The following is a 132,028-nucleotide window of genomic DNA, read 5'->3' as shown; positions in this document are numbered from 1 at the left end:
CCAAAGGACCAGTCCCAAACTACTACCGCTTCATAACACCGTACGCGGGGACTTTGAAGGCCTAGCTTCATTTATATAAATTGTAGAGCCGTTTATTCAAAAAAATTAGATTCATGCGAGAGCTCCGAAGGGGTGACCATAAGTCACCTATACCGGGGTGGGACAGGGTGGGTGTACCTTCAAAGTCCCAAACTACTCCGAATGATAGGTATGGGACGATATATGCATCCGACAAACCCGATGGACAGTGCAATAATCAAAGGTATAAATCTGGGCTTCTGGAGCACAAGATAAGCCCAGATTGGAATGCAGGAAAGATGGACTCACCCGTTGATGACTATCACACGTCTCCAGGAGTATTAGTTGATTTCACTTCACAAAATATATGTATATTCGACCTGTCTGATATTAATTATCACTCCGAACTCTGATAAGCAACTGACACCACTTGTCAGATTTTACATGTGTCGCAACAATATTTTTAATATGGTGACATTTTGGGATGGGTAAAAAGGTAGGTAGGACATTTGCAGGATTTGGTATTGACATTACACTTGTCCTTTAAGCCTGTGGATGCATACCTAACAATCCCATATATATTGCGCGAACAAATTGTCTTCCATATTAAATTGAAATTTCATTTGGGAACTGTAATAACATTTATAAAATTTTCACTAGGCCTATGTAAATACTATACATAACTTTGATTTAAGGTTTTGAAGCCAAGATGAAAGGACGAATACTTTAACAAGTCAGTAAATTTGCAGTAGAACAAGAAAACTGCCACTCATGTCGTATGGAAAGTAATCAGCAACATTTTGTACTTAGTTTTTATACTACATTTTATGACATGTTATAACCTTTTATACTTTTGTAATAAACAACAGTAATAGCAAATAACATTAGTTTCTTTCAACACCTTTCTCATACAATTTACACCGTCCAACTATCTTTTTTCAGGTATAAAACATATTATATATATATAGTATATATGTGGTATATATTTTTACTGTATGTATATAAGAATTATGTATATATATATTGTCTCATTTTATGCCTTCTGTAAGAAAAGTACAATTAATTCCGGTGGCTTAAACTTAAAAAAAACATGGTTCATATATGTACACAAAATTACAAAATTTCATCAAAATTAACAAACTTTAGGGCTTGTGCGGGAGACCAAAATACCATATTTTATTAAAAAAAACCGTTTCGTACTTATTTTTATGCCCTAATATTACTGTTTTTTAACTTGGAATAAACAAAAAAGTTATGAATTTATTTTTTTAAATTAAAAAAAAAATTGATATTTTTTGAAAAAAATTAAAACTTTAGGCCTTGTGCGGGAGACCTAAACATTTTTTTAAAAATCCAAAAAAAATTGTGGTAAGTTGTGGTACCTAGTAGCAACTTTATTTCAACTTGGAATTTGAAAACAAAAAAAAAGTTAAAAATCGATACACCCTATTCTACAACACTCTGAACCCGGATAATCCGTTAATTAAAGCGCTGGGTAATTATAACTCGCCAGCGGATCTCGCATTCAACTACAAACACAGGATGCCCAAACACCTAATCATGAAGTTCCATGAGAATGACGACAGCGCCAGTGAAGAATTAGAAGAAGAGGACGATAATTACTAGCGCAAAGTATCCTTTTTAATATAACAAAATGTTTTTATCCCACACGTTTTTTCCCCCAAATGCTTTTTTCTCACCGCAGGTAGATGTACAGACCTCCGAAGCGAAAAGGACGCAGCCAAATTATGAAAAAATGAAATATTTACACTCAGTAATTCACAAAGGTAAAACAGCGTAAAAAGTTCAGAACTTATTGTTTTTCTTTTTCTTGTCATTTGTATGAGGTTTTTTATCCAGTTAAGAATTTTTCCTCATAAAACTTATTAATGTAATATAAAATCAGTCAAGTAAATACAACCATCAGATGGTAATAGTAATAAAGCCAAATGAGCCGCAGTACTAGTCAGCTAGAAACATGAAGGGTATTGTTATAAGCCCTAGCTAGTTAGAGGATTACGAAAGAATCCATGAAATCAAAAAATCAAAAAAAACTTGACAAATGTAAATTATCTCTCATAGCGAGGTTGAGGACCGACTGATATTTGGGGCTTTTGAATAAAAGATGAGTGGAGATAGTAGGAATAATGTTGCAAAAAGCATTTAAAATGGAAAATGTATTGAGAAAAGCATTTAAAATGCAAAATGGTTTTTAGAAAAGCATTTAAAATGCAAAATGGAAAATACCCATTTTGCATTTTGCATTTCCATTTGAAATGGATTTATTTGAAATAAAGCACATCTCTCTTTATAAGACAGCATTATAAAAAACTAGTCTTGGTTCTTATTAATAATGTATAAAATATAATATCAAAATAAATCGAGAGAAATCATATTAGACGAGGACAGAGCTTCAGAGAGGGTGTGGTGGGGTGGGACAAGGGAGGGTGGGGGTTACATGGTAATAATATCAATTTAATTATGCCCATTAAATAAGCTTTTATATTTTTACATTGTGTTTGTCTCCTTTTTTTAATATAGGCACAACTTTACATATCTACGGAAAAAATTATGATTGTACTTTCCTTCCCAAGGATTGGAGTGAACCGAGCCAACAACCTTGCCAAATGCATGCCGATCGGACCGACATTTATTTCGTATATTAACTGCTGTAATGTCATACGATTTCAGAGAAATGCCTATTCGATTTATTTTTGTAGTACCATTTTTGTGAAATATATAGATCAATATAATCAAAGCTAGACAATAACAACCAGTAATTAAAATAACCTTTCTCAGATTAAGCAACGATTCCTAATTTATGGATATTACATTCTCTCCTCCACACAGAATGCTCAAAGATTATAAAGGACCTGAAGGAAATTGCGTTTGGGATGAAAATGATTTGAGCACAAATGGCTTCCTGATGATGGTACGGTCAACGTGTTCCGATATCGTGATAATTAATGTATTCGAAATTTACTAACAATTTAACAGGAAACCTATTTATTCATTCGTTAAGGGCCTGCAATCCCTTTTTTAAATAAACTAGAAAAACTCTGTTCCGACATCGTGATAATGAATGTATTCGAAATTTACTAAAAGTTCAACCAGAAACCTGTTCATTCGTTCGTTAAAGGCCTGCAATCCGCTTTTTTAAAATAAATTAGCAAACACTCTTTTTTTCCGTATTTGTTAATTATATATATAAATATTTATTTACTTATTTTGTAAGAAACAAACAGCTTTTATATAATATACAATGATAGATACAAGTTAACTGAAGTCAAGCCACAGAAGTTTCTTATGTTAAAGTTCATTGGAAATGAAGTTTTAATATCTTAAAATTAACTTGGTGTTAAAGGAAGGGGAGAGGAAGAGGAAAATAGGAAGAGGATAGGAGATGCTCCCGATACATTCCATACTCTCATATTAATAATCGATCGTACGGATTACTTCATATCGATATTTCTTTAGGTTATTACCATAGACATATGAATATTAGTAGACCTGCCCTAAGTGATTAAAAGCGTATTATCCCCACTCCCCATACCAGTTCCATTGGAACCGGCTGTGCTCGCGTATGGCCTCAAGTGAAATTTGAAAACGTGACGTCATCATTCTTGTGCGAACTATGATCGAGGCATCATCGGTTCATTTTACGAAATAACACGGCAAAATGTTGACTTGTACTATGAAAACTTGTAAAAATAGATGTGAAAAAGAGAATAAACCCAATTGTCGTATTACATTCCATATATAAGCATTATTTTACTTTATTTTAAGCATATTCACATCGTATAATATAGATCAGTTTTAGAAACATATACTATCACATCGAGAAACGTCTGGACGCGAAACACAAAGCTGGTTGGTTTCTGGGAAGTAAATTATGAACATTTATAAAAGTGTCTTAACTAAATACTTAAACGAAATATTCGACTCTGAAAATAGAACCGAATTTTTTTGCCGAATTTGGACTTCGCAAATTTGTTCATAACGTGGCGAGTAATTTGCGCTCCCATGTAAAATGTCTATTCATTCAAAAGCAGATTTTACTTTTAAGAAGTAAATGGTGATATTATAATGCGAGATGCCTATTTACTGTCAGATTGATTTACTGACGAATCACAGTCAGCCTTACGCCCCTCGTTCTTCAACAGTTGATTTTACCCCTCGCCATTATCTTCTCGTCTATTAATTCCTATGTCTGTGGTTATTACCAAAAATGTCAATGCTGTAAAATTTTGTATTAGATTGTACATATAGGCGGAATTGGGGAATTTTTTCGAATGTTATATTTAATAAATATTACCTAGTTATTTTCACAAAATTGAATCCGGATTGCTTATATCCATTTCTCAATTTTTTCTCGGTTTGTGGGGAAACTTAAGCGAAAATAAGACATTTTAAGAATAATTCTCGGAATGTATATAGAAAATATTTATTCCTGTACCTAACATTTTAAGCCTACATGAACGTTCCTTTTCATGTAACATATCTTCCACCACCTTCATCACCTCTACAGCAATAGTTATAATAAAAAAAGTTAAGTGTAATACATATATAAATACTTTGTAATATATATTTTTTCAATGAAAAGAAAAATGTAATTAAAATAGTAAACACAAAATAAATTACTCAACTACGCGATTTTTTCATATAATTTAACACGCAAATAATTGTGGACTCAATACAACCCTGAATTAGACAAGACTAAAAAATAACCAATACTTCTAAAGTTTTTTGCGCGCATCAAGTAAAAACGCGTGATTTTAACCAACACATCAATAATTATCATGTGGCAAGCTCGTGCCATGTACTATTGTTTATAATATGTATTCGTTAAAAGCGAAAAGTGTCAGCTACACTACTCGCTTCGACGCTTCGACGAAGTCCTCGACGAAGTTAGCCGAAGTTCGAAGTGCGTGCCCACACACTCGTGCAACTTCGCGAGTAACTCAGTCCAACCAGTCAGTCATTGGTTTATTTATGCCGTGACGCTTCGAGTCCTTTGACTCGGGCGCATTTACCGACAACAATCGGAAGTCGGGCGAAGCGAAGCGAAGTTCGTGCCCACACTATCGTATTCGGTCAACTTCGCGAGTAGTGTAGCTGGGCTATATAACACACTGCATGACGTCATGATTGTGACTAGTTTGAAAGATGACGTCAGAAAATTTACTTGTCGTTAGTGAAATTCTATTAATTTCTGATATTTGTTAATGCGTTGCCTTCAATCTATCGGTAAGGAACTTATATTTTTTTTATTCAGATAGCTGATTACATTTTCTAAAATAAAGTCCGCGATAGGTACAATCTAAAATATTTGGAACTGGGTTATTTTTGTGATTGAAAAAAATGAACTTGCCCAGCATAGCTGACAAGCAAAATAGCTTAACTCTAGACCAGTCATACTCAACCTGCGGCCCGCGGGCCGCATGCGGCCCGCCGAGCTATTTTGTGCGGCCCTCCATACATTTAATATCAGGAACATGATTTACAAAATCTGGCATTCTATATCACGTTAATTTGAGATTAATTGCGACTTTGACGTACAGACGTTGAAACTCGAAGAGGATAGTATAAGTATAATATACTATCTATATAATATAATATTCTATAAGAGTGTTGCTACTGCACACCATAACTGCACACGCTAGATCTATCTCTAAAAAACAAAAATTTGACAGACAAACATGCGCGCAAATAATTTTGCCCGTGGCAACACATAAAATTTTGACAGTTCTAAAGTTAAATGGTTACCAGTGTTACTACCAACGAAGGCTATAATATAATATGATATAATATTTTTCGCGGCATTTTCGAAAATGGAATTCCGTAGCTACCCCCCCCCCCCCATGGATTTCGAAAAATTGTTGTTGGGAATTACATATGATGTTTTTGGCTGTGCGGAATTTTTTTTCAGCGAAGTTCTGTAACAACCCCCCCCCCCCCATGGATTTCAAACATTTTGTGGGGAGCACTCATTTTGAATTTTTGTGTGGGGAATTATTATGTTTTACAGAAATTCTCTAACAACCCCCCCCCATGGATTTCGAATAATAAAAGGGGGAATCAAGCTCACACCGTTGGCAACACTGACCAGTATAGTGTTGCGGCCCGCGTAGCTTTACAAACATATGAATGTGGCCCGCAGAAGAAAAAGGTTGAGTATCACTGCTCTAGACCAACAAAAGGTAAAACGTAATGCACAGTGCCCATTTCGCATTGCGACGCAATGCGTGCGCCTATTCATAAATGTGCACGTGAACCAAACCAAAATTGTGTTGAGGTTATTTTTCAATGGTTACGGTGGGTTACGGCTTGTCTAGTTGTATTTAGCCTATGCTTCAAACGCTTCACAGGTAGCACGCCCAGGGTCGCAAACTAACATTTTAGCTTATAAAATAACAAAATTGATTAGATTAAAGACGTATTTTCGAAATTGATTCCAACGTGAATCAGAGAAGACATTTTTTTGAAAACTTTTAGTAAAAAATTAATGAAATCTATTATAAAATGTGAAAAACACTCTTATTATCACCCTGGTGAAAGACCACACTGAATCGGTAGTTGATTAACCCTTCAGTACTTTCATCACATTTGTTATTTCAAATGCGCTATATACATTTTTTTAAAATTTTTTCCGTAAAAACAAATACTGTTTTAGCAACTAGATACAATTATCTTTCAGGCGTATGCATTTAAAATAAACATTACTATTTCTAAATAATAAAATATTAATTTCAAACGTAAAGAATGTTGTCAAAAAATGCTAACCACATTTTTACCTCAATTTTTACTCCAATCATAGAAAAATTGAGAGAACTCGTTATTTCGGAAACACATTAGTTTTTTTGGTGTATTTATAAGAAAACTGTACCTTCGCTTTTATTTCGTTCATATAATAAAACATAATAAATACTTTTTAAAGTTAAACCGATTGTTACGATAGAGGCGCGAAATATGAATTATTCATTTTGGCTATTTTTAGGATTTTATTAATGGATTCCAGTATAAATCCATTAATAAAATGTATTTATACTGGAATCCATTAATAAAATCCTAAAAATAGAGTATAAATATTTGTGGCAAACTGGAAAGAAATATTATTTCTCTTTTTAATGTCAAAAAAATTATGCACTTTCGAATGATAGAAAAAAAAGACAAAAATACTTTTATAAAATATGGAAGCCCGGTCATATATGACCCTCAAACGATGGAGGGGATAAAAAGCAATTCGTACATTATTTCATTAAGAGATTGTCCAGGTCAAACCTTCGACAAATAATTTTCATTTCGCTTCCACCGTGCTTTTTCAATCCAATCACACCTCTCAAAAGCTTGCAGAAGCATGAAAAATCTCACTATGCACTGTTTAGCACGCGGAATATGTGCGGATAAATGAATACACTCGTATTGCAGGTTGGGGTATTCAGAAACGTTTTGGTTAAATTAAGGTAGGTACCCACCTATAGCTAGAACAGGGTGAACCGGTTCAGTGCTCAATAAATAGTGAGAGAAAGGATTTTTAAATCATAATAATATAAAGATAAAATTCCACCAAGAAATAACAGCTTACAAAATAGAAAAGAAAAAGAAAAGACTAGGAAAAAAATTATATATATTATTTAGGAAGTCAGATCTCTTGGAAAATACACATGGATCAGCTGAGGAAGTGTTCTGTGCATTGGAGAGATGAAACGACAGCAGACCCTACCGCGTCTGATATGTCGAAATGCTGTGCAGACGAACTGGAGACGTCATTTTTATTAGGGATGTTCTCCTGATTTCAGGTCTCCAGAGGGAATCAGAAGTCCACCACAACTTCAGCCAACTTCTTGGGTTGGAAGGCTTCGTCCTAGACGTCCTTGAAATTACCTCCAGGAAAAATACTTGTAAATACGACGACAGTGATAATATATATTTTTTGTGTTTATATGTTATTTGAAATATTTAGACTCACCTGTTGTAAATTGTATACCTAGACTCTTTTTGAAAAAGTATGTATTAAAATAAAATATCTTAGCCAGGTCTTGAGTTAGCCGGGGGAGGATGTTGGGAAGTAAGAGCTTCATAGATGCACGCACAGATGGCAGTGCATAGAGTTTGGGTGGAAGTCCGCAAGATGGAGCCAGTGGCCCGTAGTCACCAGGGCCAGTGGTAAGGCTCCCAGAGAAACTTACTGTTTCAGATTCCAATTAGCCAGCTTCTAGTTAGGTCGACTATTAAGTCACCATTATATTACGCGGAGTAATAATAAATCCCTGATTAATCTAAAAGAACCAATTATTTATAAACTCCTTCCAAGACGAGTTGGAAACCTGTTTGTACGAACACAAAAGTTTTGTATAAACTAAAACTGATGTGCTGAAAAGAAGAAAGTGTTTTCCTGCCTACCTCGGGTGATCTCGTACCAAGATAGTAGAAGCAGCACACTTTCACTAGGATGAATGTGTTTGACGATCACTTCACTTCACGCACATTTCAAAGTAGTGGTATACTAGCGCAGACCCCCAGTGAAAAATCGCAGGATGTTATAATTGTAGGATTTGTGATGCTGAAAGTATGTATAAAAAAAGTTTGCATCAGGATCATTGACTTTCAAAATAAGTTTACTTTTCGCATGTTAGTAAACTGTTATTACGATATCTGCCAAAAACAAGCAAAAGAAATACGTATTTCAATTAAAGAAATAATATTGAAAAAGTAATTTTGGTACCTACCTCTGATTTGATTTATACAAATTTAAATAAAATTTACGCATTATGCAGGAATATGAATCACTTCATGCATGCACCCATGCACATACATACATTAGGATGTCTGATAATACACATTTTAAAGATAGGTTAATTGCCAGGTGACGATTTCTTGCCAACCCAGATTAGGTATTGGCGCCAAATTTGATAAGAAATTAAGCAAGATTAAAAAAGAGGGAAGAGATATGAAAGGAATGAAGGCGGGAAAGGGAGAAAAATCATGTTAATTTAGTCGGAGAACATTTCGTACATCAAGGGCAGCTCGCTTCACAGGCGTGATGGGATATGTGAGTAGTAGTGGTGGGTGGGGATTGTAGGGGTTATTTCATGCAACACCTAGAAACGTGAGCAAAGAGGGAGCCAATGTTTGGACAGATGGGAATAAATCCAACTTTTGATAAATACGTCCTTAAATAAACAGATTTCCAGGTAATGATCGTAATCTAAGTCAAATAAAATTTTGCGGGATATCTTGGAATAGATAAAAAACTACGATAACCAAACGATTTGCAAGACATTACATAATCGACGAAAAAACGTTTTAATTTCTCAACGGCCAAACACAATATTTACAATTTCTAAGTAAAAAACGTGTTTTTTTTCCAAGCAATGATGGCCAAAGTATTATTTGGCGTTAACAGACCGTAATAAATGGCGGTGTGAACACTGTGAACCCGGATAAACAATGTATTTTATATATGTAAAGTACAAACAAAAGTTTGATTGAAACATTCAATAAAACCATGTAAAATACAATGTGTTTGCTTTATTCCACCACGATTGTCCAAATTTATTTTCTCAAGCAATAAGGTTAAATATTTTCAATAAACATTAAATACCAGTATTAAAAGAAAATACATGCAGATTTCATCATTAAAAGAAGTATTTTACTCTCTTTTTTTTGCAACAAATAGATATAATGATATCCTCACTGGGATCTCCCGTGCTGAGGATATTTCGTAGTTAAAATAATTTTCAAAGTTTGCATTTTCAAAGCCCGCCAAATACGCCCTTATATAGTGCGGCGAACAGTGGATATCTTTATGGGAAATGATATTTTGGCTGACTACAAATATTGACTTGAAGTCATTTTATCAACGCTTAAAGTAAGTAACGTATGTGTACATAAATATTAAAAAAAGTTAAATTAACCCCCAAAAACAAAAGTGAGGAAATCCAGTCTATTTTAAAAAATTAACATTCAACATCAAATTTAAATGTGTGAGTATTTAAAAATACTATCTTTTCGTGGCAGAAATAATTATTTTTTAAAATAAAATGTAGAAAACCCACGAAAAAGAGCCAATGCAAAGCTGTAAGTTTAGGCACAGTTGTTTCGCAGAAATTTAAATGTAACATTGTCATCAAATGGCCATTCAACGTCATTTTGTTTTTTGACATTTTAACGCCGTTTCTAGGCAAGTTACATCTTTCTATCAATTTGTAATAAGCTGATAAGCTTAAAAATATGATAGCTCTCCTCTTCTGGTGACCATAATTTGTTAAAAAGCTGAAACGGACTTAGAATCCGTATTCAACGGGAATCTTTCAACTGTAAAAAAAAACAAAACGGACATGAATGGTCATTTGATGGCTTCGTGAGCTTGTCACGCGTTAATCTCCGCCAAACAACTGGGGCTTAAAGTTTAATGTTTGTATCCAAATCAGCTGTCATTTTTGTCCGGTTTTTCAGTATACTTAGGAATGTTACGATTCGGATTAGGATTCCTACCCGATAGCAACTAAAGCCGAGCTTAAAGCTCCCGCAGCTGAAATACCAGCCATAACTGTCGTAGCTAGAAGCGTGGGTTCCGATGACGTCAGAGCTCGTCCGGTCAACGGAGCGTTTAGATATTTTTGTGATTATAAGTACCTCCATATAAATAAATATATCGCACGCTGAATCGGTCTTTGTTGATCTATATAAATAAAATGCACAAAGATATACCAGTCGGTGGCTGAGTTGACATCGCGTATGGGTCCCACCCAGGTATAGTGCGTTCAATTCCTCGGCTGGCTAAGTCCTCCATCACAACTCAAGCAACATTTTCCGCTTACTGTGGTGGTACTAGGAGATTTTCAAATATTGTCAGGTTCTTCGTAACCCGGGAATATTTCTCTTTCTTTAAAAAAAAATAATAGCTTTCCCTGAAAATCATAAATGGCACATTTTAAATCGTTATGTAAAATTTATTCCTCAACATAAAAATGCCTTCACAATCGTAATATTTTTGGAGAAAAAAAAACCGCGAAAAAACCATATTTGGTTACCAAAATAATATTATTTGAATGCCCGAAATAGCAAAGGAGAGTGATAATTTTTAAAACGTGTGATTTATCTATTTGAATTAATTAAAAATTATGAATCGGACTGCGATGCAATGCTAGGTAAGGTTAGATACTATTATTCACTATGCAACATGAAATAGAATAACAACATAATTTATATAATATAATTTTTTCTTCACATAGAAGCAAACAGAAAAAATGCAGCAAATAATTATATTACTAGCGCGATCACAACATGCACCCGCTATGAAAAAATACACTTTTTTCATTGCTAACATACAAAACTAAATTACAAAAATTTTAGTGTGATAAACTACTTACACTTAATTTATCTCTAAACATTTATTAACAGTCAATGAATTACAATTTGTGAGCATATCAATTCTTTTGAAACTAAATTCTCTTTATTTCTCCACACAATTTTTCATTTTTATTATTATTTCTCATATTATATTCAATAGTTAAGATTACTAACCGTTTTCATCACAGACAAAATTATTAAAACAGCATGGAAATACGTAATAGGTGCTTTAACTATGCACAATTTTTTAAATTTTATTATAGCGACTATTTAAACATTGTAAATTCAAAAAATGGTATTAAATATATGTATAGTAAATTACACTTCTTAGTCCTCCTCACTGGGGTGAGTTGTGCTGTCATTCAAATTTTCTATTCACTTTATATCGGGCGGAAGGATGTTGTGGAGTTTCATCGCAAAATAAATATAATTTCTTTGTCCGAATGTGCTTTTATGACCTGGAATATTTTTGATGTCACTGTGAATTAAGCTTGTTTGATGAATACGCGGTATTGTAGAGAATTCAATATTTTTGAATTGTTTCAAAAGTATATTTTTAGCATATATTTGTTGTATGTTTGGTACATCAAAACTATTGAAAACTTCTATCGATGGCGTTCTTATGGGTACTTTCAGTTTGGTCTTTATGATTCATTTTTGAATTGTGTTCAGGTTATGTACGAGTACCTATATACTTAGATACAGCAGATCCCCATATTATAATTACAAATTCAATACGAGAAGACATAAAGCGTGATAGATTTTTTTCATGTCCTTTTTATTTACCACATTTCTTAGATTTTTAAAGAAATATGTAAGTTTTGTAAGTTTTTCCGTAATACCTTTGATATGGTGACCGGGTACGTCATCAAAATGACAATTCAACAAATCTCCGAAAAGTGATATACATACAGTCAAGAAAATTGATGAATCAAAAATTAGGTTAAATAGGTTACATAAGTAACTATTAAACCTAGTTTTTGTATCATCACTTTGAATGACTCTACATATATCACTTTTAAAAAGTGTGTTGAATTTTAATTTTGATGAAATATCAGGGAACCCTTTGATATGTGGGATGTAGGTCCCAACTAAGATTTTCATCAATTACTACCTCGAGATATTTAATATAATTTATCACTAGTCTTATGTAGGAAGAAAAGTGAGTGATTGATTTAGTAAAATCCGGTTAAAAAGGTGATGGCAAGCCATTTACTAATAAAATATTAGTCCATTCAGAATATATCGGAACAAGTGTTCATGCAGCTGCGCCTTTCCTAATAAATATTATGACGAAACGCAACAATATTAGAATTTTATGTACACGTATTCCGACATCGTCCCTTTTTTAACCGGAATACGAATAATTTAATTGAATTTTTAATAAATTAGCAATATTTTATGTCAATTTTCTCCGTGCATAATTTCAATTTGCAAAATCTAAATATTGAATAATCAAGGTTATGTTCAAAGTGACTTTTTTCGAGTATACAATAATAATTGACCTGTAATTTGATGCCCAACCTAAACCAACAACAATAAAAACGGCTGTAAATGAAAGGGTTAAAATCAACACAGAAAGCTAAGATAAAAACACGTTTTCGCAGAAAAATGATAACAAAATACACATAAATTGTACACAAACAATATTATAAGGCACGTTGTCTAGTCCTACAGCCTTTAATGTTGATCATTCGTGATTATAGTGTGGGCCGATAATAGTGATTTATAAGGAGTTAGATAGAACTTTTAAATTCGATCGCGAAAGAGTTTTGTAGACAAGAAACAAAAGATACAGAAATTAAAGAAGTTAATAGGTTTTTTCTTCCTTTTGTGTTTTGTGCAAATACATTAATTTTGATCTGAATTTAAAGCGGTTAAAGCTGTGAGTGTTTACGTGATTTATCCAGTGCAATAAAACACACGATTTTTAGAAGTAGACTGTTTAGGATTATATATCTCAATCTTAACATCCGGTTTGAAGCGTTACTCAATGATAATATCAAACAATCGGATATCCAATGTCGACAAGAAGTAAATATTCTACCGTAGACTTTGTAAGTTGTGGGAAGTTATAATATTTTTGAAACTTTAATTGATTTGAATATGAACATAATTGCTCTCTCAAAACCGTTAGTTTAGTGTAGTTTGTCAAATGAAATAAAATATAACATTTTAAAACATTGTTATTTTGTCGTTGTGCTATGATGAAGGTACGGTCGGGTCCAAAACTAATTGTAGGCATGTTATTAAATTTGTATTAAGACACAAAGATCATGATTAAGGGTGTGGGTACCGCCGCCCCGGGAACTATTTATTGGATAACCACAACCCTGCCATAGGTCACCCCAAGTGATTCGCTACGTTTGGTGAATAAGCAGGGGTGTCCGGTTTGATGGCGTGAGGTTTGTCTAGATCTTGGCAGCGAATACGTCTGATGGCGGGAGTAGTGGGTGCCCCAGTGGAACCAACTCAGAGTCTGACCGGAGAAGAAGTGGAATTTGTGGAAGAGGATTGGGCCAGGACGGAAAGGGTGAGGACCCGAGGCGAATGTCTAGGGACCGCAGCCAGCGGAGAGCATTTTATTGAAGAGGCCACATCCAACCGCGGGATACACGAGATTTATAATTTCTTTTTTTAAATTAATTGTTTTTGTTGTCAGGATGACGCCCAGACAGAAGATACGACCGTGATAATAGAAGAAGATAGGGGTGAGAGCATCAGCAGAGGAGAAGGGGCGGGAGCAGACTGTATAGCGAGGAGCAGGCCGAGACCTATGAGGGACATATGGCCATCAGGTTAGTAATATTATATCAAATAATCTTTAAATAACTCATAGTCAGCGGAAAATACCGCGCAAGTTGCGGAAAACTGAAAAAAGTGACTGGATCAGACCCAAGCATAGAATACGTTGAAGAAATTGGCCCATACCTAAATGTATCGAACAGTAGTTTATCGAATTTTAAATACAGTCTAATCCATGTCTAATCATATCAGTTATTATTGCGCAGCGGCAGCGGACGTTTTCGGAATACAAATTAATCCTCGCAGACAACAGGCTAATACCATACGTACCTACTAAAAACATATTGGAACTAAAACTGATCCTCCCTGCTTCATTTTTATGGGCTTTTAAGATTTTGAAAAAATCTCCTTTTTATAGAATACTTCAAGATATAAGGGACTGGTGATCTTAAATCGGCCAAAATTGATTAAGGTTGCACAGCTAGGACCTTGGACATTAGGAGAACCTCGAGGAATTTTTGGTTATACGATGGGGATATTTCTTACGAAGTGAATAAGCGTACTGAAGTTATGACCTTGAATAACTCTTAAATTGGTTTCTTCTTATAAATTATATTTATAAACGGTGTAATAATCTGACGATAATATAGGGACACGGATAAACGTGATTAATCCATAGTTATATCACGGAATATTGGAGCCGTATGGGGAATCCTTGAACTCTAGATCTGTTTTTTTAATTAATCATTGACTTTAAAACTTAGCGGAAAGGTTAGTTTCCCAGAAGTGAGCTTCCATAGATAAGGGCCGGAATTCCGATTTTCTACCGATTTATAAGATATTTACCTTGAACACTTTAAGTTTCTAAGTTTTTAAGAAAATATATTTTATTTTTCAAGATAATATCTGAAGATTTGTAGGCCAGAAACGTTAATTACATAAAATTCCCTCGATGGAAAAAAATTGCAAAGTATGCTCCAAAAAATATTATTTACACGTTTGTTTCTGTTATATTACAAGTTATATGTATGAAAAACTTTACATTGCTTCTTTAAAGCTCTGCATCTTTAGTAAGGTTTTCGAAAAAATTGTGTATGACCAGATGTTTTCGGCCTTGAGATCGTCACTCAATAATAACCAACATGGGGGGGAAATCTACAACCACTAACTTAACGGCATTCACCGAATTCTTACAAGATAACATGGATCAGCGTATATAGGTAGATGCATATATACAGATTATAGCAAAGCTTTAGATTTATTTTATTTTTATTTTTATTGAATATACAAACTGTAGTCTTGATAGATGGTGATCTTTAATAACCAAAATAACTTTTATTGTAACAGAGCACACACATTACAGCCATTACAGAGACTTATACTTTTTGACACCTACTTCCTGTGCATGTAGTGTTACCAACTGAATGTTATTTCATTGCCATATTACAACATCCTCCCTCAATGTAATAACATTCCAATAAATCGTACAAATAACTCTTTACTCAATGATTTAGTGAAAATATCCGCTGGTTGTTCGCTAGTTTTTATGTATTTTATATTTATTTTATTATAAAGATGAGTCAGGCACCGGTGCTCAACAAGTGTGTCAACTATTCTCTAAACACTTTCAGTTCACCTACGTTAATGATAAGGACACGAATGATCCCAGTATAGTCGATAGTTTTACCTATATGAATAATCATAACCCGATTGGGAACGTACAAATAAACAATTTTTTGATCAATACATACAGTGATGGTATATCGCCATTCTTTGTCTCAAAATGTGCAAAAATCTTTCATACCCCTAACAAATATATTTAGAATGTCACTAAAAGCAGGAAAATTTCCTACAAAGTTTAAAGAAGCAACTATAATCCCTATTCATAAAACAGGTCCTAAAAGCAACATTGTAAACTACCGCCCAATCTCAATTTTAACTGTATTTAGTAAATTCTTTGAAAAAATTGTCTACGATCAAATTTATACAACAATTGTTCGCAACATACAAAACCAACAACACGGATTTCTACAAAAAAGATCGGTACTAACAAATTTGGTAAATTTCACGGAATATTTAACGAGCAATGACAATAGAAACCAAGTAGATGTAATCTACACGGATTACTCTAAGGCCTTCGATAAAGTAAACCATTTCATTTTAATTAAAAAATTAAGTCAAATAGGCATCCATGGTGCCTTACTTCGGTGGCTCACTTCATACCTTCGGAGCAGACTTCAATGTGTATCAGTTGCGGGAACTAAGTCCAGTTTCTTTTCCGTGCCCTCCGGTGTACCTCAAGGTTCTCATTTAGGGCCATTATTATTTAATGTGTATATTTATGATATTTACAAATGTTTTTTACACGCCAATTACCTAGCATATGCAGACGATAAAAAATCTACTTAGTTATCAAATCAATCGAAGATTGCATTAAACTTCAAGAGGATCTCAATCGTCTTTTTAACTACTGTGAATCAAATAAACTTGTAGTAAATACCTCAAAGTGCAATAAATTATCATTTACACGTAACAAAAATAAAATTTCCTTTGATTATACATTAAACGGGACACAAATCAAAGAAGTAGATTCTATCAGAGACCTTGGGGTAATACTGGATGTGAAATTAAACTTCATTCAACACACTGATGCAATCATCAACAAAGCCAACAAAATGTTAGGATTTATAATACGTTTAACGAAACCTTTCCGCAACCTTAAGACTCTATATTCCCTTTACACAGCGTTCATCCGTCCCCACCTAGAACACTGCACACCGATCTGGACTCCTTTTTACCAAGCTCACATTGAAAGAATCGAAAGAATTCAAAAAAAAAAATTAAACACATTAATTATAAACAAAACTTACATTTCTCAAATTACGCCGATTCTATTAATTACCACAACTTCAACTCCCTTCATACACGACGTTTGATTTTTGACCAAATCTTATTATTTAAAATTCTTAACAATGGCCTCGACTCACCAGAGCTAATGAATTTAATAAATATTCATATTCCAACAAGATCAACACGGCAATCCCATTTGTTTCATTTACCTACATATAGAACTAACTTAGAAAAAATTCACCAATTCCACGTATATTTATTTATTTCATTTAAACGCCCATAGGGCTTTTACATACAATGCAATTATGTTTTTTAAATACAATAACAATAAAGAGTTTACATAATATATGAGAATAATAATATGTGCCCAATATAATAATAAATTTCAAAACATAGACATTTTTAGCAATACACTTCACAAATATCGATTAGAAGTAACTCGTACGATCGAAAATTAATACAATAGTATGGAATGTATCCAGGGCATCTCCTATCCTCATCCTAAATTCCTATTCCTCCCCTCCTCACCTAAAATATATATATATATTTTTTAATGCAATAAAACTCCATCTCCAATCAATTTTAATATAGGAGACTTTTTTGGCTTGACTGTATTTAACATGGATATGTTTATATTTATATTTTATGTATAAGCTGTTTGTCTCTTACCTTTACCAATAAATAAATAAATAAAAAAATATTTTTCACTAGATCTTTGACAAAGTAAAAACGAATATCTACGTGCTTCAAACGTTTAATAGATTCTGTAGCTGCAGTCAAGATTGCTGACTGATTATCACAAAAAATGTTTACCGGACAAACATTTTGAAAACTAAAATCATTCAATAAGTTTATCAACCAACAAGCCTCACCAGCAGCCATAGGCTAGCATTACACTTGTAAGTTTTTTCGTAAATTTACGACTTCTAGCCAATGGGCGCATTGGATTTTCAAAATGCAAGATGCCCATTGGCTAGAAGTCGTAAATTTACGAAAAAACTTACAAGTGTAATGCTAGCCATACTCATAGCCACATACTCAGACTCAGTTGACGACAGGCTCACAGATGCTTGTTTCTTAGAACTCCATAATATTAAACATTTAAAAATAAAAAAAATAAAACAGAAGTGGACTTTCTATCATTTATATTACCACCCCAATCTGCATCGCAAAAACCTACATCTGTGCATATGTAAATCAACTTATAATGTAATGTATACTTAACATAGCGCAATACCCTTTTTAGAGCAGCTAACAATACATCAATATTGATACCTACTTAGCATTGAAACAGCAAAACACAAGTCTGGTCTTGTACCTTGTACAGCATACATTAAACTTCCTATTATCTGCCTACATAATTTTTCAATATTTTTATCTACCTTTTGATTTTGAAAGATTTTAAAATTGAAATTTTAATCCATCGGTGTAGCCACCGGTTTACAATTTTCCATTTGAAATTTTACAAGAATATTTTCTAAGTAACTTCTTTGACTTAGTTCAGTTATCCCAGATTTTAAGTTCTGACTCATATTAATACCTAGAAAATCAGATATACATCTCAAATCCTTCATTTTAAATTCACTATTCAAAGCCTTTTTAAGCTGTTTAACTTCACAGTTATTTGTTCCAAAAATTAATAGGTCATCAACATATAACAATACAAAAATTTTATCATTTCCATTATACCTTCTGTATAAACACGAATCACAGCTTGATCTTAGAAAACCCTCTCTAGTCATGACATCATTGAACTTATTATTCCAACACTTAGGAGACATTTTTAAACCATACAGTGATTTGTTTAATTTTACAATATTTTCATTATTAGAATAAGCTCCTTCAGGTAACTGAATATATACCTCATCTTGGATTTTTCCATACAAAAATCTGCCGGTAACATCCATTTGATAGATTTGCAAGTTTAATTTATAGCACTCTTTTTAGGGTGAATTGCCTGATACAAAAAAAAAGTTTAATTTACTAGCAATAGCAACAAAAAGTCTAAAAGTGGATAATTTTGCTACTGGAGCATAAATGTCTTGATAACTAAACAAATTATCTTGTTCAAACCCCCTAGCAACCAACCGGGCTTTATATTGATTTGGAACTTTAATTTTGAACACCCATTTGCTACTAACAACTTTACTTGGATCTACTGGCTCAATGTACACTTCCCACGTATTATTTTCTCTCAGTGTTTGCAGCTCTCTCTCTCTCTCAATGGCCTCCTGCCACTTGGAAGCATCAACCCTACTCACAGCGTCTTTGTATGTCATCGGATCAGGATCAAAATTAATTTGTACATTGTTGCATTTATAGAAAGAAGTTTGTTTCCTTGTTCTTTTTGATCTCTCACAGTAGTGTGCTAGTGGATTATCTTCACTCACTGACTCATTTGAACTCAACTCATCAACACATGGTTCATTATCACTTTCCGATTTGGTTTAATATAGCATATCTTCTTCAGTAGAGATTTTCATACCACCTTCATCTTCCAATGTTCTAATTTCTTCATTTACCATTGTTTCGGACATCTGTGATGGTTTGTCTTCTAAAGATATTATCTCAATTGATTCCTGAAGTTTATTTTCATTTTCTAAGAAAATTACATCCCTCTTTGTTTATGTTTACCCTATGGTATTCTTATGTGAAAAATATATCCTGTACCCTTTCACATCTTCGCTTTAACCAACCATTGGTCCTTTCTCACCCTTTTTGTCCCATTTTCTTCTTCTTTCTTTAGGAATGTGCGCATATACAGGTGTACCAAACACTTTCAATTGACGGATGTCAAAGTTTCTGTTTGTCCATACTTCAAAGGGAGATTTTCCTTTTACTTTGCTTTTTCCAGTCCTATTAAGTACAAAAACTGCAGTATTTACAGCTTCTGCCCATAGTTTTTTTGGTAAACTTTTTGCATGTAGCATTGTCCTTGCAGCCTCCACTAAGGTCCTATTTTCTCTTTCAGCCTTTCCATTTTGCTCTGGAGTATATGGAACAGTCGTTTGATGGGTTATACCACGCTTTGAGAACATTTCTTTCTTATTTTCATTTCATTACTTTCACTTCTTTGTTTATAAATTCCAGTCCATTGTCACTTCGAAAGATTTTAACCTTATTTCCAGTTATATTTTCAGTTTTATTTAGAAAGTCTTCAATACAATTCTTGATGTCGTATTTATTTTTAACAAAATAAACATATCTAAAATTTGAGTAGTCATCTTCAAACAGAACAAAGTACTTCAACCCTCCTAGTGACATTTCTTCCATTGGGCCACACGTATCCGCGTGAATTACTTCACATGTCTTCTTGCTGGTGTAATACTTTTTGCAAACGGCAACCGGTGAATTTTTCCTTGTAAACAACTTTCACATTTCGGAACTAATGTTTGTTGTGAATCGATGTTGTTTTTCTGTAAAACTTCCTTGACATACTCAAGGTTTTGATGAGCTAATTTTTCGTGCCACAAACTAAAATCATTCAGTTCTGATTTTGCCACAATTGCAGTATTGCATTTAAAACGTAAATCCATATAAAAACCGCTTCCGTCTCGTTTTGCTACGGCACAAATATCTCCATCTTTGTAAAATTTGCAAGACTTGTCACCTGTCATCATAACATAACCTTTTTTTAGCGCGATTGACAGAGAACAGATTGATTTTCAAATCTGGTACAAATAACACGTTGTTTATGGTAGTGTCAACCCATTCCGTGTTGTTTTGCACCTGTACCGCCATCTGGCCACAGCCCAACACACTGATTGACTCGCCATTACCGACTATCACTGATTTATTCAAAATGTCTGTTAAATTTGTAAATAAGGCTTTAATAATAATAATAATAATAATATTTTATTCCAGGATGTGGGGAGGTTTGTGCAATCCCACACGTCCCATATAGATATACATTTTTTTTTGTACAATAGATATAATAAATTATCAAATAAGGAAAACTATGCAGGGTGTGGTCTTGAGTGCGCTTGGGCCCAGCGCTCACTCAGGAGTGGCGCTTGGTGCTGGTAGGCTGCGGTCACCAACGTATTGGCGGAGGCCATTAGCCGCATCCTGGCTCCAGTGACCCGGTGTCTCATCAGGCCGGCAAATCCATTCAGTCCTAGTTCCGTGAACATTGTCGATGCGCTGCTGTATCTTCGGTATCCAAATATTATTCTACAGGCGTCATTATATTGAATTCGGAGTCGTTCCATCGAGCAAGTTCGGTAGTAACACCATGTCTCACACGTATACAGGCCAGTACAGAATGCGTTGAACAGTATTTTTTTAACGGTATTGCTGCATTTGCAAAATCTGCGGGCAATCATGTTAGAAACTATGCTAAGGCTTCTCCTTTGTCGTTCGATATCGCCATCGTCCGATAGGTTTTCATTAATAATGTGCCCCAAGTATTTCACGTTCGAACATGTATTTATTTTTGCCTCGTTAAGGTATACGGGGAGCATATTACTTGTATCTTGACTTTTTCCGTGGTGGAACGCAATCAATTCCGTCTTCTTCGGGTTGTACATCATATTATGCTGTTTTCCATATTCTTCACAAATGTTTAGGAGTAATCTTAATCCCTTGATCGACGGAGCTAGGAGGATCATGTCGTCCGCGTAGCTTATATGATTCATACATATACTGTTAACACGACAGCCCGTTCTGATGTCCAGGCGACTTGACAACTCGTCCATGTATACATTAAATAGAATGGGGGACATACACCCTCCTTGCCTTACTCCTGACCGCAAATATATCGGCTGGGAGTATGTACTTGCCCACCGTACAACATTTTCTTGCTGGGAGTGCCATCGGGATAGTATGTTTATAAATGAGGTAGGTATATTCCTATCTTTCAATTTATCCCATAATGTTTTATGACAGACCCTGTCGAAGGCTTTACTTAGATCTAAGAAGCACCCGTATACGGTAGTTTTTCGTTTCTTGTAGAATTCTATTATTTGCTTTGCAGTATATATTGCCATATTAGTGGATAGTCTACATTTAAATCCCATCTGGTTATCTTTAGACATTAGTTTATCATTTATCTCATTTAATATTACCCTTTCAAATAATCTAGCAGTTATAGTTGCTAAAGATATTGGCCGGTAATTGCTGGAGTTAGTCATGTCTTTATCACAACACATATGTTCATCCGCACCGGTGTCTACGAGCCACTTAGAATCTGATAATATTATTACTCCAGCGTCTGGACGGTGTAGGCCCTGTGATTGGTCAAATTCAAATTGTGTTTAAATAAGACTTTAAAGATTAAGACACCATTTCATACTGAAATAGAATCGCCACATGTAATACGATATTTCTTAAAAAATATCGTTTCTGCTTATACAATTTTTGGATAATATCGAAGAAAATATGTCTTAGAAAGTTCATAATCCATTGGATTAATTACATTACAGTGAAAATTATCCACAATTACGTGATTACGTTTGACGTTTGACAAAAAAAGCACGCGTTAATTCAATATGGCCGATACCCGAATACGCATCGCGGCTAGGTGGCCGACAGAGCGCCCCTCTGGCGGTGAAGAAACGAATCAAATGACTGGCGCGTATATTTAAATATGCAAAATTACTTGAACATCAAGTGTTTAATAATAAGATTTCTTCTGGAAGTTTAGTTCTACTTTGCAATGGCATTTTTCATTATTATTTATAATTTTTTTTTGCTTATCTGATTTTATATTGACATGTTTTCTAATTTCTAAAATTTCTAAATTATTTATTTGCGATGCTTTAATCCTGAGTGAAGTATTTTAAGACCTGAATTTTTATCGAAAGTGTGATTCAAAAGATGATTTGCAAACTCATATTCACTATTTCCATTTAGAACCCTGAGATGTTTTTTAGTTCTGACTTCAAAGTTTCTATTGGTTCTACCTTTGTAAAATAAATTACAATCCAGCCCAATTGAGTTTATAAACTCCTGATTTTTTTGTTTGATTTTCGCAATCTATATTACTTATATATCTATATCTATATTACTTATTAATCTATATTAATTATTAAGAATATATTTATTCATTCTGTTATTAGTGTAAAACGCCGGTTGAATAGTACCAGGAATGTTTATATACATATATAATTTTAGAAGTGTCGTTATCCACAAACAGAATTCTACGCCATTGTTTATTTATATCTTAAGAACTAGGGTAAAAATACCGTTTGAAGATAATATGTTTAATTATTTTATTTAGTATTTCAACTATCAATTTATTAGAATAACCGTTATTAAATGTTATTTGTCTTATGAATATATTGTTTTATGGTTATATGCAAAAAAAAATTTCAGGTCTTAAAATACTTCACACAGGATATAAAGCATCACAAATAAATAATTTCGAAATTTTAGAAATAAGAGAACATGTTTATAAAAGTAGATGTAATTAACAAGAATTTTTTTTTATAAACTCTCTTTTAAATATTTTCCCACTTAACTGGTCTTTCATATTGTAATTCCTAATTCTTATAAACCCAGCCTACTCTTACCCCTCCCCCCTCCTTCCACTTCTTTTTTCCAATTGTAATCTATATTTAATTTTTGACTTCGGTGTATACTTCGTTCATGAAACATGTATTGGTTGTATATAATAAAGTGAAGTTAAAAAAGTTATTTGTTTTTTAATAAAATAAAGTTTAATCGGATAACATTATTTTATCTATTTCCATTGTATATCAATGCATACGTACATAATAAAATGTAAACATTATATTTATTTATTAATTGGACAATTTGCATGGCGCCGCTTTTGTGAGATATCACCTCAGGGGCGCTATATTGTAATAATCTACCTTTATATATAGATTTTTACTCTCCTGATGAAGGTGTATATATAATCTAACTTTAAACTTTATTAGATACAGTAACAGTTTTAGGAAAAGAATTACCATCAGTTGGAGTAAAATTCACACCTTTTAATTAAACCGACTGCTAATCACATTGCACAATTACCCTCCTTTTATCCATAAACACGGGTACAATTAATCAATATGTAATAATGTATTATTTCAGTCAACTTTGTTGTAACTATCTTTAATTGTTGTGACAAACTATACGATATTGATTCAACTTATAGACATTGACGGTTGTAACACATATTTAAGCACTGCAAGTCTCCTATGAGCAAATTATATTAGGTACCATAACAGTTAATATCAGTTGTAGACATGTAGTCAATAATAGTGTTTCATTTGAAATAATCCATCACAAATACGTAAAATTTCATTTATTCAAACAACTGTCATTCTTATTATGCCTAAATTGAGCATGTTATTATTCATTAACTCCTTCCTGTTCCGTGTTTTAACAATATATACTCACCCTCTCTCTGTGAATGACCTAATATCTATCTATTAAATGTAACTGTTGTTAATATCACTTAAACTGGGCGCAGCCGAAGTAAGTGCCGCCCGCAGGGCCTAGCAGCAAAAACCCGCGGAGCGGGTTTTTAACTGCTAGTCTTGATAATTGTCGTAAATTTTATTTAATACGACAAACGCATTACTTTTCTTTGTGTTGTATTCACTTGAGTCTTTATTTAACCAGCACTGCGATTTATAATGTCCAAACTTGCCACAGTAACAACACTTGTTATATTTATTTTCTTCATTGTTATTTTTATTTTTTCCTACATTCGCTCTGGAAATGTCCGATTTTTCCACACTTAAAACACTTTCCATTTTTTTTTTTTTTCATTACGAAAGCTGACGATGATGGGGTTTGTTGAAGTTCATCATTTTTTTCAATAAATCTTTCTTCCTCCATCAACAACCTGGCCACTAAGTTTTCCAAGGTTTGTTGGTCATCACGAGCAGATTCCCAAGCCGAAACGAAATGTTTATATTCTTCTGGCAGCGACATGAGTATTTTAGTTATAACAAATTTCTCAGAAATTTCTTCTCCCAATTGTTTTAACTAGTTCTGTAATTCTTGTATTTTTAATAAAAATGCAGACATTTCTGTTCCTTTTTCATATTTGTACTGAAAAAATCGCTGTTGTACAATATGAATGCTGGTCTCCGTTTTTTGTTCACACACACTCTGCAACTTCTTCCACATTTCCGCTGAAGTAGAACATGATATAATGTGTAACATAACATTTTCTGTCATCCTTGTGACTATTAAGGACTGAGCCTTTGCACCCTTGTTTTCCCAAATAATTTTCTGTGCACTTTCTTCAGGTTTTGTACTCCGACCTTATCCACTATATCCAGCCATCCTTGTCCACGTAACAATACTGCAGTCTGGAACTTCCACACATTACAGTTTCTTGACCCCTCCAATTTTAACATGTTCTGATTGCCTTCCATCATTACAAGATGTTTTTCCTCTTTTCACATGTGCCTGGGCCCTTAACCTGTAGTCTTGATAAATAATAGATGGTTATCTTTACTAACCAAAATAACGTTTATTGTAACAGAGCACACACATTGCAGCCATTACAGAGACTTATACTTTTTGACACCTACTTCCCATCTACTTCATGTGCATGTAGTGTTACTAACTGAATGTTATTTCATTGCCATATTACAACACAAACACAATAAAATAATTTACAAATGTAAATATTTCGAGGCTGATTGCGAAAAAAATAGAAATTTTTAACGTAAACTGCGAAAATTCAATTGAGAAATTATTTCTCGTGTTTGAGTTGGGGAGTGTTGGGTTGGGAGTCATTATGGTTTATAAGTTGTAAAATTTCACTAGTTAAAAATTAACAAATAGTTATAAAACTAGATGATAAATTTGATAACACAATATACCTAATTAAGAAAATAAGAAATTTAATTACAAACTAAAAAATATAACTGAAATAATAATATAAGAGTTATTAAACTAAGAAAAAATAAAAATAAAAATGTACTTATTAGGTACGAAATAATAGAAGGTAGGTACAGTACTAGTTGTAAATTGTTCAAAGACCGAGCTGGCAATCTTGTATGAAATGGGTACTTAATAAAATGCAACAACAATAAACGCATATTAGGAGCGCATAATATAACTTTAGAAGATATGTAAAAAAAATATATGTAGCTTTTTTTTTTTTTTTTTTTTTTAATAATAAATCTTGTTTAAATAATTTTTTTTATTAATCATTAATCAATTTTCCTAAATTCATAACGTGAATTTAGGAAAATTTAATCAATAAAAATTACAAATGAGTTCACATAAACAATTATTTGAAAAATGTATCCAGTGAAATTAGAAGTTATTCATGATATCTTGCTGAGAAAACTTTTACAAATCGGTGTACACGGAGACCTCCTCAGATGGCTCTCGTCATATATAGCAAACCGTAGCCAAGCAGTAGTCGTCGGTGGCTATAAATCGAACTGGGAAACCGTGCCGTCGGGAGTACCCCAGGGGTCATTATTCGGACCATTACTCTTTAATATATACAGGGTGTATCGGCACTAACCCGACCAACTTTATCCAGCTTTCCTTAGCACATTTGGAGTAAAAAATGTTATGGGCACTTTGCTGTCCGGTAGCATTTTTTAAAATTAAAAACAAAAAAAATTAAAATTTCCACACTACATCACTGTCATTGGCATTGCGTTTCGTGTTCAGCAGCTGTTATAAGCAAGTATGTCAAAAAGCGTCTTCGCTCTTTCGCACACACTAAATAATAATAGTTAAAAATGAGACGAATGGTGCCGTGCCATTTCGTTGTGATTCTAAAAGTGCGCCAATATAGGTAAACACGTGCAATATTCAACGGAATTCGAATAAAATATTTGCCAGATGGGTTTTCAAACTTTGACAAAGGATAAAACAGTAGTGACATGTGGTGAAAATATGAATAGTAAATTTTCTATTAATAAAAACGTTACCGGACAGCAAAGTGCACATAAGATTTTTTACTCCAAATATGCTAAGGAATAGCTGGTTAAAGTTTGTCGGGTACGTGCCGATACACCATGTATATTAATGACATTGGGAAATGTTTTCACCACTCCAGAACTTTATTATTCGCAGATGACATGAAAATATTCTGTGGAAATGAGTGTACCCGCGTGCAAGAAGATCTAAATCGCCTAAATATTTATTGTGCAGAACACAACCTGCAAATAAATGTAAAAAAATGTGGCACCATCAGCTTCACCCGAAATAAAAATACCATTTCTTTTAATTACTCCCTTAACGGAAACAATACTGAGCAAAATGACAGAGGCTAAGGATCTGGGAGTAGTGTTAGATCCGAAATTAATTTTTGAGCGTCATATCGAATCCATGGTTGCAAAAGCTTCCAAGGTACTTGGCTTTGTACTCAGAACCTGTAAAAAAATTTAAAAATAAATACCATGAAAATGCTGTACTTTGCGTATGTACGCAGTTCTCTGGAGTACGCCTCTCAAGTCTGGAATCCCACGTATAAGTCACACATAGAAAGGATTGAGAAAGTGCAATATCGTTTTCTACGATACCTTGATTTTCGGGCCTATCGTTCTCATCTGAGTCACGAGGAGTCAGCAGCTTTTTTCAGGATTTCGTCACTGGAAAGTCGTAGAAACTCCGCAGACGTACTATTTTTACAAAAAATTGCCACCTCTGTGATAGATTGCCCGGAATTACTAGAAAGAATTCAATTAAGAGTACTCATCAGACAAACCAGACAAAATCAGACATTAAACATCCCTCAATGTAACACGAACTCAAAACAAAATGCTTTTATTCACCGTGCTTCATACAATTTTAATACTTCATACAGTGAATTAGACTTATTTAACTCAGCACCCCACAATTTCAAACCTAAAATCAATAAATAATTATATTATCATTATTATTTTTTTATTAATACACATACGTACATACCTACTACACATTACACAGACTAGATCCATCCCATACCCCTCCCTTCCGCCATCCCATCCCTATAGGCTAATGTAACTTTTTTTCTTACATAAATATTAGAGATGTGCCGATTATGACTTTCGCCGACTAGCCGACTAGCCGATTAGTCGGTTGTAATAAGACCGACTAGTCGGCCGACTAGTCGGCTAAGCCGACTACGGTTTCGGGGATAGTTCTAGGTACCCTGAAATGTCGCGCATGGCCAAAGTGTACCTCTGCTGTCCCGCAAGTTCTGTTTACAGTGAGAAGCTGTTCTCAGAGGCCGGAAACATATATGGAACAAAAAGAAATCGATTGCTACCAGAAAGGGCAGAAGCTTTAGTCTTCTTACATCATAATTTACCCTTAATTAAAAAAATATAAGTAAGTTATAAAAAATATAAGGAGATTATGATATTTTTGGTTGTCACAATTGTGACTTTGATTTGATTAGATTATGTAGGTATGGTTATAAGTAATATGTTTTTTTGTTTTTATCAAACAGTTCATGTTTAGAATTTTTGGATATATATATATATATATATATATATATATATATATATATATATATATATATATATATATAATATATACATATATTACTGTGCATCTTGTACATACAATCTTGCTTTAATACATATAACTGAGTTTGTTAATTTAAAAAATCTACTTTTTATTTTAATAATAAGAAATAATTGAAGATACGAAGATATTATGTTGTTTTTTATGTTAATTAGGATAGGTACTAATTTTGTTCAATAAATGTAATAATTATGTTTTCTTTACAAACAAGTAATTTTAAAAACTGATTACCAAAGGAAAGATTGCTTTACATTTTTTAATGTATAAGACTGATTATAAAAAAATAAAAAAAATTTAATCAAGGTTTTTATTTCATGTAGTCCCCCGCATTCATATTATTGAGAAATACATACAACGTAAGAAGCCGGATAGTCGGCGCTCTTTGCCGATTAGTCGCCGACTAATCGACGACTACAATAGTGGCCGGATAGTCGGCTTTACCGACTAGTCGCCGACTAGTCGGAACATCTCTAATAAATATTATATATATTCACTAAATAATTAAAATACCTAAGTGAAAACCTATTATTGGTTAAATAATTAACACTTATTACACCATACCTTGTAATAATTATAACTGTTGGTTTTCCAAATAAAATAAAAATAAAAACAAAAATAAAATAAAATAAATGCTACGGTGTTTGTAAAGAATTTTTCGCTCTATTGTAAATAAGTCGTGTTTAATTAAATATTTTCACAACTGTCGCTTACGCCTATTGCTTTTAAATAATATTAATTATAGTGCGCTCGCTACCACTTGAATATTTACCTATCTTCCTTTGAAAAACTTTAAAAAATTTATGCTCGAGGGCTTCGTGAGCAGATGTGTCGTTCAACGTTCTACGATCTACAGACGTGCGATTACGTGTAAATATTTCACGTTTTTTCAAAGATGGGAAATACACGAAAGACATCTCGTATTTCAAAGAAAACATTATATCTACAAAAGGTTCAACGCATGATCCAAGCTAATAGGTGAGAAGAAAAATACAATATTTGATTTATAAGCTTATATTTATTATAAACGATAATTTATTATAAAAATAAGTAATTAATATTGTTATAATTAAAGATATTATTTTATTTTTTCAGAATACATACTTTGGGAAATAAAACTAATTCCAATGCATTAGAAATTACGGGGTAAGTTTTTATTAATTTAGTTTTTCTTGTTGAGGAATACCTATATGATAGTGATTTCTTTTTGAATTAACTTTCTACGTACAAAAACACACACGTCACTTCACATCAGCTCTGATGATGGACACTGCAACGATGCCCGAAATATTGGCTGAAAGGCAACAGAATAAATAACGATAATAATTATGTTATAATAATATATGAGCCATCTGTTTCAAATAATAATATTGAGCCAAAATAATAATGAAGTGCAAGCAAAAACAGCTATTCTGAAACTGTGGGGAATTTAATTTAATTTAGTGATTTTTTGTATTTCTTGGGTATTAACTATGTACAATTTCTAGACATTTTTGTTTTATTTTTCAATGTACATTTGTTACTTAAATTTCGTTTACTTTGCAACCGGTTTCGACACAACCGTGTCATTAACTAGCAATCTTAAAACTAACTTAAAGGTGGGAGGAGTCAAGAAAACAGAGAAACATTGTCAATAAAAGTGATTTACTAACTAACTAACTAACTAACCATCACGCCGTTTCCCCGCAGGGGTAGGCAGAGAGGACGGACCGCCAAACAACTCGGTCTTGGCACACACTTCTTGCCTCATTCACATTCATACATCGTCTCATACATACTCTTCTATTATTCTGACTCTTGACATGGCCCTACTCTAGTATCTGATTCACTTGATCGTGCCATGTCTTCCTCGGGCGTCCCCGACTTCTGCTACCATTCGCATTTGCATCATATATCCTCCTTACACTCCTATCTTCGCTCATTCGCTCTACATGCCCAAACCATCTAAGCGTCCCTTTCTTAATCTTACTCATTACGCTTACATCAGCCTTGCACTCTTTGCGGATCTCCACATTCCTCACACGATCAAACATGGTTTTACCACACATACGCCTCAGGGATCTCATTTCAACAGCATTCAATCTACTTTCATCCTTTCTTTGCCAGTTCCATGCCTCACTTCCATACATCAAGGTAGGTACCAGCACTCCGTTGTGGACTGCTAACTTCGCTTCTTTGGACAGTTTTTTGTTAGCGCCAACGGCGTTCAGTCCTCCATTAACGGAATTACCTGCATTTACCCTTCTTTCAATATCTCTGTCAGCCTTCCCATCTCTCGTAAACATACTTCCTAAATACACAAACTCATCCACCTGCTCCAAGTATTCCTCATTCACAATTATATTGCACACTGTTTTCGTACTCTCTCTTTCAAACACCATTACTTTAGACTTACTTACATTCATCATCAACTCATTCTTCATGCATACTTCGTTCATCCTAGACACGAGAGACTGTAGATCTTCTATACTATTAGCAATCAGCACCGCATCATCAGCATACAACAGGCAACATACTTTCAAATTATTCAAATTCGCGCCCAATCCCACCTCTTTCAATTCTTGCATACAATTATCCATGTATAGATTGAATAACCACGGTGACATTACGCAGCCTTGTTTAACACCTTTTGTGATATCAAACCACCCCGTAAAACCACCGTTTACCCTAACACATGCAACGCTTCCCTCATACAGAGACGCGATTGCCTGAGTCAGATATGTATTCACTCCATACTTGGACAACACCTTCCATAGCTTTTTCCTGTCGACTCGGTCGTATGCTTTTTGTAGATCTACAAAGGCACAGAAAAGTTTCTGGTTTTTTGCCAGAAACTTCTCAGTGAGCATACGCAATGAGAAGATCTGGTCCATGCACCCCCTTCCACTCATAAAAGCACCTTGCACATCCCATATTTTATCTTTTGTTTCCTTTCTTACTCTTTCAATCAAAATTCTACCATACAGCTTGCCAACTGAACTTAGCAGGCTAATAGCCCTATGATTCCCACATTCCATACGTGACCCTTTACCTTTGTATAATGGCATTATCACAGCCCTTCTCCAGTCTAAAGGCGTATAACCTTCCTTTAAACATTGGTTAAAAAGATAAGCACAACCATGTGAGAATTATACGGCTACCTCCTTTAAAATATTCAGCAGCAATATTGTCAAACCCGACAGCCTTACCATTCTTCATACATTTAATCGAACTTTCTATCTCATCCATGCTAATTTCGGTAACATTCACTCCATCGTCATGCATATCTGATTCACCGCTGGAATCACTGTCACTCACTTCGCTTTCGAAGACTTCCTCGAAATAATTCATCCATCTCTCTTTTATTTTTTCCTCATTCGTCAACATTTTTCCATCTTTTGATTTTATCACTTTCATGCTTCCGTTTTCTGGGCCACTCCGGGACCTTTTGACTTCTTTCCAAAACAACTTAATGTTTCCTTGGAAATGGTTTGTCATTTTCATTCCTTCTTCCTCTTCCAGGCGTTTTTTTCGTTCTTTCACTCCAACTCTTACTTTTTTCTTACATTCCTTATATACTTCTTTCGCTCGATACTTCTCTTCGCTGGAAGCACTGCCAGCCGCAATCAGACATAACCATGCTTTCTTCTTCTCTGAGACCAGTGCTTTAATCTCATCATCCCACCATGCATCACCTTTCTTCCTACCTTGCGTACTTATTCCACAAACCTCTCTAGCAGATTCACAAAGACACACTTTTATGTGGTTCCATGTTTCGTCTATGCTTAGACCATCCATTTCCTTCGCATTCAATCTTATCTCTGCACAATTCATATACTTACTTCTCACATTATCATTTTGTAGTTTTTCTATTTTGACTCTTGTTGGAGTTAGTACCGTTTTCACTTTAGAGCGCCAACCGCGAAAGAGGTTTACTCTTGACACTACAAGAAAGTGGTCAGTTTCGACCTCAGCCCCTCTGAAAACTCTCGTGTCCTCGGTAACAGCTCTCAACCTAGAGTCAATTACTACAAAATCAATAATTGACCTCTCATTTCCTCTTTCCCACGTATATTGGTGGATACCTTTATGATCGAAGAAAGTATTCGACACAAACAGGTTCCACTCTAAACATACTTCAAGTATTCTGTTCCCGTTGTCATTCGTTCTTTTATCCCCAAACATACCTAAGACCGAATCAAATCCGTCACGTCTAATTCCCACCCACCCATTCAAATCGCCTGCCATTATAATCCTTTCGTTCATATTTTTTAGTCTCATTACATCATTCACACCAGTCCAAAAATCATCTTTCACTTCATCGCTTTCAGAATTGACAGGGGCGTAGCAAATAACAAGAAACACCCTTGTCAAACCGATTTTAAATCTGATCCACATTATTCTCGGACTTACACATTCATACTGCAACATACATTCAATCATTCTGGGAGACAGTAGCGCTGCAACACCTTGACAAGCCCTCTCCGTATCTGGTCTCCCAGACCAAATGACGAGCCTATCATTATGCTGCATTGTACCGCTACCCTTTTTCATACTCTCTGTTATACACAGTACGTCCAAACATTTGCTCACCATTGTATCACATAGTTCGTTCATCTTTCTTTCCATTCCTCCTCTAATGTTCCATGTACCAATTCGACATTGATCACGTTCCGTCCTCCTCTTTGCGCCACCGAAGGGTTGGCGATGTGATGGATAGCGAACCTCATCGAAATCTTTGTCGGCCATTCCCTTCCAAGTACTACATAAACATCTTACTTATACAACTTAACATATCGTTACACACATAAAAAAAATACATATTTATACGCTTAATATAACATTTAACTTAATCCTAAACTCAACCAAAGAAAAAACTGTTCCAGAATGACTAAACAAATAAACTACCACTAAAAATAGATATTTTATCACTGTATAATTGTTTTAAGACACTCCACGTAGACAGAAAACCAAAGAGCGCGGGTTCAGTCCGATTTCATCCTTCATTTCCGATGTCATTATTTCACGCGCGCAAGGGCACGAGCAGTGGGGAGCGGAGGTTGCGGCAGGGGTTGCATGAGTCGCCAAATGACTCTCTTCTTGTCCGGGTTAAGGGTAGATTCCGAGAAACGACGATTCTGTGGCCTAAGCAATGTCATATGGCCCACATTCTATAACCGCACTGTATGCGTCGGACAGCGGGGTTTGCAGTATTGGTGCGGGTGGACGAGGGGCAAGGGGCAAGGGCCGAAGGGATGATCACATCTGGTGAATGTTCAAAGCACTGGTCTCGTATTATACACATTGGAATTCACACATCTTAGGATTAACAATATTATTTGTCACCTATTCTTAAAGTCGTTATACGTCCACACTGGTCACAGTAAAATTAGTTTTTAGTACACTTAAGCAATTTGAACACAGTAAGGAACATTTATTGACACTTTTAAGGGCGGAATGTATGAAATATCCCTTGTAATTGTCGAAGAAAGACGAGACCGACCAAAACGCGTCAGGCTGCTCCGAGAGCCCGACACTCATACTATCTAGTGATTTACAGGGTGCTATTATCTTGTAATTAATTTAGTGATGTTATTTTTTTATGTCGGAAGGAGGATCTGAAGAAAATACTTTCCCTCAGAGTCTATGTCATCTTTGAGAATGCTGAATGACAACTGTACAATTTCTAATCAGAATTAATTTTAATGTACATTTTTTGAATAACCGTACCTAGGTGTTCTATTTTCAATAAACTCTTTAATTATGTTTCAGATGTGAAATCTATACTCCACTACAGAATGTTTTGCCTGAGTCTTGATGTTAAAGATGCTAAAGCACGAAGGTAATAATACAATTATTTGAGCTCTTTACTGTTATTTAAAAGGTCACTTCTTGAAGTGCAGTTATAATCAATGTTTTTTTTTCTGGTTTCCACGAACAATCTGAAAAGGCATCACCTAAGGATTATACTCGTAAGGAGAATTTGGAAAATGTAGAAAGGTAAAACGTATTTAAGATTTTCGATGAAATTATTGTTGTTATTTATTACTTTAATTTTCTTTACAGTTTATCTGATGTACGTGTCTACATAAACAAGAACCAAAACAAGGCCAAAAACAAGAAACTTATCGACCGAAGTGGTCGATTAGTCGACCGTGGTCTTTCGCAATCCATTGACAATAGGTATGTTATAGTGATTAATTTTACTAATGTTTGTTATTTTACTATCGATATAAGATATATTCCGGATAGATGAATTATCAATCTACAAACTATCTACTTAATGGGAAAAAAGAATATCTGCTTCATACGAAAAAAATAATCTTCAGTAATACAAACATTCAAAAGTTTATAATAGTATATTGGCATCCAAATCAATGTATTTTTTCATAAATCGATGTCCATTTTTAACGTTCATTTTGCTTTTCTAGGTTGGATAAAAATGATACAGCCGAAGGAGGCCAAAAAAAGACGTATCGTCGACATTTTTTATTTTATTGACCAATTGAAATCCATATCGGACCATCCTCCTTTTGGATGCGGATTTGGAAACCTTTGCCATATCTGAGAAAAGATTTGGCCTTATGTCCAAAATACTGTTTGAATGTAACATGTGTCGCGCCAAATTTACAGTTCACACATGCGACCCAAATCCTAAACATACCATGGACGTCAATGTAGCAGTAGTATCGGGGATGACTCCTGCAGGAATCGGGCTTGCTCAACTGTCTGAGATTTTGACGGCTCCCGTACCCCCGATGTCCCAAAAATTGTTCAACAAGAAAAATGTGTTAGTGTCAAGGGAGTGGGAGAAATGCGCGTTAGTCGCCATGGAAGTCGCAGCGGAACGACAGCGTCAAGCAGCTATCGAAGAAGGTTCTCTGCAGGACGGAGTGGCAGTGATAGACGTGATCACTGATGGCCGTTGGTCGAAGCGATCATATAGAAAAAAATTATACCGCCCTCTCCGGTGCGGAAGCAATTATCGGCAGAAGATTTGGCGAGGAATTTACCAATTCGCAAACCACCAGTCATAAAAAACAAAACATCTGAACTTTTCCCTACAGTTATTTCAGAAAGTACAGATAAAAGGAGTAAACCTACGATATAATCTTAAATTTTAGAAGTGACTGATTGTATTTTTACATTTGAACGTATGTAAGAATACAATTCTTCTCCTTTGAGTTTAAAGAAATTAAATTTCTTTTGCTGTATTAACTCTTTAATTGATCTCTAATTTTATGCTATAAATGGACGCTTAGTTTTAACAATTTTACAGTCGTCAACTAAGCCAAGTATGGAATATCAATATTAATTATGTTATCAATACAAGCCACTTGGCATGGTAATACCAACTTGAGTACAACAACTGAAGAGCTTTAATTTCATTATTGACACCATGTCTGAGGGATTGTACATTTAAAAAGGTCTTGTTTGTGTTATAAAGTTTTAACGATTGAAAGTCCAGTTTTTTATTTTTCTTTTAACAATATTTAGAAAGTTTTAGGCGGTTATGAAGTGGTTTCACAATTCCAGCCATACGCGGTCTTGCTGTAGAACGGTATATCTAACTGACATTTTAAGTTTTTTTCAAAGGTTTTAGAGAAACGTTTCTTAAAGATACTGGAGTTATTTTTGGGCCATGTTAGATTTTTAACATCGATCACGGTAATGCTTGCCTTCTTGAATTAATAAACTTTTATTTGATCATTTGCGGCGAAGATATTTTTGACAATGGGTGTTTTTATCTTTCTGTATTCCAATCATTTGGCTTTGCTTCTAGGGTTGTGCCCTAGTATTGCTTTTTGGAGACTGTAAACGGATCTCTCGGCATTGAATGAAACTGCGGCAGAACAACTGCTGTTGCTACGAGTATATTGACGTCCATGGTATGTTTAGATTTTTGGTCTCATGTGTTGACTGTAAATTTGACGCGACACGTGTCACAATCCAACAGTATTTTTGAAATTAGGCCAACTCTTTGCTCAGATTGACAATAAGGTTTCCAGATCCGTATTTCGCTCGAAACATGTTTAGGGCAATAAGTTTATAGTTTAGGGTTCTTTCACCGTATTTATTGGGACATTTCGAAACCACCAATCCTTCATTTTTAGAGAATCTTGTATTATAAACAAGTTAAAAATAAAATTGAAAGTGTACCGGACGTACCTCCACCGACTTAAATTAATTTGCATAAATCTGAATTTACGCAGAGGCAGTTCCTTTACAAACTCACCTCTGCGCATATTCAACCGAGTTGCGTAACAGCGGCGCTCTTCCCTGTGAAAATTCCGAGAACCCAAAATAAATTCTCGGAATTTCTCGCTAACAAAGGGAGAGCTAAGCCCGTTGGTCCTTTAAAAGGCAGAAAACTTGCGCAATTCGGGAGAGAGCCAGCAACCATCGAACGATCAACATCTCTCCTGGACTGCCCTGACTGCCTTCTTCAAGCCTCTTCTGCCCTGGACCTTCACTTCAACCTGGCCTTCTTCTTTCTCCCGGCTCCCTGGTGTTCATCAAGAAGAAACTTTCACAATAGTCGAAGCGTCCCTTGTCAGGGCACAGGTTCCCCCCTACCTTCCTCCCCCCTGCCTTATACCTTTCTCCCACATTTTCACCATTTCTCGCTTTCCCTATATTTTTCCCCATTTTCCCCTTTCCTCATTTTTCCCTTTCCCCATATTTTTCCCCATTTTTTTCAACATTCTCCCTACTTTTTCCCGACCTTCTCTTCCAAGGCGTCGAAGCGGCCAGCCGGCCACTCCCGCTATATCGTCTGTGCGGCCGGCGACTACAGTGCCGTCCCGTACAGAAAGTTCACTGAAAGCTTAAACTATTAAAAGTAGTAATTTCTTAAAAATGTAAATAAATAAAGCCCCTTTCACATATACATACACACACTGATTATTTATGAGAGGAAATTATAAAAACAAAAATACATTTTAGAATATAATTTTATGTTGCATGCATGTTTTATTACTCTTTATAATTATTGAATTGTTTAAATGAATAAATAAATAATTACAAAAAAGTCTTCTGATTTGTAAGTCCTTAGGAGGCACTTAGGGTCTTTCTATCTATATTTATAATATAATAAATTTGATAAGCAAGATATAAAAAAAAGCAAGCATAAAAATGTAAATGTGTATATAATTTATATAAATGTACGAAAATAGATATTACATTATATTGCGCATATTATACAAAATGTCGGGGGTAAAGTGCACAAACTTCAAGTGATTCTACATGATAGTACAAGTAAAAAAGAAAAAAAAAAGTTGATTTTAGACTGTCAATGTGTTTATTAATTTCATTTGTTGTGATGGGTGAAAAATATTCTAAGGAGTTAATTGAATCTAGATTAACTTAAAATAAACTTAAATTAAATTGAGACTAAGTGTAAAGATGAGTCTACGTGTGTTGTATTATTAATTTTACTAGAAGATTCAAGTACTTGATCTACTACATTTGTAAAAAAGTCGTTAAAGTTTTCGGCAACAGCCGATTTGTCAGTTATAATATTTTTATTTATTATAATCTCATTGACATCGGTTGATAATTTTTTTTTTAGTGATTTCATTAATAATATTTCACATTTACGATACCAAAATCATTTTTTGCATTATTAATTTGTTTTGTTTTCATAAAAGGCATTATTCTTGTGTTATTTTTTTGACAGGCTTTTTGATAATTTAACATCTCTTTGAATAGTTTATCTCTTTGTTTAATAGAGACTATTAGTCCTACGGCGATCCAAGGTTTAATCGGTTTAATCTTTTTATAATTTCTCTTAGTGATAACAATTTTATTTGTGCTCTTCGAAATATAATCTTGTAGAGTTTTATAAAATAATTCTAATGCTGAATTTGGGTTAGCTATTGATACTATATTGTCCCATTTTTCTGAATGTAGTAGATTATTTAATGTGATGTAATTATTTTAATTTTTTTCAACAGCGTTAGTACAGAGTGGTATATTATACTTTTGAATTTTTTTGTTAAGATGTTGTGTCCATAGAATCACATAGAATGTTGGGAAGTGGTCAGTAATGTTTGTTTTTAGAGTTGAAGATTTAGTTATAACGAGATTTTGTGTTATGATAAATATGTGATCTAAAGTCGTGGAATTATTCAGATTTTCTCTTGTTGGTGAGTTAATGTATGATTGATATCCTGCATGTGACAAACAATTTAAGTATTCATTTATAAATTTTGTTCTTTTCATTTATAAATTTTGTTCTTTTCATTTATGTTTATATTAATATCACCAGTTAACATTGCAAAGTTAAAGTTATTTCTGTCATTTTTAAAAGGAAATTTAGTTCATTATTGAATAGAGATTCATTTAACCCTAGATTCATAACCATTCGTCCCGCAGACCGCGCAAAACGTAAATTTGTTTCTAGTGTCTCGAAGAGATAAAATGATGATCTCTCAAGGACCTTCCTAGATCGCTTGTTCATTAGTAACGCGGGTTCGCTTGCCTCGCAGTGAAGTCTTGTGGACTAGTTATAGACCTTTGAACGTCTGAGAGACGAATGTTTATGAATATCTAGTGTAACTTTTGACGAGACTGCAAGTTATTTTGAAAACATTGTTTTTGATGAGTTCTGGTTATACAGAGTAAAAGTAAGTATATGATATTATTCTATATGAGTTATTATTTATAGTTACATCTTATTTTATCGTTCAAAATGTATTATTGTGTGTATTTTACATCAAATCTTTTTATTTTATTTTAGAATGGATGATCGGCAAATTGATGACTATTTGAATCGTTTATCTGATTCTGGTGATGATGATTTTACCAGTCAGCAAAAGGATGTAGAAATCAGTGATGTCGAATTAGATGAAATGGTCCCGACAGATTCCGACAGTGATAACGACATGGTTACGTAAAAGAACCGAAATGCCAACTTTGAAGAGATGCCTAAAAAGGAAAATCGCCGAAGTTTTAGATGAAATGCCTACCATTGCCACACCTGGTCTAAGTGGTACTCAAAAAATGGTTTGTCGTTATTGTGATTATAAAAAACGGCATATGACAAGGTTCCAATGCAAGCAATGCAAAAAGTATATGTGCATGGACCATCGCGGCTTCATGTGTGTGGAATGTACCGATGAAATTTAATTTTAACTTGTTTATTATTTTTTTGTTACCTAATTAAACATATTAAAAAGTGCCATACTTAATTGATTTATTTTATTTACAAGTACCCCAAAACTCGTCACTTAAATTTAGTCGTCTGCGAGATGAATGTTTATGAATAATGTTCCTCTTAGATAAGGTTATGAATCTAGGGTTAAGGAAGGTGATCTATAGATAGCTAATAGCAGATAAGTAGTGGGTAAATGTTAATTAGCTGTTTTAAAGTCTATAATTTCGAAGGCAGTTTGTTAAAGATTTTTTTTTATAAATACAGTGATACCATCGCGACCAGTATGTTTACATTCAGATGAAATAGTTACATATCCTGGCAGGTTATAGGGGATTACTTCTATCATTTGTGTTTCTGTTAAAATAACAAAACTAGGAGAAAAATAAAGACTATCGAGAAGAATACAGAGTTCATCAAAGTGCATTCTTAAACTTCTAATATTCATATTAAGAATTGAAAAATTAATGTCTTTAAAGTGATTATTTAGTTAACTTGTGTTTTTACAAATGTAATTTTCATCAGACATTTTGAAAGATATGTTATTTTCACTTGTAATGAGTTTTTATTTATTTATTTAACGCCCAGAGGGCTTTTACATGTAGGGAGTTGTTTGCTATATGGTTTATTATTCTTTATTCGGAGGGGATGTCTTCTGAAGATCTCATTTGTAAGATTGGAGATGTTTCGTTTATTCTCGTCCATATTTTTCCATTTTTTGCCCAAACAAATTTGTACCTAAGTCTTGACGATTTAGCTAGGTATAGTAGGTGTTTATTAAATTGGGTCAGTTGTTCGTTAATATATATTGTATTGATTTCTTCAAAATTTATGTGATTTGCGTATAAAATACAATATTTTTTTATGTGCTACAATTACGTCTTACTATCTTTGTTTTGTAGAGAAACTACTATGGGAGTATTTTTTTTCGGGTTTTTATTTTTGTTTTTGAAAATATTTGCCACTTTAATCGTTTCTTTATCACATTTGAGTGTTTCTAGTATATTATCAAATACTTTTGTGATATTTTAATTTTCCTTAAAAGGAACACCCTGTATTTCGACGTTGTTTTGTTTTTCATTTTGCTCCATTTTATTAATGTGTAGTTTTATTTCTTTATTTTCTGCTTGAAGTTGTTTATTACCTTCATTTCGACTTTCATGCTAATCTGCTCGGTGCTAACTAAAAATGGTAAGGACGGCTCGTTTGAAATAGAGCAAAAATATCTCAACAAATGCTTTATTTGCATTTAAAGATACACTACAAGAACAAAGCGTGTTTTTAATAATTTTCGGAGCTTACTTTTCGATTTTTTTCTATCGAGGGAATTTCATGTCATTGACGTTTCGCCATAACAAAAGTACCTATAGATATTATCTTCCCAAATAACTTTTTTTTTCGAACTTAAAAACTTAAAAAGAGTTAAATAGAAACTTGTTATAAATCAGTAGAAATTGGGTATGCGGGGGCTTAACTCTGGCTTCAATGAAACCCCGTTCCCGAATTGGTCATGTGTTAACCCTTAAATGCATGATTTATTTATTTTTCTGGAAAAAAAATATTTTGTAGATATTTACATGCATATGCAAGGAAATATAAAGAATTTTATTTTTTTGTAATTTTTTAATGATATTTGATTAAAAAAAAAATGTTGCAGGTTTACAACACCATGTATTTAATAAAAATTAATATGAACAATTTACGTATGAAAAAAAAAAAAAACCTAAAAAAATTTCTCAAAACTAATAAGTGTACCGGAAAAATACGAGTTATTACATATAAGTATTGTATTATTGTATCTACTTACCTAAAAAAATCAAAATAATAACAGCAAAACAAAACTGTAATTCTAACCTCCAACCAATTTTCGAGAATCTTCGCTTTGTTAAAGAAAAAGTGACATTTGACATTCGCGAAAGAAAAAAAAGGTGATGCCACTCGATAAAATATATTACCGTGAACTTGATAATTCTAAAACGGCATGCATTAAGTACACACCAAAGAGTTAAAAGTGGTTTGAACGGTATGTTGCAGTTTTGCAACAGTATGCATTTAAGGGTTAAGGCGAAATAGGTAGACTTGACCTGAAATTTGGCATTTTTGAGGCCAGTTTTAGACGTATGGACACTTTTCTAGAAAACAACACAAATTGATTTTGAAAGATCGTTATTTTATCTAGTAAAGTAAGATGTTAAATTTTGAAAAATAAATTTATTTTCATATCATAATAAAGTGTTACCGTTGGACGTTGCGCAGATTTGTTGCCTTTTAAAAGGTGAATTTGTATTATACAACAAATATTTCAAATCATATAATATACAGTATAAACAATCAATAAATTATCTATCATAAGTATGTATAAGAATTTTGTTTTTATTTAAAATAGAATTTCTAATAAATAAATCCGAACACGCGTTTTGTGACGAAAATCCCTCAATTTGACTATTTATTTAAGGTCTTACAAATTGGTATAGTTTAGATTTTTTTACAAAAATAATTTACCAAGACATTATTGAAACATTAGAAATAATTTAAGACCAATAAATATATTCTTAAAGTAAATAATAGTAATTAATTTCGATTCGCGTTTGTGCATTTTTATTAACTCGGCAGAAGACAAAATTTTGTCATTCTCCGCCGCGACCGGGCGGCAAGCGGACGTGTAGTTCACGCCGGTCTAGTGAATAACATTTTAAAGAAATTCCTCGCTTAAAAATGGGGAGGAAAATATCCTTGGAACAAAAGTTTTATTAGAAAACACAAATTACGAAATCAAAAACGTGCGTGGGAGATATATTTTCAAAAAAACAAAGGTTAGTGATATTTAATTAGCCGTGTACATTGTACGTACTTATATGCTACAGGGTCGTTCGAAAGAATCAGTCAGCACATATTATTTATTACATTTGACGATAATTTTGTGTTGTTTAATTTCTAGGGAAAAGAATCAACTATGGACTATCAGGAGTTTATGTCTGTCATCGATGTTTCATGTATAAATGTCAAAACTTATGCCAAGCGTGAAACTGTTTGTGATTGGTGGTCAAAAAGTGCCACGAACCAAATGAATTTTGATTCGTGATGTGCGATTCAAATCATTTTATTGTTCATTATTTCTATTTTATTGTCCAATTCACTATTACGTTGATATAATTCAACATATTTAATATTTTTTGTGTTACTTTTTGTCAGTTTCATAATGTCATATTGTGAATTGAGTTTCTTGTTTTAGGAAAAAAGACGAGGTTATTTTTGACATACTAACATATGATTTTTCAATCGAAATTTACCTGGTAAATTTAATAACATTTCGAAAATTAGACGAGTCAGGTCGCTCCGTTAACTATGAAAACAAATACATGAAAGCGATACAATATTATGCGATCGCATAACTACATATGTAGGTAGGTACCGTAGAAAATAGTTGGAAATAAAACCTAGTTTTAATATATATACTACTTCAGTTGTAAGGAATAAACCCTCTTTTCAATGTCATACATATCAAATCAAGTAATACTTTAAAGATAAGTATTAGAAATAAAACTTACCGGTAATACCTTTCGGACAAACGAATAAATAAGTAAAACAAAAGATTTTTACTCACCTTTGGAAAGCTCATGTAAAATATTAAAAAAAAAACAAATTAAACAAATATTTGAAATTTTTTTTAAATGTATATTCATATACCTACATATTTTATATCTACCATGTCAACAAACTGCATTTGTATTTATTTATGTTTACGCACTCCGACGTATAATTTACAAATATGTATGTACTACTTATTAGGAAGAAAGCTACAACCGAGAATTAAACAATAATTGTTATTTCATCGGAACCATGCTGTAGTTTTCGTTAGCCGCGCGAATGTACGGCTCGCAGCGGATTGAATTCGGTATTTCTGTCTCGTTCTAAAAAAACGTCCGATCGCGAGACCGTCTTTAAACGAAATTTGAATTCTCGTCCGCTGGTTAAGCCGCCTTAATGTGTTGGAATGACATATGTGTTATTGAATCTTCGTTTCATAAATAAAATAATCATTGATTTTGTGTCCACCTAGACGAGATAGTCGAGTGCCTTAAGGCCCTGGACACATGGGGCGCTAGTCAGCTGGTATGTGCCGACAGGGCCGAGGAAGCCCTGGCGCTCCCGGGTGCCGCGGGGGTAACGCTGCTGTTGGCCTGCTGGCTGGGAAACGACTCCGCCCTGCGGTTGCTGCTCAAGGGGGGCGCGGACCCGCTGCTGCTGGACCCACAGGGCAGGTGAGAAGTTGATTGGTTAAAACACATTTACAAGTAAGACCTACTCAAGGTTGTTATTGTGCATTGGGAAATTACTAACTAATCGTTACGCCATTTACACGTTGGGCTATAAGGATGAGCCATCATACAACTCCTTGGCACAGTAGGTACTCACACTCAATACTTTATTCAAAATAGAAAAGACGGGAAACTCATGCGAATGAGTCAAACTGCCTAAATTCGATGTTGCTAGTTTTTTAGCTGCAGAGATAAACATTTTTTATTAGTAAGAATTCAAAACAGAGCTTATACAGTCTAACTAAAACACTGTTTAACGGTTTGGAAGTGTTTTTTATTTATTAGTAAGGCTGTTTATGTATAAGGATTGTATTAGGACATAGGTAACTATGTATATATTCAAAAACCATAAATAAAATAAAATAAATAAATCCAGTTAAAGCATCTGATTACTTGGTGGTGATTATAACTGAGACTAATGTGATGATATGGTTTCAGGAATGGACTACATCTAGCAGCGCTTGTCGGCAGCGCAGAATGCGTGAAGTTAATGTTAGAGCATGGATCTCCTGCGAGCGCTTGGGACAAAGCGAGCAAGGCAACCCCCCTTCACTGTGCCGCAAGCGCTAAAAGTGTGGAATGCATACAGGTAGGAGAATAATATATGGTCTTTCCACCGGGAATCACTCTTCTGGTACTTACAAGCACTTAAGAGACAGAGGGAAATTAATTAATCAACTCAAGCTAAATGAATATGAAATCACTGGACATGAACACATGTGTTATATTGGTCTTTCTTCATTCAGATTCTTGTCAAGCACGGCGCTGATGTGAATGCAGGTATCAACGACCGCTCGCCACTACATTATGCAGTACAAAGCGAAGCTGCAGACTGCGTGGAAGAGTTGTTGAAGAGCGGGGCGAGAGCAGATACTCCACAGGTCAGTTGCGTTTCCAAGTAAATCGATATTGCACAAGAAAGTAGATCCAAAATCCGAAATAAATGGGATCTAACAACAAGGCTCAATGAAATAATTTTGTTAATTTTCACCAGTCAGTACAATTATATACTACTTGTGTTTTGGTTGATATGGTATCTTTATGACTGCCCAAACTATTTTCCTATAGTCTGCAGCCACCCAACACGTCTTTGTTATACAGAGTAAATTGTATCTTCTATCCTTGTTAAATGCCTTCTCCAACGGACCCGTCCAGTTTTATAAACCTGATTATTGACGAATATTTAATCCTCAGATCTACCTGTGACCATTTCTGACAAAGGACATCACGTAAAAAAAAAACATGATAAAAACTAAATATGTAATCCCTTTTGGTGTTCGGTAATCTTTCACCCTTGCTAAGGTCCTATACAGACTAGCCGTCCCAGTTTGTTAATGATTTATCGATCAAATAAAAAAGGCTAGAATCCTGTAATTTGTCTCACGGTGTATCTTGATTGCTTGTTTTGCAGGGTTCCAAGAAGACACCGCTCCACGTGGCCGCGGAACTCGGCTCAACGGTGTGCGCCAGCCTACTTCTGCGGCACGGGGCCGATGTCCACGCGTGCTTCGAGCCCGACCAACTCACGGCGCTTCATCTGGCTGCTAAGGATGGGTACTCGGCCTGCGCAAGGGAGTTGCTCGACCGAGGGGCTCCCACGGATACGCCCAATAAGAAAGCGCAGACGGCCTTACACTTGGGTAAGAACTGGACGAATTTGATAAATAAGGACACAAACAACAGATAACAATTATTATTATTGACTTTTGAACAATTTTCTAGACAAGAAAAATAAAGAAGTTGTCGAAATCGAGATTAGCATTACCAAGTTAACTAAATCTAACGAAAACTAAGAATACGTCTAACATAAAAAATTGAGATGACAATTTAGCTACAAAATGGTTACACCACCGGGCATAATGTATTCCGGTAGACCAATGATTTATCAATAATGTCGATAACTTGTTATCGTTTCCGAGCACGGCTGCAGATCGCTAATGTAGAATTGAAGTTCGCGTTGAATAAATTAAGAATATTTAGAACAATTTAATTTTCAAGTTAAAGTTTAAGGTTCATATCGATTGGTTCACAGTACTTGGATAATATCAGAACTCGAATAGGACTATTACAGAACGTGGATATTAACTTTGAAATTTGATGAATTGTTCAAATACTGTGAAACAACCCGTCCGTAGGCGCTGTGAACCGTTGTTTGTTTGTTGGCGATCTGTAGTCATGCTCGGCAACGTGACCGAAATTATTAAACATCATTATCAAGGATCAAGGAATGGAATTCTTCCGTGTTCTTTCCTATAAATTTGTTGGAGATAAATTGCAGCAAGCAAAGTACACAAAAGTCAAATTATATGGTCAAAAGGATGAGCGAAATTTCAATAATCAAGTGCACATTTGCTCCAGCCTGCATAGCCCAAGAGCGCGACATGGTGGAGTTGCTCGTGGCGCGCGGTGCCAGCAAGGACGTGCGCGACCTGGACGGGCACACGCCACTGCACGCTGCGCTGGGCCGCACAGTGCCCGGGTCAGAGTGCGCGCGCGTGCTGGTAGAGAAGGGTGCCGATCCCAATGTGGCCAACAACGACGGTTACACATCCGTGCACCTGGCGGCGCTGAACGAGTTCCCTTCGTACGTGCGAATGCTGCTTGGTAAGAACATAAACTTAGTCATTTATTCTCTACTTCCACTTTTGTTTTTAAATACTACACAATTATTCAACTTGCAGAAGCTCATAATCCCCTTGTAATATTTATTCACTGAAGAAAAATTAAACTACCTCTTGACAAAACTATATGCATCTCCTACTAACATATGTTCTTGCATTACCTGACACAACCTGTTACTCAATTACCAGTCCCTGTCTGACAGTTTGGAATACCTACGTGATTGACAGTTAGTAGACCTAAAGTTGGAAACGCTATCTCTGAACAACAAGAAGTAAACCTTTGAGTTCCTCAAGGATCTGTTTAGGGACCGCTCCTTCTTATTATATACATAAATGATAGTAAAGTGCCTGAAGTACTGTTCAATCAAACTTTTTGACAATGACACACTTTTATATAGTATAACAAATTGAATTTTAAAAATACAAAGTGAACTTCATGAAATATCTAAATGGTTAAATATAAATAAATTAAAATTAAATGTAACTAAAAGTAAATTCATGGTGTTAGGTAAAAAACAAAACGGAATTATTACCCCAAACATAGACAGTCAAAACATGAAGAAGTAGACGAAATTAAATAATTAGGAATCATTATTGATAGCAAATCAAAACTCAACTCTAACAAGGAATAGTTGTAACATTATTTCATTACATTGGGGAAGATTAATTAAGGTTAACAATAAAAACCCAGACTTTTTTTTATCAAAAGTAAAAGAATATAAAAATTTATTGTAAAATCAGGATTATTACATGAGACTCTCGAGAAACATATCGGAAAAATTCTTAATTATAATTCCTTATCTCAGTTGTTGTTTTTGTCTCGAAGAGACTCAAAAGATTGTTAAATAAATATTGTATCATACACGAATTACCTATCTACCCACCAAATGAAAAGACTAAAATCCGATCAAGAACTCAAATCAATGTCATAATTTTAATCTTAGGGCGCCAGTCTTCCTCTAATCATTGGAAAAAAAAAATTATAACAACATTATGAAGTAACTACCAAGTCATGAAATTAAATATGAAATATGTACGTCTCACGCTTTCCGCTGTCAAACCCCACCTCGGAGACGAGGATCTCCTCTCATAGACACAATCACCCGATGGTACTTGTTTGAAGACTGAAGCCCAGGTTTGTCTTTGGAAATCTCCTCTCTGTAAAGTAATGCATGGCTAGAATTCTCGCAGTCCCATTCTTATTAGGTACCTCTGTGACGGACGCAACATATCAGTTCGTTACATTGCCTCCTCCCATTAGAAAAGATTTTCAAAGAAAATTCTGGCACCCCTGTCGCCACATCCCCGAGCAACCTCTCGGCAAACTGCTGATCATTCAAGATGCGTAGAAGATGATTTCAGAATAGACCCTTGAAACCAGGTTACTCTGATTCATCATAAGTCTGGCCATGATTGTAAAACCGTTGAAGCAGACTGCAATATGCCCCTTGGTATGAAGATCCGTCCCAGGTATTCATGGTTGAGTCGAAGGCTCTGAAGTTGTATTTTTTTCATAACTTGAAAGCTGAATCCACTTCGGCTTCCTTGGAATGACAAGTCTGACTGCAGGAATGTATTCAGAATCTGTATGTTTAGCGCTTCTTGATCGCTGGACCCCGATGTTCCATTTCAGTTTCCTTGGAATGACCTGTCTGACCGCCGGAATGCTTTCCCTTCTGAAGTCCTTGATGTACCCTACCTAAGATTGTTCTAAAAGGAACCTATCAAACTTAATACGTTGAAAATTACACTAATAAAACTCTAAACATCCAAATTAAAAAAAAAACAAACCGTAATAACAATTCATATTGTTTTAATGTCTCTATTCTGTGCAACAGTCTTAAATATGAAACATATACTTTTAATAAAATAAACCAAAAACAAATACATTTTAGAATTTATCTCTGTAACTCGATAAGCTTTAACAAAAAATATCTTAAATAGACTGACGCCATCTATCATGAACCCCATACAAACCCCAAATATGGATAATTTGCCAACCTTAAACTCAAACCTACTGTTTAAAAAAACTTCCCGAGAACTCACCTAGGTGTCATCATTTGACATTGCAATAAATAAAAATTAAAAAAACAATTCTAATATTGATAAGCTACAGATCCCATAGGTGTCATTGATTTGACATTGTAAAGAAAAATAAGAAGATCAATTCTATTATTGATAAACTATAGATAGATTTTCCAAACTCCATAGCCAAAATAGAATAATCAAAACAAAATAAATGTAGCTTCAAATTCCGGCAGGGTTCCCTCGGCCGCGGAGAACCCGCCTGAACTGGAAGTACATTTAGATTTTAAAATATTAAAATTAAAACAAATGTTTAAACATATTTGTATCCATGTACATCTGTATACTCAAGCCCGTTAAAACGGAGAGACCTTAGAAATTTTCCTAAAAGAATCCAAAAAAAGTAATTTTAATCTACTGATGTAACTTGATAGCAAATCAGTGTGTGTGATTTTATCAATATAAACCCATTAAGTATTAGGAAATCATCCCAATATAGTTAAGGTATCTGAGTATTCAAAATTACACACAGACACTTGGGCAGCTTTCTGAAGTTTCCTAAAACTCAGATAAAATAGAAATTTTTATAGCATCTGAAACTAATTTCAAAAATATATATTGCACTTCGCTTTGCCAATTGTCTATATGTATGTCTCTAAGCAATTCATTACTAGAAACGCTGTTATAAACTATATCATACTTATATAAATCCACACTAGTGAGTTAATTATTTTTCATAAATCCCCTAAGAGTTATTTAAACCAAAAGTATATAAAACCCTTTCACAAAACGGACAATACAATTTGATCGAAAGCAGATTTATTGACAGGGACAATAAATCCGACCTCAATTCACAAGAAACCATCTAAACAAATATTACATACCTATGAATTGACCGGTCAGTGGTTGAGTGGGGCATAGCGCTTGGGTCTCACCCGAGCGTCGCGTGTTCGATTCCTCGGCTGGCTAAGTCCTCCATCACAACACAAGCAACATTTTCGGCTTTCTGTGGTGGTAGTAGGAGATTTTCAAACATTGTTGGGTTATTCGTAACCCGGGAATGTTTGTCTTTCTTTAAAAAAAAAAAAAAATGTAGCTGTGCACACACTCCACACATAATATTTAAAAATATACCATTATGTTCATTAACTATCAATTACATGCATGGAATATACGCCACGGAGACACTCACATACAGAAGGTATCCTACTTGAACAACACCAATCAACATACAAAATATATTCAATGTGAAAAGACGATTTTGTCGACCTTGAATGTATATAAAAAAACTACCACTACTGCTTAGACAACTATAACCATAAAAATATATTCAATGTGAAAACATGACTTTGTCATGTCTTCACCTTGAATGTATATAAAACAAAAGTCGTACGATAGAGGGGTATCTACCGTCTCATGATTCCACCTTGATAATGTCTTTGATGAGAAATGTACCAACCGGTTTACCACCCATATCTGATAATTTATAGACCACCGGTGAAACTTTTTCCAAAATTTTACTTCTAATAAATCTCAGCGCTAGCTTCGATGAAAAATACCTACTAGCATCAGAAAGAAGGAATTGTTCGCGCAATATATAGGGGATTGTTAGGTATGCATCCACAGGCTTAATGGACAAGTGTAATGTCAATACAAAATCCTGCAAATGTCCTACCTACCCTTTTACCCATCCCAAAATGTCACCATAATAAAATGATTGTTGCGACACACGTAAAATCGGACAAGTGGTGTCAGTTGCTCATCAGAGTTCGTAGTGATAGCTAATATCAGACAGGGCGATTATATATTTGTGAAGTGAAATCATCCAAAACTCCTGGAGACGTGTGGTAATCTTCAACGGGTGAGTCCATCTTTCCTGCATTCCAATCTGGGCTTATCTTGTGCTCCAGAAGCCCAGATTTATACCTTTTTGACTATTGCACTGTCCATCGGGTTTGTCGGATGCATAAATCGTCCCATAACCTAGCATTCGGTGTAGTTTGGGACTGGTCCTTTGAGCGCGTGGCATAGGGCTTTGCTCTGCACCACCTTTAAAAATATAGTGGAGTCGCAGCTTCACGACACCAGGAATGATCTCCTCCAAACAACATTTCCTACCTCATATTGAACATCCCTTCTACGCAAGTTATAATAAACTTTATTTTTTTCATAAGATTGTCTCAGACAAGTTCTGACTTGGCTGAAGATATCGTTTAATTCAGATAAGTCTGATGCCGTCAATTTGCAGAAGTTATCTCCTCTGAATTGAAATCAGTAGACTTGTATTGATTTCCTGAAATAATGATTTCCCTATCAAAATTTAAAAAGAACGGTAACCTGTCACTTCATGTATTGCTGTATTGATAGCGAGTTCAATTTCAGGTAAGTTGTTCGCCAAGGTACTGTGATCTAACCCAAAGTATGAACTTAAGGCTGTAACAAGTACTTTATTAACTCGTTCTACCGGGTTATTTTGTGGGTGGTACATATTTGCAATTATAGAAAAGGTGTCTAATGTGGTATTTCTCAGCTAAAGCTTTCATATCCCGAGATATGTACTGTGGGCCATTGTCTAAAACGATAGTATCCGGCACACCAAATTTCAGAAATATATCCTCTTCTAAAATGATGGAAATGTTTTTCCACATAGCCTTTCTCAAAAGAAAAAGTTTTGAATATCTAGTGAAAAAGTCCGACACTACTAATAGATATGAAAAACCCCTTTTGTACGAACTTGGGAATGGACCCAGCAAATCTGTTGAGATCATCTGCTATGGTCGTTGCACAAGTTTGGGATCTCCCATCAAGCCTGGAGGCGCCAAATTTGTACTTTTGTGACCCAAATAGGTGTGACATTTTGAAATAAATGATCTTACATCTGCAGCCATTTTCGGCCAATAATACTTAAGATAGATTCTATTCAACGTTTTCATAATTCCAAAATGGGCAGCTGTGGGTGGAATATGATAATGTTCCAGCACCTCACGTCTGCGCTCCTATGGCAAAACCAATTTCCAATCATAAGGTTTGTGCAGAGCCTCCATACTCGAAAAACATCTCTCTTAGAAACAGCTTTGCAACCTCAGGACATATGTTAAACAATTTCCAAAAGTCACAGCCTAAAATAATATTTGACTTGATCTCTGGCATAATGACAAAATAATATTTTTTTTTTACATTCCTGTAATTTAAAGGAACCGTGATTTTAAACGCACAAACTACAAAGTGTCCTGTTGCTGAAGTTTATGAAAATTTTCGGCCAAGTTTTGAAAATTTGCACCCTAAATTTACAAATTTCTCATGAAAATTATTACCGATACATGCGAACCTGTGTCCAGTAGACCAGAAAATTCTGATCCAAGATGACCATCCCTGTTGGCCGCGCCCACATTCCCCAAAGCCCTCAGATCCTCGTAAAAGCGTCAGACCACAGCTAACCATGCTGTCCATTCCGGGTCAGTGCTAGAGGAACTGAAGACGTCTCTTCATTTACTGCAAGCACCTACCGGGAATTTACTTTTTTGGATGTCGGCAGCTGCCGACAGGGGTCTTAACACCTGGACGGCCGGAAACAGGTTACTCCATTCCTAGAATTCACATTTCCTGAAGTAAGATTATTTTTGTTATAACAATTCTGTTTCCTCCTACGATTATAATTGGTATTATTGTTTTGATTATATTCCCTTTTACTATTTCTATTAGGATATTGGCAATTATTAAACTTCTTACAATTTGAATTAACAGAATTTGAAGTGCACCTTGCATTTCTATTTTCAGTGCGACTATCCACCAATTCTATCATCTTCCTATATCGTTTTAAAGTATTAATATCATTGATAATTGTTGCAGTCTGGGTCATCCCTAGCATTTAGGGCGAAATATCACAAAAACCATATGTACCCTCTTAATCATGTACATATTAATAAAAGAAAAATAAATTGTCAAAGAGAAAGCTTGTGAATATATTTAGGTAACGTATTACATTGTAATATTTCTAATACCTCTTCCTCAAGTAATTTATTATTTAACCTACTGCTCAATAATACAATTCTAGTTGTGAAGGCACCAAGGCTTTTCTTTTGTTCCTGTAAAGATGCTCTTATTTGGGTCAGAAGCCGTCTTTCATGATCCAGGAGTTCATACTCCTCCTTGAGACCGGAGACAATGTCAATTTACTCGAAACCAGTTCAGAGCATTTCCTGAAAATAACTCATGTATTACACTAGTAAAAAGATCAATTTTACTCACACCGCGAGATTCCGCAAGTTCCTCTATCCATTCTACAAAGCTCCGAACACAGGAAGACCAGTCAAACAAAACGTTCCACTTGTAAACGGGAAACATTTTCCGTGAGATATTTTGTCCTTCCTCTTTTACTGATTTACCCGGATTGGAGGGCATCGTTGGAGGAGTCTCCTGTGATTTCGTCTGACTCCGTGTGGCAATCTGGGAATCATAACGTCTCACAACCTATTTGAAGTGGGTTATCAGAAAAATCAACACATGTCCAAGAATTCAAGGAATAAATTATAAATATTATAAATTATAATTATAAAAACATCCTTATCAAAATAGAAGTATACTTATCGAAAGTAAAAGAATATAAAAATTTATTGTAAAATCAGGATAGGTAGCAGATATACTAGGATAAAAACATTGCAATGCCAACACAATATTTTAAGTGTGTGGCATGGTCATAGTACTGTAGTATTTATATACAAGTTAAAAGATAAAATCTTACCAGTTTATATGTTAAAAAGTGTTTGGCGAAAATTTCGAATTACGCATTTTTTCGAATTATCGGGGTTCGAATTAACGGTGTTCTACTGTAATAGTACAGTCCATGGCTATCCTACGAGAAGCTGCAACGATTTTGGGCTTCCTAAGACATATAAAAATATTTATTATAAAGATTTCGAAATGTTTAATGAACTCCTTTTGAATGTTAAGGAAGCCAAAAGTCTTGTAGTTTTTCGTGGGTTATGTCTCAATGTTGTGTCTAAATACTAGTGGGTAGGTAATAGAATATTTTTTATAGTAGTATTAGAATAGATGAACACTAGATATAAAATGTTAAATTTAACTAAATAAAATATAACAACTTATAATTGGAACATTTTATCGATACCTTCACCTTGTCACTCTGTTAAGACAACCTGTGCGGTGTACATGTTAAGTGAGTGTACATAATATCGAGACTGCTAAAAGAACCATCAAAGTTTACATGTACTCTCACAAGACCTGTTTCAGAAGACCAGGGGTAAGTTAGTTCCTAATTCTAACTAAATGTTAACTAGCTTCCAAGTAGTTGTGTCTATTTGAAAGGTTAAGAAAACATTGATTAAAATCCACCAAAAATATTGATTCACATGCAATGTGCCACCAAAACTACCCAATTATTTTATTTTTAACACTAACTAAATTTTAACCTCTCGGAGAGTGAGCTTTTTTGTAGCAAACTGTATCCCAGGAGTGAGCATTTTTGAAGAATACGAATTAAAAAAAAATTAAATGCAAAACCATAGTTTTCTCAATATCTAGCAATGTAAAAATATTAAAAAAAATAATAATATTTGTACACACAACTTAGAGACAAAACTAATATTATAGCCTATTGAAGGGATCGTAAACCATTGGAGGTGAACCTGCCATAACATGATTACAACGTATATATATATATATCAACACCTACTAAAAAATATTACTCACCACAGGATGTCGGGAGAAGATTTGTTGTTTTTGTTGTTGTTTTTTTTTTTTTTTAGTGTGGGGTCAGGGAGTAAATTCTCCCTGATCCCACACTCGGCAATCGCCTTTTTTACGTTTAGGAGCTGATGTTGATGCAGTATCTTCCTCAATTACTTGATCCTCAGAATCATCATCATCAGATTCATCCGAAGAGTTTTCACAATTTAAATCTCCTACGTCTTCCAAAATGTCCTCATCTTCACTTACATTCAAAAAGTCTGTTTTGTCTTGATCATTCAGGAAATTTGGTTTAGACATTTTTAGAAAAAATAACGGTATCGAACACAAATATTATAGTTGAAAATAAAACGACCAAATCAAAATATAAACAAACAAGAAAAATAACACACGTGGTATTATAAACATGTGTCACTATCACTTCACAATATTTAGTCAAACACTCTATAAATTATTGAACAGAACGATATTATTACATAATGTAACAATCAACAATACTAAAAACCTCGTAGTAATACGTAAAATTCCGATTCGTAGCGAAAATAATGAGAAAACCGCATAAAAACAATGTTAAAACTTAGCAAGCTCGCACGCTCTCAAATCAAATGTTGTCAACCGAAGAAAGTAGAGCAATGGCGGTTGATGACGTCACATATTTTTTTAAATTTCAAATAATAACGTCGGTAAATGAGACAACTGTTCAAAATGTTTGACACATTGTTGTAAACTGTCCATAGATGGCAGTACACTTCACATTTCGTGAATAAATCGCGTATGGGTTGAGTTATACACGCGGCCGTAATAGTACGGCCATACTCCCTGGAGAGTTTTTTGTTCTGGCCGTACTTGTACAGCCATACTCGCCGAGAGGTTAAACGGCCCTTCACATTAGCGACCAAATTCTTGTTGAAGTATAAAGAAATCTGAGATTCAATCGAACATTTAAGCTGGGTAAACTTAAAATTATTCATAAAAATAAATTGCTCATTCAAACATGGCGCTAATTTAAGTATTTTAGTAAAAAAACACTTCGTGCAGTTATGCTTCAAAATATTAAGATCAATTGTTTGTTTGCGCCTGTACATATGGTATATGAATATGAGTAAATAGTTTTGTCCGAATAAAAACCGAATTCTTTAACCGAATAAAAAGGCATATAAATAAAATAGTGTATTTGCATCCCCAGAGAAGGACATAATATATTCCTGGTATTTCAGACTACGGCGGCGACGTGACGATGAGAACAAAGGGCGGCCTCTCTGCTCTGTCCTTCATCGTGCGGAGGACGCCCGAGGTGCTGCCCTACTACATAAGGAAGTTTGACGACGCCATCAGAGTGATGGACCACGAGATAGGGGACGTGGACTGCGAGGTCAAGCTGGACTTCAGACCCCTGGTGCTACTGGCTGGCAGGTCAGTTCCATTGTTTTGCTCCATTCCTAGTTCACGTTTTTAATAAAACACTCAGCATTGGTGACTTTCCTGAACCACCCAAGTCAGCTTTAAACCAATACTGGAAAAGCCACAATTAGACTCCGATAATTATCGACCCGTTTCAAACATAACTTTCATTTAAGGAATCCTGGGGAAAATGGATGCTACACAAATAACAAGTCACTTGAATTCATATAAATTGCAAATCGTTAATCTGCATACAGAAAGTTCCACTCAATCGAAACCGGGACACTTCAGATGCTATCAGACATGCCATAGAGTCAGGTAAGTTAGCACCTATCTCACTCTTAGACATGACTGTAGCGTTTGACACAATTGATCACGATTTCCTTATTAAGAGATTAGAGTTTGAGTTTGAATTCTGACATCAAAAAGTTGTTGGCATCCTATCTATCCAATCGCTTACAAGCCGTGAAGTTGGGAATGAAATGTCTAACTTCGCAACACTTTCTTCAGGGGCATCCCAAGGATCTGTTTTGGGTCCACTTCTCTATATCCTTTTTACAAATGATTTTGTCAAAATAATCAAGTCATTTGGTCTCTTGTCTCACTGCAATGCTGACAATCAGCAAGTTTATTTCTACTGCGCTCTAAACGAAATCAATAGTCTCAAGATAGCTGAATGTATAGAAGCAATAACTTGTTGGATGTCTTCGAACAAGCAGAAGCTGAATCCATCTAAAACTGAGTTTTACTGGGCGTACATAAACAAACATCAACATTTCATGGACGATTCACCTATTTCTATTTCCGGCAGCGATATCGTCCCAAAAACAGCAGTCAAACTTCTCGCTGTCGATTTAGATTCGGACTTTTCGTTTAAAAGTCAAATAAATAGGACTGTAAGCACCGGTTTTTTTCAACTAAAACAACTCAACTCTGTCCGAAGAAACCTTCGTACGGAGACAATAAAACTACTTATCAACTCTTACGCAGTCTCACGTCTCGATTACTACAACGGCATTTATGCTAACCTTCCAAAATATCAAATTAACAAACAATCAGTATTATGCAGCAGCACGGCTCATAACGCGGGGTCTCTAAATATTCATACATTTCAGAACACCTTCGAAACCTTCACTGGTTCAAGCGCCCTGAAAGAATCCAGTACAAATTGTGTTGGATGGTGTTTAAATCCATCAATGAAATGGCCCCACCCTACATCTCTGAACTATGCATCCAGGAAAACACTGGTCTGAGGCACTCAACTCTTACATCAGCAACATCATCAGCTGTAGGCAGACTGATGGAACCTAAGCGCAAGCCAAATACTAAGTTTGGTGATACCCTTAAATTAAATATATCTGCCTGAGAGTAGCATTCTTGTATTGTCTATAATATATCCTAATACATAACACTTTTCTTATTGGATTTTCATTATTCGAAATCTGTCTTATACCGAGGGACGAATCACGTTTAGGAAGATGAATTCTGATCAAAATCTTGTACTGTAGTATCGCCCAGCATAAAAATTGCTTTTCCTCTCCTAAACACGCTCATTAAATACATATTATTAAAATAAATACCGTAAAGTACAATTATGTCCTGTGCGTGCGAACCATATCTAGATTTCTCTAATAAACAATAAACAGTGTTTTTTTTTTTTTATTTTATTTTATTTTTTTTTTTTTGAAGTGAAACTTCTTTACGCGCGTCATGCAATTTCGAGGACCGGAGTAAAACCGACTCATGACCGAAACGAAAATGCGGGTACCCCCACCACCGATTAAAGTTCATTTGATCTAGTCAAAGTTTTGAAGTAACATATAAATGCTTCTTAGCTCATCCCGACAACTGGCGTTGGTGGTGTAATGGTCAGCATAGTTGCCTTCCAAGCAGTTGATCCGAGTTCGATTCTCGGCCATCGCACATTATTTTTTTGTTTTTAACGCCTTTTTCATTCAATATCTTATTTTTTAGTAGGTCAGAACATTTTTTAAAAGAAAATAATATTGCAAAATAATAAAAACACTTATCTCACTGTGATAAAACATTACTCCGCTAGAGCGCGCTTTGCGTTATTGTGTTGGATTAAAATTATTATCTAATCCGTATATTATGATAATTGTATTACATTTATTTAATTAATTTATTTATTTTGATAATATGTAATAATTTACAGAAAAAAAAATTAAAACTATCTCCCTCTGATAAAATATCCGTTCGCTAGAGCGCACTACGCGATCTTGTGTGGGATTCTATTTCTGTACATTGTACATTATTTTTAAAAATATATTATATTTTGGGTGTGATGTAGGTAACATTATAAAACATAACAAGCTCTCATATTTTCAGAACCTACATAATATAATCAATTTATGCGGCTTTGCTTACAGTTGGTGCTCAGCGTGGTTGGCTTTCAATCAGTTAAGCGAGGTTCGATTCTCGGCTGTGGCATTTTTGAAGTGAAACCTTGTTGAGGTGGGGGAGCCGCTCACGAACGTTCTCTCTCTTCTCTTCTTTCCTCTCTCTCAGACACCAGCGAACTGCGCCACGCCAAGCATCAGCTGAAACTAGAAGTTTCACTTCTGTCTTGCGTAGGCTTGACACACCCACTTTTTTTTTTATATTAACTCCACACAGGAGGCCCTGAAGAAAATAATTTCCCTCAGGGCCTATGTCATCTTTGGGGATGCTGTGTGGAGGGTCATTTTGTGGAGAGGAAGGAGTGAACATGGGTCTTGAAGAGTCCCATGTTGTAGGAGGGAGGAAACACAGAGGACGGCAGTTCGTTCCACAGCCGAGCTGTTGAACTTAAGAACGAATCGTAGAAGCGACCCGTTCTCATGTGACTAATGTCAACCATGTACAAATGTTGGGCGCGCGTTTGGCGTGTATCCCGACTACACACCGGTGCCGAAGGGATCAATGACACTGGTTCCTCAGAGCATCTTCTATTGTAATACCAATAGAACAAGGACAGCATACCTACCTGACGCCTGTGCTCTAAATATTGCAGTCCGTTTGTTAAGATTGGGGAATCTATCAAACGGACCGCCCGTTTCTGCACAGAGTCAAGGGTTTTTTTCAGGTATTTAGGGGCTCCGGACCAGAGATGGCTGCCAAATTCGACAGTAGGGCGCACTTGCAATTTGTACAGGGTCAGCAGTTGTGTACTATTAAAGTATCTGCGGACCCTGTACAGTAGCCCAGCTTCTGAGAGGCCAGCTTTACTCTGGCTTCGATGGAGCCCCCGTACCTGAGCTGGTCACTTATAGTTACACCAAGCATATCAATGGAAGGCCTGTTCGGAAGATTGCTTCCGTTGAAGGAGACTAGATTATCATTTAGATCCCTTTTAGACGTAATCAGACAGGATTGGGTCTTTGAAACATTAAATTCGACGAGATTATTTTTACCCCAGGAGGAAATACTCTCGAGATAACCGTCCATTCTCTGCTTCAAAGCCCTCCGAGCCGTTGGAGTTTGTGTGCCCTTTGGGGGCTTGTCAAACAAAAAGCTATCATGAACTGTACTATCATCCGCGTAGCAATGAATCGGTGCACATGTCAAAAGGTCATTGATGTGCAACAAAAACAAAGTCGGAGACAGAACCGATCCCTGTGGGACGCCAGCATTTATAGAGTGTGGGGAAGAGGTGAAACCGGCAGCAACTGCCTGAATCGACCTATTCCTTAAAAAGTCAGCAATCCACTTACACAGGGATGCGGGAAGTCCGTAAGAAGGCAGTTTGTTGACAAGTCCTCGGTGCCAGACCCGGTCAAAGGCCTTGGATATGTTTAGTGCGACCGTGTGGGTCTCACCGTGACGTTCCAGGCACCGCCCCCAAACATGCGACACATACGCGAGAAGATCACCGCACGAGCGGTTCCGCCGGAATCCGTATTGACGGTCGTTGATAATTTTGTTCTTCTCGAGGTGTGTGAGCAGTTTGTCATTGATCACACGTTCCATCACTTTGGACAGAACTGATGTGATCGCTATGGGGCAGTAGTTGGCCGGGTTGGAGCGGTCACCTTTCTTGGGAATAGGGTGAATGACCGCTTTTTTCCAACCAGAGGGCACAGTGCCACACTTCAGGGACATTTTGAAGAGCTTTGTCAAAACTGGAACTATTTCCGCAGCACACCTCTGCAATACCAGGGCAGGTATTCCATCAGGTCCACTAGCTTTGTTAACATCGAGCCCCCGTATAACGTGGAGTACATCCCGATACATAAGTACATAATAAGTACATAAGGAGTATATAATCTCAAGTGACCATCCAAATATTATTATTATTTATAATACATGTGACGATGAGAATGAAGATTTCAGAAGAAATTTTGGTTTCGATTAATTAAATTTTATTATATTAGAAATTAGAAATAAAACATACTGATAATACCTACCTACATTGTGTATAACAAATATATGTAAAAAATTTCTTGCAACCAAACTGTAATAAAACTGTAGGATCTTGGTAGTGTGACAATGAAAGATAATGATGGTGTTGTGTCACAGTGTTTATTTTAAGTCAGAATAATTGCGCAGTTGGGAGTTGGCTCTTGTTCGATGACGATGATATCAGGTGTAGACGACAATGGCGGCGATGGAGTTGTGGAGACCGGCCCCGTGGCTGCGTTCAGCACTGATGAAGACGTGGGGTCTTCCTGGTACTCCAGCGTGAACGAGGTAGGCGAAGGCGCGATGGACTGGTCTGCAGATGAGCGGAAGATGCTGACCAGCGAAGATGCCACGGGGCCGAGGCGCAGACTAATGTTATGCCAAGTCGGACTTGTTGACTGGAGTGGTGATGTACTTAGGTCCTCCACCGCTTATATAGCTGCTGATTCCTTTGTTCTTGTCTGCCACGGGTTGGAGTAGCGTCTGGACTTCGAACCCGCAGGATCGCTGACTCGGTTCATTGTATAAACGTTTGCATCACCCTGTATGCAAACATCCTCTTATAAGCAGTTTACGTATCGCTGTCTTGATATTTCAATTGAAGTTTCGCAAGACTGATTGCTATCTCAGCTTTTTAACTCGTGCAGTCTGGTTATGATATGATGATCCTAGGAGCGGTGACGTAACTGCTACAGGGTCCGCCCACAGTGAGGTGCAATCTCACGATTCGGTAGGATGTGCTCTGGACACCCTTGCGCTGGTCCACTGCTGACCCTCAGTTCCTCCAATGCTTGACTTCTGTAATGCTTCCTTCCTGCTGATAGTCGCCCATTGCAATTGGTTTGTTTCCACATGGACGTCTCCTGCCTGGGCGATGATGACTTCTTATTTGCTTATGTTTGTCCTATGGTGAAGGTGCACTGCTTGTTAACTGAAATATTTGTCGACTTGTAGGTTCTTTTATAATACGATTGTTTCGAAATAATTTTATTTTTCAATCTAAAATTTTGCTGACGGAATCATCCTATTTGTGCCCTACTTTTGCGCTTTGTTTAAAATAGCTGTGAGGGTGATTTAGCTATTGCACTGTTTGTTTACGTTGAATGTGTTGCTTGGTGAATGAACTGTCATTGTGTTGGTCAGCGGTTTGTTCTATTATTTATCACTCTCGTTCGTTTCGAGTTTCGCTTATGCAATCGTATTGTTATTCATAACAATATTTCTGTATTGTGTTTTAATATATGATTGTTAAGATTTGTTATTATTTCCACAGTATAATATTACGCTTGATATTTTTCTGGAAATCTGACTCTTCTTCCACTTCTTGTTATCCTTGAACTTGATTCTTGATTCGTTATTCTTATCGCTGTGTTCTTATCTGGGTCTGAAACAGCTGATGGCGTTGTTGAAGGTATTATGGCTGGTTTCTCTTTTTTCAGTTGATATTGTTGTTGGTATATAGATGTGTTCGTGTCAGGGATTATGACCTTTTTAAGTTGAAGGGACGATCCTTCCTGAAGATTATCTTTCACCTATTGGTCGGTTTCTCGATCTTTTGCCAACTCGGCGTAGTTTATAGGTGTCTCGATGGTGTCAATTCTTGATAATGCGCTCAGCAACTATGTTGTAATTCTTGATAATGCGATCAGCAACTATGTTGTCCTTGCCAAATACGTGTTGTATATCCGTTGTGAACTGGCCTATAAAGTCTAGGTGTCGGAATGTCTACTGATGTCTACTGTCGGACTGCATTTTTCTCCTTTTTGCGCGAAAGCATACGTAATTGGTTTGTGGTCTGTGTATATCGTGAATGTTCTTGCTTCAACCATATGGCGGAAGTACTTATCGCTAGATAAATAGCGAGTAGCTCTCGGTCATACGCTCCGTACTTTCTCTCTGCTGGGCTCAGTTATTTCGAGAAGAATGCTAAGGGCTCCCATTGGCCATCAACTAGCTGTTGCAGTGCTGCCCCGGCGGTGGTATCGGAGGCATCACTTATGATGGCTAGTTGGGCATTGCTTTCCGGGTGTGCCAGCAATGTTGCTTGCGCCAAAATTTCTCGGCATTTTTCGAAAGCCTTGATGGTTTCAGGTGTCCAGGGTACTGGTGTCTTGCCCTTGTAGAAATTCCTTGAGGGGCGCTTGAGACTCTGCGGCTTTAGGTATGAACCGTCTGTAGAAGTTCAATATACCCAAGAAACGTCTCAGGTCCTTGGTGGTTGCTGGTCGTGTGTATTGTCGAATTGCCTCTACTTTTTTGGGTAGCGGTGGCGTACCTTCGCTGGAGACCAAGTATCCTAGGAATTTGGGTAATTGTAAAAAAACAACTGAATAATAATATTGAAAGTCAGAAATATACTTTTTGGACGCGAGGTTTGAAGTACTAGCATAAACAGATTGTTGACTATGCCTTTGGTGTTTCTGCACGCAGGGAAGGAACCGTGGCGGTGCGGTCCGGTGGCGAGAGCAGCTTGTTGCTGGCCTTCGTGGAGGTGGGCCGGAGGGATGTCCTGAAGCACCCCCTCTGTGAGACCTTCCTGCACCTCAAGTGGAAGAGCATCCGAAAGTTCTTCCTGGCCAGCCTCATGTTCCACGCAATTTTCGTGCTGCTCTTCAGCATTTACACAATGGGTGAGTGTTTCATATTTTTGATTGCCTTACACTAGTGGGTCAGAACCATTAGCAGGGTTGTCCCATAAGCAGTAATATAAAACTATATCTTCTGATGCTGTCTTTGACAGCCATCAGTAGGGGTGGTTATGCTACATGAGTTCTCGGGCATGTGCCCTACCCAGAGATGTGCTTTATTTCAAATAAATCCATTTCAAATGGAAATGCAAATGGGTATTTTCCATTTTGCATCTTAAATGCTTTTCTCAATGCATTTTCCATTTTAAATGCTTTTTTGCAACATTCTTCCTACTATCTCCACTCATCTTTTTTTCATAACCCCAAATATCAGTCGGTCCTCAACCTCGCTATGAGAGATAATTTCCATTTGTCAAGTTGCTCCCTGGTAGGAGCCCTGGCAATTGAGTGATACCATTACAAAAAATACTGAACATGGCCATGACGCTGTAATATTAAATGTTAGATAGCAGTTTCTATGTTTTTACGTTGGCAACATTAGTCCCGTGCAAATTTTTTGTGGTTTCATAATCTGTAGTCGTGGTGTTTTTGGATTTACTATCATGTAATATGTTTGTACTACATTGATATCCATTATTAAATGACAAAATTGCCTGGGATGGTACAAGCGAGAAATTCGTTTCTCTACCTGGCAATTGTTGGTCACTTTGTTGGCTTTATAAATTTGCCGCATAAAAATTTAGGAATAGATGTGACTTCTTGACTTTTTTATGCCACTGGTCACTAGGAGTTTTATATTCGAGGAATCATAGAAAATATTATGTTGAATTGGTTCATTAAAAAATGTAGTATATCCAAAGCCTTTTCTAAGCACGTAGCCTTTTATCTTAGTCCCTTTCTACTTGTATTTATTAACAACACAATGAACGACTTTAACAATATATAATTTTTTCAGGAGTCTACCTACGCAACTGCATAAGCATGCAGCCGGCACTGGGCCAGTGCGACGTATCCTTGCCTATAAAGTTGGTGGGATTAGCACTACTGGTGATGAACATGATGGTCGTGGCCAACGAGCTATTCCAGGCCTTTCACAGTCCCCTGGCATACATTATTCAATGGGAGAACTGGTTGCAATGGATCATTATCATAAGCATCTTCTTGACTGCTGTAAGACTTTAAGAAATAGTTATGTCCAATGCAAAATACCATATCTGCCTGTACCGTATGGACATTTTGCTGTTAGCTTTTGTTTACAGATTAAACATACTAATTTCGGTTGGTGGTGGCATGGGTAAGTTGGTAAGTAATGTGAAATATTTCTGGGTAATGCGTTACATTATTCAAGTTCAATGAACTCAAGTGAACTCAAGTTCAATTTTCATATTTGGAACTACTTATCATATCAGACAAGGAATGAAGTAGGTACCAGAATTATTTTATGAATTAATAATTCTTTATTCGAAATGCATGTTGGTTTTATTTATATATTTGACAGATGCTTAGATGAAGACACATTACTGAGAAAACGCATGTGGTTTCACTGAACTATTCTGAACTAGGTCCATTGGACATACTTTAGAGGTCCATCAATACAGGCTTGTCCTAGTGAGGTTAAAAATTCCAACGTAAAAAAAGATACAATGTAAAGAAACAGTAAATAAATAAACTCAAATAATTTGAATGGCGATCATTTTCATAGGCAATTTTACACTTTTATTCAATTAGTATGAATATAACGTTTCTTGAATTTTTATAATGTCATTAGATAGACAATTTAACATTCGAAGAGTAAATTTCTTCTTTTGTAAGGTAATGATTCTGAATCAAATATTTTTTTTATAAATACTTTCAGCTTCATAAATCCTACAATTATAATGTTTGCTCTAGTAATATACTAAACTTGGTCCTGGTGATTGTTTGGTTTTTTTTTTTAAAAATAATTTTCTGTAGTAGGCTTGGAAGCAATGGATATTTGAGTTAATTATTAATAATAATAAAAATATTAAATGGTCAACTTTGTGTCCGGGGGGTAAGGTGCGTTAACTTCAGGGGTGATTCTACATGATAGTACAAGTAAAGTTTTAAAATAATTATAATTACAGAACAATAAACAAAAGCACACAGATAAACGAGAATCATTGAGTTTAAAAATTAAAATATGTTAAAATTCAAAACTCAATTTCCGTGTGATATGCTCAGAAATATATGTCCTCCTCGTTCCAGGGCGCAACATACGTATTCATATGTCCTATCCGTACCTGATACTGTTTACGTTTGACATATTTATACGTCCCGCCCGGTTAACAGGTTAATGATCAGTCGTGCTCAGGAAAGATAACAAGTTATCGATATTATCGATAAATCCTTTATCGATCAGTAGATAGATGCTAGATACCCTGATGTAAAAATTTAGGTTTCGAGTATTTATGTCTTATTCAAGAAGTTTTCTATGAAATTCTGTTATTATTTTTCCCGCATCAGGGTCCGCTAGGGAAGCCTGTCTATTTAATAATAATTTTTAATGAAGAGTTTTTAAACAGATTTGTTTTGTTGGCAGGTTCCAGGAGAGGAAGGAAATATCATGGAGGACATTTATAACTGGCAACACCACGTTGCCGCCATAGGGATATTTGTGGCCTGGCTGCAGTTGATGTTGATCATCGGAAGGTTCCCAATGTTTGGACTCTATGTTCAAATGTTCGCAACAGGTACGCACGTTTCAAGGGCTATGGATTGACAAAATCGCTGAAATACTCGTACCTTTGCAATAAAAAATTACTTAAATATGCAGTAAAACAGTATAAAGTAAAAAAATTCCAAAATCTTTCAATTTAAGCATGTAGGAAACTATAAACACAAAATATGAATATTTGACAAGCGTTACTAGCTTGCAAACTGCCAGACTAAACAAAAGGGAAGCAGTGCTGCAAGTGCTGGTGTACGTATTCATACTCTTTATATGATTCCTGGCAGATTAGTGGCGTTAATAAAGCTCATCTATACATCACCCAGCTCATAGAAAAAAACCTTGTAATGTTTTGAAAATGCCGGGATTTTAACCCGTGACCTCCAGCTTGCTAGTCTAGAGCCTTACCCCTCGACTACGGAGGTCGTCGTTACTTGTGTTGTGACAGTCACCTTTATTCTGTTTCACTGGACGTCTTCTGTCTGGTGGTGTGATATCGAAATATGCATCAAGTATTACAATATGCATTAACCTTTTCTATGCGTCATTAATTTGTATCACTTCGTTCACACGCGGGGCTATTTATCATCAATCTAATTTATGACTTTAAACAATAATCACGCATGGATTTTAAAATTTGTTTTAAAAAATACGTCGCTTATGTCTTGAATTATCTTTTCAAGTATAAATAAACAATCCGAACATCAATGGGGCTTGATAAAAATTCGAAGTATATATTCATAATGTAACTGATATGGTATGCCCGGGCGGCCATGTTTATTTCAAGGATAACGATACACATGATTATAAACATGCCGGAGTAGAGCTCTTCAACTGTGGTGCGATGTAAGTGGTTGATTTATGGGTGCGATGTCGCGTTTGACTGGATACATGAAATATTGACACACTTAAAAAGGTTCATATAATAAAAAATAACTACACTTAAATTTACAAAAATAATGTAATAATTTTTCTGTTATTATGTCACCGTAAATATGTATCACTTAATATATTTTTTTATCGTGATTTTGAAACAGTTCTCAACGCATAACGGCAGAATCATGGCTTTCATGTATTTCAGCAGCTTTGCAATTATTATCGACGTCACTGTCACTAATTTCAAAATCTGAATCTATTTCTAAAGTAGCACCAAATATTTCTTCGTCATTAAGACCACGACCCGACATTTTGTATTTTGGCAATAAAAATACTTTCAAAAATTGATAAAAAGTCAAACTTGTACAACTTTACACTTGATTTTTCACTATAAAAAAGTTTTAACCACGTATCTTTATTTGAAAATAATCTAACACTGACGAAATTTTATATTTCTTCAATAGTTTGAATGAATGTATGTAACTGAACTTATTTTAAAATATGATAAATCAGATTAATGTACACTGTAATTAAAATAGTTCATATCCACGAAGAAGCAAACAATAATTCGATAAAACAATGTAATCTACACGGCGAGCGTCTCTGTTTGAGAATCTTATAAAATGCGCCTGCGCAATAACGTGTGTAAAGAGACGCGGGAAGAATTCAAACTGATTCATTTTTCGCTCTGAGTTGGAAGATCCCTTCAAATCTTTGTATCCATGATTAGGATACGTATTATGGATAAATATCGTAAGATGTCAGTAGTGTAAAGATGTGAGATTTTTTAGGAGTATAAGTTTTACCGTGCTCAAGCATGTTTCATACCCATAACGCCGAAGAAACTTTGCGTCGCACAGATGTGCCACCCGCGTACAGGGCATGCACAGTGCGTCGCAGGCGTGCGTCTCCCGCGGGGATAGGGTTAATAGCTAAAAGTGGCCGAAATGTGTACAAACTCGTGTATTGTAAACCAGAGGTGCCCAAAGTGGTCTACATGGATCCTCAGGGGTCGATTTCAACTTGCTGGGGATCTATGACAGCGAGAAAACAATTTGGGGGTCCACGAGATTAAATTTACACCAAGTCATCAACATTTAGGCGTTCCGTAAATTACATAACTACTGTGTTTTGGTAAAACCCTTCAAGCCACATTTTTGGGAAATGTTATTTTTCAGTGGTTTTATTTCTTTTCAAAGTACAATAAGGCGAAGTAATTTTTGCTGATTAAGGCATTTTTAATACTCGAAACTAAACTTACGCGTAATTTTTTTTTAGTTTATTTCGAGAAAACCGTAGATGACATTGCTCAACCCTAAAATCTCTCATATTTTTAAGCAGAATTGCAATATTTTACATCGAAATTTGGAAAAAAAACAACCACTTTCACGTAAACTTTATTATTTTTAATTAGTTTTACAAATTTTAATATTCGAATTTTACAAATTTGTAAATATTCATTTTCATCGTTGAAGTTTTCATTTTGTGGCTGGAAGGGTTTTACGAAACCACAGTCGATAATTAACACATATTCGGTCTAACTGAAAAACGTGGTAGAATTTTATTCAATTGATAAACAACCGTGTATGCGAAAACCTTACTAATTGAAATGTAAAATAGAAACTGACATAAAATAGTTCATGGAAAGATGCATAAGACGTAGACATTGCTTATCCAGTAAAAGAGGGTTGTTATCTGTTGGATAAACTTCAAATAATAATAATTTCTTATCGAATTTCAACATTTTTCGCATGTATTTTAAATGTTTTATATTTTTCTTCATTTTGAAGATGCCGTAAAAACAAGTACTAATTTGGAAACTAGATAAAGTTACATTTTAGATATTTGTATGTGAAATATACTTTAATGTTTAAAAATTGCATCATTTTAATTTCAAACATGTTGAAAAATTTCAGAGAAATAAAAAAAAAAAAAAACAGAACTTTTTTTTTAAAATTTGCAAGATAAGTTCAGTGCAAAGGAGTAGGTCTGAAAATTGCAACTAAACAGTGTATAATCTTTGTACAACATGTAATAAAAACACCATTTAACGAATGTGAAGTGTATATTACTTTTGGTACTTGATGAAATTGTTTAGTGAGATATTTTGGTCTACTTTTCTTGCCAGAATAAACATATTGAAGCAAAACACTAAAAGGCACAAATTTCCCTAGTTCCTCTTCAACTTGGCATTGACAAACATCCAGGATGATGACGTTTTGGCCTACATTCAACGTATAAATATATTTAATTCAGATTTCAAAACAAGGTTTAAGGATGTTTTGAAAATGGAAAAAAAAAACACACCGGATTATCGATCCGTACAGTGAAACTGAAGATTCGGATATCATATGACAAGAAGAACTGATCAGCATAAACACAACTGAAGAGTTTAAGGGGTATAAGCAGTTGTAGCTATAGAAAGAAATACTTGCTGCTTATCCTGCATTATGTAGACTATTGCAAGAAAGTTTTTGATGGCTTTTGAAGGATTTTTAGTGCGCTAGTAAACTTCTTTAAAAAAAAAATAAAATAAAAAAACGAATTTGACATGGGCTTAGAAAAATCTAATATTCGGCAGCTCTACCGAAAAAAAAATTCAGAATGTGGGGTACGGGGGAAAATAGTTTGAGAATCTCTGATGTATTCCCAGTTTTTTTTTTTAAAGGACAAACATTCTCAGGTTACAAACCTGACAATATTCAATTACTTCTACTGCCTGTGAGCCGAAAATGTTGCTTGTGTAATGATGGAGGACTGGAGGAGCTGGAAGAGGATTGTACCCAAGATGCCAGTGTGTAAACCTAATGCTTTGGAGCACTCGCCACTCTCTATGAATATTTGATTTCGACGTATTATGCCTCTCTCGACTTTCATCATTTCATGTTTTTATTTACAGTTGCGATAAACTTCTCAAAATTCCTAATGGCCTACTCCTGTCTGCTGATGGCCTTCACCCTGTCATTTGGTGTCCTGTTTGCCAACTTCAGACCCTTCTACAACATCCTGATAAGCCTGATGAAGGTCATCATCATGATGTCTGGAGAGCTGGAGTTTGAGGATCTGTTCTATGCCGACACAAAAATCGTATATCCTGGCACCGCGCATGCGCTATATTTAATATTCGTCCTATTGGTGACCATCATCCTGACCAACTTACTGGTCGGTTTGGCTGTCAGTGATATACAGGTGAGATCATTATTAAATCTCATTAATTTGTGCATGTCGCAAATGCTCAAATTTAATAATGGCTTTATAAATCACTTCTTCAATACATAAAACCAAAATCACTTTGTGGCAAAATATTATGTGATACTGCACAAGAGATTCAACTGTCTGGAATCAGTAAAACTATTTTTGATTACAGTAGTACAAATCTGCCACCCCAAAAAACCAAGGGCAAGTGTGTGATAAGTGAAAGCGGCAGATTATAGTACTTACACAAAGTATGCTAAAAATTAAAACACATAAAAATTAAAAACAAACACTGCTATCGATCGTTCATAAAATTTATTTTTCGGTTTAAAGTTAAGACGTAATGTTTACGCTTGCGAGAAGAATCCATTTTGTAAACTAATTGAAATAAAAAAAAATGTTGCAGAGCAAAACGAAAAGAAACACATGCGACAGTTTCTAGAATACATACAGGACTAACCGAATTGTCCTAGAACAACAACAATTAACCCTGGTAACTGGTTAAATAGTCAGCAAGAGCGAGTTAGATGGCGGTATAGTAACTGAGTTTGTATATAAGAGTAAGATAACCTAACCCATTGGTGTACAAAGTTTGGCTCGAATCTAGGCACGCAGCGGATTATTAAATTTGATACACAAATACCGGCAAATTACAGAGCTCGATTTTGTGCTTTCAACTAGTCAAAATAATGGCAGATCTTATAATCATATAGACAGATAATCGAACAGCGGATTAATGAGAGAGTACTGTATATATATCAACACTTTATATAGGTACATTCAACTAGATAACAGTAAAAAAATGAGCACATGGCCAGATGAAGATTTATACCAATCGACCTAGATTCTCAACAGGAATATGTATTTGTTTTTTATCAATAAATGAATTATTTTCAGGCTTTGAGAGACAGCGCCGGTCTAGATCGCCTGGTCCGCCAGACCGGAGAGGTGAACCGGCTGGAGGGGCTCCTGTTAAGCCCACTGCTGTGCTGGGTGCCCGAGCGGTGGCTCAACATGCTGCACAAGGGGGCCCAGATGTTCTCGGAGCAGAATGAATATGCACTGGTCATACAGCCCAACCATCCCCAGGAGAAAAAGGTGAGGATTGGACAACTTGCAAAATAAAACGCTTGAAGGGTGGAACAACGCTGGAAGGGTGAACTCTAGTAAAAAAGTAAAAGAAGTTGTCATTTTAATTGTTCAAAATTTGTCAATTCTTCAGTAAAAAAAAAGATTGAGAAAAAGTACTGAATTTAATTTGACTGATTTTTGTTTTCCAGATTCCAAAGAGTTTGATATCATCCATATACAAATTAGTGGCCAGCAGGAAGGAGCAAGGCGAGTCGGAGAAGAAGTTCAAGGGCTTCACCATGGGAAAAGAATCCAACAACATTAGTATCAACCTCCGCAACGCTTCCGGCTTCAAGAAGAGCATACTCATCAGGCCAAGGACCACATCAGACCTCTCCAACAGCCCACATAGGCACTATTCCAGCGCCACAACGAAAAGCGAAACGGTGGATATGGCAAATTTGTCAAAGCAACTGACGGATATGTGCACCAAAATGGAACGCTTCCAAAGCGCCATGGAGAAGAAGATGGAGGCATTTGAGACCGCGCTTGATACTAGGAAGAAGCAAGAAAAGAGTGATTAGCAAGAAAGCTGATGAATTTTAAATGTCAAACGTTCTCTAATTAACAGCCCATTCCTGAACCCGAGAGTGGCTTCTTCTTTGCATATTATTATGTGACTGTTAACATTGTCTTTTTTTGCTCTGTGAAATCTCCTATTGGAGATACATATTCGGAAAAGACAATAATTTGTGCTGTTTTGTGTAAACACCATGGCCAAATATATTTTGTAAATGCATGGCTATTCTAAACGATGTTTCGATTCTGAATAGTGGTCTCTCACTAGGAAGAAGGAAGGAACGGGAGTATGTATATTCCACTTGGAATCTAACAACTTAAGTTTACCTTAAAAAGGAATTCACCAAATATTGTTCAACTGACAGTTGATGAGAGTTCAATTGGGTAAACCAGGTTTAGTAACATATTATGATCATGGACATCACCAAACCGATAGATGATCGACAACTTTTTAAGCAACTTACTATTATCAGGAACAGATGATCATTAAAATGAGAGAAACTTAATTAATAATTTGTTTTTAGATTTTTAGTGCTGAGATATACTTATGTGTTATTTACATAAATTTGACTGTCCTTTTATTAACGTTTTACGAGATATTAATCAATATAATACTGATTTGTTACAAAGAGGATCTAGGGTTGTTAGTTGTTACCTATTTTTAATACTGCAGAGCAATAATGAATTGTAAAAAAGTTTCACTGATTTATTAAAAACGATTTTATATAAAAATTTGTTATTTTATTTGTCCGCAATCAATTAATTAATTTAAAGTAGCCATGATGATATTATAGTTTTTAAAAAGAGGCATAAAATGTTGTTTTGTACGAATTTCATTAGTTTAATCTTTGCAGATTTTTTCGTTAACCGCGTTTCGTTAACTTTTTTTCGTAAACCGGCGGTTAACAGATTACTGTGTCATGTTTAAACAGTTTATGAAGAAGAGTGTTCATTTATGTTGAATTTACTGCTTTAAGCCGGATTCCTTACAAAATACACAAATAAGTTACAATGCGATTACATCTAGTTCCCATAAACTAAACAAGAAAAATATTTTTCTTATGGCGCCCTATTCTGTTAAATAATCTTAAACACAATGACAATTGTGAGGTATTTTGACAAATCAATCAATATACTTATAATTATACAAAGAAAATTCCATATATCTAAACATTTTACTTGTTTCCTGGAGAGCATCAAATTTTTCGGATAAAGTATTGGCGATCATCTGACCAAACTTTGCTCTGTGTTCAGTTAGCCGGAATAACTCCTCCACACCAAACACCCGACCACATAGACAAATTCCTCTGATACCAAAATGTCCTAGCAAAACTGTTGGATAAAGTATTTGCGACCATCCAACAGAACGTCTCCTTTTTGTTCAGACAACTGGAATAACTCCACAATTTGAACATCCAACCAGTTAGGAATATTCCTCAGACACCAAACGTGTTGTCGATAAAGAATTAGCGATCATTCGACCAAAATTCTCTGTGTTTAGACAGCCGGAATAACTCCTCAACACCTTGAACACCCGACCACTTAAAAATATTCCTCAGACACCAAAATGTCTTACATAATACATCCTTTGGGCCATCCCCTCCTCCTCTAATTATCAGCAACAAGATTGCAAAATGAAATTGAGTAAAAACTCTTACCAAAAGTCTGCATGAGTACGCATCTCCATTCTCCATTTTAACGATAGCCTTTTCTCTATCACTATTGGCAAGGTTATAATCAGCTATTTTGGCACTGTAGACGATGTTGACTTCATTGGAAACATCAGGCGATGAAATCTCAGTGTTGACAGCATGCAGGAGTACATCATTTTCTACGATGAAGGCTACATTGCTTTGAACGTTGTCGTGGTCGAAGGTTATCATGGCATCTGAGCTGGCGTCCCATACCTGGAAGAAGGATTTTCGTGAATTATTTATTAACTTAATTATCATATTATAAGGGGGTACTGTGGATTTGTATTGTTTAGGTTAGGTACTTTAGCACTACAGCAGTAATATATACAAAAATGTCCCGTACTCGAAATGTATTGATGTAGTGCCAATACACCAACCACCTCGCCAACTTACACCTCACGGTTCTGGTACAAAAATGTAGCATACATGAAATGTAGTGATGTAGTGCCAACACACCAACCACCTCACTGCTTTGGTACAAAAATGTCCCACGCACGAAATGTAGTGCCAATACACCAACCACCTCATTTGTAGTAATACAAAAAGGTGGGACAAATACATTTAGTGAGGTGGCGGGATATTTTGCATATTTTTATGGGACATTTGTAGTGCTTCCAGTATGAGGTACTCAACACTATGTGAAAAAGGAAAGGTTTCATGGTTGTTAAGTCGGCGCTAATAAAAAAATTGTCCAAAGAAGCGAAGCTAGCAGTTCACAATGGAGTGGTGATACCAACCCTTTTGGCAGTGAGGTTCGGAACTGGCGAAGGAAGGATGAACGTAGACTGAACGCTGTGGAATTCCTGAGGCGTGTGTGTGGTAAAACCATACAATATACATTATGACCGTGTTAATAATGTGGAGATCCGGAAAGAATGCAAGAATGATGTAAGCATAGCGGATAAGATTAAGAAAGGGAGGCTTAATGAGAGGCGAAGAAGTGAGAGATGCCTTAGGCATGGCACGATCAAGTAAATCAAATACTTTAGTCGGGTTATGTCAAGAGTCAGAATAACAAAAGAATATATGGTGTTATAGTTGACGGTCAATTAAAATGGAGCAAGCAAATCAAAAATACTATAACTAGAGTAAGAAAACTAATACACATTTTCATTCGATTAAGAACCATCCTATCATCCAGTATAATTAAAATAATATATTTTTCTCTTGCCCAATCCATATTACAATATGGTATAAGCAAGAAGTGTGTGACAAGACTGAGTTGTGTGGGTGTCTATCCTCTACATCTACTCCTGAGGGGAAAAGGTATGTCGGTTAGTTAGTTAGTTAAGCTATTTTCATATGACTGGTTTTATCGACAATATGGAAAACCTACCTGCTTATTTTTAACAGCCTGACACCTCATCTGCTCAATGTGCTTCCACACTCCGATAGAAGTCATCAACTTCTTTGTGCTGTGGTTGAGCGCCGTGACCCGGTTCGACTTCCAGGAGGAGGATCCGCTGGGACGCTAGCTTCAGATTCTTGGCTGGAAGAAATGGGTTTTGAGGTTAGAACTACATATTTATAACAGAAGAATCTATGAAATACCTGATCAACATGGCTGTCGCATATGTGATTTATCGGCATTCCTATAGGTGGATATCCCAGAAGTTTTACTAACATACAAACATTTTGAAATAGAAAATTATGCATTTTAATAATTATTTTGTCAAAATTTAAATCGATTGTTCACTTGGCAGCCATTGCATCAATAATTGGAAAGTTTTAAGGTTCGTTATTTCTTCTTTTATTTAACCCAAAATATGAACTTATAATAGGTTCTGAGGTTCTCAGTTTGGGTTTAGTTAGAGTATAAATAAAAATGAGCCTAAAACAACTATTTTAATATTATTACGTCAAAATATGGTGTGGAGAAAAGTTTTGATAGTTATTTCGTTAAAATTAAAACCGATTGTTCACTTGGCAGCTATTGTTATTATTAGGTTAGTTTTTTTTCTTTTATTTAACCAAAAATATGATCCTAAAATACGTTAGTTAGGGTACTAAAATAAGTAAGTAAAATCATCCGTTTTTTTACGAAATAGCTACAAAAATGCATTTTTTACAATTTCCGAAAACTGAAATACTTACTTCTCAATATTATCTTACTACTACAAAAGCAGTAGTAGCTCCAGCATGTTCGTTCGACACCGGTTCAAGACAAACTCACAATCTTATGAAGCTGGTTGTAAAGGGATAAAAATATAATTTAAATATAAACTGGAAGGTGATTTTTGGTAGGCAAAGTTATGACCATACTCTAAGAAAAATTACAATGAGTCAATATCTAACTTTGACAATTAACCTTTTAAAAAATATTATTTATTGATAAGCCCCGTGTGACTGAAGTATTTCAACAGTCGAGTTAGTCCGATAGATAAATGTCTGAGGATGAAATTGTGGTGAATATTTCCTTCACCGCTGCACTTTTAATAGGCACAGATTATGGAAATTACACATTGTTTCAACTTAATTACTACAAGAAACAACGATTTACGTCGGATAGATGCTTAAAGATGCATTATAATTACATTTTTATTTAAAGTTCTAAATTTACCTTATAAAATGACTTTTCCGCCATTTTTTAATTTCTTCCTATGCAGTGACACTTGCGAAAGTTTCGTTTCAATCTAAATACGCATAAATCACTTAAGAATCTATTTTGTGCATGTTAATAGTTATTTCTTGTAGTAATTGTCCAAACAAAGTGTAATTTCCAAAATGTGTGCCTAAAAGTGCGGCGGTTAGGGAAATAATCACCGAAATTGCTTTTGATGTATACCTCGTTATACACGGTGTCCGGAAACTCGTAGTACAAGCGGGAAACTGGAGAATCTACACCACATGGGGAACCCAAAAAAACATAAAGTTTTTTGATTTGAGCATTTTCAAAAAAAAAAAAAAAAAACCAAAAAAAAATATTTTTCGGCTATTTTAGGGTTAAAGTTTTTTCTGGTGTTTAGGGTTGAATAACAGATGTCTTAACCCTGCAGAGCAGAAATATTTTATGATTACACCGGGTTAAATGAAGGGTGATTTCAAAATAATGCTTCAAATCCGAGTTTCTTCATTTGTTTTACTTTCAAATAGTTTTAATTAGTTGGGTACTTTGATCTTCAGTAATAATTTATAAGAATTTGATTAAAAAAAAAAAAAAAAATCAACTTGAAACTCGATTTACTCGATTTACTCGATAACGAAAGCTCAAATAAAAAAAAATATACTACAAAATCGACTCCAAATGTGATGTAGATTCACCAGTTTCCCGCTTGTACTACGAGTTTCCGGACACCCTGTATAATATATTTTTAAATTTTTTTTTTATATTAACTCCACACAGGAGGCCCTGAAGAAAATAATTTCCCTCAGGGCCTATGTCATCTTTGGGGATGCTGTGTGGAGGGTCTTTTTGTGGAGAGGAAGGAGTGAACATGGGTCTTGAAGAGTCCCATGTTGTAGGAGGGAGGAAACACAGAGGCCGGCAGTTCGTTCCACAGCCGAGCTGTTGAACTTAAGAACGAATCGTAGAAGCGACCCGTTCTCATGTGACAAATGTCAACCATGTACAAATGTTGGGCGCGCGTTTGGCGTGTATCCCGACTACGCACCGGTGCCGAAGGGATCAATGATGCTAGTTCCTCAGAGCATCTTCCATTGTAATACTAATAGAACAAGGACAGCATACCTACCTGACGCCTGTGCTCTAAAGATTGCAGTCCGTTTGTTGAGATTGGGGAATCTATCAAACGGACCGCCCGTTTTTGCACAGAGTCAAGGGTTTTTTTCAGGTATTTAGGGGCTCCGGACCAGAGATGGCTGCCAAATTCGACAGTGGGGCGCACTTGCGATTTGTCAGCAGTTGTGTACTATTAAAGTATCTGCGGGCCCTGTACTTCTGTACCAGCTTCTGAGAGGCCAACTTTACTCTGGCTTCGATGGAGCCCCCGTACCTGAGCTGGTCACTTATAGTTACACCAAGCATATCAATGGAAGGCCTGTTCGGAAGATTGCTTCCGTTGAAGGAGACTAGATTATCATTTGGATCCCTTTTAGACGTAATCAGACAGGATTGGGTCTTTGAAACATTAAATTCGACGAGATTATTTTTACCCCAGGAGGAAATACTCTCGAGATAACCGTCCATTCTCTGCTTCAAAGCCCTCCCAGCCGTTGGAGTTTACATATAATACGTGTATCGATGTGAAATCAATAAATTTATTCAAATATCTAACCTGGTGTGCAAGCCAGGGTGCATCCCACCATCCCACCGCCAGCGATGATATCATACTGATTTCCTTTGTCAACATCGAAATTTTGCGACGAAGAGATTACTTCTTGGGAATATGGTTAATTTTCAAGCAATTCCGACATAAGGAACGCAAATATAAAAGGCTTCCGATAGTTCCGATCATTTTGCCGACAGCTGTCATTTGTTTTCGTTTCAAATTGAAAACCATGGAAAAACTCCCTTTATTCTGACAGCGGGTGAAGCCAACAATATAAAACAAAACAGATATAAAAGATAATCACCTCCTTTTAGATAGGTACTTGGCAGGTAACGAATAACAACACTTCACAAACGCTCCACAAGTAATGCCTAGTCGCCCCCAGTGTCCCAAACAAACATTTTGGCTTTTAAATTGATTCTTTCTGAATTAAAATGATTTTTTCTTAATTGATTCCAACATGAATCAGAGAAGACATTTCGTTGAAAACTGTCAAATAAAATATAAAAGAAATCTATTACTAAACGTAAAAATTACTCTTATTATCACCCTTGTGCAAGACCATATTGAATCAGTAGTTCATTAAAGTACCTAATTCATACATTGGAAATACGTATGAATAAATTCAAACACGCATATAGCAGGTTGGGGTATTCATTACGATTTGGCCAAATATTGATTGTTCTCTGAAGTTCGAGTAATTAAATATGTAATAAAAAGTATAAACACATTCGTTGTATAAGTACTTACAAATCGATTTTTCAGAATTGGAGCAAATCAATGTTTAACTCGGTTTCTATGGTAACAAAGAAACCAAACAACAGTTTTCCACCGCCATTTGAAATTAATATTTACTTCAGTTGGACGGAAGATGATTTTCGAAGGTAAGTAAGACACCCCAATAAAATGGGCTTACATACCAATACAGTATTTAAAAACTCTTGTTTGAAAGTGCCATTGAATCCTTCGAGCAGATTACCCTCGGCCAAATATGAGAGGATATCTTTGAATCTGCCGTCTAATCGACAAAAGAAAAGAGATTTCATCTCAAGTGACATCGAAAACGATGAAATCAAGAACCAAATTTCGTTTCGCGAGTTTTACAAAAGTATCCCCGACTACAAAGACGTGACCCATCTTTCGAATCAAGAATTTTATTTGAAGCTTGAATGTCTCAGAGAAAACAAGAACGAACTTTTATTGAAATGTGGAAAACCTGTTCAGGAAAAGTGGTCGCAAGATCAAGAGTTTGAAGCAAAAAGTGGTTATGTTAACCGTCAATGCACACCAGTAAGACCAAGTACTTCAAAACAAGAAAAATCTGATTTCAATGACCATTTACGACGAAATTGCTCAAGTAAAACACGCAGCAGTGTAAATGAGTATAGAGGATATTATGGAAAAGACGATAGTGATTTTCAACACAATGATTCATTCAATTTTAAGCTTTCTAACGAGGACTTGGATAATAAGTATTTAAATCCTAGATACAACATTGAATTAAATCATGGCGAAAGTAAAGTTGGGCAGGGGAAAAACTCTGATTTTTCTGGCATTTGGGACGATGAGAGTAAAACCGCTTACGTTTACAGAGACGATACTAATATTCCTTTTCAAAAATACAGAAAGGTTGAGGATACACTGTCAAAAAAGTCCTTCAGTGTTCCGACAAGTCCTGTAAAGAAGTCGCCCAAGTATAATTTGGCAACTAATAATATCACATCACCACGCCGATTTAAAATGACAGAAAGGTAATTAGAGAATTTATGATATTGTCTTTGTTACATTTGCTTTTGTTTGCATATTGACATTTTAAGTTGGAATATTGACATTTTCGTACAATGTTGTTTTATAATCTTCGATGAAGAATGTTGTATTTGGGTTGAATTGATTCAGTTTACCTTCTCTAAATTAAACTAATACTTTGCGATTATCCATATTTTTTGCATAAGAATTTTTGAATAACTACCTACCAACTATGTATTTTATTTCATTGACCGCGAAATAACTTAATGAAAATGAAAAATGGTACATTGTGCATATTTTGCAGAGACGAGGAAAAACAGATGCTGAACCAGCTGAGAGACTATTCAAAGGAATTGGAGTACAAAGTTCTACATGATAAGAGTGAAAATAAACAATTCAGAGCCAACCCAGTGCCCATCGAGTCGAGGATTCCGCTTTTCGATAAAATAATGGAAGACCAAGAATTGAGGTTTAATTCCGAAGATAATTGATTTGGCCAACGTCTTGCACTTTATCACACTTTATTTTTGGATCGTTAGTTGCTTTTATTAAAATTTAATTAGTTTTAATCATTGTTTTTAAAACGCACTGGCTTTATGCAATGTAAACATAATTAAATTAGGTAATATTTAATAAGGCTTTTTTTTTTCTCTCACAATAATTTTTTTATTTTTTATCAGGGTTTTTTGGTTCATTTGCACAAAGTTATTTTTAGTCAAGTTAACTTCGCATTTATAACTTGTAATCTGTTTTAATTTTAAAAAATCCATTCATTGCCATCGAATGTCATAAAGATAAAGCATTCTGAAGCAGCTAAAACTCTTAAACGGTGATGTCTGGCTTAATGAATTTCTCACAACTTGTAGTTTCTGCAAATACTGGGCCAACCCAACTATTTTACTGTCAAAATGCCGTCATCGCCAATTATGGGTTTAGATCTAATATAATATCAATTTAACTGTCAAAATGCCGTCATCGCCAATCATGGGTTTAGATGTAATATTATATCCATTTAACTGTCAAAAAGACAAGATGCCATAAATATTATTGTTAAATAATGTAATTGTTCAACGAGATAGATGTTCAAAATATACGGAGACCTTAATTTTGCTTATTTCGGCACTTTTCTTTCTCGCAGGGATAATACTAAAAAACGTTAATTTTGGAGAAGGTGCAAAGTACAAGGCTCTTTATTATCGGTCGTTGCCACTAATCGATAGAAGCATATCGTCTGTACAGTGCTGCTGGAACGAGACGGAGTGCATATCACGTGACCCGCTAGGCTGTAACCAGTGGCGACGTGTGATGGAAAGATATTATTTTTTTTTCAATATCATCGGACATCTAAATTTTGCATTCGAAATATGCTCAGGATTTGCTCGTTAAAATCCTTCAGGTAAATGCATATTAGGTATTCATTTATTCAACTCAGCACCTCATAACTTAAGGTACATGAATATAATTCAGGTACGCCATAACACAGGGTCATGAGACGCTGTGAATTTCCACTTGTACCTGAGGACAGCTTTCATCCGGCTATTGAATTTCAGTGCAGCTTGATGAGAAAACCTTCTAAAAGTAATAGAGTCCCGACCCTTGAACGTGAAATCTCAAGGGGATGGAATTTCAACAAGGGTAATTTCATCAACTTGTATGGATCAATGAGCCGGATGGACTGGCAAAACCTCAGCACTTTCTGTACAGTAGATGAGACGGCGCAATATTTTTACAGATGTATTTATGACGTATTTGATTCTTGTTTTCCCAAAAAACGTGCAGGCTGTGGTGGTCGCAAGTATCCGAAGTGGTTCTCGAGAGAAGTCATCTCGAATATAGAGATCAAACACGCCCATCATAAGCGCTGGAAAGCTGAACGCCTTCAGAGTGAATACGATCTGTTTAGTTTTTACCGAGCGTTAGTTAGGCGCGAGATTCGAGTGGCCTATCGAGCCTACGTGTCTGAAATTGAGGAAAACATCATGCATGATCCCAAGATGTTTTGGCACTACATGAAATCTCTTCGGAAGGATGGTGGTCTCGAAGACACCATGATGAAAGGTAATCAGGAATTTCGTGGCTTGGGTGTGGCTAACGCATTTGCTGATCATTTTCAATCGGTCTACAATAAAGACCCTCCACTTCTAGACATTAATAATACGGCCACATTTAATACCAGAGGAGCTTCAAACGTCGATTTAGGTTTACTTACGGAATCTGACGTTATGAGTGCCATAAGACTCATTAAGAATTCACACTCTATCGTACCAGACTTCGTTCCTGTATTTTTTATTAAAGGGTGTGCCGAGTTCCTAAAAACACCACTATGTCTTATCTTTAACTTAGCTATAAGTACTGCCACTTTTCCCTAAGTATGGAAAAATTCAAAAATATGTCCTATTTTTAAGAATGGTTCGAAAAAGTTAATCGAAAACTATAGACCAGTTGCTATACTATCAGCTCCTGCTAAACTATTTGAAAAATTAATTCATAAATTCATTATGCCTCAGATAGACGCATACATTATCCCCGAACAGCATGGTTTCAGGAAAGGAAGCTCCACGGAAACCAATCTGATGGTTTTCACCGACTATGTTGCTAGGTCCCTAGACAGAGGATACCAAGTAGACTGTTCGTACAACGATTCCCCAAAGCTTTTGATACTGTGATGTAAGAGTTGTTTAAAAGTTACCTCAAGAACAGAAAACAATTTGTCACTCACGGAATCTTCCAATCTGCCGAATTTCTTGTTTTTTCTGGGGTTCCCCAAGGATCGATCTTAGGGCCTCTTCTTTTTTCCATCTTCATTAATGACATTGCTGGAGTCATTCGTTTTTCTCGCTTTCTGCTGTTTGCTGACGATGTAAAATTATTTCTTCTAATAAGAAATATTGTGGACTGCCTGCACCTTCAAGCTGATGTTGATAACATTTCAGAATGGAGTCAACGAAACAAGCTTCATTTCAATGTCATGAAATGCGTAGTTCTGACTTTCACCAGAGCATTTAGTCTCACATACCACAGGTAAACTATGCTCGGTCATAATCTCAAACGAGTTTCAAACATAAAGGATCTTGGGATTATGTATGAGAATAAGTTGACATTTCGTCCTCATATCGAAGGGGTGTGCCAGTCGGCCTTAAAAATGTTAGGGTTTGTACTCCGAACCGTCAGAGTTTTTTGGGATACCCGTGCTCTGAAGATTTTATACTTCTCCCTGGTCCGCAGTAGGCTGGAGAGTGGTTCGCTTATCTGGAATCCTCATGAGGTGGGGTGCTACCTCATGTTGGAGAGGGTTCAAAAAAAGTTTCTAAGATTTCTCTACATGAGGGAGTACGGCCACTATCCATGGCTCTACCCGACGAACTTTCTTCTGGGCATGCTGGGACTTCACTCCCTGCAGCTCAGAAGGGAGGGGTATGCCGCTACCCACTTATTCAGACTGCTGCGAGGCTATATTGAGAACTCATCCATTTTGGAGCGCGTGAGTCTCTATGTTCCAGATGACTATCTTAGACAACGTCATCATAGATTATTTTATCTTCCTGCCTGCAGAACTAACCTGCCAATGGTTCTTTTTTTAGGAGTATATTGCTCCTGAACCAAATCTCCTCCGAGATTGATATATTTGGCGTCAGTGAGGAGAGATTCAGAAGGGAAATTCTTCTGATTCTTGAAAGAGTCTCTCCACATTGACGAGAACTTTCACCACTGCCTGGGATTTTTTTGGAAATTCCACATTTCTTGAAATTTATTTTTTTAAGTATAAATACTTGAAAACAATCTTTTGTAGAAAAATTATATAACTTAATTTCTTATATGTATTTATTTAATATCAACGGTATAAATATACCATAAACAATGATAACATGTCACAGTTAAAATCGTAGAAATATTTTTAAAAAAGAATTACAAATATATGTGGCATTTGATTGTGACATGACATTAGAGAGTATGTAAGTAAGTAAACAAGAGCTACAAGTACATAAGTTTCTATAGTGCAGATAAGGTAGAATTAGATTAAATTAATATTGATTGAAAAGATTTGATAGCATAGCCCTCTTGTACCTACCTTAGATCTGCCACATCTGCGTATCTATTACTAACTTCATGCAACCTAGATACAAGCGAGTGTTTGGAATACTCAGTCCTGATATTGTTGCATTTAAACAAAATTTTAGAACGAGTAGCTCTCGTGGGTATATGAAATTCAATGAGGTTAATTAAATCAGGACTGTCTATACTACCATTTACAATTTTGAACATAAATATTAAGTCGGATATAATTCTTCGATCTGAGAGTTTTAATAAATTTAGATTTTCATCAAGTAATTATAGTTTATATTTTCAATGGGAATACCGAGTTTAAAATTAATGTGTCTTAGGATTTATGTTGAATTTTTTCGATTGAATCTGAATGTAATTTGTAGTGGGGGGGACCAGATCGAGGAGTTATATTCGACTTGACTACAAACCAGGGATGTATACAACATTTTTAATGTTGAAATATTCTTGAAACCTCTGGGATTTCGAAGAATGAAGCCTAGCATTTTCATTCCTTTATTATTAATATTATTTATATGCGATATAAAGTTTAATTTAGAGTCGAAAGTTATCCCCAGGTCATTAATTTCTTCGACAGAAGTAAGGATTGAGTTATTGAGTTTATATGAATGAATAATTGGTTGATTTGTTCTGTAAAATATTATTGAATAACACTTATTTATGTTCAGATGAAGTTTGTTAAGAGAACACCAATTAATTAACCTGTTCAAATTATTTTGTAGACAGATACAATCTTCAGCGCTTTTGATTATTTTAAATATTTTTAAATCATCTGCGAAAAGTAACGCATTAATATCTTCATCAAATATATTTACAATATCATTTATGAACATTAAAAGTATTAAACCCTAATTTGTAATTGTGTAAGAAATTAATAAATAAAATAGTGAAATATCACAAAAAAGCACACGTACTCTAAATCATGTATCAATAAGATAAATAAATAAATATTAGGTATTCATTTATTCAACTCAGCACCTCATCGCTTCAGGTACATGCATATTAGGTATTCATTTATTCAACTCAGCACCTCATAACTTCAGGTACATGCATATTAGGTATTCATTTATTCAACTCAGCACCTCATAACTTCAGGTACATGCATATTAGGTATTCATTTATTCAACTCAGCACCTCATCACTTCAGGTACATGCATATTAGGTATTCATTTATTCAACTCAGCACCCCATAACTTCAGGTACATGCATATTAGGTTTTCATTTATTCAACTCAGCACCCCATAACTTCAGGTACATGCATATTAGGTATTCATTTATTCAACTCAGCACCCCATAACTTCAGGTACATGAATATTAGGTATTCATTTATTCAACTCAGCACCCCATAACTTCAGGTACATGCATATTAGGTATTCATTTATTCAACTCAGCACCTCATAACTTCAGGTACATGCATATTAGGTATTCATTTATTCAACTCAGCACTTCATAACTTCAAACATGAAATAAATACAATGGTCATCGACATCGGGTTTGGGTCCCATCCAGGCGTGTTCAATTCCTTGGCTAAACACGCTCCATCACAACACAAGCAAAAAATTTTTGGTTACTGTGGTGGAGTAGGAGATTTAAAAATATTGTCAGGTTCTTCGTAACCCGGGAATGTTTGTCTTTCTTTTAGAAAAAAAAGACCTTCACACAACACGTATTAATCTACACATTACACATACTAGATCCATCCTCTTTCCCTCCCCCCCAGATTTCCGTTCCTATAAGTTATTGTAACTCTTTTTTCCTTATAATCACAAATAATTATTAAGACACATTGGTGAAAACATATTATTTTTTCAACTATTTTGTATATATATACGTATTTTAACACCTTTTTAATTCTTCAATGTAATACACACGTATAAAATATTGTAAACTGTTAGTTTTTCCAGTAAAATAAAATAAAAATGGAAAAAAAACCTATTGTTTTCTAGGGATATTTTATGATTTAAAATTGACTGTGCCAAATTTGTTAGATTTTTGGACGTTGCAGAGTTCTACAAAATAAATTTCATAGTTCATTTAAATAGTTTTTTGGTGTTTTAGGCGATCCATATCAAAGCTCCAGTCCACGGCCGAGTTGCAGGCCCAAATGCGCCCCTTCAAGTTCACCGAAAGAGAGGAGCACGGCCTGAAGGGGGGCCTCAGCAACTTCCGCCTGTGCAGGTCCAACCCCCAGCTCAGCATGCCCGCGCCCCCTCCCGACACTGCCAGGAGTAGTCACTTCAAAGCCAAACCTGTGCCAAAGAACCTGTTTAGTAACTATATCTATGAGAAGATGCGCGAAGACGACTTTTATAGGTAGGTTTGAAAACTTTGCTTTAAGCACACCAACATTATTTATCAAATAAAAAGATCGATGCTTTAAAGTAGTCCTATTTTTTAACATTTCTCTAGGGCAAATTACGGTGCAGGGGAATGCCTCACTGCATGAATTATTATTAAGGCTCCCCCAGGGCTTGTTTTAGACGAATTTATTTAAATACGTATTAAATACATCTATATAATTAGGGTACATACTGTAAAAAAACATGTACTATTTAGTTAAATGCGTATTAGGTACATCTATATAAGTACCTAATAAATGAGCTAATACGCATTTATTTAAATACGTATTAGGTGCACCTATATAAGTAGGGTACACACCTGTTTTTTTACAGTGTCTGTCTCACTAGGGATATCCAGTGTCGAGACAACCTAGTTAAGGTCAATTTTAAATCATTTAACATATACAACTCTTACGACGAAATCGAGAAACATTTTCGAATCACGAAACTACTCAACAGGAGAATTGTCGCTGATCAGATGCTCTTGTATAAAATTATTAACTCTAAAGTTGACTGCCCGGAGTTGCTGAACAAAATAAATTTCCATGCGCCAATTCGATACAGCAGACAAAATACCCTTTTCTACATTGATATAATTTATACAATACCAATTCCAACCAACATGAATTTATGCAAAGGACATGTAACTACTATAATAATAAATTAGCAAATATAGACACCCGTGCTGACATATTCACTGCTAGTTACTATCACTACAGAATTTCATTGTATCACATTCTAACTCATATTAACCACTGTTAAATTGATTGTACCTAATATTTTAATATTACTTGCGTGGCAACTTTTCCTCATCCCTCTCCTCCCCTTTCCCGTTCCAACCCAAGTCTATTTAAGTATAGTTAAAATCACTTTTATTTATTGCCGTTTATGGTAGGCATATTATAGGTTTATCGTTTACAGGTTAGTTTTATGTTTCTATATATATCTGTGAACATTAATAATTGGTCTGTTTTTTTGTTATTCTCTTATGTATATTATATTACTAAGACTGTTTATGTTCCTCAAATACATAAATAAACATAAATAAGGTTAAACGCGACGTTCGTTGTAATCTATGTGTTCATAGATGGCGTTAATTTAATATTTTTTTAAAATACGCTTTTTGCAAGTTATGCTTTACAATATTAAGACGAATTATTTGTTTGTGCCCAATATAAATATAAATAAATAGTATTGTCGGCATAAAACTTCAAATCTTTCAAGAAAGGCATACAAATACCATATTGTATAGGTGATGAAATCCAATATTGTATTTTCATGCATCTCTTGAAAGAATTGAATTTTTATACCGAAAATACTATAAATTTATAAATACAATATTGGATTTCATCACCCATACAACATGGTATTTGTATTCCTTTCTTGAAAGAATTGAGTTTTTATATTCTTTCAAGAAAGGCATAAATTTACCATATTGTATAGGTGATGAAATCCAATATTGTATTTGGATGCATCTCTTGAAAAAATTGAGTTTTTATACCGAAAATACAGTAAATTTATATTTATATTGCGTGTGTACAGGCGCAAAAAAATAATTCGTCTCATTTTTATAAATTATAAAAAGTGTATTTTAGTAAAATAATATAATTAACGCCGTTTTTGAACGCGTAGATTATAAAGTACGTTGCGTTTAACCCTATCGAATATTATATTTTAATCATAGTTTAATTTTTCGTAAAGCTTAATTTCAATCGGTACATTTTTTTGATAAATTGAAAGCAATAAACATTTGACAAAATTAAATTAGGTTGGTATTGGTATTGCATGTACCGATTGCCCGTTTTATTCCCATTTGACTGCACGGGGGAATTTTAAAACATATTTTTAGTTATTATAATGTGATGTATGGTAATTCGGTTGAGTTGTTGATCGATAGATGGTGGTAGACATAAAGCCTACGCCAGAGTCCGTCAGATGTCGCTAGGGTATAACAGGTACTTGCGAGACAATATTATCGGACAGCAAGCCTCTGGGGCTCAGAGATTTACCTACCCTCGGGTGTAGTTTAGTGTAGTTTAGCCAGACCTGTTATTGTAACGTAAATAAACGCAATTATATTAAGAACCTTTTACTATTTTTAAAGAGAACACCCCACCCCCGAAGTCTGCATGAGTAAAGGCAAGTTTGCCTTATTTTTTTATGGGAGTTCTCTCTACAACGTACTTTAGAGAAAACCGCCACTGGCCATAACATTTTTTTAAACGTTGATTGCAGATTGTTCCACGTCTTTATAAATAATAAAATTTTATTAATATTGTGTTTTGTATATGTATGAATTTGAAGTCACTTTGTTTTTGGTGTTATTAATTCCAGAGCCCTTAACCGCAGGATTCGCGCCGAGGAAATGCTCAAAGCCGCTTCTCTCCCTCCATCTATGGCCAAACGAGAAAAGCGCAGCCAGGAGTACTGCAACTCCCCCGATTTATCGAGGAAGATGGACCAGAGGAGTGACACCATCACCAGCGAGAGCAGCACCAGCGACAAGTCCAAGAAGAAGAAGAGGAAGAAAAGAGGAGGATCATCCAGACAAAATAAAATCAACCGGGAATACGAACACTTGAAACACGAGTTCGTTTCTTCTGAAGGAATTGGATCACCCACAAAAAACAACAGAAATTTGACAGGGGTACACAATAAATAATAGATGTTATTTCGTAATTTAAATTAGTGTATTTAATGGAGTAGCAAAAATCCAAACTGAGCTCGTCTGCTTTTTAGGGTTTGATATGAATTTGTAATTCTGACACCTTTGTCTAGCCCTGGTAGTTATTTAAAACACATATATCGTATTTCCGTAACGTATTATTTTGAAAATTTTGGAAATCCTGTATAAATTTGAATGAAGTGTTATTTTGTGAATTATCCATGGAATAGTGACATTTAGACGGGTTGTTTCAAAGAATTTGAACAATTCTGCACATTTCAATGTTGATTTTCACGTTCTGTGAAGGTTCTTTTCGAATTCTGTTATTGTTTCAGTTTTGTGAAACAATTGTCTAATGATGATATTTTAACAGAACTTGAAAATCGACTTTGGAAGTTGGTGAATTGTTCAAATTCTGTGAAACAACCCGTCCTTAGAGTAGCCATATGTTAACATTAAAAAACAGGAATTCTCCACAATCTAGTACTATCACAAGTAGAGATAAAATATCTGTGACAGTATTTCGAATCACAGATACGAGGCGTATCCAGAAAGTAAGTGTACTGAATTTTTGTAGGTTACAATTTTTTTTATTGAAACATAAAAATTACATGGTTACCGTAGTACATATGTAAGCTATTTTTCGACATAGTCGCCATTCCTCTCAATGCAGGTGGTGAAGCGGGGTATCAACTTTTTGATGCCTTCCTCGAAGTAGTTTCCCGCCAACCCCTTCGTCCACTTCTCCACCTCCCCCTTTACCTCCTCGTCGGTTGAAAACCTTTTTTCACCCATGTACAGCTTCATGGAGGTAAAGAGATAAAAATCTGAAGGTGCTAGGTCAGGGGAATGCGTGGGTGGTTAAGGACATCCCATTTAAACGAAGCAAGCAGTTCCTTCGTTGCGTTGGCCGTGTGTGGTCTGGCATTGGTCGTGCAGCAGGCTGACTCCCTTTGTCAGCATGCCTCTCCTCTTGTTTTGAATCGCCTTCCGCAATTTTTTTAGGGTTTCACAGTATCTTGCAGAGTTGATGGTCACCCCTTGAGGCAGATATTTAATCAAAATTATGCCTTGACAGTCCCAAAACAGGGATGCAATAATTTTCTTGGCTGAAATTGTGGTTTTGAACTTTTTGGCGGAGGGTGAAGAGGTGAGAACCATTTTTAAACTCGCAATACCTCTTGTACATACTCGTGAAATTCATAGCTTTATCACCATATGCAGTTTTCACCAAATTATAAACCTCAAACGGAGGTTTTCCCTTCCAAACGAGATAACGGATGACACCGCGTATTTCGCACCTGGCGGGAGATTGGATTGACATTTTTTTACGAAACGTGTTGTCACGCCGACACTTTTCAACGTACTGACCTTGAACCTGTCTCATTGCGGAGGGGAAGAGTCAGGCTACACGTAAGTGTTGCCAACATGTCGAAGATAAAACTCATTCGGTTGTGAGAGCCTTAGTACACTTACTTTCTGGATACGCCTCGTATTTATTTAAACGGAAGTTATTCATGCAGCCTCATAACAAAAAAATTAAAATCAAACTTGGGTTCAGTTGTTTCGCAAAAAATCAAATTTATTTTTGTCATCAAATTGCCATTCAGAGCCATTTAAGTTTTTTTATTTTAACACTTGAAAGGTCCCCGTTACGCCGATTCTAGAAGCGTTTCAACATTCTATCAAATTGTAACAGGCTAACAAGCTTAACAACATGATAGTTGTCCTCTTCTTCTGCTAACCGGTTTTTAACGGTCACCTTTAAGGTGTCAAAATACAAGTTTGTCACATTAAAAAAATAGGCAAGTTTCTTACAAAACTTTGCCCTTTGTCGAGATTGTAAAATTATTATTTTTTTAACTGATATAAATTTCAGGAGCTTTTGAAAAAACTGTACGGCTCCCAAGGCAGAAATCAGACCCCAAGTTACACCAACCGTTCTCGTTCGGCCATCGAGGTCCCCTCGGTGAACAGATCCAATCTGGCGGCCGTGCTGAGGATAGAATCCACCAAGAAGAAGATGGAGGCTGATGTGATGAAGATCTTGGAGGAAGAACGCTTCCAGACCGAGGTCAGGTGGCGGGACAGCGTGCTGCGCAGGAAGCCAGCCTGGAACACTTTGAAGTACAGGTTTCACAAAATCAAATGCTCATTTAGTGAATACTTAGATTATAAATATGAATCACTGCGTACATCGTCGTTGTTCTCCACAATATCATTGGAGATTCGTCGACTCGTAGTTTTAGGGAAATTTTGGACGCCTTACGCGGAAAAAGATTAGTATTGCTAATTTATTAAGAATTTCTTCAAATTATTGGAAATCTCGCTAAAAACGGGATTGCAGGCCGTTTCCTAAAAAACTTTTAGTATATTACTAATATATCGGAACACGTGTTCACGCACCTCCATTTGCCTTGATTATATATAATGATAAAATTTGAAAACATCATGATTTTTATGAACACGTATTCCGACATAGAATATTCAAATATATTAGTATTTTACCAAAAAATGATCAGCAAATCTATTAATTTATCCGTTAAGGATCGTCGATTTATCCGTTAGGATTTATCGTTTTTGAGGATCGATAATTTGAAGAGATTCTTAATAAATTAGAGAAACTTATTTTTTTTCGTGTAGGAAATATTCTTGGCACAATACTGGAGAAATTAATATTTGGTCCAAAGCGCCAAAATAATAAAAGTAATAAGTTACTTTCACTTTTAAGATAGTTGACCGAAATACATTTTTTTGAGGTGTGGTGAGAAAAACAAGGTTGAGGACCTTTGCTCTAGAAACGCATTTAAAAGTATAAAAGACAATTCCACATCGATTTTCATGCTATCCATGGTTGAGATAAAATAAATAGAAAAATGTATTGCGTAATTAAGGCGGAAAAACTCATTAGTACGATGGCCAAAGGAATTTTTTTTGGAGTTGAACGCTCTCATCCAATTTTGGCCTGAAATTTTAAAGAGGGTTTCAAAGTTTATTGGAGTCCTATACAAATTCTGAGAAGAAAAGAGGAAACCAAAAACAAGTTTTTTTCACCGGATAAACTTTACCTGCACCACACCCATAAAGGTTTTACTGTACCCACACTAGAATGAATATAACATCTAAAATAAATAAATATAACATCTAAAATAGACTATTCTGTTTTCTGACCGATAACGCATTGAATTCATTATTAATTTAATACTGGATTATTTGCGATTTCGCTTACATTATGAGGAATTTCGGTTTATAATGAGGGTTGTTTGAATTTGAGAACCGAAAAAATATTATAAAAAAAATATTTTTTTTTGCTTGTTTACAGTCACTCTGGAGATTTGGCCATGAGACTCCAGACCAGAAAGGACGAAGAGCGACTTCTACAAGAACAGTTTTTGCACGAAATGGAACTGATGTACGGACGGGTACACAGACAGCCTCTGATGTTTGAACGGACATACGGCCCTCGAAGGAATGGATCTTCGAGGGAAACCAACTATTTTCAAGAAGATAATAAGAGATCAGCTAAGCCAAGAAGTGCCTTGGTCAATAGAGAACTCACGCCAAATACTGCCTCGCCAAACCGCTCAAGGAAGGTTTCCATAAACGAAACTGCTGAGACTATAAGAGATGAAATTGATGATTTATTTGACAAAAACAGTGATGATGAGAAGGATTCTAAATCTTCTGACGGTGTTCCAGAGAGCATAGAGAATGGTTATGGTATTGAAGAAGATGAACAGTAAAAATGTATGTTGGACAGCTGTGATTATACATCATGTTACTAGCCAAGTCTTTTCTTGCGTTGACATGAGAGTAAATAAGTAGGACTCCTCTAAACGCAGAGCTGGAAATACGATTCGAGGAAAATACTGGAAGAATGTCCAATGATACTGGAATGAATCTGATTAGTTAGTATTTTGCCGAAATGTTGCCTTTTGAATTTTATAACCTCTTCTCATATCAAACAGGTGTCATGCGCTTGACATTTACGAGTGTTTGTCACCGAGATATTTGACAGTGTTTAGATTTAAAATTAATTATTGATTTTTATTAGGAATCTCTTTTGAAATTTTACTCTGTAGATGTGATTTTTTCTTATCATCAATCAAAAAGTTTATGTTACATTTATATCGATGCTTATTATTATGCTTACGTTGTTTGTTTTGATAACTTATATTATTATAAAACACTCATTATTTTTAATAAGGTTGTAAGTTATTAATTTTGATTCACACATTTATTATCTCTTACACTACTTGTTGCAAATAAATATACACTTTATTTCGTATGATATTTTTATTGCTATTAAATAAAACAAATCATAATGACAAACAAGCAAGGGCGAATAATAATCAATGTAGGTGGGTGATCATATCAGTGGTATACAGTCAATAAAGCCTTAGACACATTACGCTATAATTTGGGTGTGGCGTATACGTACTGTATGTTAGGGTGACACAATACGCTATAATCTTACTCATGAGAGGGGGTCAGAACAATTGGGGAACTGCCGCTGAATATCATTTCTTTGTATGGGATCTGTCACTTTGACAGATGACAGTCAAATTGTTTTGACCCCTTCTCCTATCATAGGTGGAGAGGGTGTCGCATAATTTTCAAATATAGCCTGGCTAGCAGATAACATCGCATATCGTCGCTACGCCACACTTATAACACATCATCTTTTTAGGTGTGACAGGTCTGTATTGGATTTTATGGCGAGCAATATGGAGTTAAATAAAACGTTCTGAACTTATAGCGTAATCTGTCACCCCCTTAATGCCTTAGAAAATGTGCATGCAAGTTGCAAGGTAATGCAAGTCACTGAGTAATGACCACCTACACTAGGTACCTTCTAGTTATAACAACACAAGGAAAAAACACATGGCTAGTATGTCTCTGAGTAAAGTTATGCTAGAGGATTTTACGTGAGGTCAAACCATAGAAGAAATGTTTTACCTCTATGGTCTGACATAACATTAACATTTTTTGAAACGATCATCACTTTCAAGAAGAACTCAAATAACATTGAGCTAGACACGTAGGTAGTTAGAAATACATGTATGACCTGTATGAAATTAATCTAACAATCGTCTCACTCAGGACTAGCGCTCAGCAAGTCAACACAGTCCTCAACATAGTACGTACCTCAACACGAATACGAATACTGTTTTTTAATAGATATCGCCTGTTCTCGGTTGTTGTACAGAAAAGCGAGACATTGTACAAATTGAAATACCAATAAGTTAAAACTTTCATAAAAAATATACAATCAATAAGTAACTATAATTCATTTAAATAACATTTTAATAAATAAATTCTAAAGACAATCATTTGAAGGCCTCCGTGGTAAGGGTAAGGCTCTCGACTAGCAAACCGGAAGTTGCGGGTTCAAATCCCGGCGCACGCAAGTACATTTTTTTAATTTTTTTTTTTTTTACAGAAAGTATGAAATGAATACAAGCTCTAGAAGGATATAAAAGTAGAAGACACAAGCACATACAAAATATAATATATAAGTACAAGTAGACTCGGGTTAAATTAATATTGATTGAGAAGATATGGTAGTAGTAGTATAGCCATCTTGTATCATGCAGTTAAATAGATTGACAACATCTGCGTATCTATTACCAACCTTATCAAATCTAGGTACTAACGAGTGTTTGGAATGCTTATATTATGCATTAATTTTCAGGGTAATCTAGTACAAAACAATGTTGGAAGCTGACTCGAGAGGTTCTGCAATATCGCTAAAGGGATGGATTTATAATAATTTATTCATTAAAAATCAACATTTACCCGCACTAAAAATCGAAGGTAAGTCTGTTATAAGAAGATAAATCTGTTAGTAGCGCAATATAATAGATAAAAAACAAACTGTTTTTGTTTCTAAATATTTTAATATTATTTTTAATGATAAACTAATGTTTATAAGACAATGTTTTATGCGTAGCATAAAGGGTAACAAATAATTGCAAGCCATTGCCAATGGGAATGGTCTGTCACAGGCGTAATGGATCCAATGGTCCAAGCAAAACAGCCGAAAGGGCATCTGTCATTATATTTACGGTATTTGTGGCTGGAATAAAGAAAAAAATCATGGACCTGGAAAAAATAAACGCCAATAGGAAAATCCTTCAAAGGCGATACGTTAAATACGGGGCGATTTATTTTACAAAATTAGGATATATAATTTTTTTTCTTTGGTATTGAAAGGGTTAACTAAAATTAATTATTTATAACTCCGAGAACTTCAGGCGGCTTATGCCGAAACCAGTTATTCTCTGGTTTCTGGTATGGGGCCAACAAAAAAATACTAATTCAGTAGTAGTCTTAATAACTGAATTGAAGTTGCTGGATGTGTTTAATTTATCATGGAACATACATGGTTTTTGACTCTGTTCGTTGGTGCAGTATACTGCAGTAAGTGTTTGAAATAAAGGTTATAAAAGAGTAGTTAAAATTTATAATGGGAAGCTTTGAAATAACACAGACTATGCTGAATCAACTTTGAATTTTTGACCAACGAATGAGCTTCCGATTTTAATCTTGTTTCTGTTACTGCAGGTAGTATAGTTTTTATACTGTGTGTGTAATGTATGCATTGTTGACTCAGTATAATTGCACCCGAAGGCATTTGAGTCATTCTTATGTAAAACCATCGTGACTTAACGACAAGTTGTTTGTGATTCTGTTCCCGTCTGTTGCGTCCATTTCCGTTCACGACTAAAGTTTTTTACCCATCGAAATGTAAATATAGTGGATTTTAAACAAAAGCATCTAGATTCTAGATTCTATTTTGTTGTACAGAAATAGCGAATTTCAATTGATTTTTAGTTGGAAAGTTTTAATTGGCAGAATAGCGAAGTCCTGTTTTAATTCGACCATTTGGTTTTTCATCTATTACGTTACGTACCGGTTCCGGTTCAAAATGGTGGCCTTGTTAGATACTACATCTTTATCCCGCCAGAGTTCGTGTGATCGTGGTTATTACTAAGAGCTGTCAAATCATAACAAATCAATATTATGGTAACTACCGCAATGAAGAAAGTTAAAAAAAGAAATGCATTGAGATGGTTAAATTTTTTTGGACAAATTGTATGATTCCTTAACGAAAATAAAAAAAAACGTCACGTAAAATGTTTATTGTTAAGAAGGTACCTACTTACAAATATTTTGATTTCTGAGTAAATTTTGGTTTTAACAGGTGTGATCGCAATAGGCGAACCAAGAGAGGACTGTAAAAATTAATTGTGAACTTTGGAGTTGACACAACTATGGTTGGAGATGGTGAACATGGAGTAAGGAAGGAATCCAAATTACCCCTTTGATGTTCTTCAAAGATGTTGATGGTTGGTTTCACTCACAGGAGATATGATTTATTTCATACACAAGCTTCCATAACATCCATGTTGGATAAGAAACACACTGAGGGAACCGAATATGTTCACTGCACAGCCTTCTACCCCGAGTTGATATCAATAAAAGCACTGTACAAAGAGATATTAATCAAACAGGCTCCATCAATAAACTGGTTTGGCGGTTTTTTTTTTATTTTTTTTTTTATTGTTGATACATTTTTTTTACAATATTTCATATTTCAATTTAGTAATGTTGGCCTCACTGGGTTGTTTACCCGTGCTGAGGCCCCCATTTTATAATTTAAGAATTTATACATTTAAAAAAAAATAAAAGAAAAGAAAAACAACATTAAAATAAAGATAAATTTAAAATAAAAAATAAAGATTAAAAATTAAAATATAATTATAACACTAAAAGAAAAATATCAAAAGAGAATGTAAATCGGCATTTATAGTGATATATGTGTTTGTGCGTGTTGCGTGTTTTATATAGTTTTTTGTGTTGCGTGTATATGTTTTATTCTTTTATGTTATAGTATTTTGGTAATAATGTCAGTTACGTTTATTGTTGTAAAATGTCACACAAACGTGTGTATAGTCGGATAATGACAGGTACTTGTAGGTAGAATAGGATGGGAAAAATTGCAAGGACAATGTTAAAGGAAAATAGTTGCATCAACAACAAGTTTTGATTTATTAAATTAGAGAAAATTTGAAAGTTGATTTTAATGCGACGTCTACTAACTACTAGTCCCCTTTGTTTTAAAATACTTCACTATCCTTTTCAAATGGTTTTATTTACTAATGCTAGCTTCACTGGTTACTGCACCGTTATCAGCACGCATTTTACAGTAGGACCTCAGGTCACTACGGTTATTGTTATTATTTTTTTAAGAAACAAATATTCCCAGGTTACGAATAACCGGACAACATTAAAATCTCCTACTGCCATCACAGTAAGCGGAAAATGTTGCTTGTATTGTTGTTGATGAATGACTTAGCCAGCCGAGCAATTGAAAACACTTCGTCTGGGACCCAGAAGCGATGTCAACTTAGCCACTGACCGGTCAAATGCCCCCCCAGTCAATCCCCCGACAGTTGGCCCCTCGACAGTTGATCTCCCTAAGGATTTCTCCTGTACGTCCTCATTGATGAAGTATGCAGAGAGTTGTTTTTTCGAAAATTTTTGTTTATTTATTCTTCACTGATTTTACAATGAAATATAAAGTTTCAAGGCTGTAATGTATGGAGTATTATTGTAGCGGGTGAAGGTCGTACACAATAATGATACTTGATCTTGTACTGATATTTATTGGGGAGTTGTTTGTAAAAAAAGAGGGACAATCCTAGTATGCATCGCCTTTTATAGCATCTCGCAAGCATGCTATCTCGCTTGCACTTACACACATTCATACAGACATCACAAAGGCTATTTACAAACTGTTTGTTTCCTTTTAACAATGCTACAAATCTTAGTGGAGAAATCAATTATGCATGATATTTGAGATGGGGAGTAGCGTCGTTTTAGTAGTACAGTTTTTTTAATGTGGCCTTGACTGTAACACACTATTATCGCAATGATAAATGATTAATAAAGAGGCGGCCGATTGAAAAAATATTACGTAATTTTTTACAATTAATGATGTTTCTTAAAAATGTAGATGCTGCAGCGGCTGCCCCAAAGGGAGATGATCCTCACAGGAATCTGCCTCTTATCTCCAAGGATTGCGGGGAAGTGTTCCAAGGTAGGATCTATCTGGGAAATAAAACGCTTGCCATGGATTTTCCTTGGGTTGCACTCATCGCGACTGAAAAAGGTATAATGTTAATTATCAATGGTACCTCCATTCCCTTTTCTTTTTTCTTATGTCTTTTAAATTTAATGCTGTTAAAAAACATACAAAACACTTTTTTTAAGATTCCGTTCTTGAGTTCACCTGCACTGGTAGCATGATCAATGATCGCTATATCCTGACTTCGGCTCACTGCATTACCAACCTCAACGGGAGATATCTGACTGGAGTCAGGCTGGGAGAACATTATATCTCAACTGAACGCGACTGTCCCAATGAGTCTGAGTGTACCCCGCCTGTACAAGACATTGGCATTGAGAAGGTGATTCCCCATCCTGGATATATAGGCAGCAAAAGAAACGGTTCACCAGATGTCAAGAATGACATTGGATTAATCAGATTGGAGAAACCAATTGACATGACTGAAGGTGTGTAGATAATTTATTTTATTTTTTGGGAGTACCGCAAGGGTCTAGTGTTGGACTGTTTATAAAATAATGGTGGGAGTAAAGAAATGCTAGAGATCGATTGGATAAATGTTTTATTGATCAGTTTTTACGTGAAAATAAACCCGAGAGAAAAAAAAGTAGCATTATTTTGTCAATCAAATATTGAAAAAATCCACTCAATATATCTAAGCAGTATTTTCCACAAAATTCCTATGAATTTGTATAAATTTACCTAGAACTCTGAATCATTACTATGAATTGTTTATTATTTCTAATAACCCCTTAACGGATTCAAGTAGAAATTAATTGATAGATTCCTAAATATATAAAGAAAATTTCCCCAAATCAAGTGTCTCAGTTTGACAATTTCAGAAATAATACCAGTTTGCTTACCCTATAAACGAGAGCTGCAAAAGAAAGTCTTGGAAGGAAAACAGTTCACCAGGCTCGGATGGAGTTTCGGCAAATCAGGAAAGGACAGACGAAATCCATTTAATGAGTCGATATTGAGGGATGACCTTCTCAAATTCGAAGAAAACATTACTACAACGGAAATTTGTAGCCGTATAATTAAGAATGGGTAAGATGGTTGCGATGAAAAGTTTTTCATAAAGTATTCGACGGTATAAGGAAACTGATTGCCATTGCTTGCCACTGCTTAAGGGAAAATTAATCATTTATTTATTAGCGACCCGCCCGGCTTTGCACGGGTGCAATGTACTAATGTGTTGTCATAAGTGTCCAAGCGATTTATAAACATGCATTATACGATCCATTTTTTGGCGCTTTGACATTGACAGTTTATAGTCCAGTATTAAAAAAACATTTAGCAATAATTTTAAAAAAATAATGGATATATGTGTGTTGTTTTTTATGAATATTTTATTGCACAACATTCATTTTTGCACAGTTTAACGATTTAGCCAGTGTATTAGGTTTTAATAGCTGTAAATATCTAAGTTTTATTTTATTTAGCAACTACCTACAGAATGTTTTTATATACAACGTTTACAGCTATTTTTTCTTTAGACAGCACAAACAGATTTTGCTTAGAAGTTACACGTGAAAGGGCTACATAAGTTTATTCATGTAAAAAACATTCAACGATCAAATCTAAGCCTTGAACATTGAATATTTGGCTCTGTGACCTATTAATGGTAATTGAAAAAGACAGTCTTACTGGAAATTGCAATCGTTTAAATAGAAACGGTAAATCCGTTGGTATTCTATATCCGGTCAGTATTACGAACGTTTTTAAAAATGTTACCAGCAAATGTGTACTATTGCACAATTTTGGCGGTTTAAGGTTCCGTAATGAAATAATAGAAAACCCTACTTTCAACACCATTTTATGTGGATGAAGTTCAGAGGGCTGCTAGAAATAGCGAAATTCTGTAGGAAAATCAACAGCCTCTTCAAGATCGAGTACAGTGTCTTGATATGTAATTGAGTTTGTAGATCTATTTGCTATAAAACCATGTTGACGGTGCGGAATTATTTTATTGATCTCAGACGAGTTTAGAAAGCAAAGCAGATTCAAATAATTTCGGGATTAACGACTGCATACGTATAGGTCTATAGTTAGAGATATCCAATTTATTACCTTTCTTAAAGATTGGAGTCAAGAAGTTTGTTTTGCATTTTTTTGGAAAAGTGTCGATTTTTAGAGATAAATTAAAAGTTTAGGAAGAGGATCAGGAAGTCAAGACTGGTAAACATTGTGATAAGAGGATTAGAGGAATGTTATCAGGACCAGCGTCCTTCATGTTTAGTAAACAGTTCACCTTTTAAAATTATTGATCTTTTATTAAACCAACAAGAAGACCGATAGGTAAGTCCGTTCGTGACGGTCCTCGGCCGTGGAATAAAATTGAAAGTAAAATGACAGTGTTTTATATATTAGGAAAATAAATCAAATAAATCATAGAATTTTGACACATATTTTGTTTAGTTAGCATACTTAAAATACTCTTTTGTTGGATAATATTTTTATTTTATTCACTAACCAGTTTTTTTGGTAAATAAAAACGACTTTGAAGTTGATTGATTTATGTAGTTTTTTAAATTAATATCTCATCCGAGTTTTTTTATTAAAAATGTAAATATGAGGTAATATAGGTTAAAATGTTATCTATGACATTTTTTTCTTCTTCTACTTTCGAAGGGGAGAAACTCCTGAAGACTCTAAAGGAAATATAGTGATTCCCGGTTTACTAGAAGGAGAGCATCAGGATTGTGCTAAAATTCCTCACAAAGTTAGGGGAGGCACCAGTGGGTTAAGAGGTGACTGCTCCAGATTGTCTAAGCATGATACAAGAGTCAAAGAAAATGTATTTTTAATTGAATATTAACCAAGACGACCTCTGCGACAGAACGTAAGCTCATTCGCTGTGTATCCAAAGGTCGCGGGTTTAAAAAACGACTTTTCCACCTTTTTTATGTTAAGTTATATTACTAAATAACTTAGACCGGTCAGTGGCCGAGTTGACATCGCGCTTGGGTCTCACTCGGGCGTAGTGTGTTCAATTCCTCGGCTGGCTAAGTCCTCCATCACTACACAAGCAACATTTTCAGCTTACTGTGGTGGTAGTAGGAGATTTTCAAATATTGTCAGGTTATTCATAACCCGGGAATGTTTGTGTTTATTTAAAAAAAAAAAAAAAAAACTAACTAACCAACTAATCATCACACTGTTTCACTGTTGATAGATAGATAGGTATTTGTAATAGTCGTTAGGTCATGTCCATACATCGTCTCCTACACGTTCTTCTCTTATGTTGTATTATATAATGTTATTATTAGTTGTATCACATTATACCTGTATGTTCGCGCAATATATAGGGGATTGTTGGGTATGCATCCACAGGCTTAATGGACAAGTGTACGAGTAATATCAATACAAAATCCTGCAAATGTCCTACCTACCCTTTTACCCATCCCAAAAATGTCACCATAGTAAAAATATTGTTGCGACACATGTAAAATCAGACAAGTGGCGTCAGTTGCTTATCAGAGTTCGGAGTGATAATTAATATCAGACAGGGCGGTTATACATATATTTTGTGAAGTGAAATCAATCATAACTCCTGGAGACGTGTGATAGTCATCAACGGGTGAGTCCATCTTTCCTGCATTCCAATCTGGGCTTATCTTGTGCTCCAGAAGCCCAGATTTATACCTTTTTGATTATTGCACTGTCCATCGAGTTCGTCGGATGCATAAAATCGTCCCATAACCTATCATTCGGAGTAGTTTGGGACTGGTCCTTTGGGTGTGTGGCATATCACACCACCTCTAAAAATAATATAGTGGAGTCGCAGCTTCGCGACACCACTGTATTTAAAAAAAGCAACCAGTTCTGTGAGAGATATTATTACTATACTCTTGGTGTTGATTTAAATTGATAGATGTTTGTCGACCATACGAATAACCTTCTCTTTACCACTATTCAACGCCGCCGCCACATCCTGCATTCCCCAATTGCGGGTTTTATGGTGTTCCACTGGCTAAATGTTAATACAACTCATCACATAAAAAGGGAAATACGTTGGGTGTGAGTAGGAATTGCAACAATATTAAATTCAGACTGGTTACACTTCAATCTACATAAATAAAAATGTAAATGTTCGTTTGTTCCGAAAGTTCTTCACCAAATAGTTTGAAATTTTGACACATCGTTGCATTCAAAGACGCGTGTTTTAAAAAAAAAATATATTTATTTATCGTTTCTTTACATTTTATCTTTTTTTAAAGTTAGCATTTTTAAGCTCACTAATGGGCGCTATTGTTTCTTTGTCTGCACCAACAGACTAAACCAAATGCTTGGCCGGGTACAGCTAGTAACGAATAAATATATTGCCTTTCATTAAAGAGTCTATTAACAAGTAATTATTTTCCAGAGTGGTTTCTTCAGAAGAGACCTTCCACCAACTGTGTGGCACCGCTAACTCCTGCTTCAAAGGCAGTGGCGACCCGCTGGTGTACAAAGAGACCTTGGTGTTTGGAGACACGGTGGCCCAGAGGTGGGTGCAGTACGGGGTTTCCACCACAGGTCTCGCGCTGTGCGGCCAGAAAGAGGACCACGACGTCTTCAACAACGTTGCCCACTACATGGACTGGATTCTTGACCAACTGGAGCCATGAAGTCTTATTAAACACAAACTATACAATAAATCAAAGCCTCAGAACAAACTTTGTCTAGTGAAGCGTGTAAGGAAAACCTTGTAATAAAAATTAAAATAAATAAATAAATACACTATACACATATAATTATAAATCGGGGCATAACAGGACACTCCCCTAAGAGCTGCACGGTGGGTAAAGGCGTTAAAAATTGGGTAAAACTAACTATCATTTATAAGTATTAAGTATATATCCAATCCAAATTTATTAAACACCTATCGTATCGCTTTAGCGATCATCGGTTGGACCCTACCGTTTTATACAAACTCAGAAAAATTTCTTATGCCCTATTCTTATACAAAATCGTGAACAGTCTTGTTGATTCATCATATCTGCTAGAAAAGATTGCATTTCGTTACCCTGAACACAACACCAGATCCAACGACTTATTTAGAATACCACACTGTAAAGCCAAATATGCGTAAAACTCTTTAATATGACGTATCTGTAAAACTCGCAATGCCTCTAGAGATGTAGACATTTTCAAGTGTAACTTGAAAACACATAAAATGCAACTTACTAAACTGAACATCATTTTTTATTTTGTGAAATAATCCTAACATCTTAGTTTTTTTTATTGTTTTTATTATAATCATGCGAAAACTGTATTACTACTAACTGTCTTTAATTATTTTTATAACATTTTATAATTCCTTTTTTTTTTTTTTTTGTAATTATTTTTTATTTTTAATAATATGTTTACATGGTACATAATTCATTTTACATCTTGTATTTTTTTACTACTCTTCCATTGAAAGCATTTGCTTGTGTATGGAAGGGGAGTGTACATAAATGTTGTTGTTAGTTAGTACTTAAATAATTCTTTTTACATAAATGTATGTTTGCTGTAGTATTTTTTTTGATAGTAGTGAAGGATAATATATTAATTTATTAAATTTAAAAAAGAAAGGAAGTTATGGAAAACTAAGGATATTTGTGAGATTAATTAAGTGACAGTAGTTTTTTTTTCAGAATATTTTTAAAATGTCTCTTGACAGAGAGCAGTATTCGGGTTTTATCATTAATGCTTCTGATTTCTTCTGGTAGACGATTGAAAAAAGTTCTTCCCTGGTAAGTATAATGATGTTGTGCAAAAGACGTATTTAGTTTTGGGCATAGAAAAACATGTCTAAGTCGCGTTCTGTTTTCATTTAAAAATTGATATTTATCTTTTTCTTTTATAATTTGGATTAATGAGTTTTTAATATATAGGTCTTTAAATGTAGGTACTTGAAATTCTTCAAACAGGCGTTCTGTTGGGTAGTCAAAGGATTTTTTTAATATAATTTTAATAATTGTTCTTTGTATAATTTCAATTGGAAGAAGGTTACATTTATACGCGGATCCCCAACTAATAATAGCGTATTGTAAAGTGGATTGAACTAAGGCATAGTAAATTAAATATAGATTTTTTATCGACAGAAAGTTTCTAATTCTTAAAAATATATATATTAATTTTTTAATTTTGTTTACTACTTGACATATTTGTTCCTTCCATTTCAGATTTTTATCAATACTCCTAGATATTTAATTTTATTTGTTGTTTTTAGTACTGTACAGTTTGATTTGCAATAGTTTTGGCTGTGAATTTTAGTATTATTATGTATGACAATGTTAAAATTTTTAGGAGTATCATTTGTATGGATTGCAAATGGAATTACAAATGTCTTTTCTTTATTAAGTGACAGTAAATTAGTGTCGAAAAAATTCTTGAGCGTGTTGATGTCTTCTGTGGCCTTTAATTCTACATTTTCCCAATTCGTATCACTTATTATTAATACTGTATCATCGGCGTATGACGTAATTTGACCATGTAAGGGTTGAAAAAAAATATCGTTTACATATATAGTAAATAGAATTGGTCCAAGCACTGTACCTTGGGGGATTCCAAAGCTTGTAATCTCTTGATCACTATTAACATATAAGCAATTGGTTCAGGAGCCTACAAGGGTTCCTGATGTCCAGACTCACCGCTCCAATCTGTTAGACCTATTCTTAACTACTGTGCCACACGGTTATAAGATTGACGTCACAGCGCCTCTGGGATCATCTGACCACTGCCTAGTGACGACATCAATCCCCGTTAGCCTCAGACCAACCAATGAGAGGCTGAGGAGAAAAGTGTGGCACTATAGGTCAGCAGATTGGTTCGGTATGCGGGCCCATTTCAATGCTTTTCCGTGGTCAGCTGTTTGTTTTCGGACTTCGGACCCTTCAAGATGTGCCCAGGAGATTGGTGAAGTCATCAAATCGGCGATGGATGGCTTCATACAATCGACTACTAAAGAAACTGGTGTGGGCTCAAAGCCGTGGTTCAGTCGACAATGCTCCGAAGCAGTTCGACGAAAAAACGCGGCTTACCGAGCCTACAACACATCTCGAACGCCCGAAAGCAGATCAGCATACAACAAATCGGCAAAGGAATGCAAGAGAATCATCAATAGGTCAAAATTCGAACACGACCTGCAGATCAGCAAAAAGCTGGCTGCCTGCCCGCATGGCAGCAGAGCATTCTGGTCGCTTGCGGGCTCAATAGGTCGAAATTTTTGCAAACCCAGTTTGCCACCTCTTACCAGACCTGACGGCTCACTAGCAAACACCGCCACCGAAAAGGCAAACCTTTTAGGGAAAATGTTTGCGGAAAACTCGACCCTCGACGACGGGGGTGCTGTTCCGCCGTCGGTTCCTCACTGCGGCTTCTATATGAAAAAGCTGAGGATCCGGCATCGGGATGTACTCCACGTCATACGGGGGCTCGATGTTAACAAAGCTAGTGGACCTGATGGAATACCTGCCCTGGTATTGCAGAGGTGTGCTGCGGAAATAGTTCCAGTTTTGACAAAGCTCTTCAAAATGTCCCTGAAGTGTGGCACTGTGCCCTCTGGTTGGAAAAAAGCGGTAATTCACCCTATTCCCAAGAAAGGTGACCGCTCCAACCCGGCCAACTACCGCCCCATAGCGATCACATCAGTTCTGTCCAAAGTGATGGAACGTGTGATCAACGACAAACTGCTCACATACCTCGAGAAGAACAAAATTATCAACGACCGTCAATACGGATTCCGGCGGAACCGCTCGTGCGGTGATCTTCTCGCGTATGTGACGCATGTTTGGGGGCGGTGCCTGGAACGTCACGGTGAGACCCAAACGGTCGCACTAGACATATCCAAGGCCTTTGACCGGGTCTGGCACCGAGGACTTGTCAACAAATTGCATTCTTACGGACTTCCCGCATCCCTGTGTACGTGGATTGCTGACTTTTTAAGGGATAGGTCGATTCAGGCGGTTGCTGACGGTTTCACCTCTTCCTCGCACTCCATAAATGCTGGCGTCCCACAGGGATCGGTTCTCTCTCCGACTTTGTTTTTGTTGCACATCAATGACCTTCTGACATGTGCACCGATTCATTGTTACGCGGATGACAGTACAGTTCATGATAGCTTTTTGTTTGACAAGCCCCCAAAAGGCACACAAACTCCAACGGCTCGGAGGGCTTTGAAGCAGAGAATGGACGGTTATCTCGAGAGTATTTCCTCCTGGGGTAAAAATAATCTCGTCGAATTTAATGTTTCAAAGACCCAATCCTGTCTGATTACGTCTAAAAGGGATCCAAATGATAATCTAGTCTCCTTCAACGGAAGCAATCTTCCGAACAGGCCTTCCATTGATATGCTTGGTGTAACTATAAGTGACCAGCTCAGGTACGGGGGCTCCATCGAAGCTAGAGTAAAGTTGGCCTCTCAGAAGCTGGGCGTACTGTACAGGGCCCGCAGATACTTTAATAGTACACAACTGCTCACCCTGTACAAATCGCAAGTGCGCCCTACTGTCGAATTTGGCAGCCATCTCTGGTCTGGAGCCCCAAAATACCTGAAAAAATCCCTTGACTCTGTGCAGAAACGGGCGGTCCGTTTGATAGATTCCCCAATCTTAACAAACGGACTGCAATCTTTAGAGCACAGGCGTCAGGTAGGTATGCTGTCCTTGTTCTATCGGTATTACAATGGAAGATGCTCTGAGGAACTAGCGTCATTGATCCCTTCGGCACCGGTGCGTAGTCGGGATACACGCCAAACGCGCGCCCAACATTTGTACACAGTTGACACTTGTCACATGAGAACGGGTCGCTTCTATGATTCGTTCTTAAGTTCAACAGCTCGGCTGTGGAACGAACTGCCGGCCTCTGTGTTTCCTCCCTCCTACAACATGGGACTCTTCAAGACCCATGTTCACTCCTTCCTCTCCACAAAAAGACCCTCCACACAGCATCCCCAAAGATGACATAGGCCCTGAGGGAAATTATTTTCTTCAGGGCCTCCTGTGTGGAGTAAATATAAAAAAAAATAAAAAAAAAAACACGATTGATTTTTACTACTTGAGGACGGTTTTTTAAGTAGTCGGTGATCCATTTAATTGCGTTGCCTTTTATGCCAATATTATTCAATTTTTTTAATAACATCTCATGGGATATGCTATCGAATGCCTTTCTAAGGTCAATAAATATACCCGCACATTTTTTACCTTTATCTAATGATTCGTAAATGTATGAAGTTACGTTAGCAATAGCATCTTGTGTGCTGAGTGATTTTATAAAGCCAAACTGGTTTTTGTGTAATATTTTATTATTATCTAGAAAATTTACCAATTGTTTTTTTACTATTTTTTCAAAGATCTTTCCTATATTAGAAATTAGACATATTGGGCGATAATTCGTTGCTTGATGTGGATCTCCAGATTTGTAAATAGGTGAGATTATTGTGGTTTTGTAGTTCATTGGAAAAATTCCATTTGTTAAACTTAAGTTTATTAAATGAGTGATAGGTTTTATTAAGTGAGGTTTCATAGTTTTTAACATGTGTGTCGTAATAGAATCAAAACCGGGGGACGAACCTCCTTTCATATTTTCTATTATTTTCGAGATTTCACATTCTGTTGTTGTTTCAAACATTGAAAGTATATTACGTTTCTGTATATTTTTATTTTTATGGTTTTCTTGGTTTGAAGGCTTATGAATATTTTTCGCAAGATTTTTCCCAACATTTGCAAAGAAGGAATTAAATATGTTTGCACATTGTTTAGGCTGTATATTGGCATCTATAATTTTTTTATCATGTTCAATGTACTTAATGTTTTGTGTTTTTTTTGTATTTTCTATGGCGAAATTAACAGTTTTCCACATTTGTTTATGGTTAGTTTCTGAAGATAATATTTTATTTTTAAAATACTCTTCTTTACTTTTTTTAATATAAGATGTTAATTTATTTTTATATTTTTTATAGAAAATATATGTTTTTTCATCTTGGGGATTTTTTAAAGTTATTTTGTAAAGTTTTTCTTTATTTCTGATAGATATAATAAGTCCTTTGGTAATCCAAGGTTTTAAACATCTTAATTTTGATTTTATGTATGTTGTTATCTCAGTTGTAGAATTTTTAATGTGTTGTGACATAATATTTTCGAAGTTAGTCGAACAAATTTCAGTATCATCACTGTTTAAAACATTATTCCAATCTTCCTTTTTTAATTTTTCAGAGAGAATAGTCATATCTATTGTTGATTTTTTGGTTATTAAATTATGTTTTTTATGTTTAATATTATTATTATACAGAAGTAAGCATGAGTGATGATCAGTTATGTTAGTTTTCCAAACAATTGATTTTATTTTGTGAAGATCTTTAATGTTTACATTTGTCCAAATGTGGTCTAAACAAGATGGAGTATGTTCTTTTATTTCCCTAGTATTTTTATTTATGCAAGATATAAAATTTTGTTCAGTCATACAATTGATGTATTCATTTTTGTTACTATTTTCTATTTTTTCATTAATATTAACGTTAAAATCTCCTACGACGAAACAAAGTTTATTTTTTAATTTTAATAATATGTATTTGAGGTCATTAATAAATGTAATAATGCTCGAGCCATGCGTTCTATAGATAGCTATTAGATGGTATATGGATTTGCCGAGTTTGAAATGTACTTCGATGCAGTTTACTAAGTGTATTGGATGTTCTATTATGTTAACAATACTAAATTTATTGCTTGCAAATATTATTATTCCCGAATTTTTATTGATGTCTACTTTGGTAGAAATATAGTTGTACTCAGGTAAGTGATAAGTCGGTGACTCAGCATTCGTAAATGTTTCGGATAACACTATAAAGTCCGGTTTTTTAATTAAATTATTTATTTTTAGAATTAATTCATCTAAATTTTTTTGAATTGAACGGATGTTTATGTGCATAATAATTATATCATTGATGTTTTTAGAAATAATTTTGTTACACGAATCGGTACATATATATTCATATTCTTGAATTTTAATATTTAAATCTAATTCGTTACCTAAGAAATCATCCATTTAATGCATTTTCGGTTGTATTTTACAAAATTATTTAAAAGATTTTTATTCAATGTCGTAGTTGAGTATTTCTCAAAATAAATGTACGTAACGAAAATGTAGTTACGAAATAGTGTTACGAAATAGTCATAAGACGTAACTAAATAGTAAACATAAGGCTTGTTTACACAATGGCAAATTTTATTTTACTTTTTTTATTATTTATTAAATTTAATTTGTTGTCGTCTTTTTTAAATGTAAGTAATTATCCTTTACTTTTTTATTTATTGTACATACTACAAACATACATAAACTCACGACCCAAATACTTGTATTTTGTTATACCCGTTGTAAGGGGCTTAAAAAAAACAAGGGAGTACAAATATTTTTTTTTTAATCAAATTATCAGCTCCCAAATTTAAGTACCTAACACGATATTCAACAAATCTTAAGAAGTTAAAGAACAGGCACTGTTTAAACTATTAAAAATTTAATAACATACAATTATTTAGTGTGAATCACTATCCATTAGCGTTTTATAAATTTCTTCCTCATCTTTATAATAATTGAAATCTTTCCAAGACACATTTGGTTTCACAGTCAGTTTTTCAGTCTTTGGTTTATCACTCCGCTTTGGCGCATGAATATAGTCATTTAGTGATAGAGATTTAGAGATAAGGCCCTTACGAACCACTTTCTTTTTTGTATGGATATTTTCCAGTTTTTCGTTTTTAAGAATAGTCACTCCACATGGTTTATCTTTGATTTTGTGAGAATCTTCAATTTCATTTTCATTATTCATATTTTCAATATCAGTGTTATTTTCTATGGCATTATTATTTCCTATTATAACATCTCCGATGTTGTCATCAAAATTATTGAAATTAAATTCTGCTTCATTAAATGTTATTGCATCCGACAAATATTTATCAACTGTAATTATAACTTCGTCAGTTACTAAATCGTCGAAAAAAATTATTGGCATTGAATTTAAATCAGTGGTTAACCCTTCTATCATATGACTTTTTATTTCTTTACTTTGTTTTTCTGTGTCATCTGTTTGTATTATATCAATGGGATATTTTTGTTCTTCTATAACTTGTTGGTGTTTTACTGTTGTTTTTCCTTTTCCTTTTCCTTTATTTTTTATTTTTTCTTCATCGTGTTGTGTAGAATATGTTTCGTCTTCAGTTATTAATCCTTCTTCTTTGAGGCATTTTATTTCAGTATCATAGAAAGTACGGTTTGCAGATATAAGTTTTGATGAAGATGACATTGTTGCTTTTTCTTTTTCTGTGGGTTTTCGTTTCTTGCCTTTTTCCTTATTTGATGAGTCCTAAAAATTAAAAAAATAATCATTGAAGTGTATTTTATTAATAATCCCATTGATACTATTCGAAATTTCAGAATTCTAAGGGGTATTATTAGATTTTTACCTGCGTTTCCTTGTCTTTGATCCTAAAATGCGTTTTCTCTTTAATATCTAATCTCAAATCAACTTTCACTCCTATGTTTTTAAAACTCTCTCCGTCATCTGTTATCTTTAAATGACCTTCATTCTCAAATTCCATATCTATTAGATTTGAATCACTACGTAAAATTAAACTGATATCACTTTCGGTCGTAGTAGAACTATTTGTTCTTTTGAATCTTTTAGCTGGTGGGTATTGTTTTTTCAAGGCTTGACGTATGTAACTACATTGTGCTTTTGGTTCTGATAGGGTGTTGGATAGAAGTTCGTGTTCTTTTGTGTAGTAACAATTGCAACAGATATTTTTATTGCAATCAAAGCAGCTCAGCAATTTATATTTAATTGACGTGTTGCCATCCGTTGAAATTTGATGCAGCTTCATTGTACCTTTTATAGGAACAATGTTTTCAGGTATCATTTTGGTCATCTTTTGAATGTCGTTTTCATTTATATAAAACATTTTTACTTTGCTATTAACCATTAAATAGTCATATGCTTCTTTTGCGTTGGTTATATCATTGCCGTGTGAAATATGATTGTCAAGTTGTCGTTTCAATGCTCCACCAACCCCATCAGCTGGGCCTTTTCCATGAGAGGCTTCAAAGAAATTCCAAGTTGCATATTTAAATCCGTAATCTTTTATATTTTTTTGGAACAAAAAGAAATTATGTTTTTGGCGGTACTGAGTTGCAGGACTATCAGAAAAGATATGAATCTTTTTAATGTTAAAGTATTTGCATAGTTTCATTATTGGATCCAAATGAGCCCAGATTGCTCCAGGACCATGTTCATTATTTGGGGATATGGAGCATATGGATTTGGGATTCACATTTTTTCTGTAAAGTACGCAAGTGTGCAATGTGACCTGATTCCTGGATCCTCCGAAGTGTACAGCCTGAATTTCTTCCGACTGCTTGCATGAAAAGTTTTCTGAAAAATCACAAATCAATGCAGCTTCGTCTTCATCAAGGTTTTCAATACACTTTTTCCATGCTAGGTACTGATGCAAAACATTGAAGTAATGAGTTTTAAATTTTTGTACATCATCTTGAAATTCTTTAACTAATGTAATCACAGTTCCTTTCACTACTTGTTTTGAATACTTCTTTGTCTGCTTTTCTTCAGATTTCTTTATTCCAATTTTAGTATAGATATGTATTCCCATTTTCCATTGAAGCCACTGCACGGGACTATCTTCATTTATGGTCAAATCAATATCTGGTTTCTTATCTTTGCATTCAGAACACTCGGAGTACATGCATTTGAAACATTTGCTGCAAGTGACATTTTTCATAAGTTCATCAATGTCAGATGTTTGAAGCAAACCTAGCTTCTTCAACGATTTTGCTTTGAAAGATAAATTGCAATGCTTTATGCAAGCACAAGTATTCCTATCTTGAAGTCTTGGTTTCACAACGGAGAACGGTCGGAACCGATAAAAAGTTTGTATAGATGCTTTACCACCTTCTGTCCTGTATTTTCTGTAGAGCTTGTATATTGGTTCAATTAAATATCGCTTTTGTACTTTTTCTTTGTTTCTCGTTATGCACTCGTTTTTTCCCGCGCTAGATCTACTTACATCTTCTCTTTCAAAGAAATCTTTGATTTCTTTCTGGTATTTCTTTTTAATTTGGTTACTTGATTTCGTCATTCTAATTCTTCCTTTCAGCCCAAGAACATTAGAAATAGCTGTTTTTAATTTGTGTTTATTTACTATTTGGTTTGTAGCTACTTTTTTTAGTACTTTCTTTTCTCTGGGATCTGCTTTATTGAACTCTGTCTTTAAAGAATCTGTAATTGTATTTAGCAAAATTAGCTTTCTTTTCACCTTATCTTTTTCTGGCGTGGACACATTTGGTAAAGTTTCTTCTAAAAAACTATTTGATTTCGTTAATGGTGTATCGTCACACCGTGGAGTTTCAGTAGTTTCAATGGAAATAGCATCATTATTAGTTTTAGTTTGTTTATGCAATAATATTTTCAGAATGTTCACTTGCCTTTTCATCCGATTACAGCACTGTCTTAAATTCTTATTTCGACTTTTTAATCGAGTATTTTCTTCAGTCAGCTTTTGTAGTCTTTCCTTTAGGATTTTTTTATCATTTTTTCTATCTTCAAATGTATTATTGTCTTGTGTCATAGGATTAGCCATTTTCTTTCTTTCAGCTCTTTTATCATTGGCTTGTCTCCACTTTGCTCGTAGCTCTTCTTTTTCTTCTTCTGTAAGAATTTCTTTTTTCTTTTTGATATTTTCTTTAACTTTTGTTAAATGCTTAATTCGGATTTCCTCATATTTATTTGGCTTTTCCTTTTTCAGTCTTTCTCTGTAAGCTTTTTGCCTTTCGGCATTCGTTTTTGGGGGCATTCCTAAAAAAAAGTTATGCTGTAGTTATGGTTTTATCAGAGTAAATAAAAATAAATTTATATTTAAATAAGCTTTTATAAAAAACTTAAGGCACTTATAAATATTGTATAGAGCGCCTGTAGAACGGATAGTGTGTATGAGTGCCTAAAGCTTATTTAAAATAAAACCAGTATTGGACGGCTCAGCTTGATCTTCAAGTACTTGTCATTATGTATAATGCCATATAATCGCGATGATAAAACATACAAGTCCGACGAAACCTGCTCTGCCATTGACCATCAGGAATTTCCAGCGCATCCTATGTATTACAACCTACCTACTTTCCAGCGCCATCAACAGATCTGCTCTATGGTATAATAAATTTTATTTTTTTCCTATTATATCTAAATACATATGTATATTTGTGCATTGTGCATAATATATTACATTATTACCAAACTTAGATAAGACTTTCATAAAAATGCTAGACACACTAACAATATACTTACGTTTTCTTAATCACGTTGTAACTGTGTACACTCAGCTTTACATTGAACTTTTTCGTTACGTTACGAAATTCATAACAAACGTTACGAAATTGTAATAAGAATTTATGTTATAAAAAGTCAATGGTTTGATAAAATTTAAAAGTGTTAATATGTAAGCTTAGCAATGTTCGTTCCGCACATATTACAAAAAGATGAGTAGAAAAAGACTTACCGTTTTGTGAAAAAAGGCTATAATATTTCCTGTTACGAAATAGTGGTCCCACTAAAGAAACACGTTGTTACTGATTTTAACAATTAATGTTATGGCGGAGAAGTCAGACCAACAACTAATCAGAAAGAGGCTAGTGTTGCCCATGTTAAATTTTACAAATGGGTTCAAAAATTACGGTGGAAGTACTAATAAAACGTAACTAAAGAGTAGTTACTAAAAAGTAAATGACTATGTCTCATTTTGTTTTTTGTGCATAAATTATTAATTTATTATGAAACCCCATAGAAAATTACTTTGTACAGAAACTACATTTAATTAAGACCCTAAAACTTACAAAAAATCACAAATTATAACGTTATTATCGCATTTTATGAAGTATAAACAAATGTGGTGGGTAGGGTGGCAATTTTATTTTGTATGGAAGGTAAAAATCGATATTTTTTAAAAAATTAAAATATTTGCGAATTAATACGATTGTAATGTTTATTCTTCGATATGTTAAAGTGTAATATTTATTCTACAAAATGGTGCATATTTTTTTTGTATGATTAATTAAAAACATGTGTAATTTTTGAACTGTTTCTAGGCACACTTTATTTTTCCAAAATGTACACTTTTTTTGAGAAATACTCAGTTAATTCTTTCTTTGGCTAATTTAAGCATGTAAGATCGGAACTTACATGTTTCGCTGTTTGTTCGGTGGTCTACTTCATTCATTTTACTGTTCAAGGAGTTTATTTCTTTCTTCTTGTTAGCTGAGTTGCAGTTAGCGCATTTGGGTGGCAGTTCCAGGGATTTACACTCGGAGATGGGATGATCTTCTGAACAGTGCTTGCATGTTGGTTTATTCATTCTATTGTAGCATTTTTGTGCTGTGTGTCCAAATCTTTGACAGTGGAAACATTGGGTAAGAGGACTACAGTCTTCTACATAGATTCTCATGAATCCTAGATGAATTTTTTTTTTATTAATAAGATGTAGTCTCATTTCGGGATTTGTTTGTAGTATTAAGTTTTTGCTGTTAGTTTTTTTGTTTGTAATGATGGCTTTAACTTGTAATATTTCTTTGTCTTGGTATTTTTCACATATCATTTTGATGTCGTTGTTTTGTTCAATGATGTCTTCTAAGAATTCTTTTTCGGTATAGTCTTTGTCAAGACCTTTGAATATTACGCATGGATCCGTTTTCAGAAGTACCTCCGCTATTATGGTTTTGTCGACTTCATTTATCTTATCTTTTAATTTTTTTGCGTCTTCTTTTTCTGGGCATGTTATTATAAGGTTTTTTTTTGTTTTTTTAATTTCGCATACTCGAATTCCCAACTGCGATATTTTAATCTTTTGTATTTTCTCTTTTATTTTTTCAGTGTCTTCTTCTTTTAAGCTTTTAATTATTATAGGAAATCGTTTTTCTTGCGTTTGTGATATTAAGTTTTTTACTGCAGAAGAGTATGAAAAAGGGTATTTTTGTGCTTGGTTTTTTTCTTGAATATCACACTTTTCTTGTAATTTAGCTAATTCTATTGCCATGTGCGATATCATTTCGATGATGTTATTTATTTCTTTCATCATTTTTGATTTGGTTTCTTTGGTAAGTTTATTTTCTTCGATGATTGTATGTAATGTTTATTCTTTATATTTCTTTGTCATTTATAAATATATTGTATAGGTGCATATATTGAATCAACAACTAGAATTAATCGATCATTATTGGTCTAATATTGTAAATAATTGCTGTTTATGCTAAATATATAAATGATTTTTTGTTACCTAAACAACATTAAAAAAGAAGTAATATATATTTATAGTATTTGGTGAAACCGACGTCCGGCCAGTGTTGGTAATGGGACATGTCTGCGCTGCTCGATTTTTAAAATGTTTTTTGTTGTGTTTTGTAGATATGTATTTACATAATCCTTAAAGATAATATTAACAAACAAAAGTTTCGATCGCATATAGGAATCGAATCCAGAATCTCATCATTGCCGGGGCTTTGCTCTGACCACTGAGCTAATCCGACTCTATCCCCCTGCTGTCTATTATATTAAACTATCTATCTAGATAGTGTCTTGGATAAATATATAAATTTTTAAATTTAACTAGCTGCACCCCACCATGCTTTGTTAGGGTACAGTCTGTCTGTGCTGATAGATAAACAATAGCGCGTATTGCTTTTACGCCCAACAGAAGGTGCTATTTAATAAAAAAACATAGTTTTACCCGTGAGAAGTGACATTATATTACACTATGAGAACTATCGGAGATTTAAAATTTTGAACAAACGAACATTTACATTTTTATTTATATTATTATTTATTTATTTATGTGGTACAATATTTTACATTTCTTATTACAATTTAGTAATGGTGGCCTCACTGGGTGGCTAACCCGTGCTGAGGCCTGCATTTTATAGCACAAAAAATATTCATAATACATTTATAGAAAATATATATAGTGTTGAAATAAAAAAAAATTAAACATAAGATTAAGATAAATTTAAACTAAAAATTTAGATTTAAAATTCAAGTAAAATAATATAAAATTTGAATAAAATCAATATACTAAAAAATCGGTATATTTATATTATATGTTGTGTGTTTGTGATTATTATATTATAAGATATTATATTTAAGATAAGACGTGCGATATCTATTGACTTTCTTCTAAGCCTCAGATGAATATTTAATATAATATTATAATTTGACGTTTAATTTAATAAGTTATTCCACTATAAAAATATTAGATTCTTATTTATTAAATGCGTACCCAGTGTTGATAACGATAATACCGCAGACTTCCATGTACATATTATGTGACCCATGCCAGCGCAAGTAATTGCGGTCATCGTCTGTACTGAGGAAAACCGTTAAAAATATATATATTTGTTAATTTGTAAAGTTTTCTTCGTTCTCTTATTCTCTTCCTTCCTATGACCCGTTTTGTCCATGAGAAGAGGAAAACGGGTTAAATTGGGCTATGTAGGTTTTTATTTTATTCTATGGTAAAACTTGTTATTGTTATGGTAAGATTTGTTATTATTATTTTTCTATATTATGTACAACATACCGTTGACATAATATATTACTTCCAGAAAACCATAGATACAAATACTTAACCCTCGAATCTCCCATAATTATAAACAGAATTGCAATATTTAACGTCTACATTATGAAAAACAAGTAACCACTGTCAAACAAATTTCAAGATTTTAAATTGGTTTACGAATCTGTAAATATTCGTTTATATCGTCTCGTATAAAGTTTTGATTTTGTAACTTAAAGAGTTTTACCAAATCATAGTCGAAATGTTACTTATTTGAAATAAATTCGTTAAATATTCGTTACATATTTGCTTTGTATTCGTTTTGTATTCGTTAGATATTCGCTTTTTCTTCGTTAGATATTCGCTTTTTATTCGTTAGGTATTCCATTTTGCCCCCTCTTCCCCTATCTACTATACCTATTTTTTTTTTTTTTTTGTAACTTCACACAGGAGGCTTATCTATCATCATTTGGAATGCTGTGAACAGGGTCTTTTTGTGAAAAAAAGAAGGTGAACCTATATACTGCGTCAAGGAGGAACCACAGTGTACCCAAGCAAAAGTGCAATTTTTTTCTAGCAGGACTGTATTTTAGTTTTTTTTAGATTTAAAACTTAGATTTCGTTGGAATCTTAGAATTTGGTCAATCTCAATTTGGTCGTTAGTGTGGAGGGCCGTTGATGTTGAAGCGTCTTCAATATTTTAAAGAACCTATTCCTTGTCAATTTGTACTATAACATTTTTAGAATAAATAATAAATTAAATGATTTTGTTTACATGCTGTCCCAACTGCTAGAAGGCATTACAAATATTGATAAATGAAATACAATGATTTTTCCATAGAAAATCAGACAGGTCTTCCCCGATAATTAATTACTCTTCAAAAGGGAAAATAAATAAACTCCGCGAATAAAAACATAAGTATGGAGCCGGACCATGACATCACTGCATTCATGCAAACAGAAAATAAGATATATTTTTATTCGTTTCCAGCGGTTCCTAAAAAGTGTTCGAGACGGAACCTTAAGGTTCCGTGGAAAGGTCACAGGGGTTTCGATAGTCTGGGCGTGGGCGTGATGCAGAAACCAGACTGCCATGACTCTGCTTCTCTTTGTCTACCGATGCGAAACTGGCTTTTTAGCTAACGCCTACACCAATAACAAGTTTAGGATAAGGTTGGATGCGTCTCCAGATTTGCGAATTCAACTGTCGGTCTTCAAAACAAATTATAAGACTTATCGATAAAACGACGAAGTGTTATTATTCACGTATACAAAAATCTAGAAAATCTTGATAAAATTGATATATCACAAGAATTCACACCCGAGAGAATCTCGTGGTCCCGGGGAGCAACACGGCAAAGTATCAAAAGTCGTATACATACCTGGGACCGAAATTATATAATAATATCCTCCAAGAATTAAATATTAAAACATGCAAAATGTCCTTCATCGTTTCAATAATAACTAAATGGTTGATTGGCTTGGGTAGGGTGAAATCTGAAAACTATTAAATAATGTCACTTAAAATTTTACATGGTTACCTATTAATGGCTCATTTAGTAAAAAATTAATATATATTCAATTTGGATGAAAAAAAAACAACACTTTAATTTTAAGAGCATTTGGTTCCTTATAACGGGCAATCTGCCTAGCTAGGAACTAATATCGATCTACAATTCATAATAACACTTGTACGTATTTTTAATATACTTATACAGTTATTACATATTATTATTTTGTCATTTTTGCTATATAAATGTGTCTAATGTAATGTAATAAATAAAATAAATTCCATTCTTCGTATTTAATAGTTATGGTCTTTGTATTCAAGTCAAACACGAAACATAAGCAAACAATTGGTTTAATAACAAGGTTTAAATAAAATAATTTTGTTTATTTATTCACAATTTATTGGTAATTAACTTTATTTAAGGCAGGGCCCCGTAGCCGAAACAAATTGGGAACCGCTGGTATAGATAACCAAGTACGGGTATAGTTAGTAACACACTAGCCACAAGTAGTATACCACTTTAAAAAATCAAAATCATTGTACTGCTTGAAAGATTATAGACTTAAATAAAAATAATTGGTTACTTGGGTACTTGACTTGAGAGGTTAAAATTAATATGTTCCCAAAACAAAAGAAGACAAAAAATTTTGCCAGAAAAAAAAGTCAGCCATCTTACTGCTGTTCAGAAAGCAATGTCGGATGAAGTCTTAGACGGTAAATATTTTGGAAACCCTCAATCAAACCGTCTTCCTTTGACTGCCTCCGTTGTCGAGGGTTAATGCTCTCGACTAGCAAATTAGCAAGGTTCAAATGGGGATTGATTTGTGTTATTTCACAAATCACTAATTTAAAATAAAATGTAGTATGTTTGTGGCTCGTTCCAGAGTAGAAAATAGTCTCAGTATCGAGACGTTGCTTGAAATGGTTTTAGCAGTGTTTGGTGACCAGATCTGAATAGCCTTCCTTCCTTTCCCCATTTTGACGGCCGGCATAGTCCAGTGGTAACGCATTGGACTGCCATTCCGAAGGTAGCGGGTTCGAACCCGGCGTGCAAAAATAAATTTTATTTGATTAATTTGTGTTATTTCACAATTAATTAATTAAAATAATATATAGTATATTTGCGGCACGTTCCAGAGTGGAAGATACTACCAGTATCGCCCTGGTGTAAGACCACCATTCAGAATTGAAACGTTGCTCCAAATGGCTTTAGCCGTGTTTAGTGACTAGATCTGAATAGCCAGGTACTTCCCCACCTTCCTCTTTCCCTTCCCCACTTACCTTCAGCCTCACAACATCCCCCAATTGGGGATGCCATAGTCTCACTGGCTCCAGACGGGAGCAGTTGGGACTCTTGTGAGGTATTTACTATAAAAAAAAAAAAAAAAAATTACCTTCAACCTCGCAACATTCCCCGATTGGAAATGCCAGTCTCATTTGCTCCAGACGGTTGAGAGCAATTGGAACTCTCGGTTTCACATTAAAAAAAAAACCTTTTCCATTTTTTTTTAAACATAAAAAATCATCCGCGGTTTACGAATAACCGAACACTTTTTGGAAAACTCCTACTACCGTCATAATAAGCGTAAATGCAGAGGAGTTAAATCCACGACGGAGCGGGGGTTATTATTAAACGCATTCGTAAATTTAGCCACTAACCTGTCATTTATTCTGATCACACACGAAAAAAAGCGCTGCAGACAATATTTTGTACAGGAGACTTGAAATTTTTTTTGCCCTATTTCATGTCTTATCGAAAGAATATATACAACTAGCTGTACGCTGCCACGCCTTGCTGTGACTCTAGCGCGTGTTGATTTTAAGTCCAACAGATGGCGCTGTTTTAAAACGTACACATTTTTACCTCTCGCAGGTGAAATGTATACAATATAGGTGATATCTATATGTATATATAAACACACGCGTATTCGAATGCAACGTTGCTTCAAAATTTCTTTCTTCAAAAGGACTTTCGGAGATTTTGATTTGAGAGGTGGGTTTGGAACAATTCATTGGATTGAACACCTCTGCCGTAGGTCACCCAAAGTGGTAACCTACGCCTGGTGACTTAGCGGTGTGCCCGAGTTCGTGGGATGAAGTTTTCCCGGGTCTCGGTGCCATTTTGGGTCATCTGCCTACCAGGTGCTGTGGGAGCAATAGATACTTCCTCTGCTTCCCTTTTTTAAAAAGCCCCCCACACAGCATCCCCAAAGACGGCACAAATATAGATATTTTTAAAATTTGAACCTATTGCTTAACTTTAAACCTTTTTTAATGTGTGTCAAATTGTAAGTAGTCAGCGCGGGGCGGACACTCGCGCTTCTTTAGAGTAGGTACTGGTAACCGCCTGAACTAACGGTTCGTTGAATTTATTCCTCAATATTGATAGTTATATCTGTAAATTAATGAAAACTGGCGGGCTGTTCTTGTACTAGGACCACTGGGGTAGATTGATAGATTTTGCATTGACATATTTTTGAAATTTTTTTAATAATTAATAATAATGACTAGCCATTTAATAAATAAAGATTCGAAATTTTAAAATTGGAAATTCATATTATGTCATACGGCATATATTCTGGTCTAGTAAAGTGTAATTTCTATCACCTAATAAATTCTAAAAATATAGTACTATAGGATTCATATGTCTTATACTGATTTATAAATGTGGAAATTCTAACTATACAATTGCAAATGTTCTCCAAAGTACCCTGAAAAGAATCTCAGACTTTTGATGTCCCGAAAGAAACCATTCATCTGTTCTGAATGCAATTACTAATGTTATCCAAATTGATCCTGGCAATAAATTACATCTTTGCGATTCTTTCAAGGATAAATATACCATCCTGTCACTTCGAATGCAATCAACAATGTTCTCAAAATTTGTTTTGACAGCATCGCCATTCCATTGTAAGAATATTATGTACTAAATACACAATTTGGCTGTCCTGAAACGGGAATCCTTCCCAGTTGGACAGACAAAGGTTAATTTTGTTTTGTATTATTTGTAATAATTTTATATATATAAAATAAAAAAATTAAGAAAGCTATTCTGGCACATCTTGTATTTTTTCTGTTTGTACGCTATCCCTACACAGAAGGCCCTAATGAATATAATTTCCCATGTCATCTTTGGGGACGCTTTGTGAAGAGTCTTTTTTAAAGAAAGGAAGGCGGAGAAGTTCTGGGAAGGAAAAAGGTATAAGGGTAGGATAGGAATCTAGGGATCAGTGTTTCCAGGAGTGACGGACATAGTTTGGGAGGTCAAAGAGTCTCCTCAAATCAGCCTGGCAATTCCGATCTGGCAGGCCACGCAGCTGGCACCAATACTTAATATTTAACTATGGAAGAGGTATTGGTTATCTAATAAATGTTTCCCAACCGGCATACCAAATGTGAAATTACCTATCAATCTGCTTTATGGTTAATCCAGCACTGACGCAAGGTTGAAAAAATGACGAAGAAACGGTGTAATTAAATGGCATTTTCATTCCTTTCCCAGACCTGTTGCAATAGTTTTAATAATATTAGTAATGAATCAAAATATATTCTTATTTTTTCTCTATAAGAAGATTATGTGTGCAGTGGCCACATCGTGATATGTGGTACTTTATTTACAGAATTGAGTCAGTCCCCTTTCAACCGCTGCCATCGTTAGTTTGTTCGTAGTAATACTTTTTCTTATGTTTTAATTCGACTTATCACGATGGTTACCAAAGTGCTGATAATCTTTTTTTTGATTGTGAATTCAGTTATTTGCGGTAAGTTTTAATAAACCTGTTTTATGTTATTGGCTTGTCTTGCAAATTAGATATCTTGATGCATGAATCATAAAAACTACTTTAAAATAATAAAAGTTTCTCTTTAATGGAGTTAGCAACAAAAACAAAATAAACCTTTAGGATATGGGATGTTATTATCAGTTTTGGTAGGTTTATGGAGGACTTGTGGCATTTAAATTTTTGATACGTTGATAAAACAAGCATAAAATTTTTCACATTGGATCTGAAGTATTTTAAACAAATAGTTTAGAATTTCGATTTTAAACCTTGGAAGAGGAAATTGACCCGCTTCCCGATATCCGATCGAACTGAAACTCTTCAGATAGATTTGTTGTTGATGACAATGTATTAATCAACTTTTGGTGATAATCACACATTTCCATGCGGATATATATATATATAATCGTTTCTCTGAAATTCGATGACGTCACAGCAGTTAATCTACGAAATAAATGTCGGTTAAATCCTCAATAAAATCAAATCATATATTATAATTCACTCAGGGCCTATATCACCTTTGGGTATGCTGTGTGGGAGGTCTTTTTAAAGAAAGGAAGAAGAGGAAGGAAAAAGGTATGAGGGGCAGGTAAAAAGGAATCTGATGTTAGTGTATCCGGCGATGGATCGAGAGAGTCCGGCTGGACAGGTCAGGGGGTTTTCCTCTAGAGGTCTCTCCTGAACCGACCCGCCACGCAACAGACGGGCAAGACTGGACAAAAATCACCCCATGAAAACGAACACCCCTGCTAAGTCACCAAACGTAGCGAACTACTTCTAGGGAACTAGGGGTGACCTATGGCATAAGCGTTGGCTACCATAATATTTAAAACGGAAACGGAACTCGAAAACAGATTTTATTTTTATTTTTTATTATTTTTTATTCTTAAATACATTAGTATTCCAAAGGTATAGTATATTGTCCTCCACGCTAGGAGTTCACCTGTGTTGTGGAGGACTTTTTCAATTGTAAAGTTATATAATAGTAAACAATACAGTGGAGATTAGTTACTCAGAGAAACAATAAAAATTAAAATATAATATCGATTTTTACATAGTTTTAACAAAAACAAAATGCGAAATACAACAAAATTAAATATTTAAAAGGATTGTAGCCAGTTCCATTTGAGTTTTTTGTATTCTGTAAGATTAGATGTTCTATATTGTGTTGTAAGTGAATTATATAGTTTTATAGCCTGAAATATGTAGTGTTCTTGTCCAAATGTGTTGGTTTTTGGTATTAGTAGTTGGTGTGCATGTCTTGTTCTAGTATTGCAAGAAATTTGTGAAGTTTTAAATGTGTTAAGGTTCTTGTAAAGGAAAGTAAGTATTTGTTTTGAATATAATTTTTGAATCTTCATCACTGGGAATTTTTTGAATATGGTTGAAGTGGGTGTTATTATAGGTACTTTGAGTATTACTTTTTTAAGGTTTTCTGAGCTTTATACAGTGTGTCTATGTATTTTTTACTGGCATAGCCCCAGGCAATAATGCCGTATTCCATTATGGATTGTGCTATTGCGAGGTATTAGATGGTTAACTATTCTGTAAGATTAGATGGCTAACTATTCTGTAAGATTAGATGGCTAACTATTCTGTAAGATTAGATGGCTAACTATTCTGTAAGATTAGATGGCTAACTTTGATTAGGTGCCTAACTTTGACTGAAGACGGGTTGTTTCAGAAAATTTGAATTTATTATATTTATATGTATTTATTTATATATTTGTATTTATTATATTTATATGTATATATTTATATATTTGTATTTATTATAAAAGTTTGAAAAAGATGGTTGTCGTTGGTCTACTGTTCACAAAACTTCTAGTGGTAAAGTTTGTTAGTAATCTTAACATCAGCTTACTAATCAGGAATGTTGAGTCGGATTGAGTTGCCAGGATTCCTATCCGATAGCAACATTATGAAGTTACAACGTGAATATCTCTTAGCCGAGTTTAAAAACCGAGTTTGAAATACCCGCCCTACATAATTGTACTTTGTTCTTTTGCAGCCCAAGATGTTCCTTGCACCACGCCCCGAGGTCGCCCGGGAACTTGTGTGCCACGGGGCCAATGTAAACCCTTGGAGGAACTTATAAAAAGATCCTCTTTCTGCTCCACTAAGGGCAATAGTGAATTAATTGCAAATTGGCGTTGTGCACGTAGAACCAACAATGTAATTATCATTTAAAATAATCGTTAAATGTCTCTCTTATGCGCAGAATTCACACATGAATTTGCTCGGCTGATCTGTTCAAGCGGAGAGCTTATATTACAGTGATGGAAAAATAGGGAAATTTACCTAGATCTATGGAAAAAAATTAAGAAAAAGGCAAAACCACAAAACCAAGGGAAATTTTAAAAATTTGGTTTTGTGGCCAAAAAGCTAATCTTGGAAAATTTTGAAATAGTCCGGGAGTTCTGAAATCTATCGAAATTTTGATCTGAAATCTAGAGAAAAAAAAATTGGGCATACCATAACTGAATGAAGTCATGCTCATCGACTGCAAATGAGAGCCAATCCGTTGCGTACATTCACACACGAAACGATTCGTGACGGACAGACGGACAGCGGGCCGATAGACCGAGCCAATCTGTAGGTTGCAGGAATCCGCCCGCCGAATTGATCCGTGTGTGAATTCTGCACATTACTCTGAATTAGTTGTACTTATATGATAAAACCACAAGAGATTTAAATGCCCTTTAGTTGTTTGGCGGGTTCTGATAGAACTGAGGCCGCTTGTATGTGGGCGGCGGGTGGGTGGCCTCATATGTGGGTGGCGGGAAATTTCGGACGATGTCGCGCTACGTGGACCTCGCTCGCAGATATACAAATTAGTTCAAAAGTATGGATATTTTTGAATTGTCGCAAAATATTTCTTTAGCTGTTTGTTAATTTCATACCGACCCGTGTGAGGATGGCCGTATATTTAACCGAAAAAATCAAGGCTCATATGATTGCACGTCAGATTTTGATAAAAAAATTCTTATTGCGATAAAAAAATTAACATTGATATTTGCCTTCAGGTCCAGAGGGCTGACCAGGGTAATAAATGTTTCTATTTATTAAAATATCTGTTTTCCTTACTGCAGGTGTGTTGTCCTACAGAAAATGCAAATCAACAACCTGTACTCTCTGTAAAACAAGATGTACTCTCTGTAGAAAAGCACAGGAACTATAAGTTGCTCCCTAGTCTAACCAGTTGTGGAAGAACTTCTTCGGATAGGCTTTGGTCAGGAAATAAAACCCTGCCATTGGAGTACCCTTGGATGGCTCTTATAGAAATTGAAAATATAAATGGCAAAACAGAAACGAAAAGTAAGTATTACAAAATTTGATGTTTGTCAATCAAAAAGAATTAGCCCTCAATTATGTGGTATTAGTTTTTTGGTAAAACAAACATTTAGTTATACATAGTAAGTATATTTTGTTTAAAAAAAATGAATTTAAAATTGTTGCATGAACCGTAAAATTCCGTATAAGTTCATCTTATATGCATGAGAGAAAAATAAAATCTTTGAAAATCACAAATTAAAAATATAAAGACAGATAAGGTATAATAAATCCTAAAATAGTGTTAACAAAATGATCATAGATCTAAAAGTATTCAAGTTTTGTGGCTTACATTTCAATATTGTGAAGTTCAAATATTGGTACATATGTATTAGAATAAATAAACATCAGATGTAAAATGTTAAAATTTGATAGCTAAATAAAATATACGACAAAAAATAAAGAATAAAACAAAATGAGAAAATAACTTATAAACAGTACGTAGTTACATAGATCTAACATACAGGAGGGGTAGAGGGTTAGTAATTAACCTTTTGTTATTTTTTTTCTAATATCCATATAAATTGACGTGAGGAAAAATGGAAAATATCGGCGTCTGAAAAGATTTTATTGTATTTTGTGCACGACCTTCTGAAAATCTGAATGTTTAGTCTAGTTTGCTGTTTTTGAGTGCGGGATGTGTAATACTCGTAGTTGGTTTGATATTATGCTTCATACTGGACAGTGGAAATTAATGTTTTCTAGAAGTTGTCAAAGAAGATTTTTAACATTTTATTAAGAATATTTGTAATATATGGTCTTCATTTTAAAGGAAAGCGACGTGTCTTTATTTGTGGAGGCACCATCATCAGCAGTCGATACATTCTGACCGCCGCCCACTGCATCACCAAGCTGAAGGATAACGGAACTGTGATCAGTGTCAGGTTAGGGGAGCACGACCTCAGCACTGACAAGGACTGCATCTCATCAAACTACTGTGCTCCAGCAGTTAAAGACATCGCCGTTGAGAAGATCATTTCACATCCTCAGTTTATTGGGATTGTGGGCCGTTCATTCGACACAAGGAATGATATTGGTTTGATTCGACTCGCGGAAGCAATAGATTTTGATGATGGTAAGTAATTAGCAGATCTACTGAAACTTTTATTTCCTTTTATTGCGAAATTTCCTGATGGGGTCCTAACGCAATAGTATACGTTGTCATGCTGTCTCGCCGTTCCTCGTGTCGCGTCGTTACGTTTTGTACCTAAGACAATGGACGCTGATCAATCACCCTAAAGGGAGTAATTGTATGGAGGGGTTTTTGTTAATTTATTTATTTATTAAACCTAAAGTTATTAAAACCTATTGGGTTTTTTACATTATATTTAACGTGTTGTTTTTATCACTGATTTTTTATACTTAAAAAAATTAATAAAATTTAACATAAATAAAAAAGTTATACAATGAAAACATAAAAAAATAAAATACGATGGTAAAAATGAGAACCGAACTAAAATAAAAATAAAATCTATGATAAGATATCACGTCGACAGTTATCACTCCTCACATAAACAACACCAAATTTGATTTGATCTATAGCTCACCGGTTCTGATGATCAATATAACCAAAAGAGTAGGAGGTAAATACATAATACATAGGTCTAGAAAATAGTATTTGAATAAACGATATTTATATTGTTAAGTTTTAAGGTGAAATGTGTCTCTCAGATCAGAATATTAATTTTTGAGACTGTGAAGTCTTGGAAGCGGGGAAATTTGATAATGTCCATGTCCTGGTGTTGAGGGTAATAAACGTCGGTAAGATCTTTTGGGTACATTGATTTATTGAATAAATAATTCAGACCAGTTAATTTTGTAATGCAGTTTATCCTGAAATATAATTAAATCTTTGCCTATTAATGGAAATGGAAAGAATGGAGTTACTTTACAATTATTTAATTAATAATTCTCGAAACAGGAAAAGACTGGCCGAGAGTGTACAGCAAGAACTAGAAAATACCGAGAGAACCACCGTAACACCAGGGTTCAAATAATAAAATGAATGATTCTGTTTGTCAAATCGCACGCATTGGTGATGAAAAAAACGTTAATTAGGCAAGAAAAGGTTATTACCACGAAGGCAATTGAACAATTTACTTCATATAGTTTTAAAATGGGATGCTTATTTAATTTGACAGATGCTGAGGTAAATATGCCGATTTGCATGCCAGTAACTCAAGAAATGCGAGAAAAGAATCTAGAAGAGCTGGAGCTGATTGTAGCCGGCTGGGGCAGGACTAATACTGAAGACGATAAAGACCGAGCAACAGATCAGCTCTTACAGATCCGCATACCAGTGGTTTCAAAGAAGTTGTGCGAGATTAGATACAAAACGTGAGTCTTGTAACAAACTTGATTAAACTTCTTCTATCAAAATTATTTATTGAGCAGATAAAAACTAATTTAATTTCAATCATTGGTCTATCGGAGGCCCATGTTTTTAAGATTAGTTTTCTTTCAAAATATTATTTATGAATATTTCGGTTCAGTGTTAAGCACAAATATGTATTTTAAATTTTGTGGATGGATGTTTTGTTGGTTATAATGTGATTAAAAAGCTTGAAAACTATAGTGGTGTTGTGATATCGACTATAAACTTGCAAATGTTGTACAACTCACATAGTCTGATGAAACAAAGTATTTATTGCAAATACTAGAATTTTATGTTGTTTCATATTTATCCCTTTTTATGGTCACAATCCACTTTTTTATTGACTGTTTTAACTAACGAGTATGTCCAGAAGTTCTCGAGAATTACGAATGTACAATAATGTACAGTACAACGATGAGGCATTTGAATTACAATTATTAATAAACTTTTATGAGAAACTTTCATGAATGACAGCTGGCATGATCTCCTGCTACACTAGCGTCAAAGGCTGATTCGAGCATTCCAGATAATCTGCCTTTGACCACTCTGACCCAACGGTCATCTTCTTTTCCTTCTTCTGCCTTTGCTATGACCATAAGCTTCCCTAGGTGCGAGTTCTCATTTTGGCGAATATAGTGGGTGTAATATCCTTGATATAGTTTATGAGCTCATCCATATATAGCGCCAGATATTAGTATATTAGGTTACACATTGATGGCGTTTAGCTGTCGAGTATTGTAGAGACCGAGTGTATAATAAATTAGGTGGGAACCTCAAGGTCGATGTCCACATTATTCTAACTGCCTGCTAATTTACGGCGCCTTCCCAAACCGTAAATTGTGTTCAGGAGATGGGAGATTGAAACGAGTGTCTGCATAATTGATTTAGTTTATTCGTGAGGACGAATATTATTATTTGCGCAGAACGCGGTGACGGTGGCAGAAAGAAGGTAGTACTGGCGTTTGAATCGAACGCTAAAACGGGAATGAAGATTCCTCTTCTCATAGTCGCTTGCGTATAGCAGCGGATTAATTCGCGTTAGTATTGCCCACATGTGGGGGGAAATAAAGTAGTCCCACAAGATAATTATGAGCCGGAGTTTCATTTAATTAGTTAGTTTGTGAGAAAACCTCGAGATACAACAAACAATTAAATGTTTTATTTTAGTATTTTCAATTTTTTTCAGTTTCACCGTCGGTCAAATTTGTGCCGGAGGTCAAAAGTCAACCGGTACCTGCGTTGGGGACTCCGGGGGCCCCCTGATGTACCACGGCGTCATTCGCAGGCCCAAGCAGATCAAGTTCGTGCAGTACGGGGTGGTGAGCGCCGGGCTGGACAAGTGTGCGCAGGAGGGCAAGCCCACCGTCTTTACTAGCGTGGCGCACCACCTTAACTGGATACTTGACCAGCTGGAGCCCTGATCTGAATACATACTTTACACATTATTGTCATATCTTATAGTCATCATTCATAATTATTATTTTTATTTTCTATTCAATTAGGTACTTATTTATAGTTCATCTTATATTATTTACTATAAGTTTACAGTCTTACTAATAAATGTTTTAAATTTTATACAGCTGATTATGTTAAAACCTTACTAATTAACTTTACATATACCGAACTGATGTTCAACAGCTGTATAGTGTTATGTTACCCTCAAATAAAGTAGGAATCTTATCGTAAAATATGCGCCTCTCGGCCCTGGTATATGGGACAGACCTGCGGTTGAATTTACTCTAGCAAATCTCTAAATTAAAGTGGGAATCTTAACAACATAAGTGATGAAGTCGTGTAAAACAATATTTAGTTCGCGGCCCGGCGTATTGGACGGACCTACGGTCGAATTTTCCTTAACAGGCCTAGAAAATCGATCTTACCGTGTGGTTTATTTTAGTCATTTCCGATAAACCTATTACTAAAATCTCAGATGAATCCCTCGTGGAGTTACTAATATGCCGCTAAAGGCGACGCTGCAAGGCTACAATTTGTTTTAACAACACAGTCACAAAACTGCATTTGTTAGTATGATTTCAAAACAGTACCTATACAGACATTATTCAATGTGTAATTTAAAACACCTTTTAGCAGTTGGGCCGTGTTTTTTTTATTAGAAAGGCTATTTGTTTAGTGTAGAGTTAATCTGATGTAATCTTCTACTTTCTTTTATTATCTTCTGTTTATTTATTTTATCAGTCCTTAATTTTTTTCTTTATTCTTAATAGTATCATGTATCTAGAGTTTCTATAATTATTGGTTTGTTCTCCCTCACGTGTAAACAATTTGAAAAAATCCAGTATTATATAAATACATAATTTGTTTAAAATTGATTAATTGTGTTTAAAAACAATCTTTAGAAATACACGTTTCACAGTGTTAGGAAAATTATATGGTTGATCAATATAGTAACGACATTAAAAATTGAAGACTGAAATAAGAAAAAGAGAATAACAATATACTGTAAAAAAGTTCTGATAATGAGCATCTACGTAAAGCTATAAAAGAATAATTATGAAATACTACCTAATGTGCCATTTAAACATAAAAAATATGGGTTATTATAAACAAAATAAGAGAAAATAATTTTATTCAATTCATAACTACTGAAAAAAAGAAAGGAAGGAAAAAATACGATTAAAACATTTACATCAAATCTTTCGTCAGATCTGGTAGTTCTGTTTTTTTTTTTAAATTTCGAAGTTGGAAAAATGTTGAAAAGCTGTATTCTGGAAGCTATTGCGTCTACAGAGACGGTTCAAAGCTCAAATTGTAGCAAATTTTGTCTGCTTTTATAACAAGATCTTCAAGGTTAAAGTCATCAAAAACTGAGGAAATTAGAAAATCTTGTGTTTTATTTTTGATAATGTTGCGTTCAGTGTTCGTGGTCGGAAACTTGGATTAATCATTGGGTCAACATTGGCAAAAAATCAGAACTACGAGATCTGTCGCAAGGTATACCCTCTTCAAGGCGACGAGGTTACTGGACTAGATGCTATGTTTAAGTTTTCTATGATACACACTCGATCAAATATTAATTTTAAATAATAATAATAATAATTGTGTATTCCAGAATGTGGGGAGGTGAGTGCAATCCCACACATTCCATAAAATATAACTACAATGTTATATACAGAGATTCAAGTAAGTACAAATAAAATAAAATATAAAATGTAAGTTTGATAAAGCAAATAAAACATAAGAAACAGTAAAAGGAAATATATAGAATGGAGAGTGATATCATAAAACATTTACATTTCTTGTAAGCTTATTGGTATATATGGCCAATATTTTTCTCCAATGTTTTTCGTTTTTTGATTTGATGATGAGGACGTTTCTGGAGTTGTTGATCCTTCCCCTCGTTCCTGCCACCCTGGTTCTCATTAGGGCTGCAAAGCCGGGAACTCTCCCCTCCATGAACATCGAGAAGGCACTGCAGTACCTTGGAAGCCCGAACATTATGCGGTAAGCATTACCTATATTGAATCCGAAGCCTTTCCATGGTTCGCTTTTTCAAATTGGCCCACAGCTCGCAAGTATACAAGGTAGTGCAGAAAGCTGAGAATAGCGTTCTTTTCACTTGCGGGCTGCAGAGTCGAAATCTTCTACTATGCATGTTACTTTTTATGCTCAGTGCTTGCCTCTGCCTGTCGATGTCGTCGTCATACGTTAAGTTGTTGGTGATGATATGCCCTAAATATTTCGTTGTTTCTACTATTATGAGAGGTTCTCTATTCAAAAATGCTGGGGGAATATTTTTTGGTCCTTCTCTGTATTTGACGACCAGAAGTGCTGTTTTTTTTCGCATTATATAACATGTTTGTTTCGAGTGCATATTCTTCGCAGATCTTCAAGAGAATTCTTAGTCCCCTTATTGACGGTGCCATCAGCACCATATCATCTGCGTAGCTCACGTTGTTGATGCATTGTCCTCCAATATGGCAGCCTACCCCAGCGTTATTTAACCTGTGAGTTAATTCATCCTTATATATGTTGAACAGTACTGGGGACAAACAACTCCTTGTCTGACCCCACTCTTTAAGAAAAAGGGTTCTGAGAAACCATCTTTCCATTTAATGAGGTTTTCTTGTTGACGGTAATAAATAGTAGCATTTTTAGTGGTTCGTGTTAAATATGTAAATTATATTAAAAACACCTTGAATACATGTCGTACAACTACACTCGGGGTCACAACAATCGCATATCTTAGAAAATAAGTTTCAAGCGTAAGTTTTCTTAATCTATCTAACTCAAACAATATTGTGAGTACATTTTATTTATTTATTTATACGCCCATTGGGCTTTTACAAACATAGTTCATAAAAAAATAAGATTCTGAAGATTGTAAGTGCACAAAAGTAATAGTAAAAATACATATAACCATATCCATTTGACATATTATAACAGCAAGTAAATAGTAAATGCATACAATAATTATTTGTAGGTATAACTTACCTGTTGTACAAAAATAAGAATAAGAATATTCCTACTCCTAAGTTATACAGACTTAAATTAGTTAATAAGAAATGTAAAGTTTATATGTAAATGCTAGGTAGTGGCAGCAGTAACATGATACAATACGACACATAGTGTATGAGGCCTTTGAGTTAGAAAGCTAACGAAATAATTATTTGCAGTATTGTTAACAAATATACTGCGTTTGACAGGTGGTCGTGGCCTGCTAAATCGAGGGCGATCGGTCAGCCATTTTACATAGTTTATACAAAAAATATTGTGAAGATTATAAATATATATAATAGTAAAGCAATAATATAACATTCACCATTTGAAATATAAAACCAAGCAAAAAGCAAATCTAAATAGACAATACATTTAATAGACAATAGTTTAATTTCATAAACGATATAAATTTCCCGAGTACGGGACGTTGATGCGCATGTATTCTTCACGGGTGCCACACCTTGGGTCATCTTCCTGTGCTGTAAAAGGAGCAGTTGAAGACAAATGTAGGTCATTCACTATCCGAACGTTGAAGAGGACACAAGCAGATGAACCTGAATAATTATCACTAGAAAACAACCCTTTAAAATGGACACTATTATTGACGAAGCCGCTCAAGTGGCGATTTTTGTGACGCCGATTACATTTCAGTTACCGGAAATGGAAAATAATGCATTTTACGTCTAAATTTGACGTCTTTTTTTCCCGCCATGTTTTGACATAATAATCTGAAAATATGTTATTTAGGCTGTTTTTTTTAAACTTTCTTAATTAACCCCAAACTAAGCATCTAATAACTTCGGTTCTTAGTTTGGGTTATATAAGAATACTAATGTTAAAACTGTAAATTCGATAAGCGACCAAAAATTTCAAATTGAAGCAAAAAAACAATTTTTATTTTTTTTAATTTTTTTATTTTTTTTATTATTTTAATATAGATCATAGTTACATTAATACATACATTTTTTTGAAAAATATAATATTTAGGTACATAATTGGTCATGTATACCTTATCAGAAAAGAGGAGCTCTTGTGCCTGATAAGGGAGCCACGATTCTTACTTCAGCGATTCAATGTTATGTGTAAAATATAAATATAATATATCCATATATTTTTTAATATAAGTTT

The 132,028-nt window shown here is 34.9% G+C and overlaps 6 protein-coding genes and 1 long non-coding RNA gene across 9 annotated transcripts; 5 read left to right on the top strand and 2 right to left on the bottom strand.

Annotated features, from left to right (window-relative positions):
* The first annotated feature begins 13,089 nt into the window (after window positions 1-13,089).
* LOC149416970 (transient receptor potential channel pyrexia-like) lies at window positions 13,090-71,674 on the top strand. The gene is made up of 14 exons (XM_089641356.1): window positions 13,090-13,430; window positions 14,036-14,171; window positions 43,599-43,800; window positions 44,296-44,446; window positions 44,604-44,747; window positions 45,278-45,497; window positions 46,216-46,461; window positions 55,427-55,622; window positions 62,442-62,641; window positions 63,555-63,769; window positions 65,160-65,310; window positions 69,064-69,353; window positions 70,257-70,457; window positions 70,640-71,674. The coding sequence occupies exons 1-14, from the start codon at window positions 13,395-13,397 to the stop codon at window positions 71,012-71,014; spliced, it is 2,763 nt and encodes a 920-aa protein (XP_089497482.1). The 5' UTR covers window positions 13,090-13,394; the 3' UTR covers window positions 71,015-71,674.
* On the top strand, window positions 60,038-60,990 carry LOC149416971 (uncharacterized). Its single transcript, XM_089641090.1, has 2 exons — window positions 60,038-60,926; window positions 60,966-60,990. The coding sequence occupies exon 1, from the start codon at window positions 60,180-60,182 to the stop codon at window positions 60,489-60,491; it is 312 nt and encodes a 103-aa protein (XP_089497216.1). The 5' UTR covers window positions 60,038-60,179; the 3' UTR covers window positions 60,492-60,926; window positions 60,966-60,990.
* Window positions 71,675-71,912: 238 nt separating the features above from the next.
* On the bottom strand, window positions 71,913-77,132 carry LOC149416969 (uncharacterized). Its single transcript, XR_016303395.1, has 3 exons — window positions 76,939-77,132; window positions 74,040-74,192; window positions 71,913-72,916 (listed from the first exon to the last, which is right to left on the bottom strand). It is a non-coding gene; the product is annotated as an uncharacterized LOC149416969 (long non-coding RNA).
* Window positions 77,133-77,838: 706 nt separating this feature from the next.
* On the top strand, window positions 77,839-91,487 carry LOC149416968 (uncharacterized). Its single transcript, XM_089641354.1, has 7 exons — window positions 77,839-78,222; window positions 78,379-78,683; window positions 78,983-79,147; window positions 84,799-85,053; window positions 87,414-87,726; window positions 89,624-89,877; window positions 91,067-91,487. The coding sequence occupies exons 1-7, from the start codon at window positions 77,839-77,841 to the stop codon at window positions 91,485-91,487; spliced, it is 2,097 nt and encodes a 698-aa protein (XP_089497480.1).
* Window positions 91,488-94,052: 2,565 nt separating this feature from the next.
* Window positions 94,053-101,561, top strand: LOC149416967 (serine protease grass-like). Its single transcript, XM_089640707.1, has 5 exons — window positions 94,053-94,167; window positions 96,767-96,922; window positions 97,024-97,326; window positions 97,720-97,927; window positions 101,247-101,561. The coding sequence occupies exons 1-5, from the start codon at window positions 94,119-94,121 to the stop codon at window positions 101,488-101,490; spliced, it is 960 nt and encodes a 319-aa protein (XP_089496833.1). The 5' UTR covers window positions 94,053-94,118; the 3' UTR covers window positions 101,491-101,561.
* A 6,440-nt stretch (window positions 101,562-108,001) lies between these two features.
* Window positions 108,002-112,753, bottom strand: LOC149416966 (uncharacterized). Of its 3 annotated transcripts, none has more exons than XM_089640705.1 (3): window positions 112,194-112,753; window positions 109,306-111,707; window positions 108,002-109,205 (listed from the first exon to the last, which is right to left on the bottom strand). In XM_089640705.1, the coding sequence occupies exons 2-3, from the start codon at window positions 111,703-111,705 to the stop codon at window positions 108,378-108,380; spliced, it is 3,228 nt and encodes a 1,075-aa protein (XP_089496831.1). In that variant the 5' UTR covers window positions 111,706-111,707; window positions 112,194-112,753; the 3' UTR covers window positions 108,002-108,377. The 3 variants fall into 3 exon arrangements, with proteins under 3 accessions (XP_089496831.1, XP_089496832.1, XP_089496830.1); XM_089640706.1 differs by having other exon boundaries at window positions 112,405-112,753; XM_089640704.1 differs by having other exon boundaries at window positions 109,306-112,753.
* A 10,899-nt stretch (window positions 112,754-123,652) lies between these two features.
* LOC149416965 (CLIP domain-containing serine protease HP8-like) lies at window positions 123,653-128,722 on the top strand. The gene is made up of 5 exons (XM_089641353.1): window positions 123,653-123,658; window positions 123,762-123,780; window positions 124,841-125,143; window positions 126,210-126,405; window positions 127,629-128,722. Exons 1-5 carry the CDS (start codon window positions 123,653-123,655, stop codon window positions 127,861-127,863), a joined length of 759 nt encoding a protein of 252 aa, XP_089497479.1. The 3' UTR covers window positions 127,864-128,722.
* Window positions 128,723-132,028: the final 3,306 nt, after the last annotated feature.

This window comes from Hesperophylax consimilis, chromosome 16 (assembly GCF_061612785.1).
Source record: "Hesperophylax consimilis isolate HC1 chromosome 16, BYU_Hcon_1.0, whole genome shotgun sequence".
Taxonomy (NCBI): Eukaryota; Metazoa; Arthropoda; class Insecta; order Trichoptera; family Limnephilidae; genus Hesperophylax; species Hesperophylax consimilis.
The sequence above is the reverse complement of the archived record's forward strand: the minus strand, read 5'-3'. Positions and strand labels throughout refer to the sequence as shown.

Excerpts from the sequence above, each read along its gene's own strand:
- LOC149416968 (XM_089641354.1), top strand. The coding sequence starts at position 77,839 with ATGGGCTTACATACCAATACAGTATTTAAAAACTCTTGTTTGAAAGTG. Across the intron at positions 78,223-78,378 it reads TTAACCGTCAATGCACACCA|CTTTCTAACGAGGACTTGGA; the intron begins GTAAGACCAAGT and ends TTCAATTTTAAG. Across the intron at positions 85,054-87,413 it reads CGCGAAGACGACTTTTATAG|AGCCCTTAACCGCAGGATTC; the intron begins GTAGGTTTGAAA and ends TATTAATTCCAG.
- LOC149416966 (XM_089640704.1), bottom strand. The coding sequence starts at position 111,705 with ATGCCCCCAAAAACGAATGCCGAAAGGCAAAAAGCTTACAGAGAAAGA. Across the intron at positions 109,206-109,305 it reads TCAAAGACAAGGAAACGCAG|GACTCATCAAATAAGGAAAA; the intron begins GTAAAAATCTAA and ends TTTAATTTTTAG.
- LOC149416967 (XM_089640707.1), top strand. The coding sequence starts at position 94,119 with ATGGAACATACATGGTTTTTGACTCTGTTCGTTGGTGCAGTATACTGC. Across the intron at positions 96,923-97,023 it reads ACTCATCGCGACTGAAAAAG|ATTCCGTTCTTGAGTTCACC; the intron begins GTATAATGTTAA and ends ACTTTTTTTAAG. Across the intron at positions 97,928-101,246 it reads AGCCGTATAATTAAGAATGG|AGTGGTTTCTTCAGAAGAGA; the intron begins GTAAGATGGTTG and ends ATTATTTTCCAG.
- LOC149416971 (XM_089641090.1), top strand. The coding sequence starts at position 60,180 with ATGACGATGATATCAGGTGTAGACGACAATGGCGGCGATGGAGTTGTG.
- LOC149416970 (XM_089641356.1), top strand. The coding sequence starts at position 13,395 with ATGTCGACAAGAAGTAAATATTCTACCGTAGACTTT. Across the intron at positions 55,623-62,441 it reads CTGGTGCTACTGGCTGGCAG|GGAAGGAACCGTGGCGGTGC; the intron begins GTCAGTTCCATT and ends TTCTGCACGCAG. Across the intron at positions 63,770-65,159 it reads TAAGCATCTTCTTGACTGCT|GTTCCAGGAGAGGAAGGAAA; the intron begins GTAAGACTTTAA and ends TTTTGTTGGCAG.
- LOC149416965 (XM_089641353.1), top strand. Across the intron at positions 125,144-126,209 it reads AGCAATAGATTTTGATGATG|ATGCTGAGGTAAATATGCCG; the intron begins GTAAGTAATTAG and ends TTAATTTGACAG. Across the intron at positions 126,406-127,628 it reads TGCGAGATTAGATACAAAAC|TTTCACCGTCGGTCAAATTT; the intron begins GTGAGTCTTGTA and ends AATTTTTTTCAG.